At 44.8% G+C, this 144,179-nt stretch overlaps 1 protein-coding gene and 2 long non-coding RNA genes across 5 annotated transcripts; 2 read left to right on the top strand and 1 right to left on the bottom strand.

Annotated features, from left to right (window-relative positions):
- The first annotated feature begins 9,705 nt into the window (after positions 1–9,705).
- On the top strand, positions 9,706–73,107 carry LOC143766395 (uncharacterized). Of its 3 annotated transcripts, none has more exons than XM_077254052.1 (8): positions 53,116–53,256; positions 62,180–62,448; positions 65,684–65,833; positions 65,963–66,142; positions 66,685–66,808; positions 66,892–66,989; positions 69,865–69,955; positions 72,023–73,107. In XM_077254052.1, exons 3-8 carry the CDS (start codon positions 65,756–65,758, stop codon positions 73,039–73,041), a joined length of 1,590 nt encoding a protein of 529 aa, XP_077110167.1. In that variant the 5' UTR covers positions 53,116–53,256; positions 62,180–62,448; positions 65,684–65,755; the 3' UTR covers positions 73,042–73,107. The 3 variants fall into 3 exon arrangements, with proteins under 3 accessions (XP_077110166.1, XP_077110167.1, XP_077110168.1); XM_077254053.1 differs by having other exon boundaries at positions 53,143–53,311; XM_077254051.1 differs by lacking the exons at positions 53,116–53,256; positions 62,180–62,448 and adding an exon at positions 9,706–9,862.
- Positions 36,043–41,554, top strand: LOC143766387 (uncharacterized). The gene is made up of 2 exons (XR_013213562.1): positions 36,043–36,126; positions 40,329–41,554. It is a non-coding gene; the product is annotated as an uncharacterized LOC143766387 (long non-coding RNA).
- A 36,500-nt stretch (positions 73,108–109,607) lies between the features above and the next one.
- Positions 109,608–110,404, bottom strand: LOC143769300 (uncharacterized). Its single transcript, XR_013214334.1, has 3 exons — positions 110,362–110,404; positions 109,753–109,833; positions 109,608–109,670 (listed from the first exon to the last, which is right to left on the bottom strand). It is a non-coding gene; the product is annotated as an uncharacterized LOC143769300 (long non-coding RNA).
- Between the last annotated feature and the right edge of the window lie 33,775 nt (positions 110,405–144,179).

The following is a 144,179-nucleotide window of genomic DNA, read 5'->3' on the forward strand; positions in this document are numbered from 1 at the left end:
GTCTTGCTTCTTTGTTTTTTTAGTTACTTGCTTTGCTACTATTTTTGTCCAGCTTGTACTAAATGTGATTTCTGACCTTGCTGGAAGCTCTAGGGGGCTGGTGTTCTCCCCCCGGCCGTTAGACGGTTCGGGGGTTCTTGAATATCCAGCGTGGATATTTTAATAGGGTTTTTGCTGACCATATAAGTCATCTTACTATATTCTGCTATTAGCTAGTGGGCCTCTCTTTGCTAAATACCTAGCTCATTCTTATGTTTGTCTTTTCCTCTTACCTCACCGTTATTATTTGTTGGGGGCTTGTATCCAACTTTTGGGGTCTTTTCTCTGGAGGCAAGAAAGGTCTTTCTTTTCCCTTCTAGGGTTAGTTAGTTCTCCGGCTGGCGCGAGACGTCTAGAACCAACGTAGGCACGTTCCCCGGCTACTTCTATTTGTGGTGCTAGGATTAGATATATGGTCAGCCCAGTTACCACTGCCCTATGAGCTGGTTTTTTGTGTTTGCAGACTTGGTATTTATTCCTGAGACCCTCTGCCATTGGGGTCATAACAATCATGATAGCAAGCTGGACTAGAACTAAGCAGGAAAACAATGAGCAACAAATAAACTAGCAGGAACTTAGCTTCTGCTGGAGTAGACAGGTCATCAGCAAGGTCCAAGAGAGATCTGAACAAATGCTAAGACATCGACAGCTGGCATGAAGTAACGATCCGAGTGGAGTTAAATAGAGACCAGTCTAGCAACAAACGAGGGCAGGTGAGGAGGAATCTCAAGAGCTAGTAGCTCCACTCACAGCCACCAGAGGGAGTTCACAGACAGAACTCACCGAAGTACCATTCATGACCACAGGAGGGAGTTCGAGAACGGAATTCACAACACATGAGGTTTTCAGACAGCTTCATATCACCACCACAAAATTACAACATGGGATACGGTGGGCTGTATCATGTATTGCAACACTAAAACTTTTATAATGTGTGTTAGGTCTGTACAAAGCTTCATGTCACCGCCACAAAATTACAATGTGGTATACGATGGGCTGTATCACGTTTTGAAACAGAAAAACATTTTCCTTTAATGTGCATTAGGTCTGCAGACAGCTTCATATCACCGCCACAAAATTACAATGTGGGAAAAAAGGTGGGACCTGAGGGCACTACTAATAATTAGATATGGGATCACTGACCACATGCTATAAACATGTATGTTACCAAAAGGAGAAAAAAGGTAGTGTATATAAGGAAGGATCACCAAAATTAGTATAGCAAAAAGGTATATATAAATTTATTGAAACATCAACAAAAGGCAAACCAAACAATTTAAAAACCATAAGGTTAACAACTATAGGGGGCCTGTCATGATTCTCAATGGCGAGAGAACATAGCCCAGCATATATAAGAACTAGCTCTTGGAAGATGGAATCTAAACTGACCATGAACTAAACCTGCCGCACAATTAACAGTGGCCGGGTAGCGTGCCTACGTTTTATCCCTAGACGCCCAGCGCCAGCCGGAGGACTAACTAATCCTAGCAGAGGAAAATACAGTCCTGGCTCACCTCTAGAGAGATTTCCCCAAAAGGCAGACAGAGGCCCCCACATATATTGGCGGTGATTTTAGATGAAATGACAAACGTAGTATGAAAATAGGTTTAGCAAAATCGAGGTCCGCTTACTAGATAGCAGGAAGACAGAAAGGGCACTTTCATGGTCAGCTGAAAACCCTATCAAAACACCATCCAGAAATTACTTTAAGACTCTAGTATTAACTTATAACACCAGAGTGGCAATTTCAGATCACAAGAGCTTTCCAGACACAGTAACGAAACAGCAGCTGTGAACTGGAACAAAATGCAAAAACAAACAAGGACGAAAGTCCAACTTAGCTGGGAGTTGTCTAGTAGCAGGAACATGCAAAGAAAGGCTTCTGATTACATTGTTGACCGGCATGAAACTGACAGAGGAGCAAGGTTATATAGAGACTCCCACATCCTGATGGGAACAGGTGAACAGAGAGGATGATGCACACAAGTTCAATTCCACCAGTGGCCACCGGGGGAGCCCAGAATCCAATTTCACAACAGTACCCCCCCCTCAAGGAGGGGGCACCGAACCCTCACCAGAACCACCAGGGCGATCAGGATGAGCCCTATGAAAGGCACGGACAAGATCGGAGGCATGAACATCAGAGGCAGTCACCCAAGAATTATCCTCCTGACCGTATCCCTTCCATTTGACCAGATACTGGAGTTTCCGTCTGGAAACACGGGAGTCTAAGATCTTTTCCACAACGTACTCCAACTCACCCTCAACCAACACCGGAGCAGGAGGCTCAACGGAAGGCACAACCGGTACCTCATACCTGCGCAATAATGACCGATGAAAAACATTATGAATAGAAAAAGATGCAGGGAGGTCCAAATGGAAGGACACAGGGTTAAGAATCTCCAATATCTTGTACGGGCCGATGAACCGAGGCTTAAACTTAGGAGAAGAAACCCTCATAGGGACAAAACGAGAAGACAACCACACCAAGTCCCCAACACAAAGCCGAGGACCAACACGACGACGGCGGTTGGCAAAAAGCTGAGTCTTCTCCTGGGACAACTTCAAATTGTCCACTACCTGCCCCCAAATCTGATGCAACCTCTCCACCACAGCATCCACTCCAGGACAATCCGAAGATTCCACCTGACCGGAGGAAAATCGAGGATGAAACCCCGAATTACAGAAAAACGGGGACACCAAGGTGGCAGAGCTGGCCCGATTATTGAGGGCGAACTCCGCCAATGGCAAAAAAGCAACCCAATCATCCTGATCCGCAGACACAAAACACCTCAAATATGTCTCCAAGGTCTGATTAGTCCGCTCGGTCTGGCCATTAGTCTGAGGATGGAAAGCAGACGAAAAAGACAAATCTATGCCCATCCTAGCACAGAATGCCCGCCAAAATCTAGACACGAATTGGGTCCCTCTGTCAGAAACGATATTCTCCGGAATACCATGCAAACGAACAACATTTTGAAAAAACAGAGGAACCAACTCGAAAGAAGAAGGCAACTTAGGCAAGGGAACCAAATGGACCATCTTAGAGAAACGGTCACACACCACCCAGATGACAGACATCTTCTGAGAAACAGGCAGATCCGAAATAAAATCCATCGAGATGTGCGTCCAAGGCCTCTTCGGAATAGGCAAGGGCAACAACAATCCACTAGCCCGAGAACAACAAGGCTTGGCCCGAGCACAAACGTCACAAGACTGCACAAAGCCTCGCACATCTCGTGACAGGGAAGGCCACCAGAAGGACCTTGCCACCAAATCCCTGGTACCAAAGATTCCAGGATGACCTGCCAACGCAGAAGAATGAACCTCAGAGATGACTCTACTGGTCCAATCATCAGGAACAAACAGTCTACCAGGTGGGCAACGATCCGGTCTATCCGCCTGAAACTCCTGCAAGGCCCGCCGCAGGTCTGGAGAAACGGCAGACAATATCACTCCATCCTTAAGGATACCTGTGGGCTCAGAATTAACAGGGGAGTCAGGCTCAAAACTCCTAGAAAGGGCATCTGCCTTAACATTCTTAGAACCCGGTAGGTATGACACCACAAAATTAAACCGAGAGAAAAACAACGACCAGCGCGCCTGTCTAGGATTCAGGCGCCTGGCAGACTCAAGGTAAATTAAATTTTTGTGGTCAGTCAATACCACCACCTGATGTCTGGCCCCCTCAAGCCAGTGACGCCACTCCTCAAAAGCCCACTTCATGGCCAAAAGCTCCCGATTCCCAATATCATAATTCCGCTCGGCGGGCGAAAATTTACGGGAAAAAAAAGCACAAGGTCTCATCACGGGGCAGTCGGAACTTCTCTGCGACAACACCGCCCCAGCTCCGATTTCAGAAGCGTCGACCTCAACCTGAAAAGGAAGAGCAACATCAGGCTGACGCAACACAGGGGCGGAAGAAAAGCGGCGCTTAAGCTCCCGAAAGGCCTCCACAGCATCAGGGGACCAATCAGCAACATCAGCACCCTTCTTAGTCAAATCACTCAATGGTTTAACAACATCAGAAAAACCAGCAATAAATCGACGATAAAAGTTAGCAAAGCCCAAAAATTTCTGAAGACTCTTAAGAGAAGAGGGTTGCGTCCAATCACAAATAGCCTGAACCTTGACAGGATCCATCTCGATGGAAGAGGGGGAAAAAATGTATCCCAAGAAGGAAATCTTTTGAACCCCAAAAACGCACTTAGAACCCTTCACACACAAGGAATTAGACCGCAAAACCTGAAAAACCCTCCTGACCTGCTGGACATGAGAGTCCCAGTCATCCGAAAAAATCAGAATATCATCCAGATACACAATCATAAATTTATCCAAATAATCGCGGAAAATGTCATGCATAAAGGACTGGAAGACTGAAGGGGCATTTGAAAGACCAAAAGGCATCACCAAATACTCAAAGTGGCCCTCGGGCGTATTAAATGCGGTTTTCCACTCATCCCCCTGCTTGATTCGCACCAAATTATACGCCCCACGGAGATCAATCTTAGAGAACCACTTGGCCCCCTTTATACGAGCAAACAAATCAGTCAGCAGTGGTAACGGATATTGATATTTAACCGTGATTTTATTCAAAAGCCGATAATCAATACACGGCCTCAAAGAGCCATCTTTCTTAGACACAAAGAAAAAAACGGCTCCTAAGGGAGATGACGAAGGACGAATATGTCCCTTTTCCAAGGACTCCTTTATATATTCTCGCATAGCAGCGTGTTCAGGCACAGACAGATTAAATAAACGACCCTTAGGGTATTTACTACCCGGGATCAAATCTATGGCACAATCGCACTCCCGGTGCGGAGGTAGTGAACAAAGCTTGGGTTCTTCAAAAACGTCACGATAGTCAGACAAGAATTCAGGAATCTCAGAGGGAATAGATGATGAAATGGAAACCAAAGGTACGTCCCCATGAGTCCCTTTACATCCCCAGCTTAACACAGACATAGCTTTCCAGTCGAGGACTGGGTTATGAGATTGCAGCCATGGCAATCCTAGCACCAAAACATCATGTAGATTATACAGCACCAAAAAGCGAATAATCTCCTGGTGATCCGGATTAATACGCATAGTTACTTGTGTCCAGTATTGTGGTTTATTACTAGCCAATGGGGTGGAGTCAATCCCCTTCAGAGGTATAGGAGCTTCCAAAGGCTCCAAATCATACCCACAGCGTTTGGCAAAGGACCAATCCATAAGACTCAAAGCGGCGCCAGAGTCGACATAGGCGTCCGCGGTAATAGATGATAAAGAACAAATCAGGGTCACAGATAGAATAAACTTAGACTGTAAAGTGCTAATTGAAACAGACTTGTCAAGCTTCTTAGTACGCTTAGAGCATGCTGATATAACATGAGTTGAATCACCACAATAGAAGCACAACCCATTTTTTCGTCTAAAATTCTGCCGCTCGCTTCTGGACAGAATTCTATCACATTGCATATTTTCTGGCGTCTTCTCAGTAGACACCGCCAAATGGTGCACAGGTTTGCGCTCCCGCAGACGCCTATCGATCTGAATAGCCATTGTCATGGACTCATTCAGACCCGCAGGCACAGGGAACCCCACCATAACATCCGTAATGGCATCAGAGAGACCTTCTCTGAAAATCGCCGCCAGGGCGCACTCATTCCACTGAGTAAGCACAGACCATTTACGGAATTTCTGGCAGTATATTTCAGCTTCGTCTTGCCCCTGAGATAGGGACATCAAAGCTTTTTCCGCCTGAAGCTCTAAATGAGGTTCCTCATAAAGCAACCCCAAGGCCAGAAAAAACGCATCCACATTGAGCAACGCAGGATCCCCTGGTGTCAATGCAAAAGCCCAATCTTGAGGGTCGCCCCGGAGCAAGGAAATTACAATCCTGACCTGCTGTGCAGGATCTCCGGCAGAGCGAGACTTCAGGGACAAAAACAATTTGCAATTATTTTTAAAATTTTGAAAGCAAGATCTATTCCCTGAAAAAAATTCAGGCAAAGGAATTCTAGGTTCAGACATAGGTGCATGAACAACAAAATCTTGCAAATTTTGTACCTTCGTGGCGAGATTATTCAAACCTGTAGCTACACTCTGAAGATCCATTTCAAACAGGTGAACACAGAGCCATTCAAGGATTAGAAGGAGAGAAAGAGAGGAAGGCTGCAGTATAGGCAGACTAGCAAGTGATTCAATTATGAGCACACTCAGAACTAGAGAAAAAAAAAAATAAAAAATTTCAGCAGACTTCTTTTTTCTCTCCTTTCTCAGCCAATAATTTAACCCTTTTGGGCCGGTCAAACTGTCATGATTCTCAATGGCGAGAGAACATAGCCCAGCATATATAAGAACTAGCTCTTGGAAGATGGAATCTAAACTGACCATGAACTAAACCTGCCGCACAATTAACAGTGGCCGGGTAGCGTGCCTACGTTTTATCCCTAGACGCCCAGCGCCAGCCGGAGGACTAACTAATCCTAGCAGAGGAAAATACAGTCCTGGCTCACCTCTAGAGAGATTTCCCCAAAAGGCAGACAGAGGCCCCCACATATATTGGCGGTGATTTTAGATGAAATGACAAACGTAGTATGAAAATAGGTTTAGCAAAATCGAGGTCCGCTTACTAGATAGCAGGAAGACAGAAAGGGCACTTTCATGGTCAGCTGAAAACCCTATCAAAACACCATCCAGAAATTACTTTAAGACTCTAGTATTAACTCATAACACCAGAGTGGCAATTTCAGATCACAAGAGCTTTCCAGACACAGTAACGAAACAGCAGCTGTGAACTGGAACAAAATGCAAAAACAAACAAGGACGAAAGTCCAACTTAGCTGGGAGTTGTCTAGTAGCAGGAACATGCAAAGAAAGGCTTCTGATTACATTGTTGACCGGCATGAAACTGACAGAGGAGCAAGGTTATATAGAGACTCCCACATCCTGATGGGAACAGGTGAACAGAGAGGATGATGCACACAAGTTCAATTCCACCAGTGGCCACCGGGGGAGCCCAGAATCCAATTTCACAACAGGGGCCTTGTAGGAATGGTAAACTACACTGAACAGCTGAAGTCATTGAATTCTGGACAGGATGATCTTACAATACATATAAATCTTAGACTCAACAGGATGCAATATGCCCGAATGGGCAAATACAATATATGCACAAAATATATAGTATCAGAGACAAATAAAGTTTAAACAGCATAAAAAAAGGATAAAAAACTGCAGGCTGACAAATAACAAAGAATGTGATAGTGCACAAAACCCAGAACTCTCCCTAAAAATAGTTCAATGAGGGAGGACAAATTAGTCCAAAATCAAAAAAGAGAAAGGGAGGAATGGGGCTGCAGAGGATATGTTAGATCCTGAAATGAGAGACACCCTTCTCCACTGCCATGACCGGGTGACTCTCTGATTTCAGGATGACTCCCCTCCACGCCAGCACCAACGCATTCAACTATACCGGCGTCTATGATGCCAGTACAGTTCAATGCAATGATGGAGGAGAGAGCGTCAGCTGATGCTCCTTCTCCCATCATTCCTCTCTGCCTCTGACACTGCGGGTGCGCGATGACTTCACTTCATCGCATACCTGCTGTGTCCTGGGCAGACTGCAGCCGCTGAGACCAGAGCCGGGAGCAGCGCGGGGCATGAGGAGTGGTGAGAATTGTGTTTTTTTTAAATCTATCAATGAGTGACAACTGGACTGTGTGGCCATTCTCTGGGTGGGGTGTGGGGGGTCTGCTACATTATATTCTATGGGGGGCTGTATTTTATTCTATGAGGGGGCTGTATTACTTTCTATGAGGTGTTGTGTTATATGCTATGGGGGGCTGTATTACATTTGTAAGATAGCGCTTACCGCAGGTGTTCGGGGACACTCGCTTGGCAATGGGATAAACGCAGACCGGCATGGTTTTCCTCAAAAAACAGTCAATCTGGTTTATTTTATGCAGCATAAACCGGGTCATGCACAGTTCATTATATACATTTTATACGGCTTTAACTCACAGTCACTAAACATGCCGGACTTCTCATTTTGTCCAGTTACCATGGGTGACCATACGCCGAACATTTCATCAATGTCCATGGAACACTACAAGCACCAACAGTCTGTTCCACTGGCAGATTCTTCTCTGCCGTTATAATAGTCCCCTTTCCGGGTGTTACCTTTCTGGAGCTCCTGCTCCACACACTGACCTCCTGCCAGTCCTCTCTCCTGGGGAAGCTGCCTTACAGGGGTCACCGTCCTTGCAACCAGGACACTCCCAACAGTCCAGACCCTACAAAGGTTAGTAGCTCCCCAACGCAGTGCCTTCACAGACTCTGCACATATGGCCTTTCCGTGCGCTCTTCAGGACGTCCATCCCCACCTGGGACCGTCCAACACACAGGCCACTGTGTGTGTGCTGTTCAGGACGTCCATCCCCACCTGGGACCATCCAATACACCAGTCTCTCAGTGCACTATTCAGGGATCTGGTCCACACACAGGACCTCCCAACACACAAGCCGTCCAGGATCTACACACTCTCCATTACAGAGACCATGTGACCACACCCTGGTCACATTATGTAGTTGTTACTACTCCCATACATGGGTGGTGTGTGGTTAGCCAGACCCACCAGCTCTCCAGCTAACACTGCAAGCCTCCCTTTACAAACTATACAAACACTTGTAGGACTACAGTGTTCATTTACATTACTGGCATACAGCGCAGATTCTCTCTGCGACACATACCGGCCATTTACAATCCTGCCAGTCACTGTTTCACCATCATAATCACAGATACGCCTCCATGTGCATCTCGAGGAGCACCTACAGCGCCCACTAGCTGTAACAGGGGTCACTGCATCACACATTCTATGGGAGGCTGTATTATATTCTATGGGGGCTGTATTACATTCTATGGGGGCTGTATTACATTCTATGGAGTGCTGTATTACATTCTGCGGTGGGCTGTATTATATTCTATGGGGCTGTATTACATTCTATGGGGGGCTGGATGATATATGGGGGTTGTATAACATTCTATGGGGCTGTGTTATATTCTATGTGTTATGCTGTAAGAATCAGACTGTACTCAGATGACACCCGAGTGCAGTCCTATTTAAGTGCAACGATTCAAAGAGGGAAAACGGAGAGTGGACCCTCTAGACCGCGACGACGAACCCCTCACGGACGAGCTGACCAGATAAACCTCCCCCTATACAGGGAGAGTTAGGGGCAGGCCCGTGAGGGACTATCGCCACGGAAGCTGGAGGACCAGGACGGGAGAAGACCAAGAAGAGGCGGAGATAGTAGGACCACAGGATAGCTGAGTATTGCAGAGAAACAGGACTGATGGGTAAAACAGGACTGATGGGTAAAACAGGACTAATGGGTAAAACAGGACTGATGGGTAAACTGCAGCAGTACAGGGACAGACGGAGGAACTGAGGAAACACAGAGGCTAGCAGGATACAGGAAAGACAAGCTAAACCCAAAGTCAGAGAAAAACGAACTTCACAGAGACTAAGAGCGGCCAGGAACACCTGAAGGAACAAATGATAACCAGGCACAGAGGGACGGCAGGAAGCAGTTTAAATACCTAAATGCAGGATAGCACTTCCGGGTAACAGACCTCCAGAACCATAGAGAGGACAATAAGGAGGACCGACCTCCGGGTACTAGTCCTCCAGGACCATAGAGGAGATGAAGGGGAGGGCCGACAGAAGATCAGAAGTGCACACGCGCAGCACTGAACCTGGTATGCGCGCGTGCACGAGAAGCAGAGGCCGGGAGCGAGCGCAGAGGAAGAGACGCTGACTGGGGAGGCGGCAGCAGCGGTATGATACTATGGGGGGCTTTATTATATTCTATGGGGAGCTGAATTACTGCTAGAATCTGTTTAGTTTGTGACTATCCGCCATTTTCATGTGGAGTTCTGGCTGCTGGTCTTTTTCCTTTGGTGCTGGGTTTGTCTTGGGTCAGGTGTTTGTATCACTCTTCATTTACCAGCACCTGCCTCCCATTCCTTGCTGGACAACAGTGTTAGGGTATGTTTCCACGTTCAGTTTTGCTTCAGGCTTTGGTCAGGATTTTATGCAGGTAAAATCCTGACCAAAACTGCACCTGAGGTCACTGGCAGGTCACCTGCGGTGTGCCTGCGTGTTTTGCTCATAGTAGCAACATGCTGCGTTTCGAAAAAACGCACCACGCATGCGTTTTCGCGGCAAAAACGCATGCGTTTTTTAACGCATAGTGGAGTCTGGATTTCATGAAATCCCATCCACTATGCTGTAACATCTGGACGCTGCGTTTTTGACGCTGCGGAAAAACGCAGCGTCAAAAACGCAGCGTTTCCTGAACGTGGAAACATACCCTAAATCTGCTTGAGCTCTAGCTTGGTGCTTTACTTTGAGTTCTCTGTGTGTTATTTGTGCAGTGCTGGTACCTCTGGTTCTGCTAGCCTTAGTTTCTGTTTTCTATTGGTTTCTGCATCCTTCTCTGTATTTTCTACTAGGAGGTGACCCGTTTTTGTACCCAGTCCTTAGTTCTTCTAGGCATCCCCTTCCCTTAATCTATAGGTCTTCGCTTGAGATTAACCTAGGATCGTCGGTGGGTCTATTCGCAAGGGTTTCGTAGGGTTTCAGCCTAGTCATAATGCAGGGTCAGTTTTCCCCTTCTACCTTAGTTCTGTGTTGCAGATCCGTAACAATTACATTCTATGGGGTGCTGTATTATATTCTATGGGGGGCTGTATTATATTCTATGGGGTGCTGTATTACATTCTATGGGGGGCCTGCATTATATTCTGTGGGGGCCTGTGTTACATTCTATGGGGGGCTGTATTATTTCTATGGGGGCTGTATTACATTATATTGGGGCTGTATTATATTCTATGTGGGGCTGTATTACATTCTATGAAATACTGTATTATATTCTATGGGGCTGTATTATATTCTATGAGGGGGCTGTATTACATTCTATTGGGGGCTGTATTACATTCTATAGGGACTGTATTATATTCTATGGGGGGCTGTATTAAATTCTATGGGGGGCTGTATTATATTCTATGGGGGGCTGTATTACACTCTATGGGGTGCTGTATTATATTCTATTGGGGGCTGTATTACATTCTATTGGGGTCTGTATTATATTCTATGGGGGGGCTGTATTACATTCTATGGGGGGGCTGTATTATATTCTATGGGGGAGGATTGCATCATACTCTTTGATGGGGCTACATTATATTCTATGGGAAGGTGGGCTATATTATATTCTCTGGGGGGCTACATTATATTCTATGTGGGGCTATATTATATTCTCTGAGAGCTACATAACATTCTATGGGGGCTATATTATATTCTCTGTGGGGCTACATAATATTATATGGGGGGCTGTATTATATTCTCTGTGGGGCTACATTATATTGGTGGCTGTATTATATTCTGAGGGAGGATTGCATCATACTCTTTTATGGGGCTACATTATATTCTATGGGGATCAGAAACACATGGGCTACTTGCACTGTGAACAAGTCTGTAGAAACATGTTCACACCACCAAAAAACTTGAGGACACAAAAGAGCACAGTGAGGTAAAAAATACTGCAAAAAAGTCATAGTAAATAAGCAAGTGCTAGTCAAAAAATAAAAAACAGGGTATTTAGTTAATACTTTTTTGCAAAAAAAATGTATATTAAGCTGCTCCGCCAATCGTCAAGATATACCCATAATAGAGCAGTCCTAACTAATGTATATAATCCCTATCTGATGTATTTAAAAACCTGATCATCTGTATAGTACCTGTATAAGCAGGGTTCAGAGAGAAAATATCCATGTGGACATGCTGGATGGAACAGCTTCAATGCAAATGACCCACAGAGGAGTGGTGGACTCCCCAGTCTTGTAGAAACAAGAGAACAATTATAGAACCAGAAACACATGGGCTACTTGCACAGTGAACAAGTCTGTAGAAACATGTTCACACAATCAAAAAACTTGAGGACACAAAAGAGCAGTGAGGTCAAAAATACTCTGTTGTAAAAGTCACAGTAAATAAGCAAGTGCTAGTCAAAAAATGAAAAAAACATGAAGCTGTTCCATCCAGCATATCCACATGGATATTTTCTCTCTGAACCCTACTTATACAGGTACTATACAGATGATCAGGTTTTTAAATACATCAGATAGGGATTATATACATTAGTTAGGACTACTCTATTATGGGTATACCTTGACGAATGGTGGAGCAGCTTAATATACTTTTTTTGCAAAAAAAAGTATTAACTAAACACCCTGCTTTTTTTCATTTTTTGACTAGCACTTGCTTATTTACTGTGACTTTTTTTTACAACAGAGTATTTTTGACCTCCCTGTGCTCTTTTGTGTCCTCATATTCTATGGGGATGTGGGCTGTATCATATTCTATAGGGGGCTACATTATATTCTATGCATTAAATTTATTTTATGTATTACATTTATTATATTCTATGAGGGGTGATTGCATCATATCTATAAGCGGGTTACATTATACAATATGAGGAGGGCTACATTGTATTCTATGGAGGGGCTACATTATATTATATGGGGGCTACGTTATACTCTATGAGGGGGCTACCATATATTCTATGGAGGGGCTGCATTATACTATATGAGGGGGCAGCATTATATTCTATGGGGGATTACCTTATATTGCATAACGGGGCTGCAATATACTCAGGGGGCTACATTATATTCTGTGGGGTGACTGCATTATACTCTGTAGGGTGGCAGCATTATACTATATGTGGGCTGCATTATACTGTATCGAGTACTATGGGGAATATATTATACTATATGAAGAACTATGGGGTGCATTATACCATGGGAAGCGAATTATACTACATGGATGACTATGGCTGTGCATTATACTATATGGAGGACTGAGCAGTGTATTTTAATATATGGAGGACTATGAGCAGTATATTATACTATAGGAAGAACTGAGGAATGTATTGTACTATATGGAGGACTGAGGAGTGTAGTTTAATATATGGAGAATATTATAGAATGTTATTGAAGAAACCACCCAATGATAACAGTATAATCTCCAAAATGAATAAAAACTCAAAATGCACTGTTCCAAATTATTAGGCACAGTAGAATTTCTAAACATTTGATATGTTTTAAAGAACTGAAAATGCTCATTTGTGGAATTTTCACCATTAGGAGGTCGCATTCACTGAACAAAAAAGCTATTTAACTCCAAAACATCCTAACAGGCCAAGTTACATGTTAACATAGGAACCCTTCTTTGATATCACCTTCACAACTCTTGCATCCATTGAACTTGTGAGTTTTTGGAGAGTTTCTGCTTGTATTTCTTTGCATGAAGTCAGAATAGCCTCCCAGAGCTGCTGTTTTGATGTGAACTGCCTCCCACCCTCATAGATCTTTTGCTTATAATGATACTCCAAAGGTTCTCTATAGGGTTGAGGTCAGGGGAAGATGGTGGCCACACCATGAGTTTATCTCCTATTATGCCCATAGTAGCCAATGACTCAGAGTTATTATTTGCAGCATTAGATGGTGCATTGTCATGCATGAAGATGATTTTGCTCCTGAAGGCACATTTCTGCTTTTTATACCATGGAAGAAAATTGTCAGTCAGAAACTCTATATACTTTGCAGAGGTCATTTTCACACCTTCAGAAACCTTAAAGGGCCCTACCAGCTGTTTCCCCATGATTCCGGCCCAAACTATGACTCTACCTCCTTGCTGACATCACAGCCTTGTTGGGACATGGTGGCCATCCACCAACCATCCACTACTCCATCCATCTGGACCATCCAGGGTTGCTCGACACTCATCAGTAAACAAGACTGTTTTGAAATTAGTCTTCATGTATGTCTGGGCCCACTGCAACCGTTTCTGCTTGTGAACACTGTTTAGGGGTGGCCGAATAGTAGGTTTATGCACCACAGCAAGCCTTTGAAGGATCCTACACCTTGAGGATTGAGGGACTCCAGAGGCACCAGCAGTTCAACTAACTGTTTGCTGCTTTGTAATGGTATTTTGGCAGCTGCACTCATAATCCAATGAGTTTATGTGGCAGAAACCTTCATCGTTATGCCTTTATCTGCATGAACTCTGTCTGAGCTCTGTTTCAGTCACAAATCTCTTCACAATATGATGATCATTCTTAAGTTTTCGTGAAATATCTAATGTTTTCATACCTTGTCCAAGGCATTGCACTATTTAACACTTTTCAGCAGCAGAGAGATACTTGTTATTTCCCATATTGCTTGAAACCTGTGGCCTGCTTAATATTGTGGAACATCATTTTTAAGTAGTTTTCCTTTAATTAGAATCACCTGGAAAACTAATTATCACATGTGTTTAAGATTGATTTCAGTGATCCATTGAGCATTGAGACACAATACCATCCATGAGTTTATTTGAAAAACAAAACAATTAAATCTTTATGACACTTAAATCCAATTTACATAATAATTTGGAACTCGGTGTATTTGGAGGACTGAGGAGTGTATTATACTATATGGAGGACTATGGGGAGTATATTATAATATAAGGAGGACTATGAGGAATGTATTATACTATATGGAGGACTGAGAATGTATTATACTATATGGATGACTAAGGAGTGTATTATACTATATGGAGGACTGAGGAGTGTATTATAATATAGGGAGGACTATGAGTAGTGTTTAATACTATATGGAGGACTATGGGGAGTGTATTTTACTATATGGAGGACTGTGGTGCACATTATACTATGTTGAGGACTATGGGGTGTATTATACTAAACAAGCAAAATGCTGCATATTCATCGAGTGATTGGATTGTTTATGCCGGAACAGAAATCATTGTTCTCAGCAGCACATCGCCAGTGTAAACTGTAGATGTGCTGCTGAAAATAGGATACTGTATGGGGACAGATTGATCTATTAGTGAATGTTCTGTCCCTATCATTCTTTCTCAGTTGGTGTAGAGTCCGGGAAACAAGCGAACAACTTCAATATTGTCGATCACACTCGTTTAGCTCCGTACACCTCGTACACACACGGCTCCGCTCTGTACACCTCGTACACACACGGCTCTGCTTCTTACAAACACAGCTCCGCTCCGTCACCAGGTTTTCCCCATATATAGTACCACCAGCACCTATATGCCCTTATACACACCCTTCTAGAGTGCTGTACATACCGTATATACTCGAGTATAAGCCGAGATTTTCAGCTCACTTTTTTGGGCTGAAAGTGACCCCCTCGGCTTATATTCGAGTCATGGTCGGCGGGGGAGGGGGAGCGGCGGCTGTCACATACTCACCTGCGCATGGCGCGGTCCCTGCATGTCCGATGGACTCCGGGCAGCTCTTCCTGTGTTCAGCGGTCACGTGGTACCGCTCATTAAAGTAATGAATATGGACGCATATTGATTACTTTAATGAGCGGTACGTGACCGCTGAACATAGGAAGCCGCTGCCGGCTCCCGGAGACCATCTGACAGTGAGAAGCTGCCAGGGACCACGCTGGGAGCAGGTGAGTATGACGGGGGAGTTAAGCATTGCGCGATATTCACCTCTCCCCGTTCCTCCGCTGTGGGCCGCTCTGTCTTCCGTCCTCTGGCTGTGACTGTTCAGGTGAGAGGGCGCGATGATGTAGTTAGTGTGCGCCCCGCCCTCTTCCTGAACAGTCAGTGCAGAGGATGGAAGACAGAGCAGCGTGCAGCGGTGGAAGGTGACTATAGCAAGTTCCGGGGGCCTGAGCAAAGGGAGGTATGTGATTTTTTTATTTTAATCGCAGCAACAGCATATGGGGAATAATGTGTGGAGCATCTTATGGGGCATAATGTGTGGAGCATCTCATGGGGCATAATCTGTGGAGCATCTCTTGGGGCATAATCTATGGAGCATCTTATGGGGCCAACAACCTTTATGCAGCATTGTATGGGGCAAAAGTTTCTATGGAGCATCTCATGGGGCCATTATTTACATTTGTGCAGCATTATATGGGGCATATTTTAATATGGAGCATCTTATGGGGCTTATTTTGTATGGAGCATCTTATGGGGCCATCATGAACTGTATGGAGCATTATATGGGGCTCCTAATTCAAAATGGATATTCAAAAACACTTAGCCTACTGATGTCTCAATTAATTTTACTTTTATTGGTATCTATTTTTATTTTTGAAATTTACCGGTAGCTGCTGCATTTTCCACCCTAGGCTTATACTCGAGTCCATAAGTTTTCCCAGTTTGTTGTGGAAAAATTAGGGGGGTCGGCTTATACTTGGGTCGGCTTCTACTCGAGTATATACGGTATGTCCCTAAGCCAATGGGCATAATGTAAATAAATTCTTATACTCACCTACGGGGCGGTTCGGTGTTATGTTTGGCGCTGGTCTTCATCCGACGGAGTCCTTCCCATGGATGATGTGTTCTACATCATCCACACAAACGCCCTCATCACGCTTCTGTGAAGGAACACTTCTCTGCCGAGCACAAAGCAAAGTACTGCAAAGGGCAGAAAGAAGTGCGCTTCCACAGGAGCGCGATGGAAGACACAGTGTGGATGACATAGGACGCGTCATCGACTCAAAGAAAGAAGGATGGTGATAAAAGAGAAGGCACTGGATTAAGACTAGCGAAGCCCATTGGGATGGGGCTAGGCAAGTCTAATATGCCACTATCTTAAGGGCATACAGATACTCAGCCTCTCCAGCTGCGCTTTCCTACGGCGGTCTCCACCTCTCTCACACCTCTCGCTCCACCAACAAACATGGTGGAAGAGTTGGCTTGCTCCTGTCCGACACCTGCTACCACCCTCCGCTACTCTTCCCTCATTTGAGGTGCACTCCATCCACATCTATTCCCCCTCCAACCTCCAGCTGGCTGTCATCTACCGCCCCCCAGAACTAGCCATCTCCACCTTTCTCGACCACTTCACCACATGGCTACTTCATTTCCTCTCTGTTGACATCCCCACTATCATCATGGGTGATTTCAACATCCCGATTGACACTTCCACCTCAGCTGCCTCTAAACTTTTATCACTGACTGCCTCCTTTGGCCTCACTCAATGGTCCTCTGAGGCCACTCACAAAGATGGCCACACGCTGGCCCTCATCTTCACCCGCCTCTGCTCCCTTACTAATCTCACTAACTCACCCCTCCCCCTGTCTGACCACAACCTACTGACATTCTCTTCCCTCTCCTCTCCTAGTGTGCAACCCCCACTCCACGAACTCCCTCGCAGAAATCTCAAACATCTCAACTTACAATCACTCTCTGAGTCCCTTCTCCCTCTTACCGACATAGCCTCCCTTCATGACACAGATGCTGCTGCTGCTTTTTATAACGCCACAATAACAGCAACACTCAATTCGGCCGCCCCGCTCATGCATAGCAAAATTCGTACAATCAACAGGCAGCCCTGGCTGACCAGCCTGACTAAAGAACTGAGACGGGCTTCCAGTATCGCTGACCACTTCATCGCATACAAGCAGTCCCTCGCCAGCTTCAAGTCCGCGCTCACTGCCGCAAAACAAACTTACTTTTCATCTCTCATATCCTCCCTGTCTCACAACCCTAAACAGCTTTTCAACACTTTCAATTCTCTACCCCTGCACCCCCTCCCCTCTCATTTCTGCTGAAGACTTTGCCTCTTTCTTTAAACAGAAGATCGATATGATCAGAGAAAGCTTTGGCCCACAGCGCCCACTGCCCCTCTTAGCTGCTCACCCCTGCTCCTCCAAAACCAGCTTCTCCACCATGACAGAAGATCAGCTCTCCACCCTCCTGTCAAGATCACACCTCACCACCTGCACGCTCGACCCGCTCCCATCTCACCTCATCCCTAACCTTTCCACGGTCTTCATCCCAACCCTAACGCACCTCTTCAACCTCTCCCTCACAACAGGTGTCTTCCCCTCATCCTTCAAGCATGCCAAGATCACACCCATCCTCAAAAAGCCCTCCCTCGACCCATCCTCTGTGTCTAGCTATCGCCCGATATCTCTTCTTCCTTATGCCTCCAAATTGCTGGAGCAACACATCCATCTTGAACTGTCCTCTCACCTCTCCTCCTGCTCCCTCTTTGATCGGTTACAATCTGGCTTCCGTTCCCATCACTCAACTGAAACTGCCCTAACTAAAGTCACCAATGACCTACTAACTGCCAGGAGCAAGCGACACTACTCAGTCCTCCTTCTCCTGGACCTGTCTTCTGCCTTTGACACTGTGGACCACTCCCTTCTGCTACACATCCTCTCATCTCTTGGCATCACAGACTTGGCCCTTTCCTGGATCTCATCATATCTGACAGATCGGACATTCAGTGTCTCCCTCCGCCACACCACCTCCTCACCTCGCCCCTTGTCAGTCAATGTTCCTCAAGGCTCTGTTCTAGGACCCCCTACTCTTCTCCATCTACACCTTCGATCTGGGACAGCTCATAGAATCCCACGGTATGCAGTACCGTCTCTATGCTGATGACACGCAGATCTACCTATCCAGACCTAACCTCACCTCCTTACTTACCAAAATCCCGCACTGTCTGTCTATTTCAGCCTTCTTTTCTGCTCGCTTTCTACAACTGAACATGGACAAAACAGAATTCATCATCTTTCCCCTATATCACTCTACCCCTCCACCAGACCTATCCATCAATGTCAATGGCTGCTCACTTTCCCCGGTGCCTTGGGGTGATCCTCGACTCTGCCCTCTCTTTCAAGCCACATATCCAAGCCCTTGCTTCCTCCTGCCGCCTCAAACTCAAAAACATTTCCCGGATCCGCGCATTGCTTGACCGCGACACCACAAAAACACTAGTGCATGCCCTTATCATCTCCCGCCTCGACTACTGCAACCTCCTACTCTCTGGACTCCCCTCTAGCACTCTGGCACCACTCCAATCCATCCTACACTCTGCTGCTCGACTAACCTACCTGTCTCCCCGCTATTCCCCAACCTCTCCCCTATGCCAAGCCCTTCACTGGCTTCTTATCGCCCAGAGACTCCAGTTCAAAACCCTCACAATGACCTTCAAAGCCATCCACAACCTGTCTCCTCCATACATCTGTGACATGGTCTCCCGGTACCTACCAACACGCAACCTCCGATCCTCTCAAGACCTCCTCCTCTACTCCCCTCTCATCTCTTCTTCCCACAACCGCATCCAAGACTTCTCCCGTGCTTCCCCCATACTCTGGAACTCTCTACTCCAGCACATCAGACTCTCGCCTACCATAGAAACTTTCAAAAAGAACCTGAAGACTCACCTCTTCCGACAAGCCTACAGCCTGCAGTGATCCTGAACCTACTGAACCGCCGCACAACCAGCTCTACCCTCTCCTAGTGTATCATCACCCATCCCCTGCAGACTATGAGCCCTCGCGGGCAGGGTCCTCCCTACTTATGTACCCGTGTGCCTTGTTTTTGCTCATGTTTAATGTATTTGTCTATATTTGCCCCGTATTTCACATGTAAAGCGCCATGGAATAAATTGCGCTATAAAAATGAATAATAATAATAATAATAATAAATAGTGGTTGTGCTTTATAGAATGCTGTATATAAGGGTATACAGGCAGTGGGCCTACTATATATACAGCAGTCTAGAATGCTGTATATAAGGGCATATAGATGGTGGTCGTACTTTATATGGGGGGGGGGGGGCAGAAACAATGATTGAATAGCCTGTAGTAAGTAAATAGCTACAGTGCTAGAAAATATAGGGTACTTAGTCAACACGTTTTTTTCATTAAAAAAAATTGCAAAAGCAATCCCACCACTTCATGGTGAACCTAATTGGGACAGTCCTAACTAATATTAAAAACCTTAATATACACTGCTCAAAAATATAAAGGGAACACTAAAATCCCACATCCTAGATATCACTGAATGAAATATTCCAGTTCTAAATCTTTATTCATTACATAGTTGAATGTGTTGAGAACAATAAAACCTAAAAAAGAACAACGTAAATCACAACTAATATAGCACGGATGTCTGGAGTTGGAATGATGCTCAAAATCAAAGTGGAAAATGAAGTTATAGGCTGATCCAACTTCAGTGGAAATGCCTCAAGACAAGGAAATGATGCTCAGTAGTGTGTGTGGCCTCCACGTGCGTACATTGTTTTCTCCCTACAATGCCTGGTCATGCTCTTAATGAGGCGGTGGATGTTATCCTGAGGGATGTCCTCTCAGACCTGGAATAAAGCATCCCCCAACTCCTGGCCAGTCTGTGGTGCAACGTGACATTGGTGGATGGAGCAAGACATGTCCAAGATGTGCGCGATAGGATTCAGGGCTAGTAGATGGGCAGGCCAGTCCTTAGCATCAATGCCTTCATCTTGCAGGAACTGCTGACACACTCCAGCCACATGAGGTCTAGCATTGTCATGCATCAGAAGGAACCCAGGGACCAGTGCACCAGCATATGGTCTCACAAGGGGTCGGAGGATCTCATCTCGGTACTTAATGACAGGCTACCTCTGGCGAGCACATGGAGGGCTGTGCGGCCCTCCAAAGAAATGCCACCCCACACCATTACTGACCCTCTGCCAAACCGGTCATGCTGAAGGATGCAGGCAGATCTCTCTCCACAGTGTCTCCAGACTCTGTCACGTCTGTCACATGTGCTCAGTGTGAACCTGCTTTCATCTGTGAAGAGCACAGGGCGCCGGTAGTGAATTTGCCAATCCTGGTGCTCTGTGGCAAATGTAAAGCGTCCTGCACAGTGTTGGGCTGTGAGCACAACTCCCATCTGTGGTCGTCGGGCACTCAGACCATCCTCATGGAGTCGGTTTCTAACCGTTTGTGCAGACACATGCACATTTGTGGCCTGCGGGAGGTCATTTTGCAGGGCTCTGGCAGTTTTCCTCCTTGCACAAAGGCTGAGGTAGCAGTCCTGCTGCTGGGTTGTTGCCCTCCTACAGCCCCCTCCACGTCTCCATGTAAATAGTATATACCTGCTGTATGTCATCTCCTCCTGTATATACCTGTATGTCATCTCTTCTGTATATACTATATACCTGCTGTGTCATCTCCTCTTTTATCTATAACGCTGGGAGCGTCACTCTGTCCGAAGCCTTTATAGACTGCGCAAGTGCCGGCGCAGTCTAGACCCCACAGTGACGCTCCCAGGAGATCGCGGTATGCGTAAGTACTGAACGCACACCGCGCTCTCCATCGGAGAAGCAGGGACGTGCTAGGAGGGTGAGTATATGCTATATTTGCCTATCCTCCGTTCCACCGATGCGCGCTGCTCCTCCACATCCTCTGCCTGTGGCGTTCAGTTCAGAGGGCGCGATGACGCACTTAATGCGCGCCGCCCTCTGACTGAACAGTCACAGCCAGAGGACCCGGAAGACAGAGCGGTGCGCAGCGCTGGATCAGGGCCAGGTAACTATAGCAAGTGCCGGGGGCCTGAGCTAGCGGCGACTCCGGCACCTGACCCCCCCAGCGCGCCGGTGTCCCCGCCTGCTCAGGCCCCCAAGTTCTGCCATGCACAGCCACCGCACCCAGCACCGCCACGCACAGCCGCCCACAGCCACGCACAGCCGCCGCACCCAGCACAGCCACTGCACCTAGCACAGCCACCGCACCCAGCACAGCCACGCATAGCCGCCACACCCAGCACAGCCACTGCACCTAGCACAGCCACCGCACCCAGCACAGCCGCCGCACCCAGCACAGCCGCCGCACCCAGCACAGCCACGCACAGCCGCCCACGCTCAGCACAGCCGCCCGCACTCAGCACAGCCGCCCGCACTGATGGCGCAGGATGGAGCAGCACATGATAGGATCGGGGCGCAGGATGGAGCAGCACATGACAGGATGGGGGCGCAGGATGGAGCAGCACATGACAGGATGGGAGAGCAAGATGGGAGCAGCACATACCAGGATGGAGACCATATACCAATATAAATGCTCGCCACCCGGGCGTAGAATGGGTTCAATAGCTAGTATAGTATATACCTGTATGTCATCTGCTCGTGTATACCTGTATGTCATCTCCTCCTGTATATAGTATATACCTGTGTGTCATCATATACACATACACACACACAGTACAGACCAAATGTTTGGACACACCTCATTTAAAGATTTTTCTCTATTTTCATGACTATGAAAATTGTACATTCACCCTGAAGGCATCAAAACTATGTGGAATTATATACTTAACAAAAAATAGTGTAAGACAACCAAAATATGTCTTATATTCTAGGTTTTTCAAAGTAGCCACCTTTCGCTTTGATGGCTGCTTTGCACACTCTTGGCATTCTCTTGATGAGCTTCAAGAGGTAGTCACCGGGAATGGTCTTCCAACAATCTTGAAGGAGTTCCCAGAGATGCTTAGCACTTGTTGGCCCTTTTGCCTTCACTCTGCGGTCCAGCTCACCCCAAACCATCTCGATTGGGTTCAGGTCTGGTGACTGTGGAGGCCAGGTCATGTGGCGTAGCACCCCATCACTCTCCTTCTTGGTCAAATAGCCCTTACACAGCCTGGAGGTGTGTTTGGGGTAATTGTCCTGTTGAAAAATAAATGATGGTCCAACTAAAAGCAAACCGGATGAAATAGCATGTCGCTGCAAGATGCTGTGGTAGCCATGCTGGTTCAGCAAACCTTCAATTTTGAATAAATCCCCAACAGTGTCACCAGCAAAGCACCCCCACACCATCACACCTCCTCCTTCATGGTTGGAACCAGGCATGTAGAGTCCATCCGTTCACCTTTTCTGCGTCGCACAAAGACACGGTGGTTGGAACCAAAGATCTCAAATTTGGACTCATCAGACCAAAGCACAGATTTCCACTGGTCTAATGCCCATTCCTTGTGTTATTTAGCCCAAACAAGTCTCTTCTGCTTGTTGTCTGTCCTTAGCAGTGGTTTCCTAGCAGCTATTTTACCATGAAGGCATGCTGCACAAAGTCTCCTCTTAACAGTTGTTGTAGAGATGTGTCTGCTGCTAGAACTCTGTGTGGCATTGACCTGGTCTCTAATCTGAGCTGGTGTTAACCTGCGATTTCTGAGGCTGGTGACTCGGATAAACTTATCCTCAGAAGAAGAGGTGACCCTTGGTCTTCCTTTCCTGGGGCGGTCCTCATGTGAGCCAGTTTCTTATAGAGCTCGGTGGTTTTTGCCACTGCACTTGGGGGGACACTTTCAAAGTTTTCCCAATTTTTCGGACCGACTGACCTTCATTTCTTAAAGTAATGATGGCCACTCATTTTCTTTACTTAGAATTTGTATTACGGCAAGAAAAAAAAGCAGCTAACAGTCTATGCAGTAGGACTATCAGCTGTGTATCCACCAGACTTCTGCACAACACAACTGATGGTCCCAACCCCATTTATAAGGCAAGAAATCCCACTTATTAAACCTGACAGGGCACACCTGTGAAGTGAAAACCATTCCCGGTGACTACGTCTTGCAGTTAATCAAGAGAATGCCAAGAGTGTCGAAAGCAGTCATCAAATCGAAAGGTGGCTACTTTGAAGCACCTAGAATATAAGACATAATTTCATTTGTTTCACTCTTTTTTTTGTTAAATATATAATTCCACATGTGTTAATTCATAGTTTTGATGCCTTCAGTGTGAATGTACAATTTTCAGTCATGAAAATACAGAAAAATCTTTATATGAGGTGTGTCCAAACTTTTGGTCTGTAGTGTATCTCTTTAGATTTTATATACACCTATACTGTGTGTATATAGCTATTCTATTGTAACCTGTCAGTGTGATTTTACTGTACACTGCACCTGAATTGTCGGCCTTTCAAAGGACACCGTTGCTTATTTCTCGTAAGTTACACTGATGGCCCGTGTGGTGCGAGTTTTCCTTGCACAAATAGACTTTCATTGGCGAGTCTCGGCTGATATACGGTGCAAATCGCAGCATACTGCAATTTCACTCGCACATATAATACGGCCGTGAAAAAAACAAAAAAAGTGATGGGAGATTAACATTGTTCCGAGTGCTATGCGATTTTTTTTCTCACATAGCACTCGTCCGTATTCCTCTCTAGTGTGACTCCGGCCTTAACCCCTTTCTGACATCTGACGTACTATCCCGTCGAGGTGGGGTGGGCCCGTATGACCACCGACGGGATAGTACGTCATACGCGATCGGCCGCGCTCACGGGGGGAGCGCGGCCGGGTGTCAGCTGCATATCGCAGCTGACATCCGGCACTATGTGCCAGGAGCGGTCACGGACCGCCCCCGGCACATTAACCCCCGGCACACCGCGATCAAACATGATCGCGGTGTACCGGCGGTATAGGGAAGCATCGCGCAGGGTGGGGGCTCCCTGCGGGCTTCCCTGAGACCCCCGGAGCAACGCGATGTGATCGCGTTGCTCCGAGGGTCTCCTACCTCCCTCCTCGCCGCAGGTCCCGGATCCAAGATGGCCGCGGCATCCGGGTCCTGCAGGGAGGGAGGTGGCTTACCGAGTGCCTGCTCAGAGCAGACACTTAGTAAGCCTGCAGCCCTGCACAGCAGATCGCAGATCTGGCAGAGTGCTGTGCACACTGCCAGATCAATGATCTGTGATGTCCCCCTCTGGGACAAAGTAAAAAAGTTAAAAAAAATTCCCCACGTGTGTAAGAAAAAAATAAAAAAAATATCCTAAATAAAGAAAAAAAAAATATATTATTCCCATAAATACATTTCTTTAGCTAAATAAAACAAAAAAAAACAAAAGTACACATATTTAGTATCGCCGCGTCCGTAACGACCCAACCTATAAAACTGCCCCACTAGTTAACCCCTTCAGTAAACACCGTAAGAGAAAAAAAAAAAAAAGAGGCAAAAAACAACGCTTTATTATCATACCGCCGAACAAAAAGTGGAATAACACGCGATCAAAAAGACTGATATAAATAACCATGGTACCGCTGAAAACGTTATCTTGTCCCGCAAAAAACGAGCCGCCATACAGCATCATCAGCAAAAAAATAAAAAAGTTATAGTCCTGAGAATAAAGCGATACCAAAATAATTATTTTTTCTATAAAATAGTTTTTATCGTATAAAAGCGCCAAAACATAAAAAAGATATAAATGAGATATCGCTGTAATCGTACTGACCCGACGAATAAAACTGCTTTATCAATTTTACCAAACGCGGAACGGTATAAACGCCTCCCCCAAAAGAAATTCATGAATAGCTGGTTTTTGATCACTCTGCCTCACAAAAATCGGAATAAAAAGCGATCAAAAAATGTCACGTGTCCGAAAATGTTACCAATAAAAACGTCAACTCGTCCCGCAAAAAACAAGATCTCACATGACTCTGTGGACTCAAATATGGAAAAATTACAGCTCTCAAAATGTGGTAACGCAAAAAATATTTTTTGCAATTAAAAGCGTCTTTCAGTGTGTGACAGCTGCCAATCATAAAAATCCGCTAAATAACCCGCTATAAAAGTAAATCAAACCCCCCTTCATCACCCCCTTAGTTAGGGAAAAATAAAAAAATTAAAACATGTATTTATTTCCATTTTCCCATTAGAGTTAGGACTAGAGTTAGGGCTAGGGTTAGGGCTAGGGTTGGGGCTAGTGTTACGGCTAGTGTTAGGGCTAGTGATAGGGCTAGGGTTATTGCTAGGGTTAGGGTTAGGGTTGGGGCTAGGGTTGGGATTACATTTACGGTTGGGAATAGGGTTGGGTGTGTCTGGGTTAGAGGAGTGGTTAGGGTTACTGTTGGGATTAGGGTAAGGGGTGTGTTTGGATTAGGGTTTCAGTTATAATTGGGGGTTTTTTACTGTTTAGGCACATCAGGGGCTCTCCAAACGGGACATGGCATCCGATCTGAATTCCAGCCAATTCTGCGTTGAAAAAGGAAAACAGTGCTCCTTCCCTTCAGAGCTCTCCCGTGTGCCCAAACAGGGGTTTACCCCAACATATGGGGGATCAGCGTACTCAGGACAAATTGGACATCATCTTTTGGGGTCCAATTTATCCCGCTACCCTTGGGAAAATACAAAACTGGGGGCCAAAAAATAAGTTTTTTGGAAAAAAAAAGATTTTTTATTTTCACGGCTCTGCGCTGTAAACTGTAGTGAAACACTTGGGGGGTCTAGTTTCCGATATGGGGTCACTTGTGGGGGGTTTGTACTGTTTGGGTACATCAGGGGCTCTGCAAATGCAACGTGACGCCTGCAGACCAATCCATTTAAGTCTGCATTCCAAATGGCGCTCCTTCCCTTCCAAGCTCTGTCATGCGCCCAAACAGTGGTTCCCCCCCACATATGGGGTATCAGCGTACTCAGGACAAATTGAACAACAACTTTTGGGGTCCAATTTCTTCTCTTACAAATGGGAAAATAAAAAATTGGGGGTGAAAAATCATTTTTGTGAAAAAATATGATTTTTTATTTTTACGGCTCTGCATTATAAACTTCTGTGAAGCACTTGTTGGGTCAAAGTGCTCAACACACATCTAGATAAGTTCCTTAAGGGGTCTACTTTCCAAAATGGTGTCACTTGTGGGGGGTTTCAATGTTTAGGCACATCAGGGGCTCTCCAAACGCAACATGGCGACCCATCTCAATTCCAGTCAATTTTGCATTGAAAAGTCAAATGGCGCTCCTTCCCTTCCGAGCTCTGCCCTGCGCCCAAACAATGGTTTACACCCACATATGGGGTATCAGCGTACTCAGGACAAATTGCACAACAATTTTTGGGGTCCAATTTCTTCTCTTACAAATGGGAAAATAAAAAATTGGGGGCGAAAAGATCATTTTTGTGAAAAAATATGATTTTTTATTTTTACGGCTCTGCATTATAAACTTCTGTGAAGCACTTGTTGGGTCAAAGTGCTCACCACACATCTAGATAAGATCCTTAGGGGGTCTACTTTCCAAAATGGTGTCACTTGTGGGGGGTTTCAATGTTTAGGCACATCAGGGGCTCTCCAAATGCAACATGGCGTCCCATCTCAATTCCAGTCAATTTTGCATTGAAAAGTCAAATGGCGCTCCTTCCCTTCCGAGCTCTGCCCTGTGCCCAAACAATGGTTTACACCCACATATGGGGTATCAGCGTACTCAGGACAAAATGTACAACAACTTTTGGGGTCTGTTTTCTCCTGTTACCCTTGGTAAAATAAAACAAATTGGAGCTGAAAAATTTTGTGTGAAAAAAAGTTAAATGTTCATTTTTATTTAAACATTCCAAAAATTCCTGTGAAACACCTGAAGGGTTAATAAACTTCTTGAAAGTGGTTTTGAGTACCTTGAGGGGTGCAGTTTTTAGAATGGTGTCACACTTGGGTATTTTCTATCATATAGACCCCTCAAAATGACTTCAAATGAGATGTGGTCCCTAAAAAAAAATGGTGTTGTAAAAATGAGAAATTGCTGGTCAAATTTTAACCCTTATAACTCCGTCACAAAAAAAAATTTTGGTTCCAAAATTGTGCTGATGTAAAGTAGACATGTGGGAAATGTTACTTATTAAGTATTTTGCGTGACATATGTCTGTGATTTAAGGGCATAAAAATTCAAAGTTGGAAAATTGCGAAATTTTCAAAATTTTCGCCAAATATTCGTTTTTTTCACAAATAAATGCAAGTTATATCGAAGAAATTTTACCACTATCATGAAGTACAATATGTCACGAGAAAACAATGTCAGAATCGCCAAGATCCGTTGAAGCGTTCCAGAGTTATAACCTCATAAAGGGACAGTGGTCAGAATTGTAAAAATTGGCCCGGTCATTAACGTGCAAACCACCCTTGGGGGTGAAGGGGTTAAAGGGAAAATCATTCAAAATTTCTATTTTTTAAAATTTGTAAAATTTCTGATTTTTTACAAAATAAAGCAAAACATATCAACCCAAGTGTACCATTATCATAAAGTCTAATATGTCACAAAAAAAAAAAAAAAATCTCAAAATCAATGGGATGTTGAAGCATTCCAGAGTTATTACTATATAAAGTGACACTGGTCAGATTTTAAAAAATTGGCCCCGCCACTAAGGCCTGTCCCACACGTCCAGATAATTCCGGTACCGGAAAAATCAGTACCGGAGTTATGCGTGTCCGTGAGCTCACATGGCACATCAGTGTGGCACACGTGCGGCAGAAGTGTGCCGCCCAGGTACCACACGGACCGTGCAGGAGACAGCGCTAGAGTTAAGCGCTGTCCCCAGCGTGGTGCTGAAGCCTCCATTCATCCCTTCTCTCCAGCAGCGTTCGCTGGGGAGAAAGAATGAAAAATCTTTTTTTTTTTTTGTTTTTGTGTTTAAAATAAACTTCCCGGCAACCTCCCCCTCCCACCCCCTGTGCACCCGGCCGCTGTTCTTAAAATACTCACCCGGCTCCCTCGATGCTTCCTCTCCGCGCCGCAGCTTCTCCTGTATGAGCGGTCACGTGGTACCGCTCATTACAGTGATGAATATGCGGCTCCACCCCTACAGTAAGCGCTGTCCCATAGAGGTGGAGCCGCATATTCATCACTGTAATGAGCGGTACCACGTGACCGCTCATACAGGAGAAGCTGCGGCGCGGAGAGGAAGCATTGAGGGAGCCGGGTGAGTATTTTAAGAACAGCGGCCAAGGGCACAGGGGGTGGGAGGTTGCCGGGAAGTTTATTTTAAACACAAAAACAAAAAAAGATTTTTCATTCCTTCTCCCCAGCGAACGCTGCTGGAGAAGGGATGAATGGCAGCTTCAGCACCACGCTGGGGGGACAGCGTTTACTGTAGCGCTGTCTCCTGCACGGCACACGGACAGCATCCGTGTGCGGTACGTGTTTTACACGGACCCATTGACTTTAATGGGTCCGTGTGATCCGTGCGCACCCACGAACACTGACATGTCTCCGTGTTTTTCAAACGGACACACGGTCCGTGAAAACACGCAGACAGGTGCAGAGACACATTGATTTTAATGTGTCTACGTGAGTCAGTGTCTCCGGTACGTGATGAAACTGACACCACACGTACCGGAGCCACTGACGTGTGAAACCGGCCTAAGGCTGGTTTAACACCAGCGTTCGGCAGCCTTCTTCCTCCGTTAAGCCCCGCCCACTGCTGCACCTCTTCCTTTAGCTCCGCCTAAGTCTGCATGCGTCCCCAATCTTTAACATTGGGTACGCAGGCAAGCCTCATTTTGACGATGCGCTGAACTGCGTCGAACACAACATGTTGCATTTTATTGCGGTCAGCGCAGCGTTAAAACAACGCATGCGGAGACATCCACTTGGCCTGCGTACCCAATATTAAAGATAGGGTATGCAGGATGCATGCAGACATAGGCGGAACTAAAGGAAGAGGTGTGGCAGTGAGGGGGGCTTAGGCTAGTATCACACTAGTCCGTCGGTACGGGCCGTTGCAAACCGTCGGCCCAACGGACAGTGTGTTTTATGTAGCACAACGTGGGCAGCGGATGCAGTTTTACAACGCATCCTTGGCCCATTGTGAGTTCCGGGGAGGAGGGGGCGGAGTTTTGGCCGAGCATGCACGGTTGAAAATGGCAGACTCAACGCACAAAAAAAGTTACATGGAACTTTTTTGTGCCGACGGTCCGCCGAAACATGACGGATGCAACATGTGGCAATCCATCCCAATGCGTCGCTAATGAAAGTCTATGAAGAAAAAAACGCATCCTGCGGGCAACTTTGCAGGATGCGTTTTTTCTCCAAAACGAAGCATTGAGACGTGCAACACATGACACTAATGTGAAGGTAGCCTTAACGGAGGAAGAAGGCTGCCATCCGCAGCCCTGCCGAACGCTGGTGGGAAACCAGCCTAAGGCTGTTATTATAGCACCTTACATGTGTTACACAGATACATCATGGGCTTGTCCTGCCCATGAAATGAAAGGCTAAAATACAATGTGGAGACTTAATCAGAGCAATGTTTTATTTGCATTCAGAACTGGTTTAAGAGGAATAAATTAACCATTTCCCACAGAAATCTCAGACTTTTACTTATAGAAATACTGGATAAATATAAAATTTTAACATTAGATATAGAAACATTTCTAATTTTATAAAACTGCATTTTTTTGCATTGAATAACTTTATGCCTTTGCTTGTTTCATTTTATGCATTTCTAAAGTATTGTAAAACTGTAATATGCTGTTGGTGCATGCGGGCCGGACTGTCGGTTTGGTATGAGGCCCCCCCCCCCCCCCTCCCCCCTCCCAGGTCTGCCTCCGGTGTCCCAGACCAGAGATCATAATACAGGCCTTGAATAGTGAAGGACACGGCAGCCCACCCTGAGAAACATCCAAGGTGGGCACGACCCATCATGTCGAAGAGAATCAGCTAGATACAGGCCTAGCAGACCAGTGCTGGTCGGTTCATGGATGCCAGGAGGGGGCTGGCGTTAAGGAAGGTCTCGTCTTTTCCTGGCGGGTCGGAGACTTGTCCCGTCGTTTTTTTGAACAGAACATTTCCAAAAGAACCAAAACTGAACAGCAGATCTCTTGGGAGGCAGACTTTAGTCCTCTGTTGCAGAAGCGAAGTACTCAAACTGATAGGCGCAGAGTAGGACGCATTAGAAAGTTGGCGTGCATGATTGTTCAGGGCACTGGCGGTGTGGACCGGCCACCAGAGAAGGCCTAGACCGAAGCCTGGATATTTTAAGAGCAGGGTCACAGGAGCCTCTGGAAAACATGGAGGCTGCATGAATAGGAAGGTTTCCCCAGGAGACGTCTATATTGCTCAGGGGAAAACTAGGACATATTTGTCCTGTCCGTTTTTTTTTTTTGGTTTTTTTTTTAAAGTAGCCCCCTCACTGCCTGGTAGGATATACCTGTCCTGAAGATCACAAATCATTCTTCGCAGACCGATGATGAAGATGGGAATGGAATATCCTGGACGCAGACTTTTCGGCGGCTGGCACATAACGGATTCGTCTTCCCTCCCTACTCTATCTGGCTCTGGGTGGGCGAGAGGGTAGGGGGATTAGTGGCATGGACCGTCCTCTGGGGAACCACAAACACTCTTGATGTGTTAGGGCCTTGCCTCGTAGATCACAGATGATACGGTAGTGACAATTCCACTGTGGCCCTCAAAAGCCGTATCTGAAAAAAAAAAAAAAATTTAAAAAGAAAAACGAAAATCGTTAATAATAAAAACACCAAAACCCAAGTCAGAAACTGGGCTGGGCGGTCCAGACCCATGTCTGCCTCCTACTGACATTAAGCTAAAACGGATTAGCTTTGTGACAATTGGTGGTGTAGCCTACTCTTCAGGGAAATACCTCAAAAATTTTTTTTGCATAGCATAACCAACATACACCCATATTTTTTGTGTACCCCAATGAAGAATTAGCCCCCCCCCCCCACATCAACCAGCGGGCCACACAGCATAACCTCGCTCCCCCAGTCAGAAACCTCCACCTCACATTAACCAGTGGACCCCACAGGATAAATCCAAAGCCCACCAGACATTCCCTCCCCTCAAGCGTAAATCCAAATATGACGCCCCCTGCCCCAACCATAAATCCCATCAGACACCCCCATCGAACGCCACCACAGCTTAACCTCCCAGCATAAACCCCCATCGGACGTCCAACCCCCATAGGACGTCCAATGCCCCCACCCAGCACACACCCCCTTCGGATGTCCACCCCCCACCCAGCTTAAACCCTCTTCAGCCCCACCAAGCCCAACCCATAAGCAGGTCGCCCCCCAATAAAAGGGATCCCCCAGTAAGCAGCAGGTCACCCCCCTATAAAAGGCAAACAGGTCGCCTCCCCACATTCCACGACAAGCAGGTCGCCTCCCCACATTCCACGACAAGCAGGACGCCCCCCCACATTCCACGACAAGCAGGTCGCCCCCCCCACATTCCACAAGCAGGTCGCCCCCCCCCCACATTCAACGACAAGCAGGTCGCCCCCCCCACATTCAACGACAAGCAGGTCGCACCCCACAAGCAGGACGCCCTCAAATCTCACCACAGGGGTCCCCCCCAATAGCCTGCAGCAGGTCACCCCTCACATGCAGGTCGCCTCCCCACATCCCACCACAGGGGTCCCCCAATAGCTTGCAGCAGGTCTCCCCCCCACAAGCAGGTCGCCCTCAAATCTCACCACAGGGGTCCCCCCCAATAGCCTGCAGCAGGTCACCCCTCACATGCAGGTCGCCTCCCCACATCCCACCACAGGGGTCCCCCAATAGCTTGCAGCAGGTCTCCCCCCCCACAAGCAGGTCGCCCTCAAATCTCACCACAGGGGTCCCCCCCAATAGCCTGCAGCAGGTCACCCCTCACATGCAGGTCGCCTCCCCACATCCCACCACAGGGGTCCCCCAATAGCTTGCAGCAGGTCTCCCCCCCCACAAGCAGGTCGCCCTCAAATCTCACCACAGGGGTCCCCCCCAATAGCCTGCAGCAGGTCACCCCTCACATGCAGGTCGCCTCCCCACATCCCACCACAGGGGTCCCCCAATAGCTTGCAGCAGGTCTCCCCCCCACAAGCAGGTCGCCCTCAAATCTCACCACAGGGGTCCCCCCCAATAGCCTGCAGCAGGTCACCCCTCACATGCAGGTCGCCTCCCCACATCCCACCACAGGGGTCCCCCAATAGCTTGCAGCAGGTCTCCCCCCCCCCACAAGCAGGCCCCCCACAAGCAGGTCGCCCTCAAATCTCACCACAGGGGTCCCCCCCAATAGCCTGCAGCAGGTCACCCCTCACATGCAGGTCGCCTCCCCACATCCCACCACAGGGGTCCCCCAATAGCTTGCAGCAGGTCTCCCCCCCCACAAGCAGGTCGCCCCCCACATCCCACCACAAGGGTCCCCCCCAATAGACAGCAGGTCACGCCCTCCCAAAACCCGACCACAAGCATGTCTCCCTCAAACCCCACCACAGGGGTCCCCCCAATAGCCAGCAGCAGGTCGCCCCCACTAAAAGGGGTCCACCCCGTAAGCAGCACGTCACCTCCAAACCCTACCACAAGGGTGCCCCCCCCCCCCAATAGCCAGCAAGTCACCCCCAAACCCCATCACAGGAGCCCATCAATAGCCATCAGCAGGTCACCCCTCCACAAGCAGGTCGCCCCCACTAAAAGAGGTCCCGCCACAAGCAGGTTGCCTCCCCAAACCCAACCATAAGCAGATCACCCTCACTAAAAGGGGTCCCCCGCAAGCAGGTCGCCCCCAAATCACACCACAGGGGTCCTACCATAGGGGTCACCCCAATAGCCAGCAGCAGGTCTCCCACCCCAAACAGGTCACCCCCATAAGCAGGTCACCCCCAAATCCCACCACATGGGTCCCCCCAATTGCCAGCAGCAAATCACCCGCCCACAAGCAGGTTGCCCCCCACTAAAATGGATCACCCCCAATAGCATGCAGCAGGTTGCCCCCCCACAAGCAGGTCAGGGGTCCCCCAATAGCCTGCAGCAGGTCGCCCCCCTCACATAAGCAGGTCGCCTACCACAGGGGTCCACCACAACAGCCAGCAGCAGTCCCCCCCCCCCCCCACAGAATCCAGCAGCAGCAGGTCCCCCCAAAATCTCACCATATGGGTCTCCCACAAAATCCCACCACAGGGGTCTCCCACAAAAGCCAGCAGCAGCGGGCACCCCAAAATCCCACCACAGGGGTCCCCCACAATAGCCAGCAGCAGCGGAGCCCCCCAAAATCCCACACACAGGGGTCCCCCCACAATAGCCAGCAGCAGCGGAGCCCCCCAAAATCCCACACACAGGGCCCCCCCCCACAATAGCCAGCAGCAGCGGAGCCCCCCAAAATCCCACACACAGGGGTCCCCCCACAATAGCCAGCAGCAGCAGAGCCCCCCAAAATCCCACACACAGGGGTCCCCCCCCAAAATCCCACCACAGGGGTCTCCCACAAAAGCCAGCAAAAGCGGGCCCCCCAAAATCCCACCACAGGGTCCCCCCACAAAAGCCAGCAGCAGCGGAGCCCCCCAAAATCCCACACACGGGTCCCCCCACAATAGCCAGCAGCAGCGGAGCCCCCCAAAATCCCACACACAGGGGTCCCCCCACAATAGCCAGCAGCAGGCCCCCCAAAATCCCACCACAGGGGTCCCCCACAATAGCCAGCAGCAGCGGAGCCCCCCAAAATCCCACACAGGGGCCCCCCCACAATAGCCAGCAGCAGCGGAGCCCCCCAAAATCCCACACACAGGGGTCCCCCCACAATAGCCAGCAGCAGCGGAGCCCCCCAAAATCCCACACACAGGGGTCCCCCCCCCAAAATCCCACCACAGGGGTCTCCCACAAAAGCCAGCAGCAGCGGGCCCCCCAAAATCCCACCACAGGGGTCCCCCCACAATAGCCAGCAGCAGCGGAGCCCCCCAAAATCCCACACAGAGGTCCCCCCACAATAGCCAGCAGCAGCGGAGCCCCCCAAAATCCCACACAGGGGTCCCCCCACAATAGCCAGCAGCAGGCCCCCCAAAATCCCACCACAGGGGTCCCCCACAATAGCCAGCAGCAGCGGAGCCCCCCAAAATCCCACACACAGGGGTCCCCCCACAATAGCCAGCAGCAGCGGAGCCCCCCAAAATCCCACACAGGGGTCCCCCCACAATAGCCAGCAGCAGCGGAGCCCCCCAAAATCCCACACACAGGTCCCCCCACAATAGCCAGCAGCAGCGGAGCCCCCCAAAATCCCACACACAGGGGTCCCCCCACAATAGCCAGCAGCAGCGGAGCCCCCCAAAATCCCACACAGGGGTCCCCCCACAATAGCCAGCAGCAGCGGAGCCCCCCAAAATCCCACACACAGGGGTCCCCCCACAATAGCCAGCAGCAGCGGAGCCCCCCAAAATCCCACACACAGGGGTCCCCCCACAATAGCCAGCAGCAGCGGAGCCCCCCAAAATCCCACACACAGGGGTCCCCCCACAATAGCCAGCAGCAGCGGAGCCCCCCAAAATCCCACACACAGGGGTCCCCCCACAATAGCCAGCAGCAGCGGAGCCCCCCAAAATCCCACACACAGGGGTCCCCCCACAATAGCCAGCAGCAGCGGAGCCCCCCAAAATCCCACACACAGGGGTCCCCCCACAATAGCCAGCAGCAGCGGAGCCCCCCAAAATCCCACACAGGGGTCCCCCCACAATAGCCAGCAGCGGAGCCCCCCAAAATCCCACACACAGGGGCCCCCCACAATAGCCAGCAGCAGCGGAGCCCCCCAAAATCCCACACACAGGGGTCCCCCCACAATAGCCAGCAGCAGGCCCCCCAAAATCCCACCACAGGGGTCCCCCACAATAGCCAGCAGCAGCGGAGCCCCCCAAAATCCCACACACAGGGGTCCCCCCACAATAGCCAGCAGCAGCGGAGCCCCCCAAAATCCCACACACAGGGGTCCCCCCCCCAAAATCCCACCACAGGGGTCTCCCACAAAAGCCAGCAGCAGCGGGCCCCCCAAAATCCCACCACAGGGGTCCCCCCACAATAGCCAGCAGCAGCGGAGCCCCCCAAAATCCCACACAGGGGTCCCCCCACAATAGCCAGCAGCAGCGGAGCCCCCCAAAATCCCACACACAGGGGTCCCCCCACAATAGCCAGCAGCAGCGGAGCCCCCCAAAATCCCACACACAGGGGTCCCCCCACAATAGCCAGCAGCAGCGGAGCCCCCCAAAATCCCACACAGGGATCCCCCCACAATAGCCAGCAGCAGCGGAGCCCCCCAAAATCCCACACACAGGGGTCCCCCCACAATAGCCAGCAGCAGCGGAGCCCCCCAAAATCCCACACACAGGGGTCCCCCCACAATAGCCAGCAGCAGCGGAGCCCCCCAAAATCCCACACAGGGATCCCCCCACAATAGCCAGCAGCAGCGGAGCCCCCCAAAATCCCACACAGGGGTCCCCCCACAATAGCCAGCAGTGGAGCCCCCCAAAATCCCACACAGGGGCCTCCCCACAATAGCCAGCAGCAGCGGAGCCCCCCAAAATCCCACACACAGGTCGCCCCACTAACCTCCATCCATGGCGTCCACAAGCTTTCATGCTGCTTTCCTTTGCCGCCTTGGTAGATGCTAGAGTGTATGGGCTCCTTCCAGGTGTGACGTCATTTCCGGGGGCGTGTCCTATCAGGAGGGGGGCGTGTTCTCCAAGGCGGCAAAGGAAAGCAGCATGACAGCTTGTGGACGCCATGGAGGTCAGTGGTTTCAGGGTGAAAAATGCTACTTGCCGATCGCTATTCGCTATTGGGGGGAGGCCCTGTGGTGGTCGACCTACTTGTCTGTGTGGGGAGTGACCCGTGGTGGGGTTTTGGGGGGTGTTGCTGGCTATTGTGGGGGACCCCTGTGGTGTGGTTTTGGGGGGCTCCGCTGTGGTAGGATTTTGGGGGGCCTCCGCTGCTGCTAGCTATTGTGGGGGATCCCTGCAGTAGGATTTTGGGGGGCTCCGCTGCTGCTGGCTATTGTGGGGGACCCCTGTGGTGGGATTTTAGGGGGCTCTGCTGCTGCTGGCTATTGTGGGGGACCCCTGTGGTGGGATTTTGGGGGGCTCTGCTGCTGGCTATTGTGGGGGATCCCTGCGGTGGGATTTTGGGGGGCTCCGCTGCTGCTGGCTATTGTGGGGGACCGCTGCGGTGTGGTTTTGGGGGGCTCCGCTGCTGCTGGCTATTGTGGGGGACCGCTGCAGTTTTGGTGGGCTCCGCTGCTGCTGGCTATTGTGGGGGACCCCTGTGGTGGGATTTTGGTGGGCTCCGCTGCTGCTGGCTATTGTGGGGGACCCCTGCAGTGGGATTTTGGGGGGCTCCGCTGCTGGCTATTGTGGGGGACCGCTGCGGTGTGGTTTTGGGGGGCTCCGCTGCTGCTGGCTATTGTGGGGGACCGCTGCAGTTTTGGTGGGCTCCGCTGATGCAGGCTATTGTGGGGGACCCCTGTGGTGGGATTTTGGTGGGCTCCGCTGCTGCTGGCTATTGTGGGGGACCCCTGCGGTGGGATTTTGGTGGCCTCTGCTGCTGCTGGCTATTGTGGGGGACCGCTGCGGTGTGGTTTTGGGGGGCTCCGCTGCTGCTGGCTATTGTGGGGGACCCCTGTGGTGGGATTTTGGTGGGCTCTGCTGCTGCTGGCTATTGTGGGGGATCCCTGCTGTGGGATTTTGGGGGGCTCCGCTGCTGCTGGCTATTGTGGGGGACCCCTGCGGTGGGATTTTGGTGGGCTCTGCTGCTGTTGGCTATTGTGGGGGACTGCTGCGGTGTGGTTTTGGGGGGGCTCCGCTGCTGCTGGCTATTGTGGGGGGACCCCTGTGGTGGGGTTTTGGTGGGCTCCGCTGCTGCTGGCTATTGTGGGGGATCCCTGCTGTGGGATTTTGGGGGGGCTCCGCTGCTGCTGGCTATTGTGGGGAACCCCTGCGGTGGCATTTTGGGGGGCTCCGCTGCTGCTGGCTATTGTGGGGGACCGGTGTGGTTTTGGGGGGCTCCGCTGATGCTGGCTATTGTGGGGGACCCCTGTGGTGGGATTTTGGTGGGCTCCGCTGCTGCTGGCTATTGTGGGGGACCCCTGCGGTGGGATTTTGGGGGGCTCCGCTGCTGCTGGCTATTGTGGGGGACCGCTGCTGTGTGGTTTTGGGGGGCTCCGCTGCTGCTGGCTATTGTGGGGGACCGCTGCAGTTTTGGTGGGCTCCGCTGCTGCTGGCTATTGTGGGGGACCCCTGCGGTGGGATTTTGGTGGGCTCCACTGCTGCTGGCTATTGTGGGGGACCCCTGCGGTGGGATTTTGGTGGGCTCCGCTGCTGCTGGCTATTGTGGGGGACCCCTGTGGTGTGGTTTTGGGGGGTTCCGCTGCTGGCTATTGTGGGGGACCCCTGTGGTGTGGTTTTGGTGGGCTCCGCTGCTGCTGGCTATTGTGGGGGACCCCTGTGGTGGGGTTTTGGTGGGCTCCGCTGCTGCTGGCTATTGTGGGGGACCCCTGTGGTGAGGTTTTGGTGGGCTCCGCTGCTGCTGGCTATTGTGGGGGACCCCTGTGGTGGGGTTTTGGTGGGCTCCGCTGCTGATGGCTATTGTGGGGGACCCCTGTGGTGGGATTTTGGTGGGCTCCGCTGCTGCTGGCTATTGTGGGGGATCCCTGCTGTGGGATTTTGGGGGGCTCCGCTGCTGCTGGCTATTGTGGGGGACCCCTGCGGTGGGATTTGGGGGGGCTCTGCTGCTGCTGGCTATTGTGGGGGACTCCTGCGGTGGGATTTTGGGAGGCTCCGCTGCTGCTGGCTATTGTGGGGGACCCCTGTGGTGGGCTTTTGGGGGGACCTGCTGCTGCTTGCTATTGTGGGATTTTGTGGGGGGGACTGCTGCTGGCTGTTGTGGTGGACTTGTGTGGTAGGCAACCTGCTTTTGTGAGGGGGGCTGCAGGCTATTGGGGGACCCCTGACCTGCTTGTGGGGGGGGCGACCTGCTGCATGCAATTGGGGGTGACCCATTTTAGTGGGGGGGTGACCTGCTTGTGGGGGGGGACCTGCTGCTGGCAATTGGGGGGACCCCTGTGGTGGGATTTAGGGGTGACCTGCTTATGGGGAGACTTGTTTGGGGTGGGAGACCTGCTGCTGGCTATTGGGGTGACCCCTGTGGTGTGATTTGGGGGCGACCTGCATGCGGGGGACCCCTTTTAGTGAGGGTGACCTGCTTATGGTTGGGTTTGGGGGGGCGACCTGCTTGTGGAGGGGTGACCTGCTGATGGCTATTGATGGGCCCCTGTGGTGGGGTTTGGGGGTGACCTGCTGGCTATTGTTGGGGACCCCTGTGGTGGGGTTTGGAGGTGACGTGCTGCTTACGGGGTGGACCCCTTTTAGTGGGGGCGACCTGCTGCTGGCTATTGGGGAGACCCTGGTGATGGGGTATGAGGGCGACATGCTTGTGGTCGGGTTTTGGGAGGGCGTGACCTGCTGTCTATTGGGGGGGACCCTTGTGGTGGATGTGGGGGGAGACCTGCTGCAAGCTATTGGGGGACCCCTGTGGTGGGATGCGGGGGTGACCTGCTTGTGGTGGGATGTGGGGAGGCGACCTGCATGTGAGGGGTGACCTGCTGCAGGCTATTTGGGGGACCCCTGTGGTGAGATTTGAGGGCGACCTGCTTGTCGTTGAATGTGGGGAGGCGACCTGCTTGTCGTTGAATGTGGGGAGGCGACCTGCTTGTCGTTGAATGTGGGGAGGCGACCTGCTTGTCGTTGAATGTGGGGAGGCGACCTGCTTGTCGTTGAATGTGGGGAGGCGACCTGCTTGTCGTTGAATGTGGGGAGGCGACCTGCTTGTCGTTGAATGTGGGGAGGCGACCTGCTTGTCGTTGAATGTGGGGAGGCGACCTGCTTGTCGTTGAATGTGGGGAGGCGACCTGCTTGTCGTTGAATGTGGGGAGGCGACCTGCTTGTCGTTGAATGTGGGGAGGCGACCTGCTTGTCGTGGAATGTGGGGAGGCGACCTGCTGCTGGCTATTGGGGGGATCCCGTGGTGGGATTTGGGGATGACCTGCTGCTTACAGATGGAACCCTTTTATTGGGGGGTGACCTGCTGCTTACTGGGGGATCCCTTTTATTGGGGGCGACCTGCTTATGGGTTGGGTTTGGGGGGGGGGCTGAAGAGGGTTTAGGCTGGGTGGGGGGTGGACATCGAAGGGGGTGTGTGCTGGGTGGGGGGGTCCACGTCCGATGGGTGTTGGATGTCCGATGGGGGTTTGTGGGGGTTGGACGTCCGATGGGGGTTTGTGCTCGGGAGGGGGGGTCCACGTGTGATGGGGGTTTGTGCGGGGTGGGGGGTCTGCATCTGGGGGTTTGCTGGGTGGGGGGTTCCGCGTCCGGTGGGGGTTGGACGTCCGATGGTGGTTTGTGGGGGTTGGACGTCCGATGGGGGTTGGACGTCCGATGGGGGTTTGTGGGGGTTGGACGTCCGATGAGAGTTTAAGCTGGGGTGGCGTTCGATTGGAGGGGGTGTCTGATGGGATTTATGGTTGGGGCAGGGGGCGCCATGTTTGGATTTACGCTTGAGGGGAGGGAATGTCTGGTGGGCTTTGGATTTATCCTGTGGGGTCCGCTGGTTAATGTGAGGTGGATGTTCCTGACTGGGGGAGCAAGGTTATGCTGTGTGGCCATCTGGTTGATGTGGGGGGGGGGGGCTAATGCTTCATTGGGGTACACAAAAAAAATATGAGTGTATGCTGCTTATGCTATGCAAAAAAAAAAGGTATTTCCCTGTAGAGTAGGCCACACCACCAACTGGCACGAAGCTAATCCTTTGTAGCTTAATGTCAGTAGGAGGCAGACATGGGTCTGGACCACCCAGCTCAGTTCTGACTTAGGTTTTTTTGGGGGGGGGGTTATTAACGATTTTCCTTTTTCTTTTTTTTTTTTTTTTTTTTTTTTTTTCAGATACGGCTTTTGAGGGCGACAGTGGAATTGTCACTCTAATCTCCCACCTAGAATTGTCACTACCATATCATCTGTGGTCTACGAGGCAAGGCCCTAACACATCAAAAGTGTTTGTGGTTCCCCAGAGGACGGTCCATGCCACGAATCCCCCTACCCTCTGCCCCCCCCAGAGCCAGATAGAGTAGGGAGGGAAGACTAATCCGTTATGTGCCAGCCGCCGAAAGGTCTGCGTCCAGGTTATTCCATGCCCATCTTCATCATCGGTCTGTGAAGAATGATGTGTGACCTTCAGGACAGGTATATCCTACCAGGCAGTGAGGGGGCTACTTTAAAAAAAAAAAAAAAAAAAAAAAAATGGAAAGGACAGGACAAGTATGTCCTAGTTTGCCCCTGAGCAATATGGACATCTTCTGGGGAAACCTTCCTATTCATGCAGCCTCCATGTTTTCCAGAGGCTCCTGTGACCCTGCTCTTAAAATATCCAGGCTTCGGTCTAGGCCTTCTCTGGTGGCCGGTCCACACCGCCAGTGCCCTGAATAATCATGCACACCAACTTTCTAGTGTGTCCTACTCTGCACCTATCAGTTTAAGAGTACTTCGCTTCTGCAACAGAGGACTAAAGTCTGCCTCCCAAGACATCTGCTGTTCAATTTTGGTTGTTTTGGAAATGTTCTGTCCAAAAAACCGACGGGACAACTCTCCGACCCGCCAGGAAAAGATGAGACCTTCCTTTAGGCCAACCCCCTCCTGGCATCCATGAACCCACCAGCACTGGTCTGCTAGGCCTGGATCTAGCAGACTCTCTTCGACATGATGGGGCGTTCCCACCTTGGATGTTTCTCAGGGTCGGCTGCCGTGTCCTTCACAATTCAAGGCCGGTATTACGATCTCTGGTCTGGGACACCGAAACCTCAGACATCGGAGGCAGGCCTGGGGGGAACAGAGCCACATACCAAACCGACAGTCCAACCCGCATGCACCAACAGCATACTACAGTTTTACAATACTTTAGAAATGCATAAAATGAAACAAGCAAAGGCATAAAGTTATTCAATGCAAAAAAATGCAGTTTTATAAAATTGGAAATGTTTCTATATCTAATGGTAAAATGATATTTATCCAGTATTTCTATAAGTAAAAGTCTGAGATTTCTGTGGGAAATGGTCATTTGTTCCTCTTAAACCAGTTCTGAATGTAAATAAAACATTGCTCTGATGAAGTCTCCACATTGTATTTTCGCCTTTCATTTCATGCGCAGGGCAGGACAAGCCCATGATGTATCTGTGTAACACATGGTAGGTGCTATAATAACAGCCGTAGGCTGGTTTCACACCAGCGTTCGGCAGGGCTGCGGATTGCAGCCTTCTTCCTCCGTTATGGCTACTTTCACACTAACGTCGCTTGCTGTACGTCTCAATGCATCGTTTTGGAGAAAAAACGCATCCTGCAAAGTTGCCTGCATGATGCGTTTTTTCTCCATAGACTTTCATTAGCAACACATTGGGACGGATTGCCACACGTCGCATCCATCATGCGACAGATGCGTCGTGTTTTGGCGGACCGTCGGCACAAAAAAAGTTCCATGTAACTTTTTTGTGCGTCGAGTCCGCCATTTTCGACCGCGCATGCGTGGCCGAAACTCCGCCCCCTCCTCCCCGGAACTCACAATAGGCCCCGGATGCGTTGTAAAACTGCCTCCGCTGCCCACGTTGTTCTACATAAAACACACTGTCCGTCGGGCCGACGGTTTGCGACTGCCCGTACCGACTGACTAGTGTGAAAGTAGCCTTAGCCCTGCTCACTGCCACAACTCTTCATTCAGTTCCGCCTACGTCTGCATGCGTCCTGCATACCCTATCTTTAATATTGGGTACGCAGGCCAAGCGGATGCCTCCGCATGCTTTGTTTCAACGCTGCGCCGACTGCAATAAAATGCAACATGTTGCGTTCGACGCAGTTCAGCGCATCTTCAAAATGAGGCATGCCTGTGTACCCAATGTTAGATAGGGGACGCATGCAGACTTAGGCGGAGCTGAAGGAAGAGGCGCAGCAGTGGGCGGGGCTTAATGGAGGAAGAAGGCTGACGAACGCTGGTGTGAAACCTGCCTGAGACAGGTAAGCCACTTTTGAAACAGTGTTCACATGTACAAGCTCTTAGCCCCTTTGTGGCGTGGCCAATTTTTTAAAATCTGACCAGTGTCACTTTATATAGTAATAACTCTGGAATGCTTCAACATCCCATTGATTTTGAGTTTAATTTTTTTTTTTCGTGTTATATTAGACTTTATGATAATGGTATACTTGAGTTGATATGTTTTGATTTATTTTGTAAAAAATCAGAAATTTTACAAATTTTAAAAAATATAAATTTTTTATGATTTTCCCTTTAAGGCCGGAGTCACACTAGAGAGGAATACGGACGAGTGCTATGCGAGAAAAAAATCGCACAGCGCTCAGACCAATGTTAATCTCCCATCACTTTTTTTTTCACGGCCGTATATGTGCGAGTGAAATTGCAGTATGCTGTGATTTGCACCGTATATCAGCCGAGACTCGCCAATGAAAGTCTATTTGTGCAAGAAAAACTCACACCACACGGGCCATCAGTGTGACTTGCGAGAAATACGCAACGGTGTCCTTTGAAAGGCCGACAATTCAGGTGCAGTGTACAGTAAAATCACACTGACAGGTTACAATAGAATAGACATATACACACACAGTATAGGTGTATATAAAATCTAAAGAGATACACTACAGACCAAAAGTTTGGACACACCTCATTTAAAGATTTTTCTGTATTTCATGACTGAAAATTGTATATTCACACTGAAGGCATCAAAACTATGAATTAACACATGTGGAATTATATACTTAATTTCAGTTTCACACTTTTTTGTTATGTCTTATATTCTAGGTTCTTCAAAGTAGCCACCTTTTTCTTTGATGACTGCTTTTCACACTCTTGGCATTCTCTTGATGAGCTGCAAGAGGTAGTCACTGGGAATGATTTTCACTTCACAGGTGTGCCCTGTCAGGTTAATAAGTGGGATTTCCAGGTCACCACCTGACAGCACCATGGAGGACGTCCTTCTTATCCGCAGTGGGACAGGAAACCACGAGAGTTCAAAAGGACCCTCCCCCTTCCACCCTTCAGTGTTTTTCCTGTCCCACTGTGGATGGGAACGACGAGAGTCCCGTCAGTTCCGTGCAGACAGCGTGGATCGGGGGGGCTCGGCCTCTTCCTTCCCGCTGGAAGAATCTGCCAAGCTGATACCCGTAATATAGGGTCACTCAGCTTTAACCAGTGTAAGCGCTGCTCCTGGTTTATGGGTCGCTTCCCCCCTGGGGGCTCTCGACCCTGGACGCAAGAACCACGATGTACCTGCAGGATGGCGCCTCTGCGGGGCGGTGTCCTGACCAAGCGCTTCGGGGGTATGGCAGGTCATCCTGGAGAGCGGGAATCGACGTGACGGTAGGGGAGCGCGGCGCTTCGGAGATCGCGCTCCTGCACGAGTCACTTCCGGTTCACGGCTGCTGCGCTCGTCACTTCCGGGTCGCGGCCGGCAGCATGAGTTCGGCGTCTTTCATCTCCTTCTACCCTGAAGAGTGGGAGGTCCGGAACATGGCGGCAGCGGTATAAAAGGTATGTGTGGGCTGGGGTGGCTTGTCGAGCGAAAATGGAGGATAATCCAAAGCTTGATACGCTGCAGGAGCCCCAGGCGCATGTAAGTCCCAGGCCCTGCCCTCTCATAAAGGAGACCTTATAAGGAATTACCCCTTTATATATATTATATATTATAGGCCTCAACGGTTAAGAGATCTGGGAGAGGCAAGAAATGTCCCCTCTGTGCCATAAAACTGAAAGACTCCTGGCAGAAGTCCTTATGCGAGTCATGCACCAGTCGTATCTTGGGGGAAGAGCAGGCCGCTCTGATGACGAACATGAGGACCATAATCAGAGAAGAAGTGCAGGCTTCAATATCCGGCCTATCGCTTCCCCAGCCCATGCAGCCTGACCCCCAGGATTCCCAGAAATCCAGAAAAAGGCAGAGAGAATCTGATCTGTCGTCCGTGGACAGCTCTTTCGAATCCGACCTAGAGGAGGAGGAATTGAGCAGAGATCCCCCAGAGAAGGGGAAAAGATATCTTTTCTCATCTAATGATATTGAGGAACTGTTGGGTGCTGTTAGACAGACTATGCAGATTGAAGAACCCACGTCTACCCCTTCAGTGCAGGACGAGATGTTTGGGGGGCTGCGCTCTCACACCTCAAAGGTCTTTCCTGTCAATGCTCACATTCGCTCTATGATTATAGAGGAATGGGAGGAGGCAGAAAAGAAATTGTCAATTCCTAAGGACTTTAGACTCCGCCTCCCCTTCAATCACGAAGATGTCAAGGACTGGGAGGACATCCCAAAGATTGACATTCCTCTGGCAAAGGTTTCCAAGAGAACCGCCATTCCATTCGAGGACTCCTCTAATTTAAAGGAGCCGATGGATCGAAAAGCGGATGGACTCTTAAAGAGGTCCTGGGAGAGTTCGGCAGCAGTAATCCGCACGAACATAGCGGCCACGTCTGTAGCACGGGCGATGCATTTATGGGTAGACGACTTGAAGGATCAGTTATCGTCCAAAACCCCTAGAGAAACCATTATTAATGCAATTCCTCTGTTGAAGCTGGCAACCGGTTTTTTAGCAGATGCTACAGCAGAATCGGTTAGGTTTACGGCCAGGGGTCAGTCTTTGTCGAATGCAGCCAGACGTGCTATTTGGTTGAAAAATTGGTCAGGTGACGTTCATTCTAAGAACAAGCTGTGCGCCATCCCGTTCTTAGGAGGAAGGGTCTTCGGACCTATCCTTGACGACATCCTGGAAAAAGCCTCTGACGAAAAGAAGGGGTTTCCAGAGGAAAAAAAGAGAAAATACCAGCCCTTTCGCAGACCCTATTACGGTCAGAGGTCAGACTACAGGGGTAAAGGCAAGCAGGGGAGGTGGAGCTACCAAAAAGGGGGAGACAGAGACAGGAACAGGTACAGGGATTCAGGTCCCTCAACTTCCAAAACAGAATTTCGAAAGAAATGACGCCATCAGAATAGGAGGGCGACTATTGGGCTTTCAGGTACCATGGGAAAAAATTACCAAAAGTCCTTGGGTCCGCCAGATCATTTCTCAGGGGTACAAAATAGAGTTCAGCTCTCTTCCCCCAGAAAAATACTTCGTGTCCAACATACATCTCTCTTCCGTCTCCCCTATGTGGTCGGACATTCAGGATCTTCTGCAGATGGCAGCAATATCCCCAGTTCCTCAGGGGGAAATAGGAAGGGGTCATTATTCAGGCCTCTTCTCTATAAAAAAGCCCTCCGGAGAATCCAGAACCATAATAAACCTCAAACCCCTGAACAAATTTCTGGTGTACAAGAGGTTCAAAATGGAATCCATTCGTTCCACAATTCCCCTTTTAGGCAAAGACATGGTAATGTGCACTTTAGACCTAAAAAGTGCATATTACCATGTTCCAATTTACAGAGATCACCAAAGATATCTCAGATTTGCGGTAGAAAAAGACGGAAAGATCTACCATTACCAGTTTTGCTGCCTTCCCTTTGGGTTAGCAACAGCGCCCAGGGTCTTTACAAAAATCGTTGTGGAGATAGTGGCTTATCTGAGAAATCAGAATGTCACGATAGTACCCTATCTAGACGATTTCCTTCTGACAGCAGATTCGGTGGGGCAGCTCAGGATCGACTGTCAATTCGTGATCTCCACTCTGCAGAATTTAGGCTGGGTGGTAAACTGGTCAAAATCCCACCTAACCCCCAGATCGAGAATAAAATTTCTAGGTGTTATCCTAGACTCAAACGCCAGAGTGTCTTTTCTTCCAGACAAGAAGCGGGTCGACATTATAAGAAAAATTCACCATTTTTCAAGAAGCCGAGTGTCCATCAGAGACGCAATGAAGATCCTAGGAATGATGACGGCCTGCATTCCTTGCGTCAACTGGAGCCAATTTCATTCTCGTCACCTACAGAGAGCAGTCCTCACTTCCTGGGACAGAAGACAGACGTCTCTGGACAGGGAGTTCCGTCTTTCCCATCAGGTCAGAAGATCTCTCCGATGGTGGACGGTCCCAGAGAACCTACAGATCGGGGTACCATGGATCCTCTCTCCAGCTATCACTGTGACCACAGACGCAAGTCAACAGGGATGGGGTGGTCATGTCCTAGGAAGATTTTATCAAGGACAATGGAGCCCAGAGGAAAGGATGAATTCCTCGAACCACAGAGAACTCCACGCGGTCTGGAAGGTCCTCTATTCAGCCCAACATCTGCTAGAGAACAAGCACCTGAAAGTCTTCTCGGACAATACGACGACGGTAGCCTTCCTACGTCATCAGGGAGGTCCGAGGCATTTAAGATTACAGCATCTTGCAGATCGAATATTCAGGTGGGCGGAGGGAAGAGTCCTCTCGATTTCAGCAGTTCACCTGGAAGGATCAAGGAACCAGGTGGCGGATTTTCTGAGCAGAAAAAGGCTGTCAGCCATAGAATGGGAACTGAACAACGAAGTTTTCATCGATCTATGCCAGCGATGGGGAACTCCAGAAGTGGATCTATTCGCCACCAGAGAGAACGCAAAGGTCAGAACCTTCTACTCTCTAAACCCTCGGGAAGATCCGACAGGAGTGGATGCACTCTCCCAGTCTTGGAGCAGGGGTCTCCTTTACGCCTTTCCCCCTCTTGCACTTATCCCAAGAATCCTGAGGAAGATATACGAGGACAGAGCTCGGGTCATCCTGGTGGTTCCGTTTTGGCCCAAGAGGAGCTGGTTCCCCTTGTTGAAAAAACTAGCAGTGGAAGAACCTCTATTCCTTCCAAAAAGAAAAGATCTACTTCTCCAGGGCCCGGTTCTTCATCAGAACCCAGACAGCCTCCAGTTAGCGGCTTGGATCCTGAGCGCCAGATCTTGAAAGCAAGAGGTCTATCGGAAGAAGTCATCTCCGTTCTCCAAGCAAGTAGAAAACCTGTGACCTCTGCAATTTATTTAAAAATTTGGAAGAGGTTCTGCAGTTTTTGTGGAGATACGATAGTTGATCTTGATTGCCCTAACATTCCCAAGATCCTTGATTTCTTGCAGGAAGGGTTTAGAAAGGGTCTAAAACCAAGTACTCTGAGGGTCCAGGTGGCAGCCCTCAGTGTATTTTATGACTCCTCTCTAGCCTCCCATCCCTGGATTGCTCGTTTTTCCAGGGCAGTCTCAAGACTGAGACCCTTGATCAGGAAAACCATCCCTCCTTGGGATCTTAACCTGGTCCTTAATGAGTTATGCAAAGATCCCTTTGACTTAGCTGAGGATATAAACATCTCTAATCTTTCCCTCAAAACGGCGTTCCTAGTGGCCATTACGTCAGCTAAAAGACTAGGGGAACTCCAGGCTCTCTCTGTTCAAAACCCCTATCTGCAGATTTTTGAGGATAGGCTGGTTCTAAAGCTGGATCCAGCCTTCCTTCCGAAAGTCGTCTCAGACTCAAACATAAATCAGGAGGTAGTACTTCCATCTTTCTGTCAGTTTCCCAAAAACCAGAAAGAAAGGTTTTATCATAACTTGGATGTTAGGGAAACTGTCCTTAAGTATTTAGAGGCGACTAGGGCATGGAGACAGGATACTAATTTATTCATTCTATTTGGAGGCCCAAATAAGGGGAAAAAAGCCTCAAAATCTACCATCGCTAGATGGATAAAGTCCACTATTAGCCTAGCTTATAAAGCACAGGGTAAGAATCCCCCAGACAACTTAAAAGCTCATTCGTCTAGGGCAATGGCCACCTCATGGGCAGAGAAAGGGGGCGCTTCGGCAGATCAGATCTGCAGGGCTGCCTCTTGGTCCAGTCTTAGTACCTTTTCCAGGCATTACAAACTAGACGTTGTGTCATCTCAGCTAGCCTTTGGCAGGAAGGTGCTTCACGCAGTAGTCCCGCCCTAGAACCAAAAAGTCTCCTTTGGTACTTCTCCATGGTGCTGTCAGGTGGTGACCTGGAAAACGGTAATTAGACATACCGGTAATTATATTTCCAGGAATCCATCCTGACAGCACTGGTAGTTCCCTCCCTATATTACATGTAATACATACCTATGTGAAGTAACATTTGTATACATGTTTGTTGTGTTCAAATAAATTCTTTTTGCATCCATCCAGAAGTATTACTTGGAAAATCACTGAAGGGTGGAAGGGGGAGGGTCCTTTTGAACTCTCGTGGTTTCCTGTCCCACTGCGGATAAGAAGGACGTCCTGCATGGTGCTGTCAGGATGGATTCCTGGAAATATAATTACCGGTATGTCTAATTACCGTTTTCTTGCCTTATAAATGGGTTTGGGACCATCAGTTGTGTTGTGCAGAAGTCTGGTGGATACACAGCCGATAGTCCTACTGAATAGACTGTTAGCTGCTTTTTTCCTGCCATAATACAAATTCTAAGTAAAGAAAAACGAGTGGCCATCATTACTTTAAGAAATGAAGATCAGTCAGTCCGAAAAATTGGGAAAACTGAAAGTGTCCCCAAGTGCAGTGGCAAAAACCACCAAGCGCTACTAAGAAACTGGCTCACATGAGGACCGCCCCAGGAAGGAATACCAAGAGTCACCTCTGCTTCTGAGGATGTTTATCCGAGTCACCAGCCTCAGAAATCGCAGGTTAACAGCAGCTCAGATTAGAGACCAGGTCAATGCCACACAGAGTTCTAGCAGCAGACACATTTCTACAACAACTGTTAGGGCTTGTTTCCATTTGCGAGAAACACATCCGTATCTCGCATGTGGAAACCAAGCTGTGGCGCCGGCACTTTGGAGCAAAGCGTGCAGCTCCATGTGTTCCTATGCGGCTGCATGCTCCGCTCTGGAGTGCCGGTGCTACAGCTTGGTTTCCACATGCGAGATACGGACGTGTTTCTCGCAAATGGAAACAAGCCCTTAAGAGGAGACTTTGTGCAGCAGGCCTTCATGGTAAAATAGCTGCTAGGAAACCACTGCTAAGGACAGGCAACAAGCAGAAGAGACTTGTTTGGGCTAAATAACGCAAGGAATGGACATTAGACCAGTGGAAACCTGTGCTTTGGTCAGATGAGTCCGAATTTTAGATCTTTGGTTCCAACCACCGTGTCTTTGTACACAGAAAAGGTGAACGGATGGACTCTACATGCCTGGTTTCCACCGTGAAGCATGGAGGAGGAGGTGTGATGGTGTGGGGGGCTTTGCTGGTGACACTGTTGGGGATTTATTCAAAATTGAAGGCATACTGAACCAGCATGGCTACCACAGCATCTTGCAGCGACATGCTATACCATCCGGTTTGCTTTTAGTTGGACCATCATTTATTTTTCAACAGGACAATGACCCCAAACACACCTCCAGGCTGTGTAAGGGCTATTTGACCAAGAAGGAGAGTGATGGGGTGCTACACCAGATGACCTGGCCACCACAGTCACCAGACCTGAACCCAATCGAGATGGTTTGGGGTGAGCTGGACCACAGAGTGAAGGCAAAAGGGCCAACAAGTGCTAAGCATCTCTGGGAACTCCTTCAAGATTGTTGGAAGACCATTCCCAGTGACTACCTCTTGAAGCTCATCAAGAGACTGCCAAGAGTGTGCAAAGCAGTCATCAAAGCAAAAGGTGGCTACTTTGAAAAACCTAGAATATAAGACATTTTCAGTTGCCTTACACTTTTATTAAGTATATAATTCCACATAGTTTTGATGCCTTCAGTGTGAATGTACAGTTTTCATAGTCATGAAAATACAGAAAAATCTTTAAATGAGAAGGTGTGTCTAAACATTTGGTCTATACTGTCTGTGTGTGTGTGTATGTATGTGTGTGTGTGTATATGTATATGTGTATATATATATATATATATATAATATATCACACGGACAGCGGAATAGCTGATAGTTAATTTGTCGGCTTCTGTTAAATCATTGCAGAGGCTGACAGGATAGGAGACATGGTTTACATACAGTAAACCATTGCAGAACAGTTAGACTTATATAGGTCAGTGACTAATACGGTTAGTAGTGTGTGTGTGTGTGTGTGTAAAATTTGGGGCCTGTATGTATTTAATAATGTTTTCACTGAAAAAACTGGCGTGGGCTCCCGCACAATTTTCTGTGCCACAGAGGGAAAGCCAGTGACTGAGGACAGATATTATAGCCTAGAGAGGGACCATGGTTATTGCCACCCCAGAAAAGGTGCATCTGTAAGATGCGCCAATTCTGGCACTCAGCCTCTGTCTTCTCACTGCCCTGTAGCGGTGGCATATGGGGTAATAAGGGGTTAATTTCACCTTTGTATTGTAAGGTGACATTAGGCCAGCTTAGTAATGGAGAGATGTCTGATAGATGCCTCTCCATTACTAACCTGTGGGCTTGATGTTACTTGACAATAAAAAGGACATCAACCGCACAATTATGAACCCCTCTGCTACAGAGCAAGTGGGAAGAGCGAGGCTAAGTGCCAGAATTGGCACATCTATAAGATGCGCCATTTCTGCGACGGCTGAGAGCTGATGGTTTTTAGCCTGTGGGGCTGCCAATATCCATGGCCTCTTCACAGGCTATAAATATCAGCCTACAGCTGTCTGCCTAGCATTTGCTGGTTGGATTTTATGTCAATATTTTGTGTCCCCCTGTAAAATAGCCAGTAAAGGCTAAGCAAACAGCTGTGAGCTGATATTAATAGCCTGGGAACCTTTATGGTTATTGGCTCCTTTCCAGAATAGTAACATCAGCTGTCAGCTTTCCCACTGCTGGTTATGAAAATTATGCGGGAGCCCATGCAGGTTTTATTTTTTGAAAAATAAACATTTTGCATTTCACGCAGGTTTCTTAGTTGTTTTTTTTACAGCATATGTAGGTTAATTATGTTAATGCTCCTACATGGGTGTTTGTGTGTCTTTAGTTAATATTAATGAGGGTATCTCGTGAAGAGTTTGAATAAGGAAATGCATCAAATTCCTTTATTTTTATTTTTTTTAATATATCTTTATTTAGCGCTCACGATTTACAGAAACGCATCAAATCCGCATTAAAAAGTACAGAATTTCCACTGCGTTTTCTGCTAAGAGACGCACTAACCATGCAGACATTTCCTCAAGCAAATCTGCAACATGCGCACATAGCCTTAACCATTATGCGTCCATATTCATTAATGAGCAGAACCACGTGACCGCTGAACACAGGAAGAGCTGCCCGGAGACCATCGGACATGCAGGGACCGTGCCAGGAGCAGGTGAGTATGTGACAGCCGCCGCTTCCCCGCCGACAATGACTCGAGTATAAGCCGAGAGGGTCTCTTTCTGCCCCCAAAAATTTCGGCTTATACGCGAGTATATACGGTACAGCACTCTAGAAGGGTGTGTATAAGGCCATATAGGTGCTGGTGGTACTATATATGGGGAAAACCTGGTGACAGGTTCCCTTTAAGAAACCTATGGAACTAGGTTAAAATTAGCATTTTTTTGGATGGTGAAAAACTTGTAATTTAAATATTGATGGTGGCTGAACTGCAGGTGGTCTGTGTCGCTTCATAAGTTTAAGGCCGGGGTCACACTAGCGTAGAATACGGACGAGCGCTATGTGAGAAAGCATCGCATGGCACTCGGACCAGTGTTAATCTATGGGGCAGATCACATCTGTGATTATTTTTTCATGCCAAATCAGCATACGAGAACAATCGCAGCATATATACCTGACAGGGGCCCATACAGTCTATATCTACAATAATATATACCTGACAGGGGCCCATACATTCTGATATCATCACTAATATATATACCTGACGGGGCCCATACATTCTGATATCATCACTAATATATATACCTGACAGGGCCCATACATTCTGATATCACTAATATATACCTGACAGGAGCCCATACAGTCTATATCTACAATAATATATACCTGACAGGAGTCCATACAGTCTATATCTACAATAATATATACCTGACAGGAGTCCGTACAGTCTATATCTACAATAATATATACCTGACAGGAGCCCGTACAGTCTGTATCTACAATAATATATACCTGACAGGAGCCCGTACAGTCTATATCTACAATAATATATACCTGACAGGAGCCCGTACAGTCTATATCTACAATAATATATACCTGACAGGAGCCCATACAGTCTATATCTACAATAATATATACCTGACAGGAGCCCGTACAGTCTATATCTACAATAATATATACCTGACAGGAGCTCGTACAGTCTATATCTACAATAATATATACCTGACAGGAGCCCGTACAGTCTATATCTACAATAATATATACCTGACAGGAGCCCGTACAGTCTATATCTACAATAATATGTACCTGACAGGAGCCCATACAGTCTATATCTACAATAATATATACCTGACAGGAGCCCGTACAGTCTGTATCTACAATAATATATACCTGACAGGAGCCCGTACAGTCTATATCTACAATAATATATACCTGACAGGAGCCCGTACAGTCTATATCTACAATAATATGTACCTGACAGGAGCCCATACAGTCTATATCTACAATAATATATACCAGGAAGGAGCCCATACACTCTAGCATCTTCAGTAGTGAGCCGGCTAGAGTGTATGGGCTGCAGTCAGGCACCTGGAAGGAGCCCATACACTCTAGGCTCAACCTTGCCGCCTTCCTTGGTAAAAAGAGAACACGCCCCCTCCCTATAGGACACGCCCCGGAAATGACGTCACACCTGGAAGGAGCTCATACACTTTAGCATTTACCACCATATAAGTAGAGTGCGGCTCTGCGGGTGGAGGTCGGTGCTGAAGGCTCCATTATTCTCTATGTGGAGTGCGGCTCTGCGGGTGGAGGTCGGTGCTGGAGGCTCCATTATTCTCTAGGTGGAGTGCGGCTCTGCGGGTGGAGGTCGGTGCTGGAGGCTCCATTATTCTCTATGTGGAGTGCGGCTCTGCGGGTGGAGGTCGGTGCTGGAGGCTCCATTATTCTCTATGTGGAGTGCGGCTCTGTGGGTGGAGGTCGGTGCTGGAGGCCCCATTCTCTATGTGGAGTGCGGCTCTGCGGGTGGAGGTCGGTGCTGGAGGCTCCATTATTCTCTATGTGGAGGGCGGCTCTGCGGGTGGAGGTCGGTGCTGGAGGCTCCATTATTCTCTATGTGGAGGGCGGCTCTGCGGGTGGAGGTCGGTGCTGGAGGCTCCATTATTCTCTATGTGGAGGGCGGCTCTGCGGGTGGAGGTCGGTGCTGGAGGCTCCATTATTCTCTATGTGGAGTGTGGCTCTGCGGGTGGAGGTCGGTGCTGGAGGCCCCATTCTCTATGTGGAGTTCGGCTCTGCGGGTGGAGGTCGGTGCTGGAGGCTCCATTATTCTCTATGTGGAGGGCGGCTCTGCGGGTGGAGGTCGGTGCTGGAGGCTCCATTATTCTCTTATGTGGAATGCGGCTCTGCGGGTGGAGGTCGGTGCTGGAGGCTCCATTATTCTCTATGTGGAGTGTGGCTCTGCGGGTGGAGGTCGGTGCTGGAGGCTCCATTATTCTCTATGTGGAGTGCGGCTCTGCGGGTGGAGGTCGGTGCTGGAGGCCCCATTATTCTCTATGTGGAGTGCGGCTCTGCGGGTGGAGGTCGGTGCTGGAGGCTCCATTATTCTCTGTGGAGTGTGGCTCTGCGGGTGGAGGTCGGTGCTGGAGGCTCCTTTATTCTCTATGTGGAGTGTGGCTCTGCGGGTGGAGGTCGGTGCTGGAGGCTCCTTTATTCTCTATGTGGAGTGTGGCTCTGCGGGTGGAGGTCGGTGCTGGAGGCTCCATTATTCTCTGTGGAGTGTGGCTCTGCGGGTGGAGGTCGGTGCTGGAGGCTCCATTATTCTCTGTGGAGTGTGGCTCTGCGGGTGGAGGTCGGTGCTGGAGGCTCCTTTATTCTCTATGTGGAGTGCGGCTCTGCGGGTGGAGGTCGGTGCTGGAGGCTCCATTATTCTCTATGTGGAGTGCGGCTCTGCGGGTGGAGGTCGGTGCTGGAGGCTCCATTATTCTCTAGGTGGAGTGCGGCTCTGCGGGTGGAGGTAGGTGCTGGAGGCTCCATTATTCTCTATGCGGAGTGCGGCTCTGCAGGTGGAGGTCGGTGCTGGAGGCCCCATTATTCTCTGTGGTGTGCGGCTCTGCGGGTGGAGGTCGGTGCTGGAGGCTCCATTATTCTCTATGTGGAGTGCGGGTGGAGGTTTGTGGTGGAGGTTCCATTATTTTCTATGTGGAGTGCGGCTCTGCGGGTGGAGGTTTGTGGTGGAGGTTCCATTATTCTCTTTGTGGAGTGCGGCTCTGCGGGTGGAGGTCGGTGCTGGAGGCTCCATTATTCTTTATGTGGAGTGCGGCTCTGCAGGTGGAGGTCGGTGCTGGAGGCTCCATTATTCTCTATGTGGAGTGCGGCTCTGCGGGTGGATGGATGTGTTGGAGATTCCCCATTACTGGGGGCATCTAGTGGGTTTGGATCAGGGAGAACCTTCTGAGTGGCCCCATCACCGGGTAACCCTGATTACACTATGGTGGCGCCCCCCTCAGGCTGGAGTCACACCAGGGTATGGCATCGGATGTGAGATGCTGATGCCCTCGGCTCCTGATCTGCTGTGATCTCGGTGTCCGTGCTCGATGCTCTGATTCTCTCACATGACAGGATCGGAGCACAGTTGTAATGTCTCCATCTCCTCTGCTGTCGGTGTTGGTGTACGTCGCATTGCACTCGGATGACACCGTAGACTTGTATGGGGGCGAGTGAGCCGAGTGTCGCTGCCAATCCCAGATCTTCGATGCCCCATATTGTAACACGCGTCCGAGTGCTGTTTGTGGTTTTATCCCCCGATCGTCTTATACAGTAATGTGACTCCGGCCAAATAGTGGATGTAGGAGAACCTCAGCAGATGACTGTGCTGTTACTGAAAATTATCTCTATACAAAAACCAGCACTGATATTACCGCCATATGGTGACATATAGTGATAGATCTCAGCCCCGCAGAACACATATGAGATTACAGCACAGTACAGATGGTGACTTACTGTTGACGTCTTTTCCATTTGTCCCAGACCGACATGACAACTTCTACAGCCAGGACTCCTCTACAGAGATTACACCAGACACATTTCACTTCTCACATTTCCAGCTCCATCCCCATATATTCCCAACCTGTACAACCTCCTGATCCTGCCGATACCACAGTACTGAGCTGCTGCTGCCATATATGTCCCTAGTACTGCACCTTCTGTGTGGTTCTGTGTGCCCTCTAGATGGTAAAACAAACCTCTAGAACAGGGGTGGGCAATTAATTTACGCAAGGGTCCACATGAGAGACCATGACTGTTGTGGAGAGCCGATCCAATAGGCCGAAATTAATTATATTCACTGTTATTATTGATATATTATAATTCTATTAATATTAACTTAATATTGAGCAGAATTAAGTATGCTGACATCCCCCTATATAGCTTTTGAACCAGAGTACAGTCCCTTCTGTATATCGTGTGACACCCAACAGCCTCTTATATACTGTAAGGTCCCACACAGCCTCCCTCGTATGCGGCATGAGCCCTAGAGCCTCCTCATATACAGCTTGAGCCCCGCACAATTCCCTATATACACTGCATGAGCCCCACACAGCCTCCCTCTATACAGTGGGGGGAAAAAAAGTATTTAGTCAGAGAACAATTGTGCAAGTTCTCCCACTTTAAAAAAAATTGAGACAGGCCTGTATTTGACATCATACAGTTGTGGCCAAAAGTATTGACACCCCTGCAATTCTGTCAGATAATACTCAGTTTCTTCCTGAAAAAACAAATTCTTATTATCTTCATTTAATTTGTCTTAAATGAAAACACACAAACAATTGTCCTAAAGCCAAAATGGATATAATTGCACACCAAACATAAAAAAGGGGGTGGACAAAAGTATTGGCACTGTTAGAAAAATCATGTGATGCTTCTCTAATTTGTGTAATTAACAGCACCTGTAACTTACCTGTGGCACCTAACAGGTGTTGGCAATATCTAAATCACACTTTCAGCCACTTGACATGGATTAAAGTTGACTCAGCCTCTGTCCTGCGTCCTTGTGTGTACCACATTGAGTATGGAGAAAGAAGACCAAAGAACTGTCTGAGGACTTGAGAAACCAAATTGTGAGGAAGCATGAGCAATCTCAAGGCTACAAGTCCATCTCCAAAGACCTGAATGTTCCTGTGTCTACCGTGCGCAGTGTCATCAAGAAGTTTAAAGCCCATGGCACTGTGGCTAACCTCCCTAGATGTGGACGGAAAAGAAAAATTGACAAGAGATTTCAACGCAAGATTGTGCGGATGTTGGATAAAGAACCTCGACTAACATCCAAACAAGTTCAAGCTGCCCTGCAGTCCAAGGGTACAACGGTGTCAACCTGTACTATCCGTCGGCGTCTGAATTAAAAAGGACTGTATGGTAGGAGACACAGGAAGACCCCACTTCTTACCCCGAGACATAAAAAAGCCAGGCTGGAGTTTGCCAAAACTTACCTGAAAAAGCCTAAAACGTTTTGGAAGAATGTTCTCTGGTCAGATGAGACAAAAGTAGAGCTTTTTGGGCAAAGGCATCAACATAGAGATTACAGGGGGAAAAAAGAGGCATTCAAAGAAAAGAGCACAGTCCCTACAGTCAAACAGGGCGGAGGTTCCCTGATTTTTTTGGGTTGCTTTGCTGCCTCTGGCACTGGACTGCTTGACCGTGTACATGGCATTATGAAGTCTGAAGACTACCAACAAATTTTGCAGCATAATGTAGGGCCCAGTGTGAGAAAGCTGGGTCTCCCTCAGAGGTCATGGGTCTTCCAGCAGGACAATGACCCAAAACACACTTCAAAAAGCACTAGAAAATGGTTTGAGAGAAAGCACTGGAGACTTCTAAGGTGGCCAGCAATGAGTCCAGACCTGAATCCCATAGAACACCTGTGCAGAGATCTAAAAATGGCATTTTGGAGAAGGCACCCTTCAAATATCAGGGACCTGGAGCAGTTTGCCAAAGAAGAATGGTCTAAAATTCCATCAGAGCATTGTAAGAAACTCATTGATGGTTACCGGAAGCGGTTGGTCGCAGTTATTTTGGCTAAAGGTTGTGCAACCAAGTATTAGGCTGAGGGTGCCAATACTTTTGGCTGGCCCATTTTTGGAGTTTTGTGTGAAATGATAAATGAAAAAACACAAAAGAGAATGAAGCAATACATTGAAGACAAATTAAATGAAGATAATAATACCAAAGAATTTGTGATTGCAATCATTTTCAGGAAGAAACTGCGTATTATCTGACAAAATTGCAGGGGTGTCAAAACTTTTGGCCACAACTGTAGGTAGACAACAACTGAGAGTCAAAATGAGAAAACAAATCCATAAAATGACCTTGCCTGATTTGGCAAGATTTATTTTGCAAAATGTGATGGAAAATAAGTATTTGGTCACCTAAAAACTTGCAAGATTTCTGGCTCTCAGACCTATAACTTCTTCTTTAAGAGGCACCTCTGTCCTCCACTCATTACCTGTAGTAATGGCACTTGTTTGAACTTGTTATCTGTATAAAAGACACCTGTCCACAACCTCAAACAGTCACACTCCAAACTCCACTATGGGGAAGACCAAAGAGCTGTCTAAGGACGCCAGAAACAAAATTGTAACCCTGCACCAGGCTGGGATGACTGAATCATCAATAATCAAGTAGCTTACTGTGATTAAATCAACTGTGTGAGCAATAATAAGAAAATGGAAGACATACAAGACCACTGATAATCTCCCTCGATCTGGGGCTCCATGCAAGATCTCACCCCGTGGGGTTGAAATGATCACAAGAACGATGAGCAAAAATCCCAGAACCACATGGGGGGACCTAGTGAATGACCTGCATAGAGCTGGGACCACCATAACAAAGGCTACCATCAGTAACACGCTACGCCACCAGGGACTCAGATCCTGCAGTGCCACATGTGTCCCCCTGCTTAAGCCTGTGCATATCCCTACCCATCTGAATTTTGCTGGAGAGTATTTGGATGATCCAGAAGAGTATTGGGAGAATGTCATATGGTCTGATGAAACCAATGTAGAACTGTTTGGTAGAAACAAAATTCGTCGTGTTTGGAGGAGATATTTGGATGCAACTCAGCATTCTAACATCATACCTACTGTGAAGCATGTGGGTGGCAATATCATGCTTTGATGCTTTCTCTGCAAAGGGACAAGGACGACTGATCCGTGTACATGAAAGAATGAATGAGTCCATGTATCGTGAGATTTTGAGTGCAAACCTCATTCCATCAGCAAGGGCATTGAAGATGAAAAGTGAATGGGTCTTTCAGCATGATAATGATCCCAAGCACACCGCCAGGACAATGAAAGAATGGCTTGGTAAGAGGCATATGAAGGTCCTTGATTGGCCTAGCCAGTCTCCAGATCTCAACCCCATAGAAAACCTTTGGAGGGAGTTGAAAGTCCATGTTGCCCAGCGACCGGCCCAAAACATCACTGCTCTAGAGGAGATCTGCATGGAGAAATGGGCCAACATACCACCAACAGTGTGTGCCAACCTTGTGAAGACTTACAGAAAACGTTTGACCTCTGTCATTGCCAACAAATGATGTATAACAAAATACTGAGGTGAACTTTTGTTAATGACCAAATACTTATTTTCCACCATAATTCGCAAAATAAATCTTGCAAAATCAGACAAGTTGATTTTCTGTATTTGTTTTCTTATTTTGACTCTCATAGTTGTGGTCTACCTATGATGTCAATTACAGGCCTCTCATCTTTTTAAGTGGGAGAACTTGCATAATTGGTAGCTGACAAACTACTTTTTCCCCCCACTGTATACGGCATGAGTCCCACACAGCCTTCCTATGCAACTCTGGCAAAAATTAAGAGACCACTGCAAAATGTTCAGTTTGTCTGATTTTTCTCTTTATAGGTATATTTTTGAGTAAAATGTAAATTGTTCATTTATTCTATAAACTTCTGACAACGTGTCTCCGAATTTCCAAGCAATAAATTTATTTTTTTTTTGACAAAGAAAAATGGTCAAAATAAAAAAAAAAAAATGAATCCAGTGCTTTCAGACCTCAAATAATGCAAAGAAAACAAATTCATAATCATTTAGAAACAATACTAGTGTTTTAATTCAGGAAGAGATCAGAAATCAATTTTTTGTGGCATGCTTTCCATCAGTCTTTCACACTGCTTTTGGTGCAAAAATTTAAGCAGTTTTTCTTTGTTTGATGGCTTGTGACTATCTGTCATCCTCTTGATTATATTCCAGAGGTTTTCAATGGGGTTCAGGTCTGGAGATTGGGCTGCCCATGACAGGGTTTTGATGTGTTGGTCTCTTAATTTTTTGCCAGAGCTGTATACTGCATGAGTCCCAAAGTCTCCCAATATACTGTATAAGGCCCCTGTAGCCTCCCCATGTGCAGCATGTCACCCCATAGCCTCCCCATGTTCTGCATAACACCCCCATAGCCTCCCCATGTGCAGCATGTCACACCCAAAGCCTCCCCATGTGCTGCATGTCACGCCCATAGCCTCCCCATGCCCATCCAAACATCCCAAAAAACATGAGAAAAGACACCACATACTCACCTCGGTCCCAGCGCCCTGCTTGTCTCCATGTCTGTCTCTCTGCCTCCGGAGCACTGTATCTCTGCAGTACACAGCTGGTGTGATTAAATGACATTGCGTCAGCTGTTTCACACACTGATTGGTGGAAGAAGTGATCGGAGGCCCATCCTCCACCAAAGAAGTCAGCACAGATGAAGACAGCAAGCGGGCGGGCATGGTACGGCCCGTGGATCTCTGGTTTCTAGCCCCATGGCTGTCTCGGTCCGCGGGCTGGACTGAGACAGCCAGAGGGCCAGATGTGGCCACTGGCCCGCACTTTGCCCAGGTCTGCTCTAGCATATAGTAATGCCCTCTTCTCCACTAGAAAGTAATAATGCTCTATGTGCCCCTATAACAATAAGTGGCCACTTAACATTTAATAATGTCCCGAGTCTCCCCCTGTACAGCTCACCTCTCCACAGCATGATGCTCTCTTATACACAGTATTATGTCCCCTCACTGTATAGTACCCCCTCACATATTGACCCCTTAGTAGTTCCCAAACTGTATAATGGCCCTAACACTGTATGATGGCCCCCTCACTGTATGATGGCCCTCTAAATAGCCCCCATATAGCATAATGCATTTTATAGTCCTCCATATAGTATACTGCACTCCTCGTAGGTCTCTGTATGGTATAGTTCACTCTCCATAGGCCTCCATACAGTATAATACACTCCTCATAGGCCTCTATATAGCATAATACACTCCCCATAGACCTCCATACAGTATAGTGCACTCCAAAGTCCTCAAAATGGTATAATACACTCCTCATGGGCATCTATACAGTATAATGCATTCCCCATAGACTTCCATATTATATAATGTCACCCAATTTTCCTCTATATAGTATAATACACTCCCCATAGTCCTCCATATAGTATACTGCATTCCTATACACACCAGTATAGCTAACTATAGTGTAACTTCGGATGCACCTCTCAGAGCCCGGAGTGACCTCCCCCTCTGCCTTCTCCCTGGTAGCTACGCTGCTGCTGGTTACGATGCTGAAGTTGGTTTCTTATTTGTCCAGTTTCTTATTCAGGGCTGAAATTGGTTTCTTTTTCATCAGACAAAAATAGAAAAATTCCAATAATAAAATACAATGCAGCGAGGTGCCCTGATGTGAATCCACTTAAAAACTGCTACAAAATAAAAAATCTGGCACAAAAATGTCCATTAATATGAGCACTGAAGTGAGTTATTGAATGGGTTAAATTACTTTGGGCCACTGATCTCACACAAACATTACAGGCTGGTGTAGCCTGAATTTGATGCTGGCCATCACTATGTATGTATTGGTGGTGTGTGATCAGTGGCCCAAAGTCATTTAACTCCTGTAAAACACTAAAGAGGTTGTCCACTACTTGGCCAGCTTCTTCACATACCCCCAAAAAGTAATAGAGCCTATACTCCCCTCCTGTGCCAACACTGCTCCCACATTGTTGGCACTAGTTTTCCCGGGTCTCCCATGCTGTTGTTGTGACACGTCCCGAATCAGTGCTGGCATCGCTATCTCCGCTTTCGGACAAATCGAGCAAGAACTGGACTTCCTATTCATTTTCCATTTGTCTGAAGGTGGAGACAGTGATGGCAGTGCTGATTAGGCGCTGGCCATCATGTGTTGCAACACCATACAAGAGCCCTGGGGACAGCGAGTGCAGACACCGCAGGAACTGCGCCAGCACGGGAGGTGAGTATAGATTTATTATTATAATCGGGGCAAAATATATTAATCAAGAAGGGGTTGTCCTATTGGACGCTGCCTCTGGCCTGGCCTAATAGGCCTTCGTACATTGCAGGCCCAGACACCATTATTAGGCATGTTAGTATCTTAGTAACTAGGCCGCCCCATACTATCGAGTACTTGGGGGCGGAGGGGCATTCAGTCGAACTGTCACACCTTCTTAGATGCCATGTTTGCTTTTGGCAGCAGCAACTGGTTAAACTGCCAGAATTTTTGCTGCAGCCGCCCCTGTGCCGTCCCTTCTGTGTACATCTATGTTTTGGTGCCCAAAAGAGTACAAAAAAAATTGAAAACCAATGTGTAATGTGTTAAAAAATAACAAAATGTGTCTTCTGTTTTTTTCATTTTTTTTTTTTTTTTTTTTTTCTTTTTACAAGAATTGTTGGAGTAAATTTTCTTTTCAAATATTTTGTCTGCTTTTTTGTCCGGTGTTTTTTTTTTCCAGCCTCCACCCATTCCACACCAAGAAAGGTATACCCATTGGGCAATCAATTCCTCAGATCAAGGAGAAATTGTACACTCGATGAGGATTTCCAGAAAGAAGCACAAGACTTGACCAGGAGATTTAAAAGAAGAACTTACCCCAAAAATTGTATCTCCCAAGCGTATCAGAGGGCTAGAGGCCAGTCACAGATTTCCCTATTGGAGCCAAGGACAAAACCACCGGATAAATTTGTCCGTTTTATTACTGGATACAATACCCACTGGTCCAAGGTAAGAGACATTTTACAGAAGCATTGGGGCATTCTCACCACAGACTTAGCAACTTCACAAGTTGTTAGTGGAAGACCACTGATTACGGCAAGAAGGGCACCAAACTTGAGAGATATTCTTTCGAGGAGCCATTACACCAGGCCCACTGTCAGATTGAATCGCGGTATCACATTGAGGGGCTCTTTTCCATGCGGAGACTGCAACATCTGTCAATATATGCATCCAGTCAGGGATTGCTTTTGCAATCCCACTGATGGTAGTAAGCATGGACTTAAGTCGTACATCAATTGTAAAACTACCAGTGTGATATACGCTATAATCTGCCCATGCCCACTTGTTTATGTGGGACAAACATCTCAAGAACTGCGCCGCCGCATGCAGAAACATCTTTCTACCATCAGCACTGCGATGGTTGATGCCCGGAGGGAGAAGCCTCTTACGTCAGTGGCTTCCCATTTTTTGTCACATCATGCAGGGAGATGCACGGGCAGTAGGTTTGTAGGTCTTGAACATATCAAGGCTTCGGGTAGAGGAGAATCCCTTGAACGCAAACTTTTACAAGTTGAGGCCCGTTGGATCTTTTTATTACATTCTACTGCACCTCAGGGCATAAATGAGGATCTCCTCTTTTCGGGCTTTTTAGGTTGAATCGCTTTGACTATATATATTTTTCTATGTCCCCTTCTAGGCTAATCCAGTATCAGTTGGCTATATTTTGTGTGCTTCCTGAAGAATTCACGGCAGTTTGAGCAATTGGGATGCCAGTCTGATCCAGTTCTTTCTATTTGGTTCAACACCCATGTCTGCTGGTGGTTGATATTTGTAATGAAGAAAAGTTGAAAACTTGAACAACATTGTTTTGCCAACACACTCTATATGATGGATCTACGGGACCACTAACTACCATGCATGGACAATCCACGGCCAATAAACTGGGATTCAAGCATGACCCAGTGTTGGCAGAAGGCTGACTTTAGTGAAGAATTTTTTTTGAACCTTATAGTGACATCATTATGTTCATATACCATGAATGATAGTTTTACTGGACCACGCATTACTTTATCACGTGGTCTCTGTTTATGACTCTGAATATGCCCTCTTGCCAACTTGGAGCATGGTCCAGCAGTGTTTGGGTGTCCAAATATTGACTAGGTATTGGGGCTTTAACTTTGTATTGTGGGGCCATTGTTGATTTATGTTTATATCCTTAAGGTGGGGATTAATAGTCAGGGGTTACACTCTTGTCAATACAATGCTCCTTCTAATTTTGAGGTTGTCACCATCACTAACCGTAGTTGTACCTTTGGTACATTTTCCGGTATTTTATGGCTCAAATTCATCAGACTGTCTCCAGAGGGGGGTTTCCTGTTATCAGGTATTGGCCTTACCCACAGCTTCGTCTGACCATCACTATTTAATCTCCCTTATTATATATGCTCTATGGCCCCATTGCTTTTGACAAACACCCACACTTTTTTCTGGCTGTCTAACCCTCCTTGGGGTCCAGTTACCTCTAATAAATACATTATCTATATTTCTGGCAGATTTGGAGGTCATTTTTCTTCATTCAAACTTTCTTATTCACCAGCATCATCTATTTATACTATATATCCTCAGTCTAATATTTGTGTTCCCTGCTATGTCATATCCCTAGTGTGTCTGTCTTCTGTTTGTCTCTGTTTGTTCATTTTTTAACATATCAGGCTCTTTGCGGTTGGCCGCTTCAGGGTCAATTCCTCTTTTGATATTTTCTCTGTCCTGTGCTTGGAGCGCACCCTTGATGATTGATTGTTTACTTCATGCACAATGCGCTGCGCTGTTAACACTCGGTGCATGCGCATTGTGGAGTATGGGCAAAGACGTTTGCCGTTCCCACACTTCCGCCCTTTTCGTGCGTCACTTCCGGTTCCGGTCTTCGGCGTTCTCGCTCATACCAGCTCACTATCATAAGGTATTTAAACTGCATTTGACTAGTGTTAGGCACCCTTCCCCTGACGAAGCCGTCCTAGTAACGGCGATACGCGTGGGGTCCTTACCCGCCTTGATCCTGGACACTTGCTTCCTGGTATGTTGTACCCCTGATGGCCAATTCATTCTGGGCCTGCTTGGCTGGACCTGGGAGATTTTCTCCTATACTTTGGGTATGTGGCTATTATAGCCTGACACGTATGGATACAGTTGTTACCCACTTTCTTTTGTCCAGCTCTTTTGGGCATTATACATTCATGTAGGAGGCATTAGGGCTATAGCTATGTGTCATATTCGTGCTATATTTGGGCTTTATTTAGTCTATTAGCTTTACTTCTATGTGTTTTTTATATTTCTTGATACGGACATTACTTAGATATATGATACTTCATTGTTTATGCACAACTATTTATTATAAGACATCTGCCCATGTTTGACCATTGTCACCACTATGGATCATTGCGGGGATGTGTGGTGTGTTACGTGTTTTTAATGTTTTTTTATTGTGTCAATAAAGTTTGCCTTTTATATTATTGATACATATTGTGGTGTGCAGCATTTTTTCAGTGGTTCTTTTTCTTGGTTTTGCTTGGTCAACTCATTTCCCCTTTGCTGCACCCCTCTCTCTTTTTACCATATAACACCAGTGGTGCGCTAGTGTTTCATATTTTGGTGTTTTTTTTTGTAACATGGGAAACCTAAGGTCAGAAATAAACCCCATAAAACACTGTACATGGAGAATTTGGGATCAGATAATTTCTGTCCTCTGTGTTTGTGGAACCAAAAACCTTTTATAAAAGCTTCAAACTTCTGTGTGTGAATTAGACCTGAGATCTAACGTGGTAGAAGATTACAGTGCGGGGAAGACGGGAAACCTTCATATAGACGGCCGGTGGTGATGGAGTCAGTGATGGACTCTGGACAAATATGTTTCTAGAGCTGTAGTAGAAGATGAAGATGTTATTTCTCCTGTCACATGTAATGAATATCTCCTGCATTATTGCTAATGCAGATTCCAGTGTCGGTAAACGAGACGAGAATTAGCGTTATGGAAGATGAGTCTATGAGAAACGTATTCAGCTGCCGACTCCGAGGAAGAAACTGCTTGTCTGTAGCCTAAATAAATAGATTGCATTAGACGATGTAAGGAAGAAATCTAAATACTGTAAAATAATAAATGTTCTGATATGTTTCCCTTATTAGCTCCAGTAATTGTATTATTACATGGAATTTTTATGATGTTACATCGGCTCATTTTCTCATCCAGGTCTCTACAATATCAGATCCTCTCAGTGAAGATCTTCTATAGAAGAGAGTTTTCCTGATTTACCCATCAAGGATGAATATGGACAGAGACAAGATGGCGGAGAGGATATTACACCTCACCCTAGAGATCCTCTTCCGTCTTACTGGAGAGGTGAGAGATTCTGATGACGTCACATAAGAATGATCTAATCTATGGGAATAATAGAAGGACAGAACTGGAGAGGTGAGGACTCTTGAAATGTCTGTAGTGAGATTTATTAATGTGTTTCTCCATAACCAGGATTACACAGTAGTGAAGAAGACCTCTAGTGAGCGCTGTCACGACTCGGTGTCTGAGGGATGGCGTGGAACCCTGAGCTCAATCACATTGCCTCCATCTACCTCCCTGATACATGAGGACATCAATGACGAGAAGATCCTAGAACTCATCTACAAGATGATTGAGCTGCTGACTGGAGAGGTGACACTGCTGGGAATGCTGGGACATTATGCAGTAAAGGCCCCGTCACACTTAGCGACGCTAAAGCGATCCCGACAACGATACGACCTGTCAGGGATCGTTGCTGCGTCGCTATGTGGTCGCTGGTGAGATGTCAAACAGTGAGATCTTCCCAACGATCGCTGCTGCGGTCTCACTGTTTGACATCTCACCAGCGACCTGTAGCGACCTGTACAACGATGTCACATGGGAGCTATTATGACGATTCAGTGTCTGAGTCGTCAACGAGGTCGTTGGTATGGTGTCAAACACAGCGATGTGTGCTACCCAGCGGGACCTCAACGATCAAAAAAAGGTCCAGGCCATTCCGACACGACCAGCGATCTCACAGCAGGGGCCTGGTCGCTGCTACGTGTCACACATAGCGAGATCGCTACTGAGGTCGCTGTTGCGTCACAAAACTTGTGACTCGGCAGCGATCTCGCTAGCGATCTCGCTTAGTGAGACGGGGGCTTAACACTATGAAAGGATTAGGGGGATGACTCTTTCATTGTATGTGTCAGGTTCCTGTAAGGTGTCAGGATGTCGCTGTCTATTTCTCCATACAAGAGTGGGAGTATTTAGAAGGGCACAAACATGTGTACAAGGACGTCACGATGGAGGTTCCCCAGTCTCTTACATCCCCAGGTAATAGAGAGGACTAAATACACATGGCTTATAATTATTTGTATGTAAAGAATGTATTCAGTCCCTGTATGTGTTTCCTCCAGATCTATCCAGTAAGAGGACAACACCAGAGAGATGTCCCCATCCTCTTCTTCCACAGGACTGTAATCAAGAAGATCCAAGTGTTCCTCAGGATCATCAGGTAGATGGAGAGAAGGTGTCATGAGATATCCCCTTTGATATGTAGGTGGCTGTAAAGATCTTGTCTTCAGTCTTGTTTTATCCACCAGCATGTTTTATACTTGTGTAATGAGAACTGTGCAGATGGCAGGCAGGACTGCCACCAGGCTACACCCCCCCAGCTCCTCCTCCTTCAACCCACTCACAGAAAAATTCCACATCTGTACTATGTCCTCACCAATCACACATTATCAGTTCCCATCTAACAACAGATCACATACATATCCAGCAGCTTTTGTTTTGGCTAAAATATATATTTTTTTTAAGCTGCCACCACTATAATTATGCAATACTCTTTTTTAGGTATATTTTTGTTTAGTTCTTTTTTAAGGGAATGTGTCACATTAATTTTTTTAAATAAACAATAATACCTTATATAAGGGACAAATACTGTCACACCATGACCAGACCACATATTACCACCACAGTTACCGAATAATACTACATACAAGGTACAAATATGGACACACCATGGCCGAACCACATATTGCATATATTACAACCACATAGTGATCGAATCACCGATCATTAATAAAAAAAACAATACTAATTTTACCATGAGCTTTGTATATAGTACACAGTGTAGTGTCAGGAGTGTCAATGTACACGTAATACAGTGATCACCAGTGACATACACAGAAGCTCTGTATATAGTGTATAATGTACAGGTAATAGTGATCCCCAGTAACATTATACACATGAGCTCTGTATATAGTGTCAATATACAGGTAATAGTTATCACTGGTGACATTATACACAGAAGCTCTGTGCATAGTGTACAGGTAATACAGTTGTAAGGAGGTTGCTTTCCCTACTCCTTACCTGGAACCACTTAGTCAGACAGCTGGGTTGTTGGGAGGAAGACTTTCTGCCCTGGACAGAAGGACCATGTGACTGCTGGGGGCAGAGAGGAAGAGAGGGGTGTGGTCAGAAAAGAGCGGGAGAGCAGAGCGCGTGAGACGGAGGGGACAGAGCGCCAGAGTAAAAGCAGGCTGCAGCGACCCAAGAGAGAGTGCTCCCCGTGAGGGCACTGAGGCTGAGATACCAGCCGTAGTGAAGGCTGGATGTGAGAGTGTGGACTTGGAAGCCTCCGTAATCAGAGAAGACATATCCCCTGACAGTGACCTGAGCGCGCAGCCCCGGTGACCGCAGTGACAAGCCAGGACCCCTGAGTGTGACAAGTAAACTGCTCAGTGTGTGTGTGTGTAGCATTGCTGCTGCAGAGAGAGAGACTGCCAGCCTAATATACAGAGACTCACAGCAGAGTGGCTGTGTTACTTTCTGCTTCTAGCTTCACTGGGAGAAAAGACTGCAGACATAACCCCGAAGTCTCCAGTTCCCAGGAGACAGAGGAGAGACTTCAGGATCTCAGGTGCTGCTGGTGACTGCACCCACATTGGAATAAGGACCTCCCTGGACTGATAAGTTACAAGAACACTCGTTAACCCTTTTGATTCCGCTAAACTGTTTACTGTTTGCTTTATCTCTATTAACCCCCTGTTTACTCCCTGCAAGGAGAATATTACTCCTGTTAATAAATTCCCCTCAACAGTTGGTCTGTCTGTTCTGTGGTGACATACTCAACCCTGCACTCTATTACACAGGGATTACCGGTGACATTATACACAGGAGCTCTGTATATAGCGTCAGTGTACAGGGATCACTGGAGACATTATACAATGGAGCTCTATATAATATACAGTATATAGCAGAGGAGGGAAATTAATTTTCCCATAGTGCCGCATGAGAAACTGGCACTGCTGTGGAGAGCCGTACCAATCTGCTCAACTTAAAGTAGCAGTCCGAAACCAAAGGTGAATTTCATATTAAATGTATATCTATTCAGTGTAATAATCTAATCTCGTTTTCTAATATACTTCAATGAAAAATTCCCTAATGTACCCTCTCCATCTATCTTCAGGGGGTTGAAGCTGCGGTTACTGCCGCAGCCTCTGAGCCCTCTCTGAAATGAGGCGCCATCAGTGATTGTCTGTTTTGGAGGCTCGGCTAGTCCTGCTCACCTGATAATGTGTCTGTTGTAATTTCCGACCTATACTCGATATGAACTAACTGTGCTATATTCCTTTGAATGAGAGGAAGAGCGCTAGAACTCTAGTGCCACCTATTGGAAGGTAGCAATCCTACAAGTCAATGTTGACCCTTTAATGAGCCTTGTCACATGACTTAGGATAATAGCCATACCAGAATCTCAATTTGCAGACACTGTGTTTCGGGGTACTGCCCATTGTCAGTGCAAAGTGAACATCTGGTTTGGCTGTGTGAGAGGCGTCAGACCATTATCCAAGAAGTATCGTTTCTCCTTGCAGAGATCGACATGCTAAGCATGCCGAGATGAGGAGACTTAAAGCCGCAATGCTCCTCTGGGTAACATGCTAATTATGAAAATTGTCTCTTCAGAGAGGAAGAGAGCTAGAACTATAGTGCCACCTATTGGAAGGTAGCAATCCTACAAGTCAATGTTGACCCTTTAATGAGCCTTGTCACATGACTTAGGATAATAGCCAAACCAGAATCTCAAGGTGGGGTGACGGGTTCCCTTTATTAAACTGGCAATGTGTCAGCTGTGATTGGCTAGCGGCTGTTAATTGTTGCCGTATGATTTTAACTGACTGTGCCCATGTACGATCAGTTGAACAGTCAGAATGCTGCCACCGGGGCCCTCTGAGCAGAGGCCCCCTCTGCTCTCCGGGCCCCATATGCCAGTTATTGCAATAATGCCCTGATGGCGGCTCTGATGGCAGGATTAGAGCTGATCATAGATGTGACTTCTCCATATTTTTTTTTTTTTTCTGAAAATGTTACAATATTTGTTTCAGGGTGAAGATCTGACCCATATTAATACTACAGAGACATATGTGAGGGATGATGAGCGGTGTAGAGAGCAGATTGCTACATATGACTACCCAGGTGAGTAGTGACCTCTAAATACACGGATTCTTCTCAGTCACTGGCTATGGCTGCTTTATTTGGGGTGTAGTCTGGTCATTTCAAAATCTGGTGATCACCATTAAGACTCTAGACCTCAACATTCTCCTCCATCCAAAACGTTGACACCTCAACTCTACACTATTATAAAAAAGATTTCTTTGAATGTTTAATATTTCTTCTTGAAACTCATCTGATGTCTGACATTGGCCCTTACAATCGTTTAGATTGAAAGAGCCTCTGAGCCCCATAGTCTAATTACTCCAGAGAGGTTTCACCACTGGTTACTCATTTTTTACTGATGAAGACTGTTGAGTTTCATCATTTCAGTAGATGTGTTATTGTCGTTAGTCACAGTTTTTGACTACAGTAATTAGTGCGAAAAATGCTCTGGTTTAACCTCTTCCAGCAGCCAGTTTTGTGTTCCTAATCGGGCCCCATTTTTCAAATCAGACGTGTGTCACTTTGTGATGATAACTTTGGACCTTACATATTATTATCTTCTCTTGAATCCGACAATACCCTATATTATATACAGTTGTACACTACTGTTTAGGCACATGGCAACATGACAATGTTAAGAAGGGAAGGAGTGCCGTTTAGCTATTTGAATGCAGATTTTGCTGGAATAGTTTGCAAACCCAATATATTGGGGCACTGTTTGTGGTCACCTGGCAGCTCAAAAGATGGCTACCATGAACAGGCTTGGCCCTATCTACTCCGTTTTACAGATCCCAGGGATTGCCTTGTTCATCATATTTTAACCCTTCTACATGAATCTGGACTTACACAGAGACCCATAGGCTTTGCCCATGGTGTTACCTTACATTCTGTGATTCGAGATGTGGCAAGAATAGTCAGGTAACCGGGTCAGTATCAGGAGAGCAGAGAAAATACAAAATTAGAGGATGCAAGAATAGTCACATTTGGGACGGGGCCACAACAGGAAACAAATATACAAGCTGGGAGCTGAGCACAGAGGAATTGACCAGAGGAGAACAAGGCTGTATCTGACAGCTTCCAGCAATATGCTTGAAGCTTTAGTAAGTTGTGGTGCTTTCCAATTGGCTGGAGCAAGGAGCTGGACAACATACACACCCATACTACCAGAGTGGATGGTACTACAAATCCCATCACCCTAATCTTGGTGGCTGGACAGAGCCTGTGCCGCCCAGAGCTTCTGGTTTCGATGTCTCTTCCATTACCAGAGCTGTCTGTAGAATGAATAAAGTCACGCCTGGTGACTAAAGCGGATGTCACAGGAGCAAATCTCAGAGGAGATCTTTTTCAGAAGCACAAATATGAGAAAACGGCAGAAAAGCAGAGCAGTGTATATCCCCATACATTGACTTCATTTTGGAAATTATAACCCTCAGGGGATTAATGTATTGAGTAGTGACTATGTTGACCCCAGAGCCATTTTCCAGAAATTGGCACACAGTGGATGTTGGAGAGTGAAAATTACAAATACTACATTTCATTGCCCAACACATAGTGCCCAGATTGTGCTCCAGGAGACACACACCATGAATCAAGTGGTCTCTTCTCACTATAATAATGTCTAATACATGGAGGCTAAATGTGATTAGGGCATATGGCAAGGCTCAGAAGAGAGGGGGGATTTGACTTTGGAAGAGCAGATATTGCTGTTTTGGTTTATGGAAGCCATGTTGCTTTTCAAGAGCCTTTGAGCCACTTATAATGCGGAAACCTCTGTTTTTCGACTGACAGATGTTGGACATGAGTGGGGACTTGATTTTTGTGAGATGATTAGAAGAAGGTTTATTGGTATAACTTTCAGCAACATAACATTGTTTTGTTGTGGCTTTTTATTCCATATTTCGGAGGCAGAATGAACAAACAGTTGAACACCACGCTCCACTGGTTCATCCTATGAGGTTTTCTATTAGACCGTGAACTATCATTGTCTTGGTGAATAATTATGTATTTTCCATAACTTGTCATTTTAACATTTCTACTTAAACTGTCCATAACATATGTAAAATTCAAGGATTTTTTATAAAAAATAACTGGTTTTATTTTTAACAGATAACTGCACCAGATCAGAGGGACGGCTGACATCTTCAGTTTTTAAATCAGATAATTTTGAGATAGCACAGGATACAATTGTAGCGAATGCCATTACTTCGGATATACCATCATCCCTTCACTGCAAAGATCTATCATATGATCTTTTGAAACAGGTCCGGTCTTCTGATCCATTACCGACTACTAAGGAAAATCAAAGTCACAAACAAAGCATTAGAAAACAAATTATACCTGAAGTAAAGAAGCCATTTTTACTTTTAGAATATGGAAATAGTTTTCCCCTTGAAAAATCTTTTCTTAAGCATCAAAAAATTCACACAGCGGAGAATAGATTTTCTTATTCCAACTGTGGGAAATCTTTTAACCAGAAAACAAATCTTGTTAGTCACCAGAGAAGTCACACAGGGGAGAACTCCTTTTCATGCTCAGAATGTGGTAAATATTTTACACACAAATCAAGTTTTGTTAAGCACCAGAGAACCCACACAGGGGAGAAGCCTTTTTCCTGTTTAGAATGTGGAAAATGTTTTATCCAGAAAGTGCATCTTGTTAGTCACCAGAGTATTCACACAGGGGAAAAGCCTTTTTCCTGTTCAGAATGTGGGAAATGTTTTATTCGGAAATCAGATATTGTTAGGCACCAAAGAACCCATACAGGGGAGAAGCCTTTTTCAAGTTCTGAATGTGAGAAATGTTTTAACCAGAAATCAGATTTTGTTAGGCACCAGAGAACCCACACAGGTGAGAAGCCTTTTTCATGTTCAGAATGTGGGAAGTGTTTTAAACTGAAATCATCTTTGGTTACACACCAGAAAACCCACACAGGGGAGAAGCCTTTTTCCTGTTCAGAATGTGGGAAATGTTTTAATCGGAAATCATATATTGTTAGTCACCAAAGAACCCATACAGGGGAGAAGCCTTTTTCATGTTCAGAATGTGGAATATGTTTTGTGAAGAAATCCTCTCTTCTTAGTCACCAAAGAATTCACACAGGGGAGAAGCCTTTTTCCTGTTCCTAGTATGGGAAGTGTTTTACATGGAATTCAGCTCTTTAATAAGCATCAGAGAAGTTGCACAGTGGAGAAGCCTTTTTCATGTTCAGTATGTTGGAAATATTTGCTAAGATTGTAACTTTTTAAGACAGTTGTCTACTACTAGGATAACCACTCATACTCGTCTCCCTTGCCAGCGTCAATTCAGCGGTATAGGGACTCATGTGAGGTTGTTACGGTACACAAGCCATGCACCCAATCAGTGCCGGCTTCACTGTCCGCCGCCTTCGGAAGTATTAAACATAAACAGGAAAATTAGTGCTGTGGTTGCTCTCTGACTTCCTCTTATTGTTCAAATTGAAGTTGGGGACCGTGACATCAGTGCTGATTGGGTGCAGGGCTCACATGACGTAACAAACTCACATGAGCTTCGTGATCTCAAGTGCCAACACTGTTGGAACTTCACTGGTATGGAAGGTTTGAATAATTATTTTTATTTTAACAGGACAAAACATGAGACTTGAGAAAGGATTGTCTGAGTAAAGAACAACCCTTTTAAACATAAAATAAATCCCACACAGCTAGAAGTCCTTATCATACCTAGAGTGTAAAGAATGAATTACTTGAAAATCATATTTTGTTGACCATCAAAAATAACTCTGACCTGGAGAAACTCTATACAATGGGCAAAATAAGTATTTGATACTATGCTGATTTTGCAAGTTTTTCCACCTACAAAGAATTAAGAAGTCTGTATTTTTTTTAGGTACACTTCAACTGTGAGAGACAGAATCTAAAAATAAAAACCAGGAAATAACATTTATATGATTTTTACATAATTAAATTGCATTTTATTCCATGAAATAAGTATATAGTCACTTACCAACCAGCAAAACTTATGTCTCTCACAAACTATCTAAGGACACCAAGGACAAAATTGTAGACCTGCACAAGACTGGCTCCAGGACAATAGACAAGCTGCTTAGTGAGAAGGCAACAACTGTTGGTGCAATTATAAGAAAATAGAAGAAACACAAGATGACTGTCAATCTTTCTCAATCTGGGACTTCATGCAAGATCTCATCTCGAGGGGTAATTATGATTCTAAGAAAGGTCAGGAATCAGCCCATAACTAGACAAGAGGAACTGGTCAAAGATGTGAAGAGTCTCAAACATTACTATTAGTAACATACTATGCTAGAATCACCAATAAACCTTTATATCCTAATGATGACACAGATAAAATATAACTATTTATATACCAATTAAAACCATGCCACAAATACAATCAGATAGAACACACAACCGTGCTCTCTAGGTAACCCTGCCAAACAAATCCTATTGATATTGCCTACCTATCAGTGGAGGTTGACACCCTAAACACTAATACGAGATTGGCGCCCCCACTCACCGTCGGCTGACCCTATGTCTCCTAGTATAGATCCTCGTACTAGTGTCACATGTGAAGCAGCACACATACTAGACAGAACAACCAAAAGAAACGTACTATCCTTAAAACGATACTTTATTAAATAGTCTAAATTGAATATTAAAAATCAAATGCTAACAGCATTAGCCGACTGGGTTGGGTAAGTTAGAAAAATAGGGAAAAATAGCAAGATATACCTGACACAGTCCCTGTTAGGTGGCCCTATAGTCGCTGATACCTACCTAACAGCGGAGGTTGGCACCCTAGATTTCGATATGGCGCCCCCGCTCCACGTCGACTGTCCCTTCTCACCCTAGTAGGTCCTACTAGCTACCCACACCCAGGTACCCACAAACATACATACCAAATGACCACAGGGTCACACTAACCAAAAAACGTGATAAAGTGAAAAAGAAAAAGTGAAAAACAAGTGTAAAAAAGAAAAAAATTCTAAAAACACTGCAGAAGTTACTGCATAAAATGCACTGGATAGCATGCACCCCACAGCTATATCAAGCAATTGTTCATAGATAAATATTGAAATGTACAGAAAATAGTACAAAGCTATGGGGTACAGCGGGGCACAGTTGAAGTGTGCTCAAATCAATGCTCAGAGGTCATAAATAGTGGAACCTCTAGTATATGTAGCAATGTATCACTATCTTTGTTAGTGATTAATAACCTGAATATCATCCAGGCAGACCAAAAAAGAGCCCATATATACAAAATGAATCCTTACACAAGATGGCAAAAATCCAAAAAATAGCAGATATATTGATATACTTAATAGATGTAAATGTATTTTGGGTGATGTATATTACACTCTAGATTGTCCAAAAATAAACAGAACAAAATATTCAACAAAAAAAGAAAAACAAAATAAACACAAATGAAAAAATATTATCTGCTATAAAGGGTATCACATAGGTGTTTCTCATTTAATTTTTGGGCTAATGCACATAAGAATACAACAAACGGCTGAGGCCAATCCCTCATTACCCTCACATCAATAGATATAGTGATAAATTTTGTTACTATGAGTAACATATAAATCTGCACTCTAGATGCCATACGAGTTCCGCATCTTATGCCAAAGATAAAAAATTAGCAAAATATTAAATAATGTCAGAAGAAAGAAAGAAACACAACTGAAAAAGTTATAGTCAGTATCACATATAGTGTTTCTCATTTAAATTGGACCAGTGTGTCTACAAGCCCAAGGCATCTGAGGCCAATCCCTCATTATTTTCTTGTAGGCAAATACTATGCTTGGTCTGCCATGACAGATAGACAAAAAAGAGAAAAACTTATGAGTAGGTGACATATTCAGTCCCCCCTCGCCATCCCTACGCGTTTCGCCCCTTCCCAGTTTCGGGGCTCATCGGGATAAATTCGGGTATAGCAACAATGGCTTCAGAAGTCTGGCAACAATGGCTACATGAGTGGATTTCGGCGTGCGGAAGTAGCAAATACTCTACTTAATGATTCAGATTACCGTAATGTTTAGAGACAGATGTCTTTTTTCTGTTACATAGCGGCATTACAAGGTATCCGCGCCGCTCTTAGATGTAATAGCGTGCGCTTATTCTGCCTTGTGGCACTAAGTACCTCCCACAGAATCACATTACATCCCGGATCTCCCGGGAGCTTGACACGCAGACTGCGTGTCACCAGTTTAGACATGCGCAGTGCTCAGAGTATATTCATTATGCATATGGGGCCGGAGCCCGCCCTATCATGTGCTGAATCCCGGAAGTTCTCGGAGAAGTGAAACGCAAATGCGTGTCACCGGTGCATCCTCCCAGCACCACCAAGGCGTGCTCCTCTGCACATTGCGGCTGAGACCCGCCCCCACAACACATGCCCTGCAGCACTCCCAGAGCAATAGAACGCAGATGCGTATCAGCAGATGCTGACATGCACACTAGTTCAACTCAGATCTTATATGGGCCTATCTGCCGACGAGATAAAGTCATGATGAAGATACTCCTGGCCCATATTTTTTAAAAACATGTACACTGGCATAAAGTCATGTTCAAAAAAGGGGGAAAACCCCAAGGTGAAGGTTTTAGAGAGAACTATATATGTCTTCCAACGATAAAGGAAAAAATGCGTACTGCTTAGTTATAAATCAGATAATTCTAAGCTACACTGCATACTTATTGTCAGTAATATTCTGTATTCTGCCGGCCTTGAATGCCTAAAAGAGCACCAGGTAATCTCATATATATTGCCACCATTTCTACGCACACCCCACTCTAGTATGTATATTGTGTTCTTTGCAGAAGGGGCATATAAGCCCATACTAGGAGGCCATCTGACCTCTGCTGATGAAAATATCACTGTAGGGGAAAAGAATAACCCACAGTGTCTTTGGACTCATCGTCAATCAAGAAACTGGACCAAAAGGGTTATCTACCAGAATTTACATCCTTCACACGAGCAGTCCTAAATGAAGCTGGTATATGTCAATTGTTCATTGAGACCACCAGGGCTCATACTTTCCAGCCAAAAAAATCCATCTGCATTCTCGCTGGAGGATCTTATTGTCCCAGTCTCCTTGTCTGATAGATGGATATATCACCTCAATGATTTTAAACGAGATACATTCAACATCCCCATTATGTACAGAGTTTACATGTCTGGCTAGCGGAGAATCTCGCCCATGTCTTATGTCTCCCAGGTGCTCACCCATTCTGACCCGCAGCTGTCGCTTAGTTTTTCCTACATAATCCATGGGGCAGGAGCAGGTACAGACATAAACGACACCCTCCGTTTTGCAATTACCAAATTGTCTGTTTTTATATATCCTTTTTGTCACTGAGCTCTGGAACGTAGTGGAGGGTGCAATATAATTACAGAAGCTACAGTGACCACATCTGAAAGTCCCTACAGATCTATTCACCAGCCATGTCTCTTTCGTTTTTGGTGGATTATAGTGGCTATCAACCACCATATCTCGAATAGACCTGCCCCTCCTGTAGGTGACAGACGGATAGGAAGAAATCCATCTATTGAGATCTGGGTCTGTTCTCAAAATCCTCCAGTGTTTCCTTAATATGCTCATAACTCTTTCCTGCTGGTCATCAAAGGTACCAATCAATCTTGTTTTAGGGGTCTCATTATCTCTTTCCCTGGGATGAAGCAGTGTTGTCCTTTCTCTTTTTTCAGCATGTTTATTCGCTTCCTTAAGTAGTGCCCTGGGATATCCACGATCCATGAATCTTTTTTCCAGATCCCTTGCTTTATTATGATAATCCCCATTTTCAGAGCAGTTTCTCCTTAATCTCAGGAACTGCCCTTTCGGTATCCCTCGTTTCAGTGGGGTAGGATGATAACTTTCCCACCTTAGCAGGCCGTTGGCCGCCGTTGGCTTGCGGAAGAGGGTAGTTCTTAGTGAGCCATTATCTTCTATGGACAGTTTCACATCGAGAAATGAAATCTCTCTTCCTCCCACCTCATACGTGAACCTGAGACCTAGTTGGTTCTCATTTAGAGATTTCATAAAGCCTTGGAAGGTTGGTATATCTCCAGTCCAGAGGATGAGGATGTCGTCTATGTAACGACCCCAGAATTGTATATGGGGTCCCCAGACGGTATCCCCGTCCCCGAAGACCACCGTGTCCTCCCACCAGCCCAGGAGCAAATTCGCATAAGTGGGCGCACAGGGGCTACCCATAGCGGTGCCCCTGAGCTGGTGGTAAAACTTCCCATTGAACAGGAAAAAATTATGGCACAAAACGTATTCCAATAAGGTCATCACAAATTCATTATGTGGAGCCAGATGATTACCCCGTGTATTCAAAAAATAAATAACTGCCTTGAGACCCGCCTCATGATGTATACTTGAGTACAGGGCCTCTACATCTATTGAGATAAGTATTGTCCCTGCTTCCACAGAGACCCCTTCCAATTTGGTCAACAAATCAGTTTTATCTCTCGTATAAGATGGCAGGGCTACAACAAAAGGCCTCAACACCTGATCAAGGTAGACGCTACTGTTTTGCCCCAGAGCGTCTATCCCTGACACTATTGGTCTACCTTTAAGCGGGGGATACCCCTTGTGAATCTTTGGAATTGCATAAAATGTCGCAATTACCGGATTTTTTGGTAGAAGAAAGTTCAATTCACTTTTTGAGATCAAATGGGCTTCCATCGCTCTCCTTAGAATGTCGTTTAGACCATTTTTATATTCGGGGGATGGATCACGACGTAATACCTCATATGTCGTCTTATCGGCCAGAACGTCCATACACATCTTGACATAATCTACCCTATTCATCAGGACTGTGTTACCTCCTTTGTCAGATGGCTTTATAATCAAGGAGGTATCAGACCGGAGGCATTGTAATGCATCCTTTTCTTCCCTAGATATATTGGGATTAGCTGACCTATATTTAGGGTTAATTCTCTTTATTTCATCCACAACCAACTTTTCAAAGACATCAATAGTACTGTGATCACCAGAGGGTGGCATTTTGGTGCTTTTCCGTTTCAGGTCAGTGAAAGGACCTTCTCCCGGATTTCTATCCCCCTCTTCTGCCAGGTCAGCCAAGAGGCATACATCTCCAAGGTCCTCTGGCAGGATGCCCAGTTGTTGACATTTATTACGGTCACTATTTGCAAAGAACTTTTTCCACCTTAGTTTCCTCAGAAATAGATTTATGTCTTTAACCCATAAAAAGGGATCAAAGTTGGTTGTGGGAACAAAGGAAAGCCCCGCCTGTAGAATAGTTTTCTCGGGTTCTGTCAAAATGTGACTGGATAGATTAATTATGTCGTTTTTGCCATCGCCATTCATATGGCGTCTCATAATGGTATCAGAGATGCTATTTATTCTTAGTGTGTCACTGTCAGACCCCTTAGATGATATCTTATGTCTCGATTCTCTAAAAAAGACGGAGCTGCAGAGGAGGTACCAGAGGAGGACGGGATATTTATATCCCCACGTGCTGCTCCTCGCCATCTTGTAGAGTTACCTCTTTTATTTTTAGCCTTAAACCATCTATAGGATCTAAATGCGTCTCTCGGATGGTAGTCAGAGTCAGGATAGTACGTTTCTTTTGGTTGTTCAAATTAATATATCCTTCAATATTTCAGTTGGTTTTCTATACTAAGTGATATGGCAGGATTTCTATCGGGATCCTTAAACACGAGTAGTTGGTTGGATGAAGTCAGGGAAGTGTTTTCTGAGATAGAAGGAGAGACGGGCTCAACGGGTAGCCCAAGCCTGAAAACGCTCTTCTCGGATCTCCAAATCACCTATAAAGAGAATATAAAATCATGGTGGGAGATCCAATCGTTGGATAACTATATTAAGCAGGGCATTGTTCCACGTGGTTTACGAATTAACATCACTCCAGCCCAGAGAGTTAGGTCTGATAGACTGTTAGAAAGGTGGGAAAAGGAATCCATCGCCTCTTCCCTAAGGTTCATGCAAATTTTATTAGAGGAAGAGAAAAGGACTTTTGAAGCCTCCTCCAAAAAACTAAAAGAACAAATTGATGAGATCCTTAAACATAAGTCAGCGGGGGATTTCGCCAATAAAGAAGAAAACCTTAAAGTAGCGGTGGATAAATACAAAACTGCACATAAAGAAAGAAAACATAAAAAATTCCTTAGAGATCTCACTGAGTTTAAAGAAAAGAGGGCCTATTTGTTCACTGAGACTAACGCCGGTAACGGTAGACCATCTACTAGGGCTGATATCTCCTCTTCAGACGTAGAGCCATCTGACTCTGACTACCATCCGAGAGACGCATTTAGATCCTATAGACGGTTTAAGGCTAAAAATAAAAGAGGTAACTCTACAAGATGGCGAGGAGCAGCACGTGGGGATATAAATATCCCGTCCTCCTCTGGTACCTCCTCTGCAGCTCCGTCTTTTTTAGAGAATCGAGACATAAGATATCATCTAAGGGGTCGGACAGTGACACCCTAAGAATAAATAGCATCTCTGATACCATTATGAGACGCCATATGAATGGCGATGGCAAAAACGACATCATTAATCTATCCAGTCACATTTTGACAGAACCCGAGAAAACTATTCTACAGGCGGGGCTTTCCTTTGTTCCCACAACCAACTTTGATCCCTTTTTATGGGTTAAAGACATAAATCTATTTCTGAGGAAACTAAGGTGGAAAAAGTTCTTTGCAAATAGTGACCGTAATAAATGTCAACAACTGGGCATCCTGCCAGAGGACCTTGGAGATGTATGCCTCTTGGCTGACCTGGCAGAAGAGGGGGATAGAAATCCGGGAGAAGGTCCTTTCACTGACCTGAAACGGAAAAGCACCAAAATGCCACCCTCTGGTGATCACAGTACTATTGATGTCTTTGAAAAGTTGGTTGTGGATGAAATAAAGAGAATTAACCCTAAATATAGGTCAGCTAATCCCAATATATCTAGGGAAGAAAAGGATGCATTACAATGCCTCCGGTCTGATACCTCCTTGATTATAAAGCCATCTGACAAAGGAAGTAACACAGTCCTGATGAATAGGGTAGATTATGTCAAGATGTGTATGGACGTTCTGGCCGATAAGACGACATATGAGGTATTACGTCGTGATCCATCCCCCGAATATAAAAATGGTCTAAACGACATTCTAAGGAGAGCGATGGAAGCCCATTTGATCTCAAAAAGTGAATTGAACTTTCTTCTACCAAAAAATCCGGTAATTGCGACATTTTATGCAATTCCAAAGATTCACAAGGGGTATCCCCCGCTTAAAGGTAGACCAATAGTGTCAGGGATAGACGCTCTGGGGCAAAACAGTAGCGTCTACCTTGATCAGGTGTTGAGGCCTTTTGTTGTAGCCCTGCCATCTTATACGAGAGATAAAACTGATTTGTTGACCAAATTGGAAGGGGTCTCTGTGGAAGCAGGGACAATACTTATCTCAATAGATGTAGAGGCCCTGTACTCAAGTATACATCATGAGGCGGGTCTCAAGGCAGTTAATTATTTTTTGAATACACGGGGTAATCATCTGGCTCCACATAATGAATTTGTGATGACCTTATTGGAATACGTTTTGTGCCATAATTTTTTCCTGTTCAATGGGAAGTTTTACCACCAGCTCAGGGGCACCGCTATGGGTAGCCCCTGTGCGCCTACTTATGCGAATTTGCTCCTGGGCTGGTGGGAGGACACGGTGGTCTTCGGGGACGGGGATGCCGTCTGGGGACCCCATATACAATTCTGGGGTCGTTACATAGACGACATCCTCGTCCTCTGGACTGGAGATATACTAACCTTCCAAGGCTTTATGAAATCTCTAAATGAGAACCAACTAGGTCTCAGGTTCACGTATGAGGTGGGAGGAAGAGAGATTTCATTTCTCGATGTGAAACTGTCCATAGAAGATAATGGCTCACTAAGAACTACCCTCTTCCGCAAGCCAACGGCGGCCAACGGCCTGCTAAGGTGGGAAAGTTATCATCCTACCCCACTGAAACGAGGGATACCGAAAGGGCAGTTCCTGAGATTAAGGAGAAACTGCTCTGAAAATGGGGATTATCATAATAAAGCAAGGGATCTGGAAAAAAGATTCATGGATCGTGGATATCCCAGGGCACTACTTCAGGAAGCGAATAAACATGCTGAAAAAAGAGAAAGGACAACACTGCTTCATCCCAGGGAAAGAGATAATGAGACCCCTAAAACAAGATTGATTGGTACCTTTGATGACCAGCAGGAAAGAGTTATGAGCATATTAAGGAAACACTGGGGGATTTTGAGAACAGACCCAGATCTCAATAGATGGATTTCTTCCTATCCGTCTGTCACCTACAGGAGGGGCAGGTCTATTCGAGATATGGTGGTTGATAGCCACTATAATCCACCAAAAACAAAAGAGACATGGCTGGTGAATAGATCTGTAGGGACTTTCAGATGTGGTCACTGTAGCTTCTGTAATTATATTGCACCCTCCACTACGTTCCAGAGCTCAGTGACAAAAAGGATATATAAAAACAGACAATTTGGTAATTGCAAAACGGAGGGTGTCGTTTATGTCTGTACGTGCTCCTGCCCCATGGATTATGTAGGAAAAACTAAGCGACAGCTGCGGGTCAGAATGGGTGAGCACCTGGGAGACATAAGACATGGGCGAGATTCTCCGCTAGCCAGACATGTAAACTCTGTACATAATGGGGATGTTGAATGTATCTCGTTTAAAATCATTGAGGTGATATATCCATCTATCAGACAAGGAGACTGGGACAATAAGATCCTCCAGCGAGAATGCAGATGGATTTTTTGGCTGGAAAGTATGAGCCCTGGTGGTCTCAATGAACAATTGACATATACCTGCTTCATTTAGGACTGCTCGTGTGAAGGATGTAAATTCTGGTAGATAACCCTTTTGGTCCAGTTTCTTGATTGACGATGAGTCCAAAGACACTGTGGGTTATTCTTTTCCCCTACAGTGATATTTTCATCAGCAGAGGTCAGATGGCCTCCTAGTATGGGCTTATATGCCCCTTCTGCAAAGAACACAATATACATACTAGAGTGGGGTGTGCGTAGAAATGGTGGCAATATATATGAGATTACCTGGTGCTCTTTTAGGCATTCAAGGCCGGCAGAATACAGAATATTACTGACAATAAGTATGCAGTGTAGCTTAGAATTATCTGATTTATAACTAAGCAGTACGCATTTTTTCCTTTATCGTTGGAAGACATATATAGTTCTCTCTAAAACCTTCACCTTGGGGTTTTCCCCCTTTTTTGAACATGACTTTATGCCAGTGTACATGTTTTTAAAAAATATGGGCCAGGAGTATCTTCATCATGACTTTATCTCGTCGGCAGATAGGCCCATATAAGATCTGAGTTGAACTAGTGTGCATGTCAGCATCTGCTGATACGCATCTGCGTTCTATTGCTCTGGGAGTGCTGCAGGGCATGTGTTGTGGGGGCGGGTCTCAGCCGCAATGTGCAGAGGAGCACGCCTTGGTGGTGCTGGGAGGATGCACCGGTGACACGCATTTGCGTTTTACTTCTCCGAGAACTTCCGGGATTCAGCACATGATAGGGCGGGCTCCGGCCCCATATGCATAATGAATATACTCTGAGCACTGCGCATGTCTAAACTGGTGACACGCAGTCTGCGTGTCAAGCTCCCGGGAGATCCGGGATGTAATGTGATTCTGTGGGAGGTACTTAGTGCCACAAGGCAGAATAAGCGCACGCTATTACATCTAAGAGCGGCGCGGATACCTTGTAATGCCGCTATGTAACAGAAAAAAGACATCTGTCTCTAAACATTACGGTAATCTGAATCATTAAGTAGAGTATTTGCTACTTCCGCACGCCGAAATCCACTCATGTAGCCATTGTTGCCAGACTTCTGAAGCCATTGTTGCTATACCCGAATTTATCCCCTGATGAGCCCCGAAACTGGGAAGGGGCGATACGCGTAGGGATGGCGAGGGGGGACTGAATATGTCACCTACTCAGATAAGTTTTTCTCTTTTTTGTCTATCTGTCATGGCAGACCAAGCATAGTATTTGCCTACAAGAAAATAATGAGGGATTGGCCTCAGATGCCTTGGGCTTGTAGACACACTGGTCCAATTTAAATGAGAAACACTATATGTGATACTGACTATAACTTTTTCAGTTGTGTTTCTTTCTTCTGACATTATTTAATATTTTGCTAATTTTTTATCTTTGGCATAAGATGCGGAACTCGTATGGCATCTAGAGTGCAGATTTATATGTTACCCATAGTAACAAAATTTATCACTATATCTATTGATGTGAGGGTAATGAGGGATTGGCCTCAGCCATTTGTTGTATTCTTATGTGCATTAGCCCAAAAATTAAATGAGAAACACCTATGTGATACCCTTTATAGCAGATAATATTTTTTCATTTGTGTTTATTTTCTTTTTCTTTTTTTGTTGAATATTTTGTTCTGTTTATTTTTGGACAATCTAGGGTGTAATATACATCACCCAAAATACATTTACATCTATTAAGTATATCAATATATCTGCTATTTTTTGGATTTTTGCCATCTTGTGTAAGGATTCATTTTGTATATATGGGCTCTTTTTTGGTCTGCCTGGATGATATTCAGGTTATTAATCACTAACAAAGATAGTGATACATTGCTACATATACTAGAGGTTCCACTATTTATGACCTCTGAGCATTGATTTGAGCACACTTCAACTGTGCCCCGCTGTACCCCATAGCTTTGTACTATTTTCTGTACATTTCAATATTTATCTATGAACAATTGCTTGATATAGCTGTGGGGTGCATGCTATCCAGTGCATTTTATGCAGTAACTTCTGCAGTGTTTTTAGAATTTTTTTCTTTTTTACACTTGTTTTTCACTTTTTCTTTTTCACTTTATCACGTTTTTTGGTTAGTGTGACCCTGTGGTCATTTGGTATGTATGTTTGTGGGTACCTGGGTGTGGGTAGCTAGTAGGACCTACTAGGGTGAGAAGGGACAGTCGACGTGGAGCGGGGGCGCCATATCGAAATCTAGGGTGCCAACCTCCGCTGTTAGGTAGGTATCAGCGACTATAGGGCCACCTAACAGGGACTGTGTCAGGTATATCTTGCTATTTTTCCCTATTTTTCTAACTTACCCAACCCAGTCGGCTGATGCTGTTAGCATTTGATTTTTAATATTCAATTTAGACTATTTAATAAAGTATCGTTTTAAGGATAGTACGTTTCTTTTGGTTGTTCAAATTAATATATCCTTCAATATTTCAGTTGGTTTTCTACACATACTAGACAGGAAAGGATAGGTAGACTAAATGGCTAATTGTGTGTATATATATGTGTGTATATATATATAGTAAATGAAAAAAAACACAAGGCGCCCCCAATGTGTCACACTGTTGAGGAAAAAACATACAACCCTTTGCAGGGAATGTACTCACCTAGTTGAGTTGTGAACCTAGGTCACAACTCCCATGTGTGCTTGACCGCAGCAGCAGGTCTCCACAAAAATCCACAAGGATGTTGAGAGTAGTAGTCTTAGGTAAACTGAAGACCGCGCACACGGTGTAAATTTTTAGGTGATTTATTGAAGCCTACGCGTTTTAAGAGCTTTCCTGCTCTCTTCTTCAGGGCATACCAACTGATATGCCCTGAAGAAGAGAGCAGGAAAGCTCTTGAAGCGCGTAGGCTTCAATAAATCACCTAAAAATTTACACCGTGTGCGCGGTCTTCAGTTTACCTAAGACTATATATATATATATATATATATATATATATATATATATATATATATATATATATATATATATAAGCTAGGTTTGTGGCAGGGTGGGATACACGGACAAAAAGACCAACAATGTGTATAACAAAAAAGTGCTCGTGTATTAAAAGTAGGCCTCACTCCCTCTGTCCCCTACTGCTGTGTACCCTGCCTGACTGTGGAGGTTGGCACCCTACTGGTCAGCGGAATCGGCGCCCCCACTCACAGACGACTGACCCTGGGAGACCCTATTGTTAAATCCCAGACTGATAGTGATCAGAGACAAATGTGTGAATACACAATATTAGCAAGGCAACAAAAATTATCACTGCAGAAAACATGTGCTTATCTTCAGCCGAAGATAGCCTATTGTTTAGATGACATGCATGATAAACAGAGGGTGAGACCGATACTTATCAGTGTTGATGTTTGGGTACCGTCACACAGTGCCATTTTCATCGCTACGACGGCACGATTCGTGACGTTCTAGCGATATCGTTACGATATCGTTGTGTCTGACACGCTACTGCGATCCGGATCCCCGCTGAGAATCGTACGTCGTAGCAGATCGTTTGAAACTTTCTTTCGTCGTCTAGTGTCCCGCTGTGGCGGCATGATTGCATCGTGTGACACAGGTTGTATACGATGTGCGCACAGTAACCAACGGCTTCTACATCGCAAATACGTCATAAAATTATCGCTCCAGCGCCGTGTATTGCACCGTGTGACCGCAGTCTACGACGCTGGAGCGATAATCATACGACGCTGCAACGTCACGAATCATGCCGTTGTAGCGATGAAAATGGCACTGTGTGACGGTACCCTTTCATGCGCCTCAACACGTTTCACCCCAGCGGATCATCAGGAGGCCTTGATGTGTAGATGCTGCACGGAGTCAAGATTGGTCCACTTATATACATGAGTTAATGAGCTTTACTAGCAATGGGGCGGTGTATGCTTTCCAAACAATAGAGCCTGAGGCGGAGCCATGTTAAAGTAGCCCTGATGTGATATAAAAGAATACATAGAGTCCGCAGACCAAATAATGGCCGCTGTCTGCAATAGCAGACCTGTCTAGTAAGGCCCTATAGTATGCAGTTAATCCCCTACCATTCGGAGGTGCTTTAATCTGCCAGGAAGTCCCAGCGTGCATTGCCATAAATGTTTACCGCGCATGTCCCACAGAATGCATCAGATCCCACAGGGGGATGTGTCCACTGACAGATCAGAAACCGGCGCCTGCGCATAGGAACCCAACATTTAGCCCCTCTGGGCACCTGTATGACATCAGCCGGTACTTCGGCTATAACCCAGTGAACCTGCTCATGCGCAGATGAGATCCACCCATCAGGCCATGCACCGCTGTGACGTCAAAGTGCATGCCAGCCCAGCCGCGTCAACAGCGCATGCGCCAGCCGCTCCTGGATACAGCGGCACTCCGATGTACTAGAACATCACCACAACGCAACACTGCGCCTGTGCGGCGAGCCTGAAGCCGGTGTGCGCAGCAACAACACCGCTTGATACACGCATGCACCAATAGATCTACGCTACAGTATGACGTCAGTACAATTAATCAGCTCGCCAGCGTAGTATTGCGCATGCGCGGGCACGTTTGATGGCCAATCACTTTGTACTGTAACGCAATGAAGAAAACAACAACGCAGTGATCAATGTCACATGCTCCACATAGAGGGAGGAAGAGGGGAAAAAAAAAAATTAGGAGTTCAATAACCCAATTGACCAGGACGCTGTTATATATAAACTAGTCCCTAGCCACAGATAATGTTTCTTCCTGCCTTACCAGCTGCTATAACTATAAGGCAGAGTGTTGTCAACATGCGTCACCGAAAGTCCTTTGGATGATAAAAACTGCATCCTTTTACCTCAAACTCATGTATATAGTATATACTAATAAAATGCATATCATATACTGTACCCATATGTAAGAAAATACATGGGAATTGATATATATTATTTGATACCCACAATCAATGCTGTGTAGCCCTGTCAGGACACAGGGAACTTATTATGGTGGCATAGTCAGCCACGATAAACCTATAAGGGTGCCATTATGACATACTAGAAACAAGGAACACCAATTCCAAAGTGGCACATAACAGAAGATAAAGAGAGCATCAATATATCCAATCATAGAAAGCATGCATATGAGACATATTCATTGAGGCCTAATGGGGCCAAACAATTGACCCGATAAATCCAGGCACATTCTTTCTGTAGTAGTAATCGATCGAAATCACCACCCCTGGGATTCGGCGTATAGACCTCAATGATGCTGAAAGTTATTTCATGAACATTACCCCCATGTTGATCATTCATATGTCTCGCAACCGGAGTTTCGCCTTTATGCTTAATGTCGCCTATGTGTTCCCCTACATGCCTCCTGAATTCTCTCTTAGTCTTCCCAACGTAATCCTTGGGACAGCTACATGTAGCCATATAAATGAGGCCACTTGTCTTACAGTTAGCAAAATTGCGTAAATAGAATTTTTTGCCAGTTACAGAACTTGTCACAAATTTACCTGGTCTCATGAATTCGCAATTCACACATCCTCCACATCTAAAGAAGCCACATGTCCTACGGTCCAGCCAGGTGCCTGTTGGGGTAGATCTCTTAAAGTGGCTATGGACCAAATCATCTCTAAGAGATCTACCTTTCCTATAAGTAATCAAAGGTCTGTGACCCACCCATTTGTTTAAGTCAGGGTCAGATGTCAGAACGTCCCAATGTTTAGACAGTACTTTGACAACTCTCTCATTCTGACTGTCAAAGGTCCCTATTACTCTAATCTGATCAGGATTAGTGGCTGCAGGTCTATTGCATGATTGTAAGAGGGTACTTCTCTCTTGTAACAGGGCATGTTTGTATGACGCCTCAATCACCCCTCTGGGGTACCCCTTTTCCAGAAATCTCTTCCTCATATCTCCTGATTGTTTAATAAATGTTCCTACATCCGAGCAGTTCCTTCTCAACCTTATGAATTGACCCTTGGGGATGCCACGTTTTAGGGCTCTAGCGTGGTGGCTATCCCATCTCAGCAGGCTATTCGTACTAGTAGGTTTACGGTAGATTTGTGTACTCAAGCATCCATCTTCATTTTTTTGGATGCATCTAGAAATGGCAGGGTCTTATCATTGATGTCAAAAGTAAACATCATACCAATGTTGTTCGTGTTAAGTTCTTGAATGAAGTCAATAAACTCCTGTTTAGGACCCTGCCAAATAACAAAGATGTCATCGATAAACCTAACATACTATGCTGTTATGGATTAAAAACTTGCAGGGCACGCAAGGTCTCCTTGCTCACACCAGCACATGTCCAGGCCCGTTTGAAGTCCATCAGTGACCATCTGGATGATCCAGAGGAAGCATGGAAGAAGGTCATGTGGTCAGATGAGACCAAAATATAACTTTTTTGGTATAAACTCCACTGTCTGTGTTTTGAGTAAGAAGGATGAGTACATCCCAACCGTGAAGCATGATAGGGGAAACCTCATAGTTTGTTGGTGCTTTTCTGCAGAGACCGGATGACTGCACCATATTAAAGGGAGCATGGATGGGGTCATTTATCATGAGATGTTGGCCAACAACCTCCTTTCCTGAGTAATAGCATTGAAGGTGGGTCATGGCTGGGTTTTCCAGCACAACATTGATCTGAAACACAGCCAGGGCAACTAAAAAGTGGCTCCGTAAGAAGCATTTCAAAGTCCTGGAGTGGCCTAGCCAGTTTACAGAAAATCTTTGGACGGATCTGAAACTTAATGTTGCCCAGCAACACACCTGAAATATCTGGAGATCTGTATGGAGGAGTGGGCCAAAATCCCTGCTGCAGTGTGTGTAAACTTGGTCAATAACTATGGGAAATGTCTGACGTCTGTAATTGCAAATAAAGGTTTCTGTACCAAATATTAAGTTCTGTTTTTCTATTGTAACAAATACTTATTCCAAGCAATAAAATGTAAATGAATTATATAAAAATCATACAATGTCATTTTCTGGATTTTTTTTCAGATTCCATCTCTCTCATGTGAAGTGTACATACGATAAAAATTAAGGACCTCTCCATTCTTTGTAGGTGGGAAAACTTGCAAATTCGACAGTGTATGAAATACTTATTTTCCCAACTGTATGTTATTGGCAAATTGTCCAAAAATATATAAGTCGTATTACTAAATGAGAAAGGAAAATTATTTTAGAACTTACCATATTTTTTGGACTATCATACACACTGTTAGCAAGAGAAAAAAAATCTAATAAGTGAGTGCATCTTATAGACTGAAGGCAGCTTCCTGTGACAGTGGAAAACACTGAGACAGTGTCCTTCCTGATCACTGAGTGAACTGCTCTCTCCTTTAGGCTAGGTTCACATTGCGTTAGCAGCAGCCCGTTCAGCACATACGCTAACGGGCTGCTGCTAGCGCAAGTGCCGGCGTTTGCATCCCGCTAGCGCAGATAGAGCTCTGCTAGCTCTATCTGCAGTAGCAGTGACGACCCGGAAACGCTGCAGCCCGCGTCTCAGGGTCCGTCACTCAATGACGGCACATCGCTAGCGCACGCCCATTGTGGGCGTGCGCTAGCGATGCGTCCGCCATTGCATTCAATGACGGCGTTAACGGACTACGTTACACCGTGTTATGCCACGGTGTAACGTAGTCCATTAAACGGGTCACACTAACGCATTGTGAACCTTGCCTTAGCCCCATCTAACTGTTGGGTGCAGAGCAGGAGAGGAAGGTACCAGGACCTGCACAGAGGCTGCATGTCCTGAGTGAGCAGCTGAAGAACCAGCCACCTGACTAGCTCAAGGACCTTTCGGATCTTGTAATCAGTTACATAACCTAGAAGGAACAGCAAAATTGGGTAATATATATATATATATATATATATATATATATATATATATATATATATATATATACACAGTCTATGTATATACAAATGTGCATATGTAGTAGAGCTATATGAAAATGTGTATGTAATTGTCCGTGTCACGTACACACTTCCCAGCACAAGATGGGGGATGTGCCTGCAATGCGGGGCTGTGGAGTCGGTAAGCCACAGTTGCGACTGCGACTCCTGGATTTTATCAGGCTCCGACTCCTTCATAAATGGCCAATTCGTAACAATAAATTTACTGTTGTAAAATATTAACATCTTGCTTATTCAGTTTCTCACCATCATATAAGTAATCATCAGACCACTTAGAGCAAAAACTATATTTATTAGAATATAGCAAATAACTTTTATAAACTTTTCTAAACTCTTGTAAGTAAATATGCAATAAACACTGTTATGCAGTTAATAAGAAGAAATCTATAAATTTGTCCTCAGAAAAAGTATTGCCTGTCAGATCCTCCTTCATGGATGCCCTCAAATCTGATCTAATTATTTTGAGAGCAGAGAACAACCTCTCTACACTAACTTGGGTTGGTGGCAAAGCAGTAACCACTCGGGCAACATCTCTGGCAATGTCAGGATACAGAGGAATCGCTTGTTGCACTGTTATTTTTGATGAACGGACAAATTTCTCAATTTCTTTTAGTGCACATGAAAAATTCTGCTGAAATGTACTGGCTGTATTTTTTGATGGAGATGACTCTTCTATGCGGGAACGCTTTGCACGGTCCTTGTGATCCAAATATTTTTCTAAATTAAATTCTTCATCAGTTGATGAGGGTGAAGATGTGGCAGGACGATCAAATTCTTCTTGTTCCTCCTGACTGTTCTCTAACCCTTTCATCCTTACTGCTATTTCAAACAGAGCTTCTTTTCCTTTAGTTAGCTGTTGATCATCTAGAAGAATCCGATGCATTGGGTCTACATAAAAAGCTGCCAAAAGAATGTTATTTTGTAATAGTAGCTCCTCTCTCCGTTTCATTGATGTAGCAATGCCACTTGCAATTAACCCTCCTCTTTGGGACAGGCGAAACATCAGGTTCTTCCACTCCTTTAAGAAAATACCTGGAGTTAAGTCCTCTGCTTGTAATTTTTTAGTCACTGTAAATGGGTGCTCTAGCAATTTTTCCAGCTCAGTCACCTGATTCAACTGACTTTCATTTAGCGTCAGTTGAGGGTTAGCCATGTCTACAAGAAAGGTTTTCAGTTCAACCAAGCGCTGAATCATTAAGTAAGTACTGCCCCATCGTGTGGCCTGATCAATAATTGCCCCTTTTCCAGCATGTCTCTTCAAAATTGAGTCAACTTTAGGGGTTCTGGCAACAGTAGCCAATTTTCTCACCTTGCCAATCAGTGCAGCAGCATGTCCTTCTTGCAGACTGTCTCTTATAGCCAGCTGTAGCGTATGCACAACACAGCGCATGTGATGAATGAAAGAACGTATTGACACAGTTTCAATAAGATCATCTAAACTATCATGTTGCTGTTCATCTGAAGCAACTTCAGTTTGCTCCTCAGTTACAATACTGTGTTCCTCTATTTCAAACGTTTCTGTGTCTGGACCCAGAATGTTCTTCTAGCTGCTGGTCACCATCATTACTCTCATTCATTAGCTTAACCCCTTCCCGACCTTTGACGCAGCGTATGCGTCATGAAAACCTGTGCCAATCCGACCTGTGACGCAGCATATGCGTCATGGCTGGATCGCGCTCCTGCAGGCCGGGTGAAAGGGTTAACTGTAATTTCACCCGGCCTGCAGGGACAGGGGGAGTGGTACTTTAGCCCAGGGGAGGTGGCTTCACCCCCCCCGTGGCTACTATCACTCTGATTGGCTGTTGAAAGTGACGTTTCACTTTCAATCAGAGCGATAGTAATATTTCACCAATGAAAATTGGTGAAATATTACAATCCAGCCATGGCCGATGCTGCAATAGCATCAGCCATGGCTGGAGATCGTGATCAGCCCCCCCACCGCCACCGATCTCCTCCCCTCCGGTCCTCCATCCTGTCATATAGCGCCCCCCGCTCCCCTCCGTCCTCCTGTGCGCTCCCCACGCTGTCCGCTCCCCCCCCCCGCTTTCCGATCACCCCCTTCATACTTACCGACCTATGTCCCTCCCGGTGTCAGTCCGTCTGTTCGATGGGTGCCGCCATCTTCCAAAATGGCGGGCGCATGCGCAGTGCGCCCGCCGAATCTGCCGGCCGGCAGATTCGTTACAGATACAATTTGATCGCTGTAATAGAACCTATTACAGCGATCAAAATAAAAAATAAATAAATAAACCCCCCCTTTATCACCCCCATAGGTAGGGACAATAATAAAATAAAGAATTTTTTTTTTCTTTGCCCCACTAGGGTTAGGGTTAGGGTTGGGTTAGGGTTAGTTCACACTGCGTCAAAGCAGTCCGTTTGACGGACTACGTTACACCGCAGCATAAACGCGGTATAACGTAGTCCATTACAGCCGCCATTGACAGCAATGTCGGACGCATCACAAGCGCACGCCCACAATGGCTGTGCGCTAGGGATGTGCCGTCATTGAGTGACGGACCTGGAGAGGCGGACTGCAGCGTTTCCGGGTCCATCACTGCTAGCGCAGATAGAGCTAGCAGATGCTCTATCTGCGCTAGCGCGATGCAAACGTCGCCACTTGCGCTAGCAGCAGCCCGTTAACGTATGTGCTGAACGGGCTGCTGCTAGCGCAGTGTGAACCTGGCCTTAGGGTTAGGGTTTCGGCTAGAATTAGTGTTAGAACTAGGGTTAAGGTTAGAATTAGGCTATTTTGCGGATTTGGCTGCGGATCTGCAGCGGATTTGGCTGCGGATCTGCAGTGGATTTGGCTGCGGATCCACAGCGGATTGGCCACTGCAAATTCGTAGCAGTGTTCCATCAGGTTTACAGTACCATGTAAACCTATGGAAAACCAAATTCGCTGTACCCATGGTGCGGAAAATACCGCGCGGAAACGCTGTGTTGTATTTTCCGCAGCATGTCAATTCTTTGTGCGGATTCCGCAGTGTTTTACACCTGTTCCTCAATAGGAATCCACAGATGAAATCCGCACAAAAAACACTGGAAATCCGCTGTAAAAGTGAAAAATGCAGTGCCTTTTACCTGCGTATTTTTCAAAAATGGTGCTGAAAAATCTCACACAAATCTGCAACGTGGGCACATAGCCTTATGGTTAGGGTTGGAATTAGGGCTAGGGTTGGAAATAGGGTTAAGATTAGGCTTGTGGTTAGGGTTACGGATAGGGTTAGGGGTGTGTTGGGGTTACAGTTGTGGTTAGGGTTGGGATTAGGGTTAGGGTTGGGATTAGGGTTAGGATTAGGGTTAGGGTTGGGATTAGGGTTACGGGTGTGTTGGGGTTAGGGTTGTGGTTAGGGGTGTGTTAGGGTTAGGGTTGTGATTAGGGTTATGGCTACAGTTGGGATTAGGGTTAGGGGTGTGTTGGGGTTAGTGTTGAAGTTAGAATTGAGGGGTTTCCACTGTTTAGGCACATCAGGGGTCTCCAAATGCAACATGGCGCCACCATTGATTCCAGCCAATCTGGCGTTCAAAAAGTCAAATGATGCTCCCTCCCTTCCAAGCCCCGACGTGCGCCCAAACAGTGGTTAACCCCCACATATGAGGTACCAGCGTACTCAGGACAAACTGGGCAACAACTGTTGGGGTCCAATTTCTCCTGTTACCCTTGCAAAAATAAAAAATTACTTGCTAAAACATAATTTTTGAGGAAAGAACAATTATTTTTTATTTTCACGGCTCTGCGTTATAAACTTCTGTGAAGCACTTGGGGGTTGAACGTGCTCACCACACATCTAGATTAGTTCCTTGGGGGGTCTAGTCTCCAAAATGGGGTCACTTGTGGGGGCTTTCTACTGTTTAGGCACATCAGGGGCTCTGCAAACGTAACATGATGCCCGCAGACCATTCCATCAAAGTCTGCATTCCAAAACGTCACTACTTCCCTTCCGAGCCCCGGCATGTGCCCAAACAGTGGTTTACCCCCACATATGGGGTATCAGCGTACTCAGGAGAAATTTGACCCCAAAAGTTGTTGTCCAGTTTCTCCTGTTACCCTTGGGAAAATTAAAAAATTCTGGTATAAAAAAATATTTTTGAGGAAAGGAAACACATTTATTATTTTCACGGCTCTGCGTTATAAACTTCTGTGAAGCACTTGGGGGTTCAAAGTGCTCACCACACATCTAGATAAGTTCCTTGGGGATCTAGTTTCCAAAATGGGGTCACTTTTGGGGAGTTCCTACTGTTTAGGCACATCAGGGGCTCTGCAAATGCAACGTGACGCCCGCAGACCATTCCATCAAAGTCTGCATTTCAAATGTCACTACTTCCCTTCCGAGCCCTGATGTGCGCCCAAACAGTGGTTTACCCCCACATATGGGGTATCAGCGTACTCACAACAAACTGGGCAGCAAATATTGGGGTCCAATTTCTCCTGTTACCCTTGTGAAAATATAAAATTGCTTGCTAAAACATCTTTTTTGAGGAAAGAAAAATGATTTTTTATTTTCACGGCTCTGTGTTGTAAACTTCTGTGAAGCACTTGGGGGTTGAACGTGCTCACCACACATCTAGATTAGTTCCTTGGGGGGGTCTAGTCTCCAAAATGGGGTCACTTGTGGGGGCTTTCTACTGTTTAGGCACATCAGGGGCTCTGCAAACGCAACCTGACACCCGCAGAGCATTCCATCAAAGTCTGAATTTCAAAACGTCACTACTTCCCTTCCGAACCCCGACGTGTGCCAAACCAGTGGTTTACCCCCACATATGGGGTATCAGTGTACTCCGGAGAAACTGGACAACAACTTTTGGGGTCCAATTTCTCCTGTTACCCTTGGGAAAATAAAAAATTGTGGGCTAAAATATCATTTTTGAGAAAAGAAAAATTATTTTTTATTTTCATGGCTCTGCGTTATAAACTTCTGTGAAGCACTTGGGGGTTCAAAGTGCTCACCACACATCTAGATTAGTTCCTTGGGAGGTCTAGTTTCCAAAATGGGGTCACTTGTGGGGCAGCTCCAATGTTTAGGCACACAGGGGCTCTCCAAACGCGACATGATGTCCGCTAATGATTGGAGATAATTTTCCATTCAAAAAGCCAAATGACGTGCCTTCCCTTCCAAGCCCTGCCGTGCGCTCAAACAGTGGTTTACCCCCACATATGGGGTATCATCGTACTCAGGACAAACTGGACAACAAAATTTGGGGTCCAATTTCTCCTATTACCCTTGGAAAAATAAAAAATTCCGGGCTAAAAATATATTTTGAGGAAAGAAAAATTATTTTTTATTTTCGCGGCTCTGCGTTATAAACTTCTGTGAAGCACCTGGGGGTTTTAAGTGCTCACTATTCATCTAGATAAGTTCCTTGGGGAGTCTAGTTTCCAAAATGGGGTCACTTGTAGGGGAGCTCCAATGTTTAGGCACACAGGGGCTCTCCAAACGCGACATGGTGTCCGTTAACGATTGGAGCTAATTTTCCATTCAAAAAGTCAAATGGCGCTCCCTTCCGAGCCTTACCATATGCCAAAACAGTGGTTTACCCCCACATATGAGGTATCGGTGTACTCAGGAGAAATTGTCCAACAAATTTTAGGATCCATTTTATCCTGTTGCCTATGTGAAAATGAAAAAATTGAGGCTAAAATAATTTTTTTGTGAAAAAAAAGTACTTTTTCATTTTTACGGATCAATTTGTGAAGCACCTTGGGGTTTAAAGTGCTCACTATGCTTCTAGATAAGTTCCTTGGGGGGTCTAGTTTCCAAAATAGGGTCACTTGTGGGGGAGATCCAATGTTTAGGTACACGGGGGCTCTCCAAACGCGACATGGTGTCCGCTAAAGATTGGAGCCAATTTTTCATTCAAAAAGTCAAATGGCGGTCCTTCCCTTCCGAGCCCTGCCGTGCGCCCAAACAGTGGTTTACCCCCACATATGAGGTATCAGCGTACTCAGGACAAATTGGACAACATCGTTCGTGGTCCAGTTTCTCCTTTTACCCTTGGGAAAATAAAAAAATAGTTGCTAAAAGATCATTTTTGTGACTAAAAAGTTAAATGTTTATTTTTTAATTCCATGTTGCTTCTGCTGCTGTGAAACACCTGAAGGGTTAATAAACTTCTTGAATGTGGTTTTGAGCACCTTGAGGGGTGCAGTTTTTAGAATGGTGTCACTGTTGGGTATTTTCAGCCATATAGATCCCTCAAAATGACTTCAAATGTGAGATGGTCCCTAAAAAAAATGGTTTTGTAAATTTTCTTGTAAAAATGAGAAATCACTGGTCAAATTTTAACCCTTATAACTTCCTAGCAAAAAAAAAATTTTGTTTCCAAAATTGTGCTGATGTAAAGTAGACATGTGGGAAATGTTATTTATTAACTATTTTGTGTCACATAACTCTCTGGTTTAACAGAATAAAAATTCAAAATGTGAAAATTGCAAAATTTTCTACATTTTCGCCAAATTTCCATTTTTTTCACAAATAAACGCAGAAATTATCGACCTAAATTTACCACTAACATGAAGCCCAATATGTCACGAAAAAACAATCTCAGAACCGCTAGGATACGTTGAAGCGTTCCGGAGTTATTACCTCATAAAGGGACACTGGTCAGAAATGCAAAAAACGGCCAGGTCATTAAGGCCAAAATAGGCTGGGTCATGAAGGGGTTAACTTATCATATTTGAAGCATTGTCAGTTATGACAGAAAGAACTTGCTCTTTTTTAAGTTCATAGTCTTGCAGAACCTTTTCCACCAAGACCTGGAGAAACTCACTGGTGTGATGAGCTTTGGTGTCTTTTACTGCCAATGCATTGGTAACTATTTCTTTTTTGTCACAAACAAATCGGACATTGATGGCAAAATAGTTCACACTGACGTGTGCAGGCATCCATTTTAAGAAACAGAAAGCGTCCCTTGAGAGTTTTTTTAAGTTCTTCCTTTTGTTTAAAAGCTTCTTCGATTACTAATTTTCTAATACTCTCTCTCACCAGAGAAACACCAAGCTTGCGGGCCATTTCCCCATTTAGACACATAAAAGCTGGTCGTGAAAATAATGAAATAGGCACACTATCCTTTACAACAAGCTCTATGATCTGTTAGTAGTGTAACAGAGGGTGGTTTCGTCAAACTAAATCTTACAGGTGCCCCGCCCCTATCAATATGTATCAAAAGTGTGTAACCCCTCCCCGCCCCTGTCAGCCAGCTGTCCCTCCTTGTCTGGCTGTCAGCTTTTGATACAGTTTGATATTGTTAATTGGATACAGCGATTATTATCACAGTATTTGTTTTATATTAGATTTCCGTATTATATGTAGCTGCTATGCGATTATTCTGTAATCAGGGCAAAATGTGTTTTATAACACACTGTGTGAGCTTTAGCTAACCACAGTCACACTGGTTAACAGATAAAATAGATAGCCGCAAGCACAGAATGTCCCTCCGGCTGGCTTTCCCTTTTGATATAGTTGGATATTGTTAATTTGCACCAGTGATTATTATCCCAGTATTTGTTTTATATTAGATTTTCACATGTAGTTGTTGTGTGACTGCATTCTGTAATCAGCGCACAGTGTTTTATTACCAGTGGTATGTTGTGTTTCTTTTATAACAACAGCCTCATTATATGGGCACATTATCTCATTTACACAGAGGCCTTATCTATACCTTACTTAACTACAAACAGCTGTAGCCCTGCAAGATTAACACAAACAGTTGCTTGTGGGCTCTGCAATATGTAATGTATTAAGTTTAAGGAAAAAATGCAGCGACAGCATAATTTTTCAGTGTGTCCAGAGAATTTATAGTTGTAAAATAAATACAGCTCAAAGACATTTCAATACTATACATTAACTAAATGCTAGAGTTTCTGTAACAGAAACTAGTGACCATTAACTAGATGCTAAGTATAATTCTCAATATTATGAAAAAATGACAGTTATAAGCAACAAAAGCAAATACAGCTGTAGAACTGCACAGAGAGCAGTTTAAAATATTTATTGCCAAATACCACAACTACGCAAAGATAAAGAATACATTCTAGCTAGCTAAGTGAGTTGAATGAGTCTGATACTATAACTGCTGACAGTTGCTAAAATGTGGCTCTACTGACCTTTAACTAGGCAACCAGAGTTTCTGTGTTGGAGATAGAATTTATTGTTGTAAAATAAATACAGCTCAAAGACATTTCATTACTATACATTAACTAAATGCTAGAGTTTCTGTAAGGCTATGTTCACACGGTGCGGTTTTTGCTGCGGATCCGCAGCGGATTTTCACTGCGGATCCGCAGCAGTTTTCCATGTAGGTTACAGTACAATGTAACCCAATGGAAAACAGGACCCGCTGTGCCGACGATCCTTTTTTCCACAGGCAAATCCGCAGCGGTTTTGCCTGCAGAAAAAAGAAGTACCATGTCAATTCTTTCTGTGGATTCCGCTGCGGGTTTCCAGCAGCTCCAATAGGAAACTGCATTTGGAAACCCGCAGTGGAATCCGCAGAAGAAAAAGGATGAAAAACCGCAGCTAAAATCAGCGCTGAATTTAGCTGCGGTTTTTCAAAACAGGACCTGAAAAAAAAGGATGAAAAAAAGGAACGTGTGAACGTAGCCTAACAGAAACTAGTGACCATTAACTAGATGCTAGCAGATGCTAGCTAGCAGTGTGAAGCTGATAGACAAGAACATTTTTTATTAAATTGATAAAGCGATAATGTCAGGTGTTGGACATGCATTTATCAGTCTTTCATACGTATCACTATGTTGATCCTTTTCACCTCATCACCCCGGGCTCGGTGTGTATGACAATGTACCTGGTTTATAACACATTCTCATTTTTATATGAGATTTATAACACATTCTCACGGGGATATTATGTATATTTTGTGTTTTGCATCATTATTTGACACTGTAATTCTCATTTTATATGAGATTTATAACACATTCTCATTTTCATATGAGTTTTATAACACATTCTCACGGTTATATTATGTATATTTTGTGTTTTGCATCATTATTTGATACTGTAATTCTCATTTTATATGAGATTTATAACACATTCTCATTTTTATATGAGTTTTATAACACATTCACACGGGTATATTATGTATATTTTGTGTTTTGCATCATTATTTGATACTGTAATTCTCATTTTATATGAGATTTATAACACATTCTCATTTTTATATGAGTTTTATAACACATCACACGCATTTTACGGGGATATTATGTTTATTCTGTGTTTTTGCAGCATTATTTGTTTCAAATTTACAAATCTAAAATGGTCTGTATGTATATGCACGTTGAAATTGCGGGGCGGCCTTTGATGATGATAAAAATGCTGTAAAACGTCTGAACGATCTACGACATTTCATTATTAGTTAATTTTTCAACCAATAGCCAACCAAGCTTAGTCATGTGAATTTAGATTTATTTAAATTCACAGGTGGGGTGTATGTACACATGCATGATTTAGTTTAAAAGCATATAGTTCAGCGATAATGTCAGGAGTTGGACAGGCATTTATCAGTCTTTCATACGTACCACAGAAAGATTTTAGTTTGATCTGTGCGAGTTTGATATGGATGTACTGAGCAGACATGGCAATAAAGATTTTGATGTGTTCATCATTCCACACAGGGCTACCTGTGTAAGATGAATGTTCAGCAACATTCTGTTTTTTACTTACACGGCGCCGTGATACTGAGCGTTTCTTTAGAGGTAGTACATTGCCAAAATCGCTAGAAGATCCTGCAAGAGCAGAATCTGCAGATTGTACAGCTTGACACACCCGTATATTGAACGGAACTGTGGGTGACCACATACCCTCGGAGAGCTGTTCAATTTCTCTGTTTTCAGAAGTAACTTGTGGACTGCTGACTGTGCAAATAATGTTTTCAAATATTACACAGGATCATTAGATAAGTGTCGGCGTGTAGCTTTTCCAATTTTACACCGGTTTCGCGGGTAACAAACACTTGGATCTTTTCTTTTAGATACGTCGGATCTTCAACCACAAGATTTGCAACGGTGTAATTACGGATCTGCACAGAATCAACCACAAAGAGCTAATGCATCACCCAAACACTCCGGGAATCCAAGCCCCAAGATTTCACGTCAAAAATCTAAGAACGTTTCAAGAAAGCGATTTACATCACAGATCGCTAGTCCCTGTATAACTCAGGAGGCCAATAGCACAGTCAGCATTCCACAAGTTACTTCTGAAAACAGAAATTGAACAGCTCTCCAAGGGTATGTGGTCACCCACAGTTCCGTTCAATATACGGGTGTGTCAAGCTGTACAATCTGCAGATTCTGCTCTTGCAGGATCTTCTAGCGATTTTGGCAATGTACTACCTCTAAAGAAACGCTCAGTATCACGGCGCCGTGTAAGTAAAAAACAGAATGTTGCTGAACATTCATCTTACACAGGTAGCCCTGTGTGGAATGATGAACACATCAAAATCTTTATTGCCATGTCTGCTCAGTACGTCCATATCAAACTCGCACAGATCAAACTAAAATCTTTCTGTGATACGTATGAAAGACTGATAAATGCCTGTCCACCTCCTGACATTATCGCTGAACTATATGCTTTTAAACTAAATCATGCATGTGTACATACACCCCACCTGTGAATTTAAATAAATCTAAATCCACATGACTAAGCTTGGTTGACTATTGGTTGAAAAATTAACTAATAATGAAATGTCGTAGATCGTTCAGACGTTTTACAGCATTTTTATCATCATCAAAGGCCACCCCACAATTTCAACGTGCATATACATACAAACCATTTTAGATTTGTAAATTTGAAACAAAAAATGCTGCAAAAACACAGAATAAATAAAATATCCCCGTAAAATGCGTGTGATGTGTTATAAAACTCATATAAAAATGAGAATGCTATCAATCTCATATAAAATGAGAATTACAGTATCAAATAATGATGCAAAACACAAAATATACATAATATACCCATGAGAATTTGTTATAAAACTCATATAAAAATGAGAATGTGTTATAAATCTCATATAAAATGAGAATTACAGTATCAAATAATGATGCAAAACAAAATATACATAATATACCCGTGAGAATGTTATAAAACTCATAAAAATGAGAGTGTTATAAATCTCATATAAAATGAGAATTACAGTATAAAATAATGATGCAAAACACAAAATATACATAATATACCGGTGAGAATGTGTTATAAAACTCATAAAAATGAGAATGTGTTATAAATCTCATATAAAATGAGAATTACAGTATAAAATAATGATGCAAAACACAAAATATACATAATATACCCGTGAGAATGTGTTATAAAACTCAAATAAAAATGAGAATGTGTTATAAATCTCATATAAAATGAGAATTACAGTATCAAATAATGATGCAAAACACAAAATATACATAATATAGCCGTGATAATGTGTTGTAAAACTCATATAAAAATGAGAAGGAGTTATAAATCTGATATAAAATGAGAATTACAGTATCAAATAATGATGCAAAACACAAAATATACATAATATACCCATGAGAATGTGTTATAAAACTCATATAAAAATGAGAATGCGTTATAAATCTCATATAAAATGAGAATTACAGTATCAAATAATGATGCAAAATACAAAATATACATAATATACCCGTGAGAATGTGTTATAAAACTCATATAAAAAATTACAGTATCAAATAATGATGAAAAACACAAAATATACATAATATACCCATGAGAATGTGTTATAAAACTCATATAAAAAATTACAGTATCAAATAATGATGCAAAACACAAAATATACATAATATACCCGTGAGAATGTGTTATAAAACTGATAAAAATGAGAATGTGTTATAAATCTCATATAAAATGAGAATTACAGTATAAAATAATGATGCAAAACACAAAATATACATAATATACCCGTGAGAATGTGTTATAAAACTCATAAAAATGAGAATGTGTTATAAATCTCATATAAAATGAGAATTACAGTATAAAATAATGATGCAAAACACAAAATATACATAATATACCCGTGAGAATGTGTTATAAAACTCATATAAAAATGAGAATGCGTTATAAATCTCATATAAAATGAGAATTACAGTATCAAATAATGATGCAAAATACAAAATATACATAATATACCCGTGAGAATGTGTTATAAAACTCATAAAAAATTACAGTATCAAATAATGATGCAAAACACAAAATATACATAATATACCCGATGAATGTGTTATAAAACTCATATAAAAAGTTACAGTATCAAATAATGATGCAAAACACAAAATATACATAATATACCCGTGAGAATGTGTTATAAAACTCATAAAAATGAGAATGTGTTATAAATCTCATATAAAATGAGAATTACAGTATCAAATAATGATGCAAAACAAAATATACATAATATACCCGTGAGAATGTGTTATAAAACTGATAAAAATGAGAATGTGTTATAAATCTCATATAAAATGAGAATTACAGTATAAAATAATGATGCAAAACACAAAATATACATAATATACCCGTGAGAATTTGTTATAAAACTCATAAAAATGAGAATGTGTTATAAATCTCATATAAAATGAGAATTACAGTATAAAATAATGATGCAAAACACAAAATATACATAATATACCCGTGAGAATGTGTTATAAAACTCATATAAAAATGAGAATGTTATAAATCTCATATAAAATGAGAATTACAGTGTCAAATAATGATGCAAAACACAAAATATACATAATATAGCCGTGAGAATGTGTTGTAAAACTCATATAAAAATGAGAATGTGTTATAAATCTGATATAAAATGAGAATTACAGTATCAAATAATGATGCAAAACACAAAATATACATAATATACCCGTAAGAATGTGTTATAAAACTCATATAAAAATGAGAATGCGTTATAAATCTCATAAAAAATTAGAATTACAGTATCAAATAATGATGCAAAATACAAAATATACATAATATACCCGTGAGAGTGTGTTATAAAACTCATATAAAAAATTACAGTATCAAATAATGATGCAAAACACAAAATATACATAATATACCCATGAGAATGTGTTATAAAACTCATATAAAAAATTACAGTATCAAATAATGATGCAAAACACAAAATATACTTAATATACCCGTGAGAATGTGTTATAAAACTCATATAAAAATGACAATGTGTTATAAATCTCATATAAAATGAGAATTACAGTATCAAATAATGATGCAAAACAAAATATACATAATATACCCGTGAGAATGTGTTATAAAACTCATAAAAATGAGAATGTGTTATAAATCTCATATAAAATGAGAATTACAGTATAAAATAATGATGCAAAACACAAAATATACATAATATACCCGTGAGAATTTGTTATAAAACTCATAAAAATGAGAATGTGTTATAAATCTCATATAAAATGAGAATTACAGTATAAAATAATGATGCAAAACACAAAATATACATAATATACCCGTGAGAATGTGTTATAAAACTCATATAAAAATGAGAATGTTATAAATCTCATATAAAATGAGAATTACAGTGTCAAATAATGATGCAAAACACAAAATATACATAATATAGCCGTGAGAATGTGTTGTAAAACTCATATAAAAATGAGAATGTGTTATAAATCTGATATAAAATGAGAATTACAGTATCAAATAATGATGCAAAACACAAAATATACATAATATACCCGTAAGAATGTGTTATAAAACTCATATAAAAATGAGAATGCGTTATAAATCTCATAAAAAATTAGAATTACAGTATCAAATAATGATGCAAAATACAAAATATACATAATATACCCGTGAGAGTGTGTTATAAAACTCATATAAAAAATTACAGTATCAAATAATGATGCAAAACACAAAATATACATAATATACCCATGAGAATGTGTTATAAAACTCATATAAAAAATTACAGTATCAAATAATGATGCAAAACACAAAATATACTTAATATACCCGTGAGAATGTGTTATAAAACTCATATAAAAATGACAATGTGTTATAAATCTCATATAAAATGAGAATTACAGTATCAAATAATGATGCAAAACAAAATATACATAATATACCCGTGAGAATGTGTTATAAAACTCATAAAAATGAGAATGTGTTATAAATCTCATATAAAATGAGAATTACAGTATAAAATAATGATGCAAAACACAAAATATACATAATATACCCGTGAGAATGTGTTATAAAACTCATATAAAAATGAGAATGCGTTATAAATCTCATATAAAATGAGAATTACAGTATCAAATAATGATGCAAAATACAAAATATACATAATATACCCGTGAGAATGTTATAAAACTCATATTAAAAAATTACAGTATCAAATAATGATGCAAAACACAAAATATACATAATATACCCGTGAGAATGTGTTATAAAACTCATATAAAAAGTTACAGTATCAAATAATGATGCAAAACACAAAATATACATAATATACCCGTGAGAATGTGTTATAAAACTCATATAAAAATGACAATGTGTTATAAATCTCATATAAAATGAGAATTACAGTATCAAATAATGATGCAAAACAAAATATACATAATATACCCGTGAGAATGTGTTATAAAACTCATAAAAATGAGAATGTGTTATAAATCTCATATAAAATGAGAATTACAGTATAAAATAATGATGCAAAACACAAAATATACATAATATACCCGTGAGAATGTGTTATAAAACTCATAAAAATGAGAATGTGTTATAAATCTCATATAAAATGAGAATTACAGTATAAAATAATGATGCAAAACCCAAAATATACATAATATACCCGTGAGAATGTGTTATAAAACTCATATAAAAATGAGAATGTTATAAATCTCATATAAAATGAGAATTACAGTGTCAAATAATGATGCAAAACACAAAATATACATAATATAGCCGTGAGAATGTGTTGTAAAACTCATATAAAAATGAGAATGTGTTATAAATCTGATATAAAATGAGAATTACAGTATCAAATAATGATGCAAAACACAAAATATACATAATATACCCGTAAGAATGTGTTATAAAACTCATATAAAAATGAGAATGCGTTATAAATCTCATATAAAATGAGAATTACAGTATCAAATAATGATGCAAAATACAAAATATACATAATATACCCGTGAGAATGTGTTATAAAACATATAAAAAATTACAGTATCAAATAATGATGCAAAACACAAAATATACATAATATACCCGTGAAAATGTTATAAAACTCATATAAAAATGACAATGTGTTATAAATCTCATATAAAATGAGAATTACAGTATCAAATAATGATGCAAAACACAAAATATACATAATATACCCGTGAGAATTTGTTATAAAACTCATATAAAAATGAGAATGTGTTATAAATCTCATATAAAATGAGAATTACAGTATCAAATAATGATGCAAAACACAAAATATACATAATATACCCGTGAGAATGTGTTATAAATCTCATATAAAAATGAGAATGTTATAAATCTCATATAAAATGAGAATTACAGTATCAAATAATGATGCAAAACACAAAATATACATAATATCCCCATGAGAATGTGTTATAAATCTCATAAAAATTAGAATGTGTTATAAACCAGGTACATTGTCATACACACCGAGCCCGGGGTGATGAGCTGAAAAGGATCAACATAGTGATACGTATGAAAGACTGATAAATGCATGTCCAACACCTGACATTATCGCTTTATCAATTTAATCAAAAATGTTCTTGTCTATCAGCTTCACACTGCTAGCTAACATCTGCTAGCATCTAGTTAATGGTCACTAGTTTCTGTTACAGAAACTCTAGCATTTAGTTAATGTATAGTATTGAAATGTCTTTGAGCTGTATTTATTTTACAACAATAAATTCTATCTCCAACACAGAAACTCTGGTTGCCTAGTTAAAGGTCAGTAGAGCCACATTTTAGCAACTGTCAGTAGTTATAGTATCAGACTCATTCAACTCACTTAGCTAGCTAGAATGTATTCTTTATCTTTGCGTAGTTGTGGTATTTGGCAATAAATATTTTAAACTGCTCTCTGTGCAGTTCTACAGCTGTATTTGCTTTTGTTGCTTATAACTGTCATTTTTTCATAATATTGAGAATTATACTTAGCATCTAGTTAATGGTCACTAGTTTCTGTTACAGAAACTCTAGCATTTAGTTAATGTATAGTATTGAAATGTCTTTGAGCTGTATTTATTTTACAACTATAAATTCTCTGGACACACTGAAAAATTATGCTGTCGCTGCATTTTTTCCTTAAACTTAATACATTACATATTACAGAGCCCACAAGCAACTGTTTGTGTTAATCTTGCAGGGCTACAGCTGTTTGTAGTTAAGTAAGGTATAGATAAGGCCTCTGTGTAAATGAGATAATGTGCCCATATAATGAGGCTGTTGTTATAAAAGAAACACGACATACCACTGGTAATAAAACACAGTGCCCTGATTACAGAATGCAGTCACACAACAACTACATGTGAAAATCTAATATAAAACAAATACTGGGATAATAATCACTGGTGCAAATTAACAATATCCAACTATATCAAAAGGGAAAGCCAGCTGGAGGGACATTCTGTGCTTGCGGCTATCTATTTTATCTGTTAACCAGTGTGACTGTGGTTAGCTAAAGCTCACACAGTGTGTTATAAAACACATTTTGCCCTGATTACAGAATAATCGCATAGCAGCTACATATAATACGGAAATCTAATATAAAACAAATACTGTGATAATAATCGCTGTATCCAATTAACAATATCAAACTGTATCAAAAGCTGACAGCCAGACAAGGAGGGACAGCTGGCTGACGGGCGGGGAGGGGTTACACACTTTTGATACATCTTGATAGGGGCGGGGCACCTGTAAGATTGAGTTTGACAAAACCACCCTCTGTTACACTACTTCTGTTTTTTAACCCTGCTGTTTTCTTCGGTCAAAAACGACCGATTTTGAACTTTAATATTTTTTAAAATATTCAAGGTGCGGTTCTTAAACTTGTGGTTGATTGACTTATCCTCATTTGAGGGGTTCTTACTATGTGTATTGTTATATATATTTTTTTATGTTTACTTTTTGCTCCACAATTTTTTATACACTTGTACTCTTCGGTCAAAAATGACCGATAGCCTTTTATAGTGATCTCCAGCCATTTTATGAGTAAAATAAAGGAGCTATAATCTCATTTTAGACTATATGACTATATATTACATCTACTACTATTTATCAATTTATTTAGGTCCTTTTGGTCCATGCAGATTTACACATACATACATTTTCTCATTACAATACTGCTGATGGATTACCTTCCAGTATAGTTATGTGCCAAATATTTTTACCCTGCTGTTCCTGTACAATTGTTCAATTCAGTTCTCAACATTTCATATTGTAAATGAACATATTCTCTTTTTTTACTTGTGTTCCCTGATCTAATTTCTGTGAAATGCTGACCTGAAAGAGTACTAATAAATTCTGTCTGAAAGGTGTGTTTGCTTTACTCTGAGCTCTTATCCTAAAGGGTAAAGGATACCACAGTAGTGTCTTACTTCCCAAAGAAACACAAGCAGGTAATTCTGATGAGCACAATGCATCGTGATAGTGAAATCAGTAATAGAGATGACAGAAAACCGGACATCATTTTAGAATATAATGCTACAAAAGGGGCAGTTGATACTCTAGATCAACTGATAGGCACTTACACCTGTAAGCGCAAAACAAATCGGTGGCCAATGATGATTTTTTACAATATGCTTGATGTGTCAGCATACAATGCAATGGTGCTATGGAAGGAAATAGACCCAAATTGGAACAAAAATAAACTATATAAGAGAAGACTTTTTATAGAGGAGTTGGGAAAATCACTGGTTAGCCCATATATTGAAGAACGAAAGGTAACACCCAGAGCTGATGGAGCGGCAGCCATTGTCCACAGGATCCAACAGCAAGATAAAGAAAGTGAACCAACAGCTTACACCAGCACTGCTACAATACCCACGGACGCCACCAGCAACGCAACCAGCCTAAAATGGAAACGATGCGACTTCTGTCCAACATCAAGCAATCACAAATCAAATGTGATATGTTACAGATGTGAAAAATATTTATGCAAAAGACATGTCAATTATACCTGTGACAATTGTAAACAGTAAATTTTGCACCATGTGACATATTTATCATTTTACATAAAAAAAACCTGAACTGTTAATTTTTTTTTAATTTTTTTTTTTTTGGAAAATAATATAATTACATTTAGTTTATTGTTATTAGTTATAGTTTACAGTTGGATGAATAATTATTTTTGTATGTGCAAATATGCAATGTGCATAAATATTCCAATAAAGCCATGTTAAATGTTTTGACACAAAAAAAATAAAAGGTAAGTTTTTCTTTCCATTTTTCATTTGTTTATAAGCAACCAGGTTCACATACAATATAATACTGCAAAAATTATTCAATTAAAACACTTAAATTAGCTAAAAATCAAGACTTTATTAGGTCCGGTCAAAAATGACTGGAAGATAACAAGTGTATAGTGGTAACCAGGAGAATAGCAGGGTTAAATGTATCTACTGTCATTGTCACAGTAACTTTGTCACTGACAAAATATCTTGCAACTGATGGCTGCAAAGTTCTCTGCTCCTTTGTTTGGCTGGAAGAGCTGGGCACTGGTTCATTGGTTTGGATGCAGTCTTTCTCATCCACTGCTTTCAGTACTTCTGGATGAAAGCGCTGTAAATGTCTCTTTAGATTAGAAGCTCTGGTAGGAGCATTTTTATCTTTCCCTGACTATGCACTGATCTTGGCTTCCCAGCATTTGTTTTTGTCTGGATCATTTGTCATACACTGACAGACATAATATTTTCTATCTTGAGTGATGGTGATGTGTTCAAATACAGCTGATTTAATGTGACGCTTCTTTGACATTCTCAGGTTTTTAATTCTGCATTCACAATCCAAATGACAATTGTTTTTCCTAAAAACAATTGTACAAAATTATTGCCAGGTAGTACAAATGATATAGTGGTCAGTAATACTGTTATTCCTCATGTACTCACAGTTAACTGATGCAAAGTTTGTTCAAAGGATAATACTTCAGTTCTTACAGTCTTCCTCTTCTGAGTAGCAGCTGTGAGATGCTTGGAATATGCACACCTAGTAAACATCTAGTCTAGAGGAGCTTTACTACTAAGAATTTGCAACACATTTTCACTTTCAGTTTCATACATTGTAAGTAGGGGGGTTGGGGCAGCATGAGGTTAACCAAGTATAGGATTAGATAAGGGCAGTGGAGAACAGTGACACACAAGAAGTAAGAAATGTCTCTATCTCCAGCAGAACTGCTTATCACTGTACATAGTTTGATAGAACATATATATTTGAGTAACATTTATAAAATTCATATGAAAGTTCAATTATGAAATATTAATACTTTTTTTTAAACTGGAGTCGGAGTCAGTACATTTCTACCGACTCCGACTCCAACCAAAACTAACTCCGACTCCACGACTCTGACTCCACAGCCCTGCTGCAATGGTTAATTTATCTCCTCTCACTCAATCCAACACAAAAACCTCTGTTCTAGCTTACAAAATGGAAATACACCCCAACACAGTCTACACATCCTGATTATATAGAGAAAAAAAAAGAAAGAAAAGCCAGCTCACCGAACTTCCAGGTGCAAAGGTGTCCTGATGGGACGATGTTCTGCAGAAAAAAACAAGGTCTGTGTTCCAGCTCCTTGGATAAAATCTCTTCAAATTTTATTCGTGTAATTAAAATATAGCAATGAACATGCTCCAAGACCACACCAATGCTGCACAAATGGACAACCAGAGACGCGTTTCGATCGCACAATCGATCTTTATCAAAGCTGCTAGGATCAGGACATATGCATGGTTAGATATAGGAACTGATCCAATGAAATTGAAAACATTGTGTCACATGACAAACATAAGGTCCTGAAAAGAAAAAGATCACAGAGAAACAGATACTTGAATAGAACAAAAACAAATTTAAAAACGAAATACAGAAAAAATCAATAAATAAAAAGCAGAAATGGTGAATAAAAGAGAAATATGTTAATAATGAAACATGATTTAATTGCGTATGGTCAATCCTTTTGGAAACCTAGTATCAAGATAATATATCCAGTACGCTTTACACATTAAGAACCGACGTTTAACATCTCCACCCCGCTTAGGTTTATTACCTTTTACAATTCACACACTCGCAAGGAAAAAATGTCACATGCATGTTGTTGAATGAAGTGTTTGGCAATAGAGGATGTGTTGCGGTTAAAATTGATATTAATACCCTTGGAAATGTCAATAAAATGTTCAGTAATGCAAGTTTAATTTCCTAGACGTGCATCCCACATATGCCAGTTTGCAAATAATGCAATCAATTTAATATACAACTTGTTTGGTATTACAATTAATAAAATTTCTAATGTAGAATATTTGAGACTTATCATGATTGTAAAAAAATTAGTGTTGGTAATTTGTTTGCACATCTTACAATTTGTTGTTCCACATTTATAGCTGCCTTTTATATTAACCATGTTTCCTGTGGAACATGAGATACAAACAAACTTGGGGATAAAATATTCCCTAAAGTGGGTGCTTTCCTTGCGACTATATTATTATTATTATTATTATTTATTGTTATAGCGCCATTTATTCCATGGCGCTTTACATGTGAGGAGGGGTATACATAATAAAAACAAGTACAATAATCTTGAACAATACAAGTCACAACTGGTACAGAAGGAGAGAGGACCCTGCCCGCAAACACTCACAATCTACAAGGGATGGGTGAGAATACAGTAGGTGAAGATAGAGCTGGTCATGCAGCGGTTTGGTCGATCCTGCGGTGGTTACTGCAGGTTGTAGGCTTGTCGGAAGAGGTGGGTTTTCAGGTTCTTTTTGAAGGTTTCGATGGTAGGTGAGAGTCTGATGTGTTGTGGTAGAGGGTTCCAGAGTAGGGGTGGTACGCGAGAGAAATCTTGTATACGATTGTGGGAAGAGGAGATAAGAGGGGAGTAGAGAAGGAGGTCTTGTGAGGATCGGAGGTTGCGTGTAGGTAAGTACCGGGAGATGAGGTCACAGATGTATGGAGGAACCAGGTTGTGGATGGCTTTGTAAAAAGGTCATGGTTAGGGTTTTGTACTGGAGTCTCTGGGCAATGGGAAGCCAGTGAAGGGATTGACAGAGGGGAGAGGCCGGGGAATAGCGGGGGGACAGGTGGATTAGTCGGGCAGCAGAGTTTAGAATAGATTGGAGGGGTGCAAGAGTGTTCAAGGGGAGGCCACAGAGCAGGAGGTTGCAGTAGTCAAGGCGAGAGATGATGAGGGCATGGACTAGGTTTTTTTCAGATTCTTGGTTGAGGAAAGAACGGATTCGTGAAATATTTTTGAGTTGAAGTCGGCAGGAAGTGGAAAGGGCTTGGGTATGTGGTTTGAAGGAGAGATCAGCGTCAAGGATTACCCCGAGGCAGCGAGCATGTGGGACTGGGGAGAGTGGGCAGCCATTTACTGTAATGGTTAGGTTCGTTGGGGGGGGTCGCGTGAGATGGGGGAAAGATGATGAATTCTGTTTTGTCCATGTTAAGTTTGAGAAATCTGGCGGAGAAGAAGGATGAAATAGTGGACAGACATTTAGGGATTCTGGTTAGTAGGGAGGTGATATCTGGTCCAGAGATGTAGATCTGTGTGTCATCAGCATAGATGTGATACTGAAAGCCATGAGATTCTATAAGCTGTCCCAGGCCAAAGGTGTAAATGGAGAAGAGCAGGGGTCCAAGGACTGAACCTTGTGGGACTCCGACAGATAGGGGGCGAGGTGAGGAGGTGGTGTGTGATTAGGAGACGCTGAATGTCTGGTCTGTTAGGTATGATGAGATCCAGGATAGGGCCAAGCCTGTGATGCCAAGGGATGAGAGGGTCTGTAATAATAGGGAATGGTCCACTGTGTCAAAGGCAGCCGACAGGTCGAGGAGGACAGAGTAGTGTCGCTTGCTCTTGGCGGTTAAGAGGTCGTTGGTGACCTTAGTTAGGGCAGTTTCAGTGGAATAGTGTGACCGGAAGCCAGATTGTAAGCGGTCAAAGAGGGAGCAAGAAGAGAGATGGGAGGACAGTTCAAGGTAAACGTGTTGTTCCAGTAGTTTGGAGGCATAGGGAAGAAGTGATATAGGGCGATAGCTAGATACAGAGGATGGGTCAAGAGAGGGCTTTTTGAGGATAGGTGTGATGGAGGCATGTTTAAAGCTTGAGGGGAAAACACCAGTTGATAGTGATAGGTTGAAGAGATGGGTTAGGGTTGGGATGAAGACTGTGGCCAGGTTTGGGATGAAGTGGGATGGGATCGGATCAAGTGCACAGGTGGTGAGATGCGATCTTGAGAGTAGAGTGGAGAGTTGTTCTTCTGTAATGGTGGAGAAGTTGGTTTTAGAGGTGGAGAGCTGGGAAGTCGGGAGGAAAGGCTTTGGGGGCTGTTGACCAAAACTGTCTCTGATGCTATCAATCTTCTGCTTGAAAAATGAGGCAAAGTCTTCAGCGGAGATAAGTGGGGAGGGAGGAGGTGCTGGGGGACGGAGGAGAGAATTGATGGTGTTGAATAACTGTTTAGGGTTATGAGACAGGGAGGATATGAGAGATGAGAAGTAGGTTTGTTTAGCTGTGTCTAGTGTGGTCTTGAAAGTAGTGAGGGACTGTTTGAATGCGATGAAGTGCTCGTTGGAGTGGGATCTTTTCCATCTGCGCTCGGCAGCCCTGGAAGCTCGCCTCAGTTCTTTGGTCAGGCTGGTGAGCCAGGGCTCTCTGTTGATTTTGCGAGCTTTGGTATGTGTAAGTGGGGCAGCAGATTCCAAAGCTACAGCTATTGTGGTGTTATATAGAGCAGCAGCATCATCCGCATTGTGTATGGAACTTATGTCTGTGAGAGGGAGGAGGGATTCAGAGAATGAATGTAGGTTAAGATGTTTAAGATTTCTGCGAGGGTGTGAAAGTTTGTGGGGTGGGGATTGTAGACATGGAGTGGAGAGAGATGAGAATGTGAGAAGGTTGTGGTCAGAGAGTGGAAGAGGTGAGTTAGAGAGGTTAGATAGGGAGCAGAGGCGGGTGAAGATGAGGTCCAGCGTGTGACCATCTTTGTGAGTGGCTGCAGAAGACCATTGAGTGAGGCCGAAGGAGGAAGTGAGAGATAGAAGTTTGGTGGCAGTTGAGAGGGAAGTGTCAATGGGGATGTTGAAATTGCTCATGATGATAGTGGGGATGTCCGCAGAAAGGAAATGAAGTAGCCAGGTGGTAAAGTGGTCAAAGAAGGTGGTGGCTGGCCCTCGGGGGCGGTAAATGGCAGCCAGTTGGAGGTTGGAGGGGGAGTAGATGCGCACAGAGTGCACCTCAAAGGAAGGGAGGGTAACAGAGGGTGGCAGTGGGATTGGGGTGAAGGAGCAGTTATCTGACAGTAGAAAACCAACTCCTCCGCCATGCTTACTGCTGGGGCGGGGTGTGTGAGAAAGGTGGAAGCCACCATAAGAGAGTGCAGCAGGGGAGGCTGTGTCAGAAGGGGTGAGCCAGGTTTCGGTGATAGCGAGGAAGGAAAGTTTGGTAGTAACAAGAAGATCATGGATGTAGGAAAGCTTGTTGCCGACAGAGCGAGCGTTCCACAGAGCTCCTGTTAGTGGGACTGGGGAAGCGGGGGCTAGCCGAATGGGTATAAGGTTAGAGAGGTTACGGAAGTTTCTGATGGAGCGTGGATGGGAGGTAGAACTGACTGTGGGGATGTGGTGAGGAGGACCAGGATTTGGAGAGATATCACCAGCAGTGAGAAGGAGCAGAGATAGTGTTAGCAGGTGGGAGCAGGAGAGGGCATGAAGGGTCTGCCTGTGCTTTGAGACAGAGGACTGTATGTTAAGGAACAGTCCTGAGGAGGAGGTGAGGTGGATGGGGAGGATTGAAGAGGAGATGAACAGTTCCTTACTTGGTGTGGGGATTGGGGCAGGTAGCAGAAAGTGAAAGATTATAGGGGTGAAAGTGAAAAGAAACAGAAACATTGTTTACAGTGACTGGCCAGTTACCTTCAGGTTCAATTCAGGTTTTAATTCTAATGTAATCCACACTTTTAGGCCACACTTCTAGGATCACACAGCAGACTAAAGTCATGCAGACTTTTGCTATGCAATATATGGAAAACTATATTGCAACTATCCTGCAATATGGATGCGAATGTGATATCTTCGTGTAATATAGGTAAAATTTTGTTAATAATTCTTTTTATATGATAAAATTGAGGACTGTACTCTAAGTATAAAAATGGTTTGCGAATAGTAGAGTCCCTTGACAAAGAATTTGTGTTATGAGGGGAAATCAAATCCTCATGATGCTTCAATGAAATTTTATTTAGAGCTCTATTTAGCATCCAATCAGGATAGTCTCTTTTTTAAATTTTTTTGCAGCAATGTTTAACCCTTTACCGACCTCCGCCGTACTATTACGGCGGAGGTCGGATCCCTTGCTTTGATGTGGGGTCCGGCGGTGAGCCCACATCAAAGCTGGGACATGTCAGCTGTCTTGAACAGCTGACATGAGCCCGCAATAGCGGCGGGTAGAATCGCGATTCACCCGCCGCTATTAACTAGTTAAATGCCGCTGTCAAATTCTGACAGCAGCATTTAACCGGTGCTTCCAGCCATCGGGCCAGAAATGAGCGCATTGCCGACCCCGTCACATGATCGGGGGTCAGCGATGCATCGTCATAGCAACCAGAGGTCTTCTTGAGACATCTATGGTTGCTGATGTCAGCTTGCTGTGAGGCCACCCTGTGGTCGGCGCTCATAGCAAGCCTTTAATTCAGCTTCATAGGAGCGATCTGATGATTGCTGCTGTGTAGTAGAGCCGATCAGGCTATGCCAGCTGCTAGCCTCCCATGGAGGCTATTGAAGCATGGCAAAAGTAAAAAAAAAAAAAAAGTTTGAAAAAAATATAAAAGTTTAAATCACCCCCCTTTCACCCGAAATCAAAATAAAACAATAATAAAAAATCAAACCTACACATATTTGGTATCACCTCCTTTAGAATCGCCCGATCTATCAACAAAAGAAAAGCATTGATCGCAAAACAGCGTAGCGAGAAAAAAATTTGAAATGCCAGAATTACTTTTTTTGGTTGCCGCGACATTGCAATAAAAAGCAATAACGGGCGATCAAAAGATCGTATCTGCACCAAAATGATATAATTAAAAACGTCAGCTCGGCACGCAAAAAATAAGTCCTCAACCGACCCGAGATCACGAAAAATGGAGAAGCTACAGGTATTGGAAAATGGCGCAATTTTAATTTTATTTTTTTTTAGCAATGTTTGGAAAGATTTTTTACCACTTAGATAACACGTAACCTAGACATGTTTGGTGTCTATGAACTTGTAATGACCTGGAGAATCAAAATGGCTGGTCAGTTTTAACATTTAGTGAACCTAGCAAAAAAGCCAAACAAAAAACAAGTGTGGGATTGCACTTTTTTTGCAATTTTACCGCACTTGGATTTTTTTTCCCGTTTTCTAGTACACGACATGCTAATGCCAATGATATCATTCAAAAGTGCAACTTGTCCCGCAAAAAACAAGCCCTCACATGGCCATATTGACTGAAAAATAATAAAGTTATGGCTCTGGGAAGGAAGGGAGCGAAAAACGAGAACGCAAAAAGGGAAAAGGGCAAGGTCTTGAAGGGGTTAAGTTCGACATATAAGTTCTGGGTATCACTACAGTTCCTTTTTTTCCTGGTGAACTCACCCATGGGTATAGATCTAATTGTATGTTTAGGATGACTGCTTTTAGCATGAAGAATTGTGCTTCCACTCATGGGTTTAGAGTAAGTCTGTGTAGAAATTTTTTGATCATGAACACCAGATAGTTTTAAATCTAAAAATGAAATATGGTGACAACCAAAAACATGGGTAAATTTCAAATTAAGATCATTAGTATTAATGTATTGAATGAAATCTGGCACGGTAAATACATCGCCACCCCAAATGATGGGGTACAACATTTTTATATTTGGTAAGTATTTACAGGCATCATAACAACACCCTTGCCCAAAAATTCAGTGACTGTTGCATCACGGAATCCGTTCACCCTCATGTTCTAGTGTTGGTGCCTGAAGAGACGTGGAGGATGTCCTCATATGTCTCTATTCCCAATTTAAAGGAGTGGGTCTCCTACATTTTGAATGCCCATACACTAAGTGCATTGGCTGCCAAACATTTCCTCCTGGGGGAGTAAACATTTTTTCGGTTTCAAATTAGTAATGGGCATCATAAAAACACCCTGGCACAAAAATTGAGTAACTTTTGCATCACGGAATACGTTCACCCTGGTGTTATAGTGGTTGTGAATGATGAGGATAAGGAGGAGGATAACACCAAATAGACAAAATCAGGAAGCGTATACCCATGTTTGGTTGTGAAGAGGTGCATGAGAATACACCTCCCTAATTCGATGGTGTACAGAAGTATTGCCCAATACGGCCTGTCATCATTTTCAGGTGACAGGCGGATGCGCTTATCAATTATAATTCCGCCAGCAGCAATAAAAACCCGCTGACAGAACGCTAACAGCAGGGCAGGCCACGACCTCCAAGACGTAAAGAGCCTGTTCATGCCACGTGTCCAGCTTGGATACCCAATAATTACAAGGCACAGAGGAATCACAGAGGACGTTTGTACGATCAGCAAGGTACTCCCTCAGCATCTTCCCAAACATTGCACTTCTTGTGACAGCACCCCTTGCCTCTGTGCCGGCATGATGGGAGGGTCTAAGAAAACTTTCCCAGAACTTTGCCATTGTTCCCCTGCCTGTGCTGGATTGTACTTCTGTCTCTATCGCCTGTACTCCCTTATTGTACAACAAACTCTGACGTCTGCTGCCAGCGTTGTCAGATGAGAATTTTTTTAGTACCGTAATTCCACTACAAGGGCCCTCTGGTACTGCACTATTTTAGTACACCTCTCTGCATCTGGAAGAAGAGATTGAAAGTTCTCCTTGTAGCGTGGGTCTAGAAGTGTCACCAACCAGTAATGAGTGTGACTGAAAGTTTTAATAATGCGAGGGTCACAGGAAACGCAGCACAGCATAAAGTAAGCCATGCATGCCAGACTGCTAACAGGCAAGACTTCCATGTACTCAATAACAGGATGACTGACCATGCTGTCCTCCTCCACCTCCTCCTCTCTGTCCTCAGGCCATCCACCCTGAACAGACGGTATGACAGTTGTGCTTGTAGTACCGACTAGAGCGCATGAAAGTAGCTCCTGTTCTTCCTCTTCCTCATTGTCTACCAATCCACGTTGGGACGACATAAGGCTGGTCCAGGGCCGGACTGGGACTAAAATTCAGCCCTGGCATTTGAAGGTACACAGGCCCACTTGTCACATGGTGAATATGTAATATCTTTGTGCACCTGTAGGTCACAAGAAGTGAGGGGAGTGTAACAGGACTATATAACATATAGTCACAACTGTGCCCAGTATTACAGCTCAGTCCTATTTATTGCTCTTAGGTGCAGGAGCGGGCAAAACTGCTATTTTACACACAGAGTGGGGTCTCATAGATAATGATGCTGCGCTCTACATGGTGCTGCGACCTCTTCATACACAGTAGCTGATGGACAGTGATGCAAAGGGTCAGATACCAATGAGCTAATATTTATGTATTTATTTTACTCACTGATATAGCACCACAGGTCTTTACAGACGTTATCATCACTGTCCCCATTGGGGCTCACAATCTACATTCCCTATGAGTCTTTGGAATGTGGGAGGAAACCAGAGAACCGGAGAAAACACACACAAACACGGGGAGAACATACAAACTCCTTGCAGATGTTGTCATTGGTGGGATTTGAACTCACGACCCCAGTGCTGCAAGACAACAGTGCTAACCACTGAACCACCAAAAATCTCTACAAAGGCCAAGATCTGTATTAACGCCATATCGTTACCATGTAGCAGTAGATATCAGCTCTGCATAACATATAAGAGATCACAGCACAGTTACAGATAATGACTTACAGATTACTTTCTTTCTGATTGACTCGTTCACTTTTCCCATCTTTTTCATCTGGCCCAGACCGACATGACAACTTCTCCAGCCACAACTCGTCTGCAGAGAATACAACAAAGACACATTTCACTTCTCATATTCCAGCCCCATCACCATCTATTCCCAACCTGCACAAACTCCTCATCCTGCTGATACCCCAATACTGAGCCTCTGCTGCCGTATGTGTCCCTATTACTGCACCAGATACCCCAATACTGAGCCTCTGCTGCCGTATGTGTCCCTATTACTGCCCCTGATACCCCAATACTGAGCCGCTGCTGCCGTATGTGTCCCTATTACTGCCCCTGATACCCCAATACTGAGCCGCTGCTGCCATATGTGACCCTATTACTGCCCCTAATACCCCAATACTGAGCCGCTGCTGCCGTATGTGTCCCTATTACTGCCCCTGATACCCCAATACTGAGCCGCTGCTGCCGTATGTGTCCCTATTACTGCACCTGATACCCCAATACTGAGCCGCTGCTGCCGTATGTGTCTCTATTACTGCACCTGATACCCCAGTACTGAGCCACTGCTGCTGCCGTATGTGTCCCTATTACTGCACCTGATACCCCAATACTGAGCCGCTGCTGCCGTATGTGACCCTATTACTGCCCCTGATACCCCAATACTGAGCCTCTGCTGCTGTATGTGTCCCTATTACTGCCCCTGATACCCCAATACTGAGCCGCTGCTGCCGTATGTGTCCCTATTACTGCCCCTGATACCCCAATACTGAGCCGCTGCTGCCGTATGTGTCTCTATTACTGCACCTGATACCCCAGTACTGAGCCACTGCTGCTGCCGTATGTGTCCCTATTACTGCACCTGATACCCCAATACTGAGCCGCTGCTGCCGTATGTGTCCCTATTACTGCCCCTGATACCCCAATACTGAGCCGCTGCTGCCGTATGTGTCTCTATTACTGCACCTGATACCCCAGTACTAAGCCACTGCTGCTGCCGTATGTGTCCCTATTACTGCCCCTGATACCCCAGTACTGAGCCGCTGCTGCCGTATGTGTCCCTATTACTGCTCCTGATACCCCAATAATGAGCCGCTACTGCCATATGTGTCCCTATTACTGCACCTGATATCCCAATACTGAGCTGCTGCTGCCGTATGTATCGCTATTACTGCACCTGCTGTGTGGTACGAAAACAGCACTCCTTTTACTGCCCTACATAATAATGCCACCACTGTGCCCTTTAAATAGTAATAATGCCTTTGTGCCCTCTATATGGTAAAATTGCCCCCACTAGAAAATATTAATGCACTGTGCAAATGCACTTGAAAACAGTATCCACATTTTTCCCCTAGAAAGTAATAATGCCCCTTGTGCACATGACTGCCATAATACTCTGAGTGCCCCTATAACAATGATGCTTCTTAAGTGCCCAGTTAACATCTACTAAAGTCCCCTGAGTCCCCAATGTACAACTCCTTTATTTACAATATGATGGGCAAACAGCTCCCCTATATACAGTATAATACACCCACAGTTACTCTATACACAATATGATGTTCCCACAACTGCCCTCTACACAGCATTATGGGCCTTAAAGGGCCACTGTCACCCCCCCCCAGCCGTTATAAACTAAAAGAGCCACCTTGTGCAGCAGTAATGCTGCAGTCTAACAAGGTGGCTCTTTTAGTTTTTGATTCATTTATTACCTCAATAAAGCGTTTTAAAAATTGGCCACAAATACCAGATATTGTATCTGGAGGCGGTCCGAATCGTCCTCTATCAATCTCCCAACTGCCGTCACTCTTCTCTTCAGGGGCGATGGTCTCCGCCCCCTGAGCGCTGTTGCTTCTTAAATCTGGCGCCTGCGCTGTGCGTGCGTGCGGGCAGTGCGGCCACCCTGTTCCTGAATCCCCGCCCCGCACTGTGTTATTCATTATGCACAGTGCGGGGCTGGGGTTCCTGGGCATGCGCACTGCGCTTGTCAGACGCTCCCCCGGTCCCCCGCCTTCCAGCGTTGTTCTTTGTGGCTGTTCAAAACGTCGGCAATGAAACCTGTATATTCTGGCAATGCTGGAAGGCGGGGGACCGGGGGAGCGTCTGACAAGCGCAGTGCGCATGCCCAGGAATCCCAGCCCCGCACTGTGCATAATGAATAACACAGTGCGGGCCCCAGGCAGGCACGCACAGCGCAGGCGCCGGATTTAAGAAGCAACAGCGCTCAGGGGGCGGCGACCATCGCCCCTGAAGAGTGACGGCAGTTGGGAGATTGATAGAGGACGATTCGGACCGCCTCCAGGTACAATATCTGGTATTTGTGGCCAATTTTTAAAATGCTTTATTGAGGTAATAAATTAATCAAAAACTAAAAGAGCCACCTTGTTAGACTGCAGCATTACTGCTGCACAAGGTGGCTCTTTTAGTTTATAACCTCTGGGGGGGTGACAGTGGCCCTTTAAACTCCACTATACATAGTGTGGTGGGCCCACAGCTCCCCAATACAAAGTATGGTGGGCCCACAGCTTCTCAATGCACAGTATGGTGGGCCCACAGCTCTCCAATACACAGTATGGTGGGCCTACAGCTTCTCAATGCACAGTATGGTGGGCCCACAGCTCTCCAATACACAGTATGGTGGGCCCACAGCTTCTCAATGCACAGTATGGTGGGCCCACAGCTCTCCAATACACAGTATATTGGGCCCACAGCTCCGCTATACAGAGTATGATGTCCCCACTGCTCCCCGAAAATACTGACTACCACAGTAGCCCTCAGACTGTATAATGGCCTCCAAATTAGTCACCAAACTGCATAATGGCCCCCGCACATTAGCTCACAAACTGTACACTATAATGCTCCTCCACATTAGCTCACAAACTGTATAATGGTCCCTGCATTAGTCCCGAAGCTGTATAATGGTCCCTGCATTAGTCCCCAAGCTATATAATGGCCCCTGCATTAGTCCCCAAGCTGTAAAATGTCCCCTGCATTAGTCCCCAAGCTGTATAATGGCCCCTGCATTAGTCCCCAAGCTGTATAGTGACCCTTGCATTAGTCCACAAGCTGTATAATGGCCCCTGCATTAGTCCCCAAGCTGTAAAATGTCCCCTGCATTAGTCCCCAAGCTGTATAATGGCCCCTGCATTAGTCCCCAAGCTGTATAGTGACCCTTGCATTAGTCCCCAAGCTGTATAATGGCCCCTGCATTAGTCCCCAAGCTGTAAAATGTCCCCTGCATTAGTCCCCAAGCTGTATAATGGCCCCTGCATTAGTCCCCAAGCTGTATAGTGACCCTTGCATTAGTCCACAAGCTGTATAACAGATGCTGAATTAGTCCCTGAATTGTATGAGGGCCCCCCACAAAGTTTCAGAGTCCCACACACTGTGTGCACACGTAGCAGATTTTTTGCGTTTTTTTGCGTTTTTTTTGCTATAAAAACGCTATAAAACCGTGAAAAAAACGCTAACATTAAGCATCCTATGTAACAGAATGCAATCCACATTTTTGGTGCACATGCTGCATTTTTTTCCTGAGCGGAATCGCAATCCAGAAAAAAACGCAGCATGTTCATTAAAATTGCGGAATCGCGGCGATTCTGCGCACATAGGAGTGCATTGATCTGCTTACTTCCCGCACGGGGCTGTGCACACCATGCGGGAAGTAAGCAGATCAAGTGCGGTTGGTACCCAGGGTGGAGGAGAGGAGACTCTCCTCCACGGACTGGGCACCATATAAGTGGTAAAAAAAAAATAATTAAAATAAAAAATAGCGATATACTCACCTTCTGGCGGCCCGACCTTCTCAGCGGCTTCCGTGGTGTGTGTGAAGGACCTGCGATGACGTCGCGGTCACATGACCGCGGGTCACGTGACCGCTACGTCAATGGAAGGTCCTGAACACACAGCATTAGGAACGGAAGCCGCTGAGGTGAGTATAACCTTTTTTTTAATTTTTTTAATTATTTTTAACATTCTATCTTTTACTATAGATGCTGCATAAGCAGCATCTATAGTAAAAAGTTGGTCACACTTGTCAAACACTATGTTTGACAAGTGTGACCAACCTGTCAGTCAGTTTTCCAAGCGATGCTACAGATCGCTTGGAAAACTCTAGCATTCTGCAAGCTAATTATGCTTGCAAAACGCTAGTTTTCTGCGGCTATATGCATGCAAATTCTGCATGCGATATACCCGTGGCAGGAGGCGCAGAATTTCCGCGGAAATTTCCGCGGCAATTCTGCTACGTGTGAACTCAGCCTAAAGAAGAAGGGTCTCCCATTGTTTATGATGCCCCCACATCACATTACAAGTTTTAATAAAAAAAAAAAATCATATACTCATCTAACCCAAGATCCTGACAAGTCCAGTGGCAAGGCAACGCAGTGTAGCATGCGCCAGGACTCTGACGTCCCCAGCATGCGTCGGCGCCTTGGTGGTTCTGTAGACCTGAGGCATAAAGTGATCTGCGGTCTACAGAACAGAGAGCGGTAGTGCAGGGAGATCTACTGCAGGGCTCAACTGTATATGCACATTATACATGCTGATTAATTAAGGGTAGTGCAGCTTTGGGTGCGACCCCTGAGGCCCAGGGTAACCGTACACTCTGCCCCCTGGTAGCTGCGCTGCTGTATACTGTGGCTACAGACATCAAACGTTACACCAGTCACATAGTTCCCTGTATATAACATCCGATGTCTGTGCACCACTTATATCATATCCCTGATATATCCTATGCTATGTGTACAGACATCAGATGCTATATACAGGATTATATGTCATGTTGTATATTACACTATAAGTACAGACATCAGATCTTATATCATCACATATTATCCTGTATATAAGATCAGATGTCTGTGCACACAGTATAGGATATGAGTGACATATGTGCACTGTATATTGTACACTCACCGGCCACTTTATTAGGTACACCATGCTAGTAACGGGTTGGACCCCCTTTTGCCTTCATAACTGCCTCAATTCTTCGTGGCATAGATTCAACAAGGTGCTGGAAGCATTCCTCAGAGATTTTGGTCCATATTGACATGATGGCATCACACAGTTGCCGCAGATTTGTCGGCTGCACATCCCAAAGATGCTCCATACAAGGCAGGATGGATCCATGCTTTCATGTTGTTTACGCCAAATTCTGACCCTACCATCCGAATGTCGCAGCAGAAATCGAGACTCATCAGACCAAGCAACGTTTTTCCAATCTTCTACTGTCCAATTTCGATGAGCTTGTACAAATTGTAGCCTCAGTTTCCTGTTCTTAGCTGAAAGGAGTGGTACCCGGTGTGGTCTTCTGCTGCTGTAGCCCATCTGCCTCAAAGTTCGACGCACTGTGCGTTCAGAGATGCTCTTAGGCCTACCTTGGTTGTAACGGGTGGCGATTTGAGTCACTGTTGCCTTTCTATCAGCTCGAACCAGTCTGCCCATTCTCCTGTGACCTCTGGCATCAACAAGGCATTTCCGCCCACAGAACTGCCGCTCACTGGATTTTTTTTCTTTTTCGGACAATTCTCAGTAAACCCTAGAGATGGTTGTGCGTGAAAATCCCAGTAGATCAGCAGTTTCTGAAATACTCAGACCAGCCCTTCTGGCACCAACAACCATGCCACGTTCAAAGGCACTCAAATCACCTTTCTTCCCCATACTGATGCTCGGTTTGAACTGCAGGAGATTGTCTTGACCATGTCTACATGCCTAAATGCACTGAGTTGCCACCATGTGATTGGCTGATTAGAAATTAAGTGTTAACAAGAAGTTGGACAGGTGTACCTAATAAAGTGGCCAGTGAGTGTATATTATGATATATGCATTGACTGATTGCTCCTGGACCAGGCTACAGGACATACATGATATAATATACAGTGGCTATATATATATATATATATATATATATATATATATATATATATATATATACACACTGTGTATGATGTCCTGCAGCCAGGCTCAGGAGCAGTCAGCCTATGATCCTGTATACAGCTGTCTGCTGGGAGTTATTGCTGCAGCTTGCTCCTGCACACAGATCAGGCCACACTGGAGCCGATGACCCCACTGACAGCGCGACCCCATCTGTGTGAAGCTTCAAGCTGGACAATAAATCATCTCACCGGCCTCCGCTTGACTGCAGACACCACGGCCAGACAAGATCCTATTCTGCCAGAGACCTCCTGCCCCGGCCCCCTGCTCTGCTGACCTCATCACTGAAGCTCCTCTCAGCCCGGCCGGCTCGCAGGTGAAGTCCACCCTCACATCATGTGGTGTGTCTGCAATCCTGGGATAGCCGGGCCGGCACTTGTACAACTTGATGGTACAGTACAGTGCCGGGAGGCCTAAAACTTCTGCACGGGGCAGACCTGCACAGCGCCCCCTGCTTGTGTGCATGATCGCACTGCAGAATTGAAATCAGCAGAGCCAAGGGGCGGCACAGAACAGCACAGTGCCACCCCTTTCCTGGTCCTGCTGGTTTCATCAGTGCAGCATGATTGTGTGTGCAGGCAAGCTAATGCTGCGCCTGCCAGACATGCGCGCTGAAGAGGGAGTGGAGGTGATCGAGCGGCCCATTAGAGGGACCGGCCGTTCTGGCATTTGCCAGAAGTGCCCGATGGCCAGTCCGGCCCTGGGCTGGTCTGTGTGTAATCACCTTGTATGGTTCCTTGATCCATGTCCTCATGCTCCGCCTGCAATGCATGCTCTTTAATTGTGAGCAGAGAGGTTTTCAGAAAGCAGAGAAGCGGAACGGTGATACTAATTATGGCATCATCGCCGCTCACCATCTTGGTGCAGTCCTCAAAGTTTTGAAGGATGGTACGTATGTCTGACATCCATGTCCACTCCTGAGGTCATAATGTGTGGAGTCAGAATAACGACGGCCTTGTTGATGCTGGTAGTCAATAACTGCCCTCTTCTCACAATTCCTTTCCAACATATGCAGTGTAGAGTTCCAATGCGTGGGGACATCACACACCAGTCGGTGAGCCGGAAGCTGCAAATGCTGCAGAAGCATGGCAAGGGCAGCTAAAGCTGTAGCTGACTTTCTAAAATGGTCAGACAGGCGGCGTACTTTCATTAGTAGATCCGGCAGCTCCGGGTAGCTTTTGAGAAAATGTTGAACGATGAGGTTAAGTACATGAGCCAGGTAAGGTACGTGTGTGAGCTCACTATGCCTCAGAGCTGCCAACAAGTTCCAGCCATTGTCACACACGACCATGCCTGGCAGGAGGTTCAGCGCTGTCCACTAGGGTTGAGCGAAACGGATCGGTCATTTTCATAAATCGCCGACTTTTGGCAAAGTCGGGTTTCGTGAAACCCGACCCGATCCCAGTGTGAGGTCGGCCACGTGGTCGGCGATCTTCGTGCCAAAGTCGCATTTCGTATGACGCTTTCAGCACCTTTTCTCAGCCAATAAAGGTGGACGCAGAGTGTGGGCAGCATGATGACATAGGTCTCGGTCCCCACCATCTTAGAGAAGTGCATGGCAGTGATTGGCTTGCTCTCTGCGGCGTCACAGGGGCTATAAAGGGGCATGCATGCCGACCGCCATCTTACTGCTGCTGATCTGAGCATAGGGAGAGGTTGCTGCCGCTTCATCAGAAGCAGGGATAGTGTTAGGCAGCGTACATTAACCCCCAAACCGCTTGTGCTGTAGCGATTTCCACTGTCCAACACCACCTTTTCTTTGCAGGGACAGTGGAGGCTAGATTTTTCTTCATCAGCTCTGTAGCTTTTAGGGCTGCCCTAGAAGGCTCCCTGATAGCTGCATTGCTGTTTGTACACTGCTGTGCAAACCAACTGCTTTTTTAAAAGCACAAATCCTGTTGCTCCTTCCTTTCTGCATAGCTATCTTGTTTGTTTGTCCACACTTTTGTGTGCAGCAGTCCTTTTTATTGCTGCCTGCCATACTTTTCAGAGATTATTGTAGGGAGATAGTAATTGTAGTACAGTCCCTTTTTTTTATATATATATATATATATATATATATATATATATATATATATATATATATATATATATATATATATATATATATATATATATATATATCTTCCAGCCACTTTCTGCCCCTGAAACTGTGTAGTGTAAAACAGTGGGCCTGTATTTTCCTGCACTGTCCCACACCTAAAAAGGGAGATTTATATTGCCAATCAGTGCATCTGCGCCAGTCCTGTCTGTGGTATCTCTGTCAGTCATTTTCTGCCACAGAAACTATACTGTAATACAGTGGGCCTGATTTATTCACTAGTCTCCCAAAAACAAAAAAAAAGGGAGTTTATTATTGCCAAATCTGTGCATCTGCGCCAGTCCTGTCTGTGGTATCTCTGTCAGTCATTTTCTGCCACAGAAACTATACTGTAATACAGTGGGCCTGATTTATTCACTAGTCTCCCAAAAACAAAAAAAAAGGGGAGATTAATATTGCCAAATCTGTGCATCTGTGCCAGTCCTGTCTGTGGTATCTCTGTCAGTCATTTTCTGCCACAGAAACTATACTGTAATATAGTGGGCCTGATTTATTCACTAGTCTTCCATATAAAAAAAAAGAGATTAATATTGCCAAATCTGTGCATCTGCGCCAGTCCTGTCTGTGGTATCTCTGTCATTTTCTGCCACAGAAACTATACTGTAATACAGTGGGCCTGATTTATTCACTAGTCTCCCATATAAAAAAAGGGAGATTAATATTGCCAAATCTGTGCATCTGCGCCAGTCCTGTCTGTGGTATCTCTGTCAGTCATTTTCTGCCACAGAAACTATACTGTAATACAGTGGGCCTGATTTATTCACTAGTCTCCCATATAAAAAAAGGGAGATTAATATTCACAACAAGTTAACATACACCTTCTACCTTGCTTTTCAGTACCATATAACGGTTGTTAGTTTGGTTACATTTTTCCAAGAATGAGGAAGACTGGTGGAAGAGGTCGTGGCCGTCGCCGGTCATTGCCATCTGGTAATGCTGATGGTGCTGGTGGAGCATCGGGTGGTAGAGGGAAAATCAAAATAGCACCTAAGTCTCGAATTGTTCAGCCAGCGTCATCGTCCGGCTACACAAGGCCTCGAATGCTACCTTTTCTGGGAGTAGGAAAATCGCTGTTAAAGCCGGAGCAGCAGGAAAAAGTTTTGGCTTTCCTTGCTGACACTGCCTCTAGCTCTTTCGCCTCCTCTTCGGATAGTTCAAAATTGAAAAGTAGCCAGTCGCTGGTGGATGCTCCCGGTCAGGAACAAGTTGATACCTTGTGTCCTTCCCCCAAAACAACAGTGAAGGATGCGTCAGGCGACACAACAGGTTACTCAATGGAGCTCTTTACACATACCGTACCTGGGTTAGAAAGGGAAATAGTTAACAGCCCACTAGAAGATGATTCGAACATGGAGTGCAGATGCACAGCCACAGCTAGATTGTCATGCTGTTCCATTGACTCACATCACTACATTGCCCTCGCAGTGTACTGAGCCAGAAACTGACCCTGATGAGACGATGGTGCCCCTTCCCGAACATTATAGCACCTTACACGGTGACACAGAGATAGCTGAAAATGAGATTGAAGAGGAGGTTATAGATGACGCAGTTGTTGACCCAGATTGGCAGCCATTGGGGGAAGAGGGTGCCGCTGGCAGTTGCTCAGAAGCGGAGGAGGAGGATCAGCAGCAGCCATCTACATCACATTTGCTTTCATCTGGCAGGCCCGTCTCTGGCCAAAAAAGTTTGGCAAAACCAGTTTTAGGACAGCGTGGCCAACCGGTGAAAGTAACACAGCGTGCAATGCCTGAAAAGGTATTCCATAGTAGGAAGAGTGTAGTGTGGCAATTTTTTACCCAAGATCCGAATGATGAGTGCAAAGTTATCTGTAAGAAATGCTCAAAAACATTTAGCAGAAGGAAGAATCCCCACAATTTAAATACAACTTGCATGCTCAGACATGTAACCAGCATGCACTTGCAAGCATGGAATAACTCCCAAACGTCCCTTACCGTTGGTGCACTTGCTCAGAATCCAGGTAGTCAGTAACGCTACATCGCTTCCCCCACTGTAAGCCCACCGGTTAGAACAACAACAGCAGCAAATGTGGAGGTGTCGTCGCTAGGGCAAAGCAGTCAGGGAATCACAAGTTTATTGGTAGGAAACACAGCATGTAGGCCTACATCGAGAATACCATCACCAACCTTTTCTCAATCCGCCATGTCCACCACCACCACCGCCGCTAGTTCCACCATATGCACCTTGCCAGTCCAGCTCACCCTCCAAGAGATTCTCATTAGGAAAAGAAAGTACTCACCCTCTCATACACAGGGTTTGAACGCCCACATTGCTAAACTTATATCATTAGAGATGATGCCCTACCGCTTGGTTGAAAGTGAAGCTTTCAAAGCCTTGATGGCCTACGCAGTACCACGCTATGAGCTACCCAGTCGACACTTCTTTTCGAGAAAAGCCATCCCAGCCCTCCACCAGCATGTCAAAGACTGCATTCTCCATGCACTGAGGCAATCAGTCAGTAGAAAGGTGCACCTCACAACTGATGCATGGACCAGTAGGCATGGCCAGGGACGTTACGTGTCCATCACGGCTAGTGTTGCGCGATACCTTCCGATACTTGAAAGTATCGGTATCGGATAGTATCGGCCGATACCCAAAAAGTATCGGATATCGCCGATACCGATACCCGATACCAATACAAGTCAATGGGACATCAAGTATCGGACGGTATCCTGATGGTTCCCAGGGTCTGAAGGAGAGGAAACTCTCCTTCAGGCCCTGGGATCCATATTAATGTGTAAAATAAAGAATTAAAATAAAAAATATTGATATACTCACCTCTCCGGAGGCCCCTGCACCTCACCGCTGTTAACCGGCAGCCTTCTTTGTTTAAAATGAGCGCGTTTAGGGCCTTCCGTGACGTCACGGCTTCTGATTGGTCGCGTGCCGCTCATGTGACCGCCACGCGACCAATCACAAGCCATGACGTAATTCTCAGGTCCTAAATTCCTAGAATTAGGAATTTAGGACCTGAGAATTACGTCACGGCTTGTGATTGGTCGCGTGGCGGTCACATGAGCGGCACGCGACCAATCAGAAGCCGTGACGTCACAGAAGGCCCTAAACGCGCTCATTTTAAGCAAAGAAGGCTGCCGGTTAACAGCGGTGAGGTGCAGGGGCCTCCGGAGAGGTGAGTATATCAATATTTTTTATTTTAATTCTTTATTTTACAAATTAATATGGATCCGATACCGATTCCCGATACCACAAAAGTATCGGATCTCGGTATCGGAATTCCGATACCGCAAGTATCGGCCGATAACCGATACTTGCGGTATCGGAATGCTCAACACTAATCACGGCACACTGGGTTAATGTGGTGGATGCAGGGTCCACAGGGGACAGCCCCAGTGGGACAGTTCTGCCTAGCCCACGGTCTAGGAAACAGTTGGCTGTAGGCGTTCGCCACCCCTCCTCCTCCTCTTCCAGCCAAAGCGAAAGCTCATCCACAGAGTGCAGTCGCATGACCACTCCATCTGCAGCTGCCAGTGTTGCACACGAGGTGTCCCATTATGTAACAGTGATAAGCGTCAGCAGGCTGTGTTGGAAATGAAGTGCTTGGGCAACAACAGACACACCGCGGAAGTTCTGGCCGAATTCTTGCAGCAAGAAACTCAGTCATGGCTGGGCAGTGTACATCTTGAGGCAGGCAAGGTAGTCAGTGATAACGGGAGGAATTTTATGGCTGCCATAGCCCTTTCAGAACTGAAACACATACCTTGCCTGGCTCACACATTGAACCTGGTGGTGCAGTGCTTCCTGAAAAGTTATCCGGGGTTACCAGCCCTGCTCCTGAAGGTGCGAAGACTTTGCTCTCACATCCGCCATTCGCCCGTACACTCCAGCCGTATGCAGAACCATCAGCGATCATTGAAGCTTCCCCAGTACCGCCTAATAATCGACGCTGCAACAAGGTGGAACTTCACACTGCACATGCTTCAGAGGCTGTGCGAACAAAGGCGTGCTGTAATGTATTTGTGGGAGGATACACATACACGGGCAGGCAGTTGGATGGCAGACATGGAGTTGACAGGTGTGCAGTGGTCGAAGCTACAAGACTTCTGTCAAGTCCTTCAGTGTTTTGAGGAATGCACATGGCTGGTTAGTGCAGACGACGCCATCATAAGCATGAGCATCCCACTAATGCGTCTGCTGATGCAAAGTTTGACGCACATTAAGGAGCAGGCGTCTGCAGTCGAGGAGGAGGGAAGCCTTAATGACAGTCAGCCAGTCAGCCATTTTCTGCTCAGGGAAGTCTCGGGGACGAGGTTGCGGACGAAGAGGAGGAGGAAGATGGGGATGATTATTTATGGGAGGAGGAAGCTTCTCAGGGGGCAATAGAAACTGTTGGTGGTGCAAGGTCAGGTACAGGTTTTTTGCGGGAGACAAGTGATGTGGATTTGCCAGAAAGTGCTCCTCAACCAAGCACAAGCATTGATTTGACACCTGGAACATTGGCCCACATGGCTGATTATGCCTTGCGTATCCTAAAAAGGGACCCCCGCATTCTCAAAATGATGACCGATGACGATTACTGGTTGGCCTGCCTCCTGGATCCACGCTATAAAGGGAAATTGCAAAATATCATGCCACATGAGAACCTTGAGCAAATATTGGCTACCAAACAAGCAACTCTTGTAGACCGTTTGGTTCAGGCATTCCCAGCACACAGCGGCGGTGATGGTTCTCACACGAGCTGCAGGGGGCAACATGCAAGAGGTGTTAGAGGGGCACAAATCAGAAGTGGCATTGGACAGAGGGGTTTTATGACCAGGTTGTGAAGTGATTTCGCAATGACCGCTGACATGACAGGTACTGCCGCATCGATTCAAAGTGACAGGAGACAACATTTGTCCAGTATGGTTACTAACTATTTTTCCTCCCTTATCGATGTTCTCCCTCACACGTCATTCCCCTTTGATTACTGGGCATCTAAAATAGACAGCTGGCCTGAATTGGCAGAATATGCATTACAGGAGCTCGCTTGCCCAGCTGCTAGTGTGCTATCAGAAAGAGTATTCAGTGCTGCTGGTTCAATACTGACAGAAAAAAGGACTCGTCTGGCTACCCAAAATGTTGATGATCTAACCTTCATTAAAATGAACCAATCATGGATTTCTAATTATTTTGCCCCACCTTCCCCTGCTGACACGTAGCTTTCCTGTAAAAAGGTTTTGCTTTTGGACTCCTCTTAATGACTGATCCAATTCCTCCATTTGCAGCTGCTGTATGTCCACCATAGGCCATTTTAACACCTCCTAAATGGCCTGACTCCCCCCACGGGCCCGTGGTCACCACTTTGCGCAAGCAATCGTGTGAGTGCCGTTTGCCTGGACTGCATTTGGGCTACTAGTTTGGTTGGGCCTAGTAACGATGTCTGCCGCACCTTGGTGTTGTCCTGTGATATTTTCCTGAGCTTCAATCTTCAGGCTTTCGGCCTATATTTTTAATATTAAACTGCATTTGGCCTACTAGTGTGGTTGGGCCCTACTAATGGTGTCTGCCGCTCCTAGGTTTTCTACTCCACTGAACAAAGCAATGCCACCTGGTTAGTCCTGTTAACAATTTTGAACTGCATTTAGCCCACTTTATTATTTGGGCCTATATCTGTGTTTCCTCCTCATCCTGCCCATTGCCCAGCCAGTGCTAGATGACTCTTCTGGTACATTGACCCAGACCACTACATTCCCCTTGCACGCTACACAGCCACAATCTGACCCTGCTGAAAGTCAGGTTCCCCTTCCCGCATACTATACCACTTTACACGGTGACAAAGAGGAAGGTGCAGATGAAAGTGTAGGTTCCTTCATCAGGTGGGGGGGCATACTCGTTGGCGACGTCACTGGCACAGGGCCCCTCATAGTACGCAAAAGTGTCACTGCCGGTGGGAGGCGCCCCTGCCGTGCAAACACACCGCCGTACTTTGAGTGGCCCTGTGCCAGTGCCAATGCGAATGAGTGGGCCCCCCCCCGCTTGATTAGGATCACAGCACTTGCAAATTTGAAATACTTACCTCTCCCTGCTCCACCGCCGTGACCTAGTCCGTGTTTCCTGGGCCCACAAAAAACTTTGCCAAATGACCCCCAATTTCCAATCCCTAACTATTGTTATAAGGTAAATTAAGATTGACAAGCTTCAGTAACAAGAATTAATGTTTTTGGCATTAAAATGGGCACTGTAGGTGTTTTCCTGTCCTCCACTCACTGCCAACTTTGATTCCCCATTGACTTGCATTGGGTTTCGTGTTTCGGTCGGATCCCCGACTTTTCGCAATAATCGGACGATTTCATCCGACCCGACTTTTGCCAAAGTCGGGTTTCGTGAAACCTGACTCAATCCTAAAAAAGCAAAAGTCGCTCAACTCAGTGTCCACAACTCTTCAGCATTGTGCGGTTTGTCGCCTAAGCAGATTAGCTTCAGCACAGCCTGTTGCCGCTTGGCAGAGGCAGTGCTTACAGCTTCTGACTGATGTGCTCATTTCAGAGATGGAGGCTGAAGAGGAGGAAGAGGTGCAGGAGCTGTAGATTGTGGGGGCAACCTTGATTGACGTATGGCCTGGCATCCTTAGCGTTGGAAGGATGTGTTCCATCTCAAGGTCCGACTGGGTCCCGGCTTCCACTATGTTAACCTAGTGTGCCATCAGTGAGATGTACCTTCCCTGCCCACAAGCACTTGTGCACGTGTCCGTGGTTAGGTGGACTTTCCCAGTAGCAGCATTGTTGAGGGCACGGGTAATGTTGTGGGACAGGTACTAGTGTAATGCCGTTACGGCACACCAGGAGAAATAGTGGCAACTGGTGACCGAGTTCCTTGGGGCGAACGCCACCATCAGGTTGCAGAAAGCTTCTATCTCAACGAGCCTAAAAGGCAACATTTCGAGCACAGATGAGAAATGCGAGAATTTACCACTGTGGCCTGTGGGGCGTTGGCTGCGTATTTCCGCCTGCATTCCAATGACGGGTATAGACAACTGAAGGCTGCACTGGGACAAGGATGTGGACGGGCTTGATGATGGTGCTAGTTGACTGTGGGCAACAACAGGTGCAGGGCACGAGTCATTTTCACATGCACAGTGGACTGGGGATTGGCTTGTATGCAAAACAGTGGAAGAAGCAGTGGTGTCACCTGCAGACAGTGTTCCTGGAGCCTGGAGTTCAGCCCACAAAGTCGGGTGCTTTGCTGCCATGTGTCTGATCATGCTGGTGGTGGTCAAACTGGTAGTTTTGCTACCCCTGCTGATGCGGGCATGGCAGGTGCTGCAAATGGCCTGTTTGGGGTTATCATCAGTCTTTAAAAAAAAAAACAGACTCGGGAAGATCTAACAGTTGGAATGGCAACTTCCATTATGTTGGTATTACGGGGAATGGATGCACGCCTTCTGTCTGTGGACACAACACTGCTTCTTCCTGCCTGTTGGGGTGCTATGCCTCCTTCCCCATGTGTGCTGCTATCCTCGCTCTGCATGTCCTCCTGCCAGGTTGGGTCAGTTACTAAGTCATCCACCACCTCATCTTCCACGTCCACACCCTGCTCATCCTCCTGACTTTCTGCCAATTGTGTCTCATCATCGTCGACCTCTTGTGACACTTTCCCACCATCGCCTTCATGTGACTGTGGCTGCTCAATTCTTTGGCCATCGCTATATGCGATCTCATCTTGCCCCACTTCAAGTTGACCTGCCGAGAGTCCGGAATATTTAAATGGAAAAGTGAACAGCTCTTCGGAGTGTCCAAGTGTGGGATCAGTTGTCTCAGGGCACTCGGCATGGAGGGAGGAAGGAGGATCAGGGTGAGTAATATGTGGTCCAGACTCACGGCTACTCAGACTTGACTGTGTGGAAGACGTGGTGGCGGCTAAGTGACTGGAAGCATTATCTGCTATCCAACCAACAATCATTTCACACTGCTCTGGCTTCAATAGTGGTGTGCTACACTCCCCTAGAAACTGGGACAGGAAGGTCAAACGAGATGTGGATCTTTACTGTGGCCCACTTTCAGCTTGACCATGGCCTCATCCTGCATGCACCATCAGCATCATGTCCACTTTCTCGTCCCTTGCCTTGCCCATTTTATATGGACTACTGAAATATTTTAAAAGTTCAATACAAATGGATTCATTTTGAGAAAACTTATGCGTGATCAGTGTGCCGAAAAAAACACTTTTAATTCAATGGAATGTTGGTAAAAATTTTTATTTTGCTTTTAACAAATTTTTTACTAACTAGGGTAAGACACACCAAAACCAGTTCAAAGGAGCACTCAAATGCAACAGAGGAGGCATCTGACATAAAAACCACAATGTTCAATATGTGTCCTTTTTTTTTTTTTTTGAAAAAATTACTGTCATGAAGTAGGCTAACACAATGCTGAAAAAGTGGAATGTATGCCTGAAAAGCTAGTATTTGGAGACCACAGACAGACCAGGCGTCTGACTGAGGTAACAGACTGTTTCAATATGTAGTTTTTTTTAAATTGTTTTAATCACAAAATCCTGTATAGACCAAGGATAGCAGACAGACAAAAAAGTGGAATGTATGCCTGAATAGCAAGTATTTGGAGACCACAGGTAGACCGGGCATCTGACTGAGATAACAGACTGTTTCAATATGTGGCCTGGTATTTTTAAAAAAAATTTGAACCACAAAATACTGTATAGACCAAGGGTAGCAGACAGACAAAAAAGTGGAATGTATGCCTGAAAAGCTAGTACTTGGAGACAACAGATAGACCAGGTGTCTGACTGAGATAATAGATTGTTTCAATATGTGGCCTGGAGTTTTTTAAATTTTTTGAACCACAAAATACTGTATAGACCTTGGGTAGCAGACTGACAAAAAATGGAATGTATGCCTAAAAAGAAAGTATTTGGAGGCTACAGATTGACCGGGCGTCTGACTGAGATAGCAGACTGTTTCAATATGTGGCTTGGAGTTTTTTAAAATGTTTTAACCACAAAATACTGTATAGATCAAGGGTAGCAGACAGACAAAAAAGTCTGGAGGTCTGGAGTTGGAATGATGCTCAACATCAAAGTGGAAAATGAAGTTACAGACCTATCCAACTTCAGTGGAAATGCCTCAAGGCAAGGAAATAATGCTCAGTAGCGTGTGTGGACTCTACAGTATGTGCCCATATGATCTCCCTACAATGCCTGAGCATGCTCCTAATGAGGCCGTGGATGTTATCCTGAGGGATCTCCTCTCAGACCTGGAATAAAGCATCAGACAACTCCTGGACAGTCTGTGGTGCAACGTGGCGTTGGTGGATGGAATGAGACATGATGTCCCAGATGTGCTCGATTGGATTCAGGGCTGGTGGACAGGCAGGCCTGTCCTTAGCATCAATGCCTTCATCATGCAGGAACTGCTGACACACTTCAACCACATGAGGCCTAGTATTGTCATGCATCAGAATGAACTCAGGGCCTACTGCACCTGCATATGGTCTCCCAAGGAGTCAGAGGATCTCATCTCAGTACCTAATGGCAGTCAGGCTACCTCTGGTGAGCAGATGGAGGGCTGTGCGACCTTCCAAAGAAATGGACTCCACACCATTACTGACCCACTGCCAAACCAGTCATGCTGAAGGATGTTGCAGGCAGCAGATCACTCGCCACGGCATCTCCAGACTCTGTCACGTCTCACACATGTGCTCGGTGTGAACCTGCTTTCATCTGTGAAGAGCACAGGGCACCAGTGGCAAATTTGACAATCCTGGTGTTCTGTGGCAAATGCCAAGCATCCTGCAGGGTGTTGGGCTGTGAGCACAACCCCCATCTGTGGACGTCGGGCACTCAGACCATCCTCATGGAGTCAGTTTCTAACCCTTTGTGCAGACACATGCACATTTGTGGCCTGCTGGAGGTCATTTTGCAGGGCTCTGGCAGTGCTCCTCCTGTTCCTCCTTGAACAAAGACTGAGGTAGTGGTCCTGTTGCTGGGTTGTTGCCCTCTTACATCCCCCTCCACGTCTCCTGGTGTAATGGCCTGTCGCCTGGTAGCACCTCCAGCCTATGGACACTACGCTGACACAGCAAACATTCTTGCCACAGCTCGCATTGATGTGCCATCCTGGATGAGCTGGACTACCTGAGCCACTTGTGTGGGTTGTAGAGTCCGTCTCATGCTACCACGAGTGTGAAAGCACAACCAACATTCAAAATGACCAAATCATCAGCTAGAAAGCATTGGTACTGAGATGTGGTCTGTGGTCCCCACCTGCAGATCCACTTCTTTATTGAGTGTGTCTTGATAATTGCCAATAATTTCCATCTGTTGTCTATTCCATTTGCACAACAGCATGTGAAATTGATTGTCAATGTCGCTTCCTAAGTGGACAGTTTGACTTCACAGAAGTTTGATTTACTTGGGAGTTATATTCTATTGTTCCTTTTATTTTTTTGAGCAGTGTATATATATATATATATATATATATATATTTATTTGCATACATACATTTTTACATATTTTTTCACTTTAATTTCATGTCACTCCTTCGTTCTTTTTCATTTTCACATGTCACTACTGAACGGCCGTGCTGGTCAGTGCACATCTTCAGGCTGCGAGACACCAAGCACTGGTAACTGCTGATCATAATGTGCTCATCACCTTCCCCTCACCTTTAGGGTAAGCAATGGAGAGATGCTGTTGCACTGGATCGCGGACGCCAGGCTAGATTACAAAAGGTGAGCTGCGTAGCCCATGCAAGCGCCATTATACCTAGCAACAGCTCTTTATTAATATATTTTGTGATCTATGATTACATTTTTATTAGCAATCTTTTTGTGATTCCATTGTAAGATAAGTTTGAAAAATATTATTCTGATAAATGTCACTCAAATAGTCATTTGTGTACTTCCAACAGCTGTGTTTCCAGTACCTTTTTCCTGCAATTTTTAAAGTATTTTTAACTACGTATTAATAAATGTATTTATTTAATTGAATATTTCTTGTGTCATTTCAAATTATTTTTTTGTTCCTGTAATATATGAGGTTTATATGAAAAAATAAGTGGTTAAATTTCATGCTAAGTAAGTGCAGCTCGTGATATATGGGCATTTGTGATATAAGGACCTTTTGTATAAACACTGTTGATTTTGCATGTCTTCACATCTACAAAGAATGGAGAGATCTGCAATTTTTATCGTAGGTACACTTCAACTGTGAGAAAGAGAATAAAAAAAATCAAAAAAATCACATTGTATGATTTTTAGATAATTAATTTGCATTTTATTGCATGAAATGAGTATTTGATACAATAGAAAAACAGCACTTAATATTTGGCACAGAATCGTTTGTTTGCAATGACAGAGGTTAGACGTTTCCTGTAGTTCTTCACCAAGTTTGCAGACAATGCAGTAGGGATTTGGGCCTATTCCTCCATGCAGATCTTCTCCAGATCTTCGGGGCCATAGCAGGGCAACTGAGTTTCAGCTCTCTCCTAAGAGTTTCTATTAGTTTCAGGTTTGGAGAGTGGCTAGGCCACTCCAGGACCTTGAAATGCTCCTTACGGAGCCACTTCTTAGTTGCCCTGTGTGTTTTGGGTCATTTTCATGCTGGAAGACCCAGCCATGATTCATCTTCAATGCTCTTACTGAGGGAATAAGGTTGTTGGCTAAAATCTCCCAATATATGACTCCATACATCCTCCCTTTAATACGATGCAGTCTTCCTGTCCATTTTGCAGAAAAGCAACCCTAAAGTATGATTTTTCCCCCACCATGCTTCACAGGTGGGACAGTGTTCTTGCGGTTGTATTCATTCTCCTTCTTTGTCCGAATACGGCGATTGAAATTGATACCAAACAGTTCTATTTTGGTCTCATCTGACTGACCACGTGACCGTCTCTCATGCCTCCTTTGGATTATCCAGTTGGTCACTGACAAACTTCAAACAGGCCTGGACATGTGCTGGTGTGAGCAGGGGACCTTGCGTGCCCTGCTGGATTTTAATCATTGACGGTGTAGTGGGTTACTAATGGTAATGTTAAAGACTGTGGTCTCATCTCTCTTTAGATCATTGACCAGGTCCTCTCAATCTTGGCTGATTCCTGACCTTTCTCAGAACCATCCTTACCCCACAAGGTGAGATCTTGCATGGGGTCCCAGACCGAGAAAGATTGACAGTTATCTTATGCTTCTTCTATTTTCTAATAACTGAGCCAACAGTTGTTCCCTTCTCATCAAGCTGCTTGCCTATTGTCGTGTAGCCCATCCCAACCTTGAGCAGGTCTACAATTTAATCCCTGGTGTTATTAGACAGCTCTTTGGTCCTAGCCATTGTGGAGAGGTTGTGAGTGTAATTCTGTGGACAGGTGTCTTTTATACAGGTAACGAGTTCAAACAGGTGCAATTAATGCAGGTAATGAGTGCAGAGTAGGAATGGTTCTTAAAGAAAAACTAAGTTCTGTGAGGGTCAGAACTCTTGCTGATTGGTAGGTGATCAAATACTTATTTCAGGCAATAAAATGCAGTTTAGTTATTTAACCCCTTAACCCCCAAGGGTGGTTTGCATGTTAATGACCGGGCCAATTTTTACAATTCTGAGCACTGTCCCTTTATGAGGTTATAACTGTGGAATGCTTCAATGGATCCTGATGATTCTGAGATTGTTTTCTCGTGACATATTGTACTTCATGATGGTGGTAAAATTTCTTTGATATTATCTGTGTTTATTTGTGAAAAAAATGGAAATTTGGCAACTATTTTGAAAATTTTCCAACTTCAAATTTTTATGCCCTTAAATCACAGAGATATGTCACACAAAATACTTAATAAGTAACATTTCCCACATGTCTACTTTACATCAGCACAATTTTGGAACCAATTTTTTTTTTTGTTAGGGAGTTATAAGGGTTAAAAGTTGACCAGCAATTTCTCATTTTTACAACACCAATTTTTTTTAGGGACATCACATTTGAAGTCACTTTGAGGGGTCTATATGATAGAAAATACTCAAGTGTGACACCATTCTAAAAACTGCACCCCTCAAGGTGCTCAAAACCATATTCAAGAATTGTATTAATCCTTCAGGTATTTCACAGGAATTTTTGGGATGTTTAAAAAAAAATGAACATTTAACTTTTTTTCACAAAAAATTTACTTCAGCTCCAATTTGTTTTATTTTACCAAGGGTAACAGGAGAAATTGGACCCCAAAAGTTGTTGTACAATTTGTTCTGAGTATGCTGATACCTCAGATGTGGGGGTAAACCACTGTTTCGGCACATGGCAGAGCTTGGAAGGGAAGGAGCACAATTTGACTTTTCAATGCAAAATTGACTAGAATTGTGATAGGACACCATGTTGCATTTGGAGAGCCCCTGATGTGCCTAAACATTGAAACCCCCCACAAGTGACACCATGTTGGAAAGTAGACAATCTAAGGAACTTATCTAGATGTGTTTTGAGAACTTTAAACCCTCAAGTGATTCACTACAGTTTATAGCACAGAGCCATGAAAATAAAAATTATTCTTTTTTTCCACAAAAATTATTTTTTAGCCCCCAGCTTTGTATTTTCCCAAAGGTAACAGGACAAATTGGACAACAAAGTTTGGGGTCCAATTTCTCCTGAGTACGCTGATACCCCATATGTGTGTGTGTGGGGGGGACGACCGTTTGGAAGCATGGCAGAGCTCGGAAGGGAAGGAGTGCCGTTTGCAGTGCAGATTTAGATGGAATGGTCTGCAGGCATCACATTGCGCTTGCAGAGCCCCTAATGTACCTAAACAGTAGAAACCCCCCACAAGTGACACCATGTTGGAAAGTAGACCCCCTAAGGAACTTATCTAGATGTGTGGTGAGTGCTTTGACCCACCAAGGGCTTCACAGAAGTTTATAATGCAGAGCCGTAAAAATAAAACAAAAACTTTTTCCCACAAAAATTATTTTTTTAGCCCCCAGTTTTGTATTTTCCCGAGGGTAGCAGGAGAAATTGGACCCCAAAATTTGTTGTCCAATTTGTCCTGAGTGCGCTGATACCCCATATGTGGGGGGGAACCACCGTTTGGACGCATTGAAGGGCTCGGAAATGAAGGAGCGCCATCTGGAATGCAGACTTAGATGGAATGGTCTGCACGCATCACATTGCGTTTGCAGAGCCCCTAATGTACCTAAACAGTAGAAACCCCCCACAAGTGACACCATGTTGGAAAGTAGACCTCATAAGGAACTTATCTAGATGTGTGGTGAGTGCTTTGACCCACCAAGGGCTTCACAGAAGTTTATAATGCAGAGCCGTAAAAATAAAACAAAAATTTTTCCCCACAAAAATTATTTTTCAGCCCCCAGTTTTGTATTTTCCCGGGGGTAACAGGAGAAATTGTACCCCAAAAGTTGTTGTCCAATTTGTCCTGAGTGCGCTGATACCCCATATGTGGGGGGAACCACCGTTTGGACGCATGGAAGGGCTCGGAAGTGAAGGAGCGCCATTTGGAATGCAGACTTAGATGGAATGGTCTGCAGGTGTCACATTGCGTTTGCAGAGCCCCTAATGTACCTAAACAGTAGAAACCCCCCCACAAGTGACACCATGTTGGAAAGTAGACCCCCTAAGGAACTTATCTAGATGTGTGGTGAGTGCTTTGACCCACCAAGGGCTTCACAGAAGTTTATAATGCAGAGCTATAAAAATAAAACAAAATTTTTTTCCCACAAAAATTATTTTTCAGCCCCCAGTTTTGTATTTTCCCGAGGGTAACAGGAGAAATTGGACCCCAAAAGTTGTTGTCCAATTTGTCCTGAGTGCGCTGATACCCCATATGCGGGGGGAACCACCGTTTGGATGCATGGGAGGGCTCGGAAGGGAAGGAGCGCCATTTGAAATGCAGACTTAGATGGAATGGTCTGCAGGTGTCACATTGCGTTTGCAGAGCCCCTAATGTACCTAAACAGTAGAAACCCCCCACAAGTGACACCATGTTGGAAAGTAGACCCCCTAAGGAACTTATCTAGATGTGTGGTGAGTGCTTTGACCCACCAAGAGCTTCACAGAAGTTTATAATGCAGAGCCGTAAAAATAAAACAAAAATTTTTTCCCACAAAAATTATTTTTCAGCCCCCAGTTTTGTATTTTCCCGAGGGTAACAGGAGAAATTGGACCCCAAAAGTTGTTGTCCAATTTGTCCTGAGTGCGCTGATACCCCATATGTGGGGGGAACCACCGTTTGGATGCATGGGAGGGCTCGGAAGGGAAGGAGCGCCATTTGGAATGCAGACTTAGATGGAATGGTCTGCAGGCGTCACATTGCGTTTGCAGAGCCCCTAATGTACCTAAACAGTAGAAGCCCCGCACAAGTGACCCCATTTTGAAAACTAGACCCCCCAAGGAACTTATCTAGGTGTGTTGTAAGAACTTTGAACCCCCAAGTGTTTCACTACAGTTTATAACGCAGAGCCGTGAAAATAAAAAATCTTTTTTTTTCCCACAAAAATTATTTTTTAGCCCCCAGTTTTGTATTTTCCCAGGGGTAACAGGAGAAATTGGACCCCAAAGGTTGTTGTCCTATTTGTCCTGAGTGCGCTGATACCCCATATGTGGGGGGAACCACCGTTTGGATGCATGGAAGGGCTCGGAAGGGAAGGAGCGCCATTTGGAATGCAGACTTAGATGGAATGGTCTGCAGGCGTCACATTGCGTTTGCAGAGCCCCTAATGTACCTAAACAGTAGAAGCCCCGCACAAGTGACCCCATTTTGAAAACTAGACCCCCCAAGGAACTTATCTAGATGTGTTGTAAGAACTTTGAACCCCCAAGTGTTTCACTATAGTTTATAACGCAGAGCCGTGAAAATAAAAAATCCTTTTTTTTCCCACAAAAATTATTTTTTAGCCCCCAGTTTTGTATTTTCCCAGGGGTAACAGGAGAAATTGGACCCCAAAGGTTGTTGTCCTATTTGTCCTGAGTACGCTGATACCCCATATGTTGGGGTAAACCCCTGTTTGGGCACACAGGAGAGCTCGGAAGGGAAGGAGCACTGTTTTACTTTTTCAACGCAGAATTGGCTGGAATTGAGATCGGACGCTATGTCGCGTTTGGAGAGCCCCTGATGTGCCGAAACAGTGGAAACCCCCCAATTATAACTGAAACCCTAATCCAAACACACCCCTAACCCTAATCCCAACAGTAACCCTAACCACACCTCTAACCCTGACACACCCCTAACCCTAATCCCAACCCTATTCCCAACTGTAAATGTAATCTAAACCCTAACCGTAACTTTAGCCCCAACCCTAACCCTAACTTTAGCCCCAACCCTAACTGTAGCCTTAACCCTAGCCCCAACCCTAGCCCTAACCCTAATGGGAAAATGGAAATAAATACATTTTTTTTATTTTTCCCTAACGAAGGGGGTGATGAAGGGGGGTTTGATTTACTTTTATAGCGAGGTTTTTAGCGGATTTTTATGATTGGCAGCCGTCACACACTGAAAGACGCTTTTTATTGCAAAAAATATTTTTTGCGTTACCACATTTTGAGAGCTATAAATTTTCCATATTTTGGTCCACAGAGTCATGTGAGGTCTTGTTTTTTGCGGGACGAGTTGACGTTTTTATTGGTAACTTTTTGGGCACGTCACATTTTTTGATCGCTTTTTATTCCGATTTTTGTGAGGCAGAATGACCAAAAACCAGCTATTCATGAATTTCTTTTGGGAGAGGCGTTTATACTGTTCCGCGTTTGGTAAAATTGATAAAGCAGTTTTATTCTTCGGGTCAGTACGATTACAGCGATACCTCATTTATATTATTTTTTTATGTTTTGGCGCTCTTATACGATAAAAACTATTTTATGGAAAAAATAATTATTTTTGCATCGCTTTATTCTCAGGACTATAACTTTTTTATTTTTTTGCTGATCATGCTGTATGGCGGCTCGTTATTTGCGGGACAAGATGACGCTTTCAGCGGTACCATGGTTATGTATATCTGTCTTTTTTGATCGCGTGTTATTCCACTTTTTGTTCGGCGGTATGATAATAAAGCGTTGTTTTTTGCCTCGTTTTTTTTTTCCTTACGGTGTTTACTGAAGGGGTTAACTAGTGGGGCAGTTTTATAGGTCGGATCGTTACGGACGCGGCGATACTAAATATGTGTACTTTTATTGTTTTTTTGTTTTATTTAGATAAAGAAATGTATTTATGGGAATAATATTTTTTTTTTTTTCATTATTTTGGAATATTTTTTTTTTTTTTTTTTTTTACACATTTGGAAATTTTTTTTTTAACTTTTTTAATTTGCCCCAGGGGGGGACAATACAGATCGGTGATCTGCCAGTTTGCATAGCACTCTGACAGATCACTGATCTGAGAGAAGTGCAGGCTGCTTCACAGTGCCTGCTCTGAGCAGGCTTCTGTGAAGCCACCTCCCTCCCTGCGC

Source organism: Ranitomeya variabilis, chromosome 4 (assembly GCF_051348905.1).
Source record: "Ranitomeya variabilis isolate aRanVar5 chromosome 4, aRanVar5.hap1, whole genome shotgun sequence".
Classification (NCBI taxonomy): Eukaryota; Metazoa; Chordata; class Amphibia; order Anura; family Dendrobatidae; genus Ranitomeya; species Ranitomeya variabilis.

Coding starts and splice junctions, on each gene's coding strand:
- LOC143766395 (XM_077254051.1), top strand. CDS start 65,756: ATGAATATGGACAGAGACAAGATGGCGGAGAGGATATTACACCTCACC. Junction 66,143..66,684: donor TTGAGCTGCTGACTGGAGAG/GTGACACTGCTG, acceptor TGTATGTGTCAG/GTTCCTGTAAGGTGTCAGGA. Junction 66,809..66,891: donor CCAGTCTCTTACATCCCCAG/GTAATAGAGAGG, acceptor TGTTTCCTCCAG/ATCTATCCAGTAAGAGGACA.